General features: G+C 47.0%; 2 protein-coding genes across 6 annotated transcripts in view; both read right to left on the reverse strand.

Moving 5' to 3' along the window:
* The window catches only part of Tmod1 (tropomodulin 1), a 71,547-nt gene extending 29,000 nt beyond the window's left edge, over positions 1-42,547 (reverse strand). The window contains exons 1-4 of one of the 2 annotated variants that reach the window (XM_032891120.1): positions 42,468-42,547; positions 24,313-24,469; positions 7,771-7,927; positions 2,944-3,063 (exon numbers count right to left, since the gene is read on the reverse strand). In XM_032891120.1, the coding sequence (XP_032747011.1) occupies positions 2,944-3,063; positions 7,771-7,927; positions 24,313-24,432 (397 nt within the window). In that variant the 5' untranslated portion in view covers positions 24,433-24,469; positions 42,468-42,547. Of the gene's footprint in view, positions 1-2,943; positions 3,064-7,770; positions 7,928-24,312; positions 24,470-42,467 lie in introns of those variants that run through there. The other variant, XM_032891130.1, reaches the window with a different exon arrangement.
* A 3,837-nt stretch (positions 42,548-46,384) lies between these two features.
* Tdrd7 (tudor domain containing 7) lies at positions 46,385-110,492 on the reverse strand. Of its 4 annotated transcripts, none has more exons than XM_032891157.1 (18): positions 110,357-110,492; positions 88,024-88,236; positions 86,737-86,878; positions 85,728-85,908; positions 85,082-85,162; positions 83,676-83,749; positions 81,389-81,606; positions 70,466-71,049; positions 67,915-68,101; positions 65,236-65,347; positions 62,479-62,681; positions 61,339-61,473; positions 59,814-59,900; positions 57,558-57,692; positions 54,975-55,085; positions 52,752-53,254; positions 49,598-49,758; positions 46,385-46,851 (listed from the first exon to the last, which is right to left on the reverse strand). In XM_032891157.1, the coding sequence occupies exons 1-18, from the start codon at positions 110,447-110,449 to the stop codon at positions 46,631-46,633; spliced, it is 3,441 nt and encodes a 1,146-aa protein (XP_032747048.1). In that variant the 5' UTR covers positions 110,450-110,492; the 3' UTR covers positions 46,385-46,630. The 4 variants fall into 4 exon arrangements, with proteins under 4 accessions (XP_032747048.1, XP_032747066.1, XP_032747057.1 ...); XM_032891175.1 differs by lacking the exon at positions 110,357-110,492 and adding an exon at positions 103,218-103,489; XM_032891166.1 differs by lacking the exon at positions 85,082-85,162.
* Positions 110,493-114,000: the final 3,508 nt, after the last annotated feature.

The following is a 114,000-nucleotide window of genomic DNA, read 5'->3' on the forward strand; positions in this document are numbered from 1 at the left end:
CCCAGCTAAACAAAATCCTTGAGTAAGGCTAGGAGACACTGATAATCTCAAGAGTTTATAGCCGATAAGCTAAAGTCATAGGGCACAGGCCGAGACCTTTGCATTGCCAGAGTCTGCTCTGCATAGCAGAACTCACATTTAGGATTGAAACCTACATATTTCTGGCCTGTCCTCCTCTGTACCTCCTGGGCCCCGAGGGCAGAGAATGGAAGTTCATTTGTCCCAGCAAAAGATGGGTGTTTCATAATGTAACCAACTCAACGAGTTAGCGTGTGGATCGTCAACAATGTTCCTCTCTCTGTCACCCCCTGATCAGTGCATCACACGTTCTGTGCGTCTACAGGCTTCTGACATTTCCAGGTACTGAGGCTGCTACATAAGCTCCTCCCTGACCTGGACGGGAGCTCCCACTGTACCTGAATGTCTCACCCTGGACCGCCCCCCAACACGCTGTCACTATGTCCCCCACTTGTCTGACTTTGTCTTTATTTCCTGTGACCCTATCATCTAATCCAAGTGACTCTCTTGTCCTGTTCCTGTCCCACTTAGAGTGACACTCTTACTGGCCATGTTCATTGGCCTGTGGAGCACGGCCCCGTGAGGACAGGCAGGGTTGTTTCCTTAGCGTCTTAATTGTTTTCATGAGCACCAAGTCCATAGTGGGTAAGAAAGCCAGGCAACTGGTACTGTGTGTGAGGGACCTAGTGAGGGACTTGGTTCACGGAAACACCTTATAGGGGAGAGCATGGAGACTAGAGGCAGCCTGCAGACCCCTCACCTCCCTCTCTAGGCTTTAGAATCCAACTCTCCCTTCCTGGGCAAACTGCCAGCTTCTGGTGGGTCGGCCACACCAACACCTCTGTCCATCCAGGGCAGCTTGCTTCCAACTGTCTGGTTCTGCTTTTTACCCAAGGCCAAAAACCTGACATCATCTCAGCTCCTTGACTCTGTCTCAGCCCTAGGAACAGCTGGTGTCTGGGTGTAAAATGGGGACAATAATAGAATTTACTTCATAGGATTTGTCACGGTCAATAAATACCGTGCTGTGTGGTGCTTACACAGCACCTGGGACACGTTTGTCACTTAGCAAATGTTCCACTGCCACCTTGTAATGGCTGAAGCGGAATGACAGGCACCGAAGGACAGTCGGTTAACATGGGTGCACGCACAGCCTCCCGCTCCTTTCCCGACATCACGGGGGCCTGGGATCTTAGACAGATCCTAACTGTCTGCCAGCAACAACAAGGAAAATGTTTTCAAGAGCAGGCCCAGATGCTCCGCTCAGCCCCGGAGGGCTGCTCTGCTGTGGCTCAAGCTGTGGCAGGAGCCTGCTCTGACAGCGGTCATTTACTAATCCTGTGTGCCCTAATCAGGGTAACGATGTTATGCAGGGACTCAGAGGAGGCCCCAGATAAACACAGCTCCTGGGAGTAAATAGAGACAGGCAGGGAAGGTATCTGCTCTCTCAGTTGCACAGATTAACCAGAAGTCAAGGGACATGTTGGGAAGGTGGGAGGCTGAAACACACGGCACACTGAAGGCGATGGCTCTACTGGCGTCTTAAACGACCCACTGAGCCTTGTGAGGCAAGCCTGGCTCCTGAGCGGCATGCCTGGGTTCCTGTTGGGACCAGTTGTCCCTTCAGTGCTGCTTAGAGTGACAACCGTCCTCTGGACCTTGCCACCTCTGTCACAGTCTCTTTCTGTGGAGGCAAGGGCTGTCTAGATTAAGAGGCTGCCTGCCTGCTCTGTCTGATCTCTCCTCAGGTCCCTGCAGTCTGGCTTTCACTTCCACCGCCCACGGTCACCACTAGTACACAGTTTAAATCACTGCCCAACAGCGCTGCTCACAGAGGAAGCCTCCTGCCTCAGTGCCACGAGAGCCACACATGAGTCTTGAGAGACTGGCAGAATGGATGAAGCAAAGGCAGATGCAGCCTTGGCTGGCCTGGGCTTCAGCTCCACTGTCTCAGGCAGCCTGAAACCCTTTCTGCCTTCTTGGCTCTCTTACAGTAGGTCTGCCTGGCTTCTCGTAGTCCTTGTTCCCTTGCCCACTGTGACTGGCTGATGAGCCCATGCTAGGCCTGCCCCACTCAACTCCTGGACCCAGGCTCTGCCTGCCAAGCATTCTTCCTGAGCCTGGCCTCTCTGACCATGTCCAAATGAGACCTCCTGCAGAGCGCTGGCTATCATGCATGGCTACTTCCGTCTGGGTGGCCCATGGATAGCTCAGATGGTGCGGGACCCAGACTGAACTCAGTATCTCCTCCACTACCCTCCTCCTTCATGAAAGACATGGAACCCACTGTATCCCTGGGGCCAGCTTGCCTTTCTCCCTGCAGTATACCCACTGCCTTCTCATATCCATCATCCCTCCCCTCTCCTATGCCGCTGGTCTGCAGAAATCCCCCCCACACCCCCCTCACTGAGCCAGGGCACAGTGTGGGCAGAGGCAGGTGGGGTGCAGGTCCAGCCTGCAGTGGACCTCAGAGAGATGGGGTGCAGGGTGCATAGAGCAGGGGCTCAGCAGTGGAAAGGGCAGTGGCGGCAGAGAGTCTGTAGCAGCAGACTACACGCTGGAGCTTGCTTGGGAACACGGTAAGGAGAGGATGGCACAGGTAAGAGGGGTGGGCGTGACACTCTCCAGGCACAGCTGCGTGCCTTTTACCAGGTGGCTCGGGCAGAACCTGGTGGGAATGGCTAGGACAGGGCTCTTTACCCTGTCCTTCCATGGGCTACAGTCCCATTCCTCTGGGGCATGGTCTCATGGCAACAATAGGTGAATCTCTGACCAGGTGTGCTTGAATGCTTTTAGCTTGATTTTTTTCACTTTGGTTTTTGGATATGTATATGTATATATACATATACACATACACACATGTATGTATGTATGTATGTATGTATGTATGTATGTATGTATGTATTCTCCTGCGATGTCTCTTACCTGCAATGTCACACAGTTCCGCATCCGAGGCATTTGCTAGGGCCTCCTCCAGTTCCGGCTCCAGTGTCACGCTCTCCAGCACGGGATCCATTGGCTTCTGTTTGGGAACCCAGATCTTTCCTGCAAACACACAGGGTGCCCATCAGGATGTGTGGCTACAGTGGGGCCTGAGATCCCTTTCACCAAAGGTTCCGACATGAGAGAAAGACTTATAAACATAAAATAGATAAAGCGCACACAGATTATTATGGGATAGAAGGGAGCAGAGAGCATTCTAGTAAAGTGCCAAGCTTAAATGTGGGGGAGGGAGGAATGGGGCAACTTTGAGAGTGGCCACTGTGTGTCCACAAGTAGAGACTGTTGGAAGTCTGTACCAAGGGAGTCCAGAAGTTATCACAAAAGGCCGGAGCCATAGCTGCACGGTGGAGTGCCCACTGCTCTTGCAGTGGACCCACGCTCACTCTCAGCACACACATCCCGCAAGTCAAAACCACCTGGAACTCCAGCCCAGGGACCCGACGCCCTCCTCCAGCTTCAGTGGACACCCAGAATCACACTCACATTCTTACTTACAAGCACATAATTCAAAATCAAAGAAATCTTAAAGATAAAGAAAGCATGGAGATCACCAAGAGGGGAAATGTCCTAGAGGAATTCTGCGTGAAAAATCAAGCTTGAAAACCATCATGAACACCTTAGTTTCATTTCTGAGAAACTGCACGTGGTTTCCCTGCGTCCCTCCTAGCTTGTGCACTGGGAGCCCCGTTCCCAGATTCATATGTTAAAGATATGTGGAGGTGGGGCTTTGGGTGAGGTCATTAGCATTGGTTGAAGTCATGAGGTTGGGCTCCTGGAATGGCACTAGTGACTGCATAAGGAAGAGAGAAACATGAGCTTCCTTGCCTGCTGTCTCACTGAGTGAGCCCCTCCACTACTCCACATGAGCATGTGGCAAGGAACACCGCCCTGCACCTCCACTCTGATGTCGGCTTTTGAACATCTCAGCTTCCAGAATGTTTTTTCTTCTTTATAGTATTTGGTTCATGTAGCTTATGATTGTGTGTGTGTGTGTGTGTGTTTGCACGCACAACACACAAACATGCGGGCACTGTTTGGGGGAAGGACAATCAGAGGGAGTCAGAGAAATGACTGCTTATGATCACAGAAGTAAGGAGACTAGTCCCCAAGACCAGGATCAAGACAAGAATACCCAGCTTTATCACGGCCGTTCAACCTTGCATTGGAAGTTCTAAAGAGTGAATGGGCACGGAAGAGAGGTACAGAAGATGTTTCTGTTTACAGACAACATGCTCTTATATGGGGGAAAGTCTAAACTTCCATATTCCAAAAGGGGAGAAACCATGATCAAACAAACAAACAAAGAAAAAACCCACTCCCTCCACCTCCAAAAAACTGTCATAACTAATAAATTCAGTAACAGTTGGCACAGAGGCTAAAAGCAGTGGCGTTTCTGTAAACCAGCGATAGAAATATGCAGATGCAATCAGGAAAGCAGTTCACAATAATAACCAAAGATAAAACACTTGGGAATAAGGTTTACATACATGTACGACAAAACTACAATATTGTTAAAAAATGTAAAGAAAACAGAAAGAGTAACTGAAAAAAATTCTGACTTGATGGAGTGGAAAACTTGGTAATATTAAGGAGGCAGGGCCACAAGAAGCAACCTGTAGATTCAACAGGATCCCCATCCAAATCCCAGAAGTCTTCTTCACAGACGCAGAAGAGCAAAGGCACACAAATAACCAAAATGATCCCCCAAAAGAGCAAAATGAAGATCCTCGTGCTCACGGATTTCGAAGCATAACTACTAAGCTGGTGACATTCTGGCATATAAGGGACGGCACAGCAAACAACAGAGCTGCGAGTCCCGAAATGAAGTCAAACACAGATGCCAAATTATCAACAGCGAGGGCTGGGCCACTAGATCGTCACATGCAGAAGAACGGAGTCTGGCAGGCGCCTGCCTCCCACTATATGCAAAAATGAAACCCAAATGGGCCAGCGACCTCTCAGAACTAAAACTGAGACATTTTAAAGAAGAGCACAGCTAGACTCAGCGATGGAATCTTGCCATAACCACAGGCAATGAAAGGGATCATCTTGGACTTGGTCCAAAATGGAAAGTCTCAAAGGATATGATCGAGAAAGGGCAAAGCCGAGTTTTGGAGTGAGAAAAAGGTCCATGGATCATATATCTGATAAATGTCTGGTATCAAAAAATAGAGAAATGTGCTGGTGAGGTAACTGGGCTGGTAAGGGCCCTGGTCCCCAAGCCTGACTCTGTGAAACTTGCACAGTAGAAGGAAAGAAGCCACTGCAGTCCTCTGGCTTAGGCATTCGAGTGCGCGCGCGCGCGCACACACACACACACACACACACACACACACATACACAGGTGCAGGCATGCATATGATCACACAAGTAAATAAATGGAATAAAATTTAAGGATACAGAAATAACTTTTACAACTCATCAACAAAAAGCCAAATGGCCCAACTTAAAAATAGGTAAATTATTCAAGTAGACATCACACCAGCCTAAGTTAGCTAGGGGGGATTAAATTCTCAGTAAAGCCTGGGCCGACTGGCATGAGATGCCAGTTGGAGGGACTCTGGCCCTAGGTCCTCTGTGGAGATCTCTACTTGTTTAACCCATAATTATTTCAACTAACAGTAATTACGTTCTTTTTAAAAGTATTATTTTATTTTGGCTGAATTACTTTGTTTTGGCTGAATGGGTGTCTGTGTACCATGTGTATGCCTGAAGGCCAGAAGGGGGCATTGGGTCCTCTGGAACTGGAGTTACAGACAGTTGTGAGTCACCATGTGGGTGCTGGGAATTGAACCAGGGTCCTCTGGTCAACCTCTGAGTCATCTCTCCAGACCGTTACATCGTGTTTAATGACGCTGATGGACCTTTTAAGGTGTTGCCATATAGAAACATTCTAGCTCTTCCGCTGCCCCCTCGGGTCTGCTGCTGACTCTCACAGACTCCGTTTCCTTAGCTTTCGAATGGTCGGTGAGACTACGGGAGCCAGAGAGCCCTGTCTATGGCACAAGTAAGTCCTTGGGTGAAAACACTGCTAGGGCTCTCATTCTTTGTTGGGTCCATTCAGCAAACCTCCTCCCCATCATTACTGCCCCCCTCTCCATAGTCTCCGCCCAGGGCTCTTCCAAGTTTGGTGGTTCTCTTGCCTCCTTGAGACTCTCGGACCTTCCCTTCCGTGTTCAGGAGAGCCTGAAATGGTTGGAACCCATAGCACCCCAGGGCCTGCCTGTGATGGTTGGAATCCCTCCACAGTGCCTGCCCCTTTGCGCCTTCACATTCTACCATTTATTTGGCAGCCACACGGCAACAGGAGCTATGCTGACAGTATGCTCATGTTCTTGTGGGTGGGGACAGTGGGAAGGACTGAATCGGCTGCACAGTTAATTAAAACAAATGCTTCGATTCAGTAAATATTCACGAGGCACCTTGCATGTGCAAGGCATTAGTCAGGTGCTGGTGGATGTGACAAGACACAGGGCACACTGCTGTGCTGAGGCAGTGTGTCCCAGAAGGGGTGCACATTCTCTACTTTTGCCTCACACTCAACCCATTCTCTGCTCAGCACTACTGAAGGCTAGCCCCTATGCTAGCTAGGGCCACTAGCTAGCCCATGTCCCTACTCTCAAGGACTAGCTTGAGAGGAAAAGAAGATAAAGGGGAAGATGCAGATAAAGATACACCCAGGTCTCTGAGACAGGAAATATCCAAGAGGGGTGGGAGTGGAGGGTAATGGTGCAGCCTATCAAAGGAGATGGAGGCAATGTTCCTGAAAGAGGTCAGTATGGGCAGAATGGATTAGTCACGGCTAATGCTTCCATGATACTTGCTGTGTGCTGGGGTGGGTGTAAGAGCTTTATATGCATCTCTGACCCCCTGGGAGCCTGGGAGGCTGGGATGTTATTTTCTTCACCTTTATTTGCTGGACTAGGAATCGAATGAGTTCGCTGAGCTCTCACAGCTAGCAAGTAGCAGGACCTGGGCCCTAGGCTGTTTCCAACCACTGCACCTCCTACTAGAGAGGCAGACACAGCCCTGGGGGTGTAGAGTTGGGTGTCCTGGAGAGTATGATGTTCTTGTAGTAAAAATGCCTATACATTTTGAAGATCAGAATTCAGACTTCTGGTCTACCCTATCCATCACTGTTCTGCTCCATGGAATCTGCAGACTACAGGGCAGAGAGTAGGGGGCACAGCATGCAAGCAGATGACCTAAAAGGCAAGGGAGGACCTGAAGGGTGGAGTGTCATGGAGAGTTTCTGTGCCCCCAGAAACTTCTAGATGACTTGTTTTGCCAGGAGCAGAGGATCTTGAGAAAAGAGATGAAGGAAGGACATTACCATTGCCAGAAAAAGAGAGACTTTAGAGAAAGCAGAATTAGGACAGAGGGATTTGGACTATATACCTTCATCCTCATTTACATAGAATGGTCCTTGTTTAGGCCTTGTGTTCCGATGCTATTGGTAACAGCTTCCTCTCTCCCTCAAAAGTATCTACGTTCCAATAAAAAATAGCCAATGCAACCTAGTTAAAGGGGATGTGGGAGACATTTTGGTTGTGTGAGTGGGTCTTTTTCCTCAGACTATCCCCAACTGATGACAGACGATGTTTTGGGAACAAGGATTGTTTCCTGTTCAGACGGGAAGGACACAAGAGAGGCCCAAGTATATTTGGCCCAACACAGGGTGGGACACACAAGTGGCCCTCTGTGATGCCCCAGGAAGGACATGCTTATGAGAGCCATGCTGTTTAGTACCTCGTTTCTCCCCTGTGTAGGGAACCAGGTCTTCTCGGTCCTTAAATTCCTTCGCTTGCTTTTCCAAGTGGTCCAAAAGCTCCTCTCTTTTAAAGGGGCCTGTGGGTGCCTTGGTGGTCTGATCCTTCTGCCTCAGGCCTGCAGGGAGCAGTGCATTCTAAGATGAGGGTAGTGGGTGAGAAAGAGAGAGAGGAGAGAGAGAAGGAGAAAGAGAGAAAGAGAGAGCAGTCAGCAGCTATAGATATGCAATTCTCCAGAAACACAACACAGACTGGCAGGGCCTCAGAACTGGAGAATCCAGCCAAGTCCTTTCCTTTTCTATGCAAGGAACCTGAAAGCTGGAGAAGGGATGGGACTTGTTCCAGGTCACAGGGCACTTAAGGAATAAAGAGGAGCTGTGGGGCTCAGTCCTCTGGTGCCCCTACCTGTAACATTTCTGAACACATGGGGTTAACCAACAGGGCAGCCAACATAGGTTGAGCATAGAGAGATTCTTGGAATTTGGTATTTGAGTGCAAAATAATATTTGCTATAGTGTGGTTAGTAATCAAAGAGAGAAGCTGAAGGGAGCTTGGTAGGGTTTTGGATGGAAGATGACTTATAAAGAAGGGAAACCGCCAACAAGCCCGAGAAAGGCCCAGCAGCAGTACAAAGTGGGCAAGACACACTCAGTCCACAGTCTCTGTGGCCTATAGGCCTTTTGTGTCTGGTGGGTCTGTGCTCGTGAGAACTAATTGTTAAATATTTTGAATGTTGCCTCTGGAGATGGATTTCTCAAGAATGATAGCATTAACCCGATTGTGGTGTTCTCCTCTTCAAACATGGGCAACTCACTAGCAAAGCAGACTCCTAGTTAGGGGGATTTCGACCATCTGAATGGGTTTCACCTTAAAGCCAGCCCCTAGCATTTCAAGAATCAAAGACAATGAGAGTTTCAAGGATGCTTAGAGACTACGCAACCCTCCCTTCAAGGGAAAACTGAGGCCCCCAGCAGATTGCCCAATGGGATTCGGGGCTAGGTCATGAACAACCCCAGGGTTTTCCCTCAGATGTAGGGGAGAGGCAAACTTCCTTTCTAATCCTCATGCACACTGTGGCCCTGACATTGAGAGAACTAGGAGGGGATGCCTCAGAGGCCGGTGTGCAGTCTCTGCTGAACTCCGAAATTGATTAGACTTGTGTCACTCTTAACTTAAATATGAGTTCCCCCGAAGAGCTTATACCTTGTTACTCACAACACTCTCCGAGTCCTTTCCCAAAGACCCCTTGAGGAGAAGATGAGAGACACACAGGACAGGCATGCCCACAGGGATGAAACTTGGAAGAAAGCTACGGGCTGTTTATAAAGGACTTTCCTACTGCCTAACACCTGCTGTTGTCTCAATAATAGTAGGGCGTGCCCCACATTAGCTCACAGGGATCTACAAATTGCAAACTTGCTCCCCAGTGGGGGCTGGGATACGTGCGAAGGGACGTAGAGCAGAGGCCAGCAGAGACGTTGGAAACTGGGGTATTTTATGAGAAGACCAGTATGAAGGAAACCAAGCTAGGGCTGGTTTGGGGTCAAGGACAGGAGATCTAAGTGATGCCACAAGAGTCGCAGCTCTCCTACAGCAGCCGTTCACAGAGAGCACTCACTGTGATGAGCAGGACAGGTGGCCCTCCCAGGTCACATGACGCTCCCTAAAGCTTGATGTGAGAGTCACTCCTCCTAATATCCCACGGCAGGGCTTCTGGCAGCATGGTGGCAAGGGTACACTTCACTGCCTGCCATGTCTGTCTACGGCTGTCCATAGCGGGTGACCCACGCTAACCATTAGTGGGTGACACACCTACTTTGTGACAGGTCTGCACTTCTCAGATGAGGCTACGTCAGGCCTGTCCTAGACTAACGGTGTTACAACTGAATGGCGCATTAACCAAGTGCCCCTGACCTCCATGTGCTATGGTCTCTATGGTGACAGAATGTGACGAATGATAAGGGTGGCTGCCTCACACAAAGTTGGAGGATGTTAAAAATAGGTAATGTGAAATATTGCCCTGCACTGATCTATTCAATGTCCTCACATCATAGCTTCCCACTCTTGTTCTGTCATCAGATAAGGTACAATTCAGCAGGAGACCAGTCATCCAAGATGGGTAACAGAAAATAAGTTATCTGGATATGTTTTAGAATCCAAGAAACCCAGACACATGAGTATGGAATGAGTTAATTCATGAAGCTAAGTCCTTGATGGTCGGCCCTTCAAGGGGCACAAAGTAATTTTTCTCTCCATAATGAGAGTTTCATCAATCTTTATGGTTTCTTTGCTTTGCCTTATTATTGTTTTTGCCTTATCATCATCATCATCATTATTACTATTATTAATTACTATTATTTTCATTACTATTTAAAGCAGGGTCTCATTCTGGAGCCAGGACCTGTGTTCAGTTTGTCATCCTTCAGAGCCCTCAGTGTTGTAATTACAGATGTGTGTCACCCCACTAGGGTACCACAGAGGATGTTAATAGCAGGAAGGGGTTGGGGCTCGGTATTGGGATGAGAGAAATCTGTGAGGCTGGAGAGGAGTTTCAAAATTCAGATCTTGCCCCCAGAGGAGCCCGGCTTAGCCAGGGCAGTCTCTCCACCTTGGGATCCTGGTGTGTAAAGCTGGACCATAGAGTCATGGGAACTGATCTAATGCTCTGGTAGTAGTTGTTATGGTTTCTACTCCATTACAGCCCAGCTGTACAGTGACACTGAATCCATCCCCAAACACTGGTCCTGGCTGAGGACCACTACATTAAACCAAGAACATATAACATGAAAGGAAAGATGTTTTTAATGTGCATAAGAATGTTAGCTATATGACACATTAAAACATGTCTTCCCTGACTTAGATGTTTAATGAAAGAAGAGAAGTTTCAAAAGTATTTCCTAATGATTCTTAGCTCGTCGACTTTCCAAAGTGCACTGTGACCATGCCTGCATTACTAGGGCTCAAGCTTATTTCCTTTCCATTAAAGGTCACATTGACAAAACGTCACAGATCCTTCAGTCAAAATCAAAGAGCCTCATATCTTCTAAAACTCTTGGCTATTTATCACTTTATCTTGTTTTCAAAAACAGCATATGACCTCACAGTGTACATAAATATTAACTCAAAGTAGATCAAAGGCCTAAATGTAAAAGCCGAGAGCTATAAAATCCTTAGAAGGCACTGTAGACATAATGTGGCCATTAATCTTCTGACTCTGAGTTAGGCCATGGTTTCTTAGATATCTCACAAAACAATGAGCAACAGAAGAAGAAAAAAAAATAGACGCACTGGATGGACCTCACCAAAATTAAAAACATCTGTGCTTCAAAGGACATTGGCCAAGAGACAGGCTGGGAGAAATGCTTGTAAATCACATATCTGACCAGAGTACGATATCCAGAATGCATGGACTTCTCTTGGGACTCAATAATAAAGGGCCAACAATAAATAAATAAATAAAAACGAACAACCTAAGAATGGCCCAAGAAGCCGAATTGCTTTCAAAGAACATACACAATTCATGGCGAGGGGCTGGAGAGATGGCCCGGTCAGTAAAACACTTGCTAACTTGATCCCTAGGAAACACTCGAGTCCTTAAGCACCTGCAATCCCCTGCGATTGGGAGGCAGGGACAGAATGGTCCCTGGAGCTTGCTGGCCAGTCACCTAGCCTAAGTGGAGAGTGCCAGGTCCAGTGGAGACCCTGCTGCAAAAAGACAAGGTTGATGGACTTAAGAGCAGCATTCATTAGACTGGGAGGGGGCGTTATTAATAACAAAAATAAAAAGAAAGAGATGGAGTGAGGGGCAGTAGGAGGAGTTAGAGGGAGGGAGTGGTAGATCAATGTGATGAACACACTTTGGATGCATGTACGGACCATCCACAAAATACATTGCCGAAACACAAGGAAGAAGATGCCAGACATTGACCTCTGGCGGCCACATGCACACGCATGAACGTGTGCATACATGTACGCCCTACACACAAAACAGATAAAAAATTTTAATTATATGACATTTCTGATAAGCTGGGTGTCGCAGCACATGCCTTCAATCCCAGCTGAAACTGGAAGAAAGAGAGCTTGAAGCACTCGAGGCTAGTGACTTCCCCATCCCAAATCAAACCAAAAACCCATCTGAAAGGTGTCCAGGAAGCTCATGAGGAGATACTCAGCACCACCAGCCACCAGGGAAGTGCAGCTCACACTGGATAGGCACAGTCAAAAGCACAGACGATAGCAAGTGTCGGCGAGGATGTGGTGAAACCGGAGCTTGGCTGCTGGTCAAGAATTCGAGATGCTGTGGGCTCCTTGGAGAGCAGCTTGGCAGTTTCTGAAAAAAGCTATATAGATAGGATTGCCATATGACCCAGAAAGCATACTTAGAGATGGAAAAGAATTCGAACCACGGGCTGACACGGATACACATAAAGATGTGATTAGTAATGGTCCAAAGAACGGACCGAAACATGTTAGATTCCATTAACTGATGGATGGATAAACGAAATGTCTACTGAACACTGTTGAGCCATGAAAAGGAATAGAGTACCACACCGCGGGTGAACCGGAAAACACGCTAAGTGAAAGAAGCCAGGCACAAAAGCCACTGTGACATACTGTACTTCGAGGGAGGTGAGCGCCAGCGCTTACCTACAGAGCCAGGGTCTCCTAATATGGTGGGTGGAAACTACAACCAGGTCTGCCCAGAGGGGCCTCAGCAAGACTGAGGCTGAGACAAAGTTCATTGCAAGAAATCAGACTTCTTTTTCTCTTATCAGAAACAGACCAGCACGGTGGTCGCCAGATCAATACGATGGTAGCTGTCAGGACACAATGGCGTTTGCAAGCTATGCAGATTATGTAAGATAGATGACTAAGACTAGTCGTTCTGTCCAGCCTGTATAGGCTTCGCTGTGTTCTAGGGAACGCAGGCAGCCTGGATGCTTCACTACCCGTGCAAGTGCCTCAGTTTCTTGGGAACTGAAAGGCACACTGTGACCCAGGAGTCACATACCCTAAGCTGAAAAACCATTAATGTATACCTCTCCAGGCAGCTAGCCCAGGCCTACTCCGTGAGTCCCCGTAATGTGAAGTCCAGTCTATAAGACAAAAAAATGCTTAAATGATAGTTCCACAGCTGGCGCTAACAGGCTGAACTGTGTCCCCAACCCCCACAAACCACACACTGAAGCCCCAGCTCCCAACATGGCTGTATTTGGAGATAGGATCTGTGTGGAAGTGACAGAGGTTAAACGAGGTCATGAGGTAGAGCAGGATTAGAGTCCTTCCAAGAAGAGATAGCACAGATTGCTGTGTGCCCCTCCTCGGCCACCTGTCACAAGAAGACATAGCGAGAGGCAGCTGATCCCCAGCCAGAAAGAGATCCTACATACGAAATCCACCCTGCCAGACCCCAGACTGGGCCATCCAAGCCTCCAGGACTTAGAAAATATGGTTCCGGTGCACAAATCCCTCAGTCTGTGGTGCTCCATGACACCAGCCTGGGCTTAGACAGCTCAGAAGGGTAGGCTGAGCAGCAGCAGGAAGTCGCGAAGAGGCTTCTTTCTGAGGTGATGAAAATGTTTTTCGAATTGACTGTCGTGAAGGTCGGACAACTGTGAATAGATTTAAACACTGAACTGACTACTTTAAAAGGGTAAATTGGATGGTGGTGTGAATTACATCTGAAAGAAAGCTGTTCTCACCTCCCTACCCCCAATAGGAAAATATTATCAAAACAGCTAACTCGAGCCGTCCCCGGATGCTGAGAAGTGAAGCTGGTCTTGGGGCTGGTCGCCAGCAGTGGTGCTGGGGCTGACTAAGAACGGAGCCAGCTGGATGGAAAATTCTGTCGTATCCCACAGTGAGATGTGGCGTGGGATAGAAATGGACCACAAAGGGATGAGAGAGAGAGAAAATACTGTTTTGTATCTCTTTCCATGCTTAGGATTCAAGCCTGACTCTCAAACACCGACCAGTCAGTGTGGGGAAGAGTCCCCATGACCATCTTGATGGCAAGAAGAATGTCACGGCCAGGGATATGAGAATGTATCTTTCACTACCTTTTAAGAAACGGACTCAACAAACAGCTACTGGGTGACCATTCCTAGTGTACCCAGGTATTGTACAAGGAGACAGAGTCATGACCCATCCAAGGGGAGCAAGGACATTGGGAGGTGACGGGGTGGAGCAGACAATGAAGAGAAATGTCAGCCGCTCGCCTTCCCTCAAGACATCTTGCTCGAGGCCCTGAAGAGGTCATGCCCCTGAACAGTAAGGCACAATCTGTTATCCGGCTGTATATCACATGTAGTGGTGGACTCTATGATACCTGCACGCAAGGGGAGCCATTTGTCTCCAAGGAAACCCATTCTCCTGCAAGTGCCTAAAGCAAGCCCACTGCAGAAGCGCTCTGGCTTCACTACGGTGGCCAGCCTTTTGTATTAGACGGGAAAGTCTGTGTGGGTTTAAGAATGGATGTCTAGGCACTCTCTGATGACAGCTAATAATGGCGGCTGTGGGAGGGACCCTCGGGGATAGTGCTGACTGTGCCTTTTGAACCGTCCAGTGCCCAGCTTCAGCAAACTGATCGCACACACGCACGCACGCACGCACGCACGCACGCACGCACGCACACACACTTTGCTTGGCTGATTAAACCTGTTTATCTTAATGGGAACTCTTTTGGTTTTAAAACATTGACGTGTAAATCTAACTAACCCTTTGGAGCAAATAAAACACATTTAAAAAAGACCTCAGGGGTTGGGGATTTAGCTCAGGGGTAGGGGGCTTGCCTAACAAGCGCAAGGCCCTGGGTTTGGTCCCCAGCCCCGGAAAAAAAAAAAAAAAAAAAAGACCTCGGCCTCGGCCGCCATGTTGCCGCCACGGTTGATCTAGGTTTGCCCTCAGACTAAATCAAGGCATAGAGGAAGTCAGTATGTCCTTCTGGGTAGATTTCTGCTCACGCCTGGCACAGGGCTAGGGGAGGAGGTATACACATCCGTTTTTAATCAGGAATGTTTTTAAGCTGTGAGTGGTGATACAGATTCCTTTAAATGTTGGGGAGGCAGAGGCAGGCAGATCTCAGTGAGTTTGAGACCAGCCTGGTCTAGAGCTAGGACTAGGTAGTGGGACCTTGTCTCAAACAAACAAACAAAAACCACAAACTAAAAAACAAAGAATGTTTTTAAATTATAGAAGCAAAAAGTTTAATGTTCTTGGGGAAAAATCATAGAAAACTGACATCTCCTATAGTACTTTTGTAAAAAAAAAAATATATATATATATATACATATATATATATATTTCTAACAGAAAGTCTTTAAATTGTGGTAACTTTTTTAAAAAAGATACATTTATCTATTTTATACATAGGAGTACACTGTCACTCTCTTCAGACCAGAAGAGGGCATCAGATCTCATTACAGATGGTTGTGAGCCACCATTTTGGTAGCTGGGAATTGGACTCAGGACCTCCGGAAGAGCAGTCGGTGCTCTTAACCCCTGAGCCATCTCTCTAGCCCCTAATACAAAGTCTTAAACTTACTATTTAGCCCAGACTAGCCTCAATCTTCCTGCTGCACCCCCCCCCCAAGTTCCTGGGATTCCAGGTACACATAGCTTGTTTCAGACTCTTTAAACATCAACTTCCTGTCAGATACTGGACTGGAGTGTGCAGTGTCTTAGTCTGATCTCCATACCTGCAGGCTGGAGTCCAGGCATCCAAAGGACAGCAGAGATGTACAGATTCTTTCCTGGGATGCGAATGGCTCCCACAGCTGCCTGGCAAACCAGCATCAGCCATCACTGCTACACGCAGGAGGGCTCCCTTAGAAGCCTCCCAGGCTAGACCACTGTGGGCTTAAGATGTGAGTGAGATGCACATAGCTGTCCAGGCACACAATGCACAAAGACGAAGGACCGCAGAGTCCTGAAAACTCTAAGGAGGTCTCAAAAGTTCTGCTCTACCGATTTCAGACTCAAAAGCCACAGGGCAGGAGGCCCAAGCGTGCATACAAATGACACTGTTTATAAGGACTGTGCTCTGCAGACCTCTGGCAATGAATGGTTAGCCCTGCACAGAACGGCCCTTAACCTGATTCTCCACGGTAACAAAAATAAACTATTGAATCACTTTTGCCAAAGAAATCAGTTATGTCTTAAAAGGGGCGCGCGCGCGTGTGTGTGTGTGTGTGTATGTGTGCATGTGTGTGTGTTTGTGTGTGTGTTTGTGTGTGTGTGTACATATTTGTGGTTGTATGTGTGTGCTTGAGTGTGTGTGTGCATGTGTGTGTGCATGCATGTGTGTTTGTGTGTGTGCATGTGTGTGTGTTTGTGTGTGTGTGTTTGTGTGTGCGTGTGCATATTTGTGGTTGTATGTGTGTGCTTGAGTGTGTGTGTGTGTGTGTGTGCGTGCGCATGCGTGTGCGCACAGCATGCATCTATTGGGCTAGGTACTGCTGCTCTATGACTAAGTTCCATAACCTCCCACGTTAGAGGACAGGGCAAGCAGTATGGCCTCCAGGATGGGTGCTGGGGAACACTGAGAGCTGGGAGAGGATGACCTCACTGAGGTCACATGCTAGTCAGTCCAAGCCTCCCTTGCACCCTAGGACTAGCCAGGTGGGTCCAGCAGGAGAGCCAAGTCTGAGCACCGGAAGCCAGATTCCACTTCTGCCAAACTCTAGGCCGTGTTATGGTGTGACTCTGAGTTTCAGATTTTAGTGATTTAACAAATCAAATACTCCGGTGCAACAAACTGTGTTGAAACTCTTTTTCAGGGTTCTTTGTCTCTCTCTTGTCCTTTTTCTTGTGTGTGCATGTATCCGCTGTATGAAATGCATTGTGCTGTGCGGGCATGTGTATGTACATACGTGTGTGCCTGGGTGTGTGTGTGTGTGTGTGTGTGTGTGTGTGTGTGTGTGTAAGAAGCCAGAGGCTGATTCTAGGACCTTGCTTTTTTTGAGACAGAGCTTCTCACTCATTGAACTTAGAGCTCGTCTGGTCATTCGGACTAACTTCTGGCAAAACCCTGGATCCTTCCTTATCTGCTCCCAATCCATAGTGCCAGTATCACAAGCAGCCATGGTCAGGCCTGTGGGTGCTGGGCATCCACTCTCAGGTCCTTATGCTTGCACTGGAAGCACTTTATCTGAGGAGCCACCTTCCCGGCACCCGAAGTCCTTTTGACATAATCACTTTTATATCTACCTATACATGTAGGTATGTTTGTGAGACAAAAACAAAGCCAGACGCATATGCTGGTTTCCTTCCTCAGAGATTGTGGCACATCTTTGCGGACATATCTTTTTCTGTACACCGAATCTCTTTAGACACTGGATTTCATTGTATCCAGGTCCTTTCAAAGGTGGGAAAAATAAAATATGAGCCACGGTGGACACAGATTCCTTTCTGTCGTCTACCAACTGCATCCCCCACCCGATGCCGATGCCGCAGGTATCCGGTTTACTGCCTGAGGGGTGGGGAGTGCTCAGGGGAGTGGGGAGAGAGGAAGAATAGACTAGGGCTGAGATGTTGGATCCAGGCTTTAGCCAGAGGTATCTTAACTTTTTAAAGATGGTATGAGTCAAAGGGGGCAAGGTATAAAGATCTGGTGTATGTGGGGAAGTAGGTGTTGTGTGCATTTCCCCCTGTCCCACACAGTAGGAATGCCACACAAACAGAAAACAAGTGCTCTGTTTCCTGTGTGGGAGGTGCCACGCTGGGAGCAGCAAGGCTCCAGGTGAGGGGCTGTCATCCCGCAGAATAGAGGGTGTTGAACCTAAGGAATGAAGGGAAGCATGGGGAATGGAGACAGGTGAGGAGAGGTGTCAGGAGACAAGGGTGGGGTGGGGACACTGCAGCCTGGCCTGACTCTCACCCTCAGTTCTGTACACGCTGCTGGGCAGGGTTTCTAAGGATGAGAGCCTATTTTTAGAGGAGAGATTTATTTCTTTCCATTCCAACTGTTTACATCTGTCCCGAGCTTGCAATTCTGCCGGTTTGTGTTACAAGACAGCACCACAGCCCATGGACCAAACTTGGCTGCTCCTGGGATGGCCAGGCAAGGCCCATGCCCTACCGGAAGGAGGGTGTGCCATTCTGCAGAGTCAGCCCTGAGATGTGACCGGAAGGCCCAGGTCCTCCTCATAACCCAGCTGCTGATCTAGGGGTGTGACCTTTGGTAGGTTTTTTTCCCCCCTCTCTTGAGTTCATGGTCTTGGTCATGTGACTCATGGGACTGGTGTGATGGTGGCTCGATCAAAGATAGAACCAACCAAACAGCATATGTCCAGGAGGATGCCGTAGTCAGGGTCTTTCTCCTGCAGTGTGTGTGTGTGTGTGTGTGTGTGTGTGTGTGTGTGTGTATTCAGGTATATGCACACATGTGTACATGTCTGTGTATATGTGTATGTGAGCAAAAGTGTGTGTGATGTATGGGTGGATGCATGCGCATATACATGTATGCTTGTGCATGTGTATGTTTGTGTGTTCGTGTAGATGTGTGTGCATGTATGTGTGTGCTAATGGCTCCAAGTGCCTTTGCAGCTCTGAGAATACACAGTTCTGGGTGGCTCCTCCATCATTCCTTACTGCAATGTGAGGCCCCTTGTTTCCAGAACCCTCGAGACTTGAGTCCAGGAAGGATGCTGAGCACAGTCCTCTGTTTAATAGCAGGAGGGCTCCTCACATTACCCCAGCCCCACCTACAGAAGGGCATAGACTCCTGCGGCCATGAGGATCCGCAGGATCTGTGTGAGGGTTTTATGAGACGATCCCCATGAAGTGCTGAGCCCCCAGCATGCAAGACCACGTCTGCAGAGAATCATTACCTCAAGCCTCGAAGACAGCCACTTCTGTTAGCGCTTCTGTGGTGAAACTGTGCTGCAAATTCCCAACAGCTGACCTAAAAATCAACTCTTAGGCTCCAATTTCTTTATAAGGTTGAGATTAATCTACCTTCTCTCTCACAAACATATTCAGCCTTTTAAAAATAGACATTTTCTACTCAAAGTCTCGTTAACAAGCAATTATTAACAAATTATTTGTTGTTAGTCTCTTAATTTTTTCTTCATACATTTCACATTGTGTGTGTATGTATGTGTATGTATGTGTATGTATGTGTGTGTATGTATGTGTATGTGTGTGTATGTATGTGTGTGTATGTGTGTGTATGTGTGTGTATGTGTATGTATGTATGTGTGTATGTGTGTGTGTGTGTGTGTGTGTGTGTGTGTGTGTGTGTGTGTATAAGCACTACTATGCTGATACCCTGGCCTGCCTGTTCCTGTATGTGTAGAAACCAAAGTTATTTATTGATGGGGGGGGGTCTCTCCCTAAAGATTGGTTCGATTGATTGGCTGGCCAAAGAGCTCTAGGAATCCATCTCTGTCTCCCCCTTATCACCCCCAAGCATTAGGAATTCAGGGAAGAGTCTCCCTTCCTGGTATTTTCTTATTTGGCCTCTGGGAATCAAAATCTAGTCCTCATGCGTTTATGAGGGACCCAGCTCTCATTCCTCCAAGGCTCAATTTCCATATCTTAAGATGGATCGATATGCGACCCACTCAGAGGACCAGATAGTGCTCGCCCCATGTGGCCCACCAACTGTAAGAGCCTGCCGGCTGCTGCTGGTACACACTGCTGGGATGGCCACCCTCCCATGTTCATTCTACTGCAGCCCAGCACAAAGGCGACCGACGGGGACTTGGCAGTGCTTCAGTACAGAGCCCACTTAACTGCATGCAGAGAGAGAAAGGGCAGGGCCGGGAGTCAGTCAACAGCAGACACTTTTAGCACATGAGACATTCCTTTCCCGAGGGAGTCCAAGGGCAACAATCTCATGATAAGCTCGAGATTTTCCAGAATGAGAGATACTAAGTTTCAAGGACTTTTTTTTTCTTCTCTTATGTGTACAAGTTTGAAATCCTCTGTGGCAAAGCTGCTTTTCAAGTGTTCTACTCAGTTCTGTCACATGACACTGGGGCTTAAGAGTTGCATAATCGCACACGCTGCCCTCTGAAGTGTCTGATGCCATCAGGTGCCAAGACAGCTAGGAGGGGCTCAGAAAATTACAAGTGGACAGAGCCCTGGGGGGCTTCGGAGCCATCTGGACCAAATGGGTGTACTTTACTGAGAGGGGAACTGAGGTGCAAACAGGAACTGAGGAGAGCAGAGCAGATAACTGTCTGTCTCCACCTCCTTCCAGAAAGAAAAGGATCATTTGTATGTGCTGCCTCCAGAACTGCAAAGCCCAGCACATTAGTGGCCCCAGCTCCCCTCCTCCAAACTCCCATGATACCTTGGGTACACCAGGTCCGCAGAATAGATTACATCTTAGAACCGATGGAGCTCGGAGAGGGGATTACTTCCTCTGGCTGGGGCATGAACTCTAGGACGGTGTTTGGGCTCTGCCATCACCTGCTTGTAAGATGCTGGAGAAGTTACCTTGTCTCTCAGCTACTTCATCAGTGAAGCTGGGGTGGTAGGAGCACCTGCCTCCCAGGATCATGGTGAAGTGAAGTGAGCTATGACTTCCAAGTACTTAGAACAGCCTGTGCACGTAGTAAGCGCTACCCCAGCATCAGGACACAAAAATAAATGCAGGAGTGTAGAGTCTGCCAAGGGGCGGTGCCTGGGCGCTGAGGTCTCAGGATCTACTCTGGCTCTGTCTGGACATCTGCCCTGGGGGCGGCTTCCTTTCCCTCTCTGGACTCTGATCCCGATCTGGAACAGGGGATTGGACACCTGTTGGGCTCCCCTCCTCTGGGCCTGCATGCCTTGGCCTCTCCAGAGTCCTGATTACAGAGCTGGGCCCTGGGCCCAGTGAAACTGGAGCTGGAATGTTGTGTTCTGGGATGCAGGGAGCCCCATTTGCCTTTCAAAAACTCAACTGTCTTGTAAATCAGGAGAGGGAGCCCATCTCAGTGAAGGGGTCAATAGTGTGGGCTGGGACACTAACCACTCTATTATCTACCCCCTCTTCTTTGGTTTCTCTTTTCTTCTCCCTGAACTGAAAAAGAGAAAGGAGCCTTTGACCAATGTCACTTTTGAAAGCTCAGTAACTGAGAATGGTGGGCCTCAGGTCCCCAAGCCGGGCCTATGCTTCTCTCCAGGATGCTTGCAATCTGACTCCTGGCACCCTGTTCTGTGATCAGGCAAGCTGGGCAGGATCTGAACCCCCTGCGTCTTCTCCCTCCTGTGGGCACCCACAGAGTGGCCTCTTCCCAGCTGCCTTTGAGGTAGGGCAGGCTGAATGATACCTACAGCGGTCCCTGGGGACTCCTGCTGCCGCCACACAGCCTGCCCTTTGAGGAGGGGACTCTGTGAGCTCTTTGTTGGTTTAGGGATGAAGCAGGAACCCAGCCAGTGCCTCAGCACAGTACCTGGAAACTAAAATCTTGGTTCTGAGAGGCTCCACCCTCCCGGGGCTGACATTGGACCCCTGTCATCACCTGCCCTATTTGCAGCAGCTGCCTCATCTGACCTCATCCCCACACTGCGGCTCAGGGTAATGCCAAAAGAGCAGTGGGCCAGGCATGCAGGTGTCTGGGGTGGGGTGGATGCTCACATTTCTCCAGGGGAATGGTACAGAATCGACACTCTAGAGGGTGGGCCTGTGGGGCAGCATCCCTCCTTACCTTCAGGAAAAGTACCCGCCTGTGTGAGCTCCCAGGATGCAATGCTCCCACTCCCTTTCACCTCCTCCTGGCACACATCCCCAGGGTTAGCTCTCAAACCACTAAGCCACATAGAATCACCACTGAGAGGCTCCCCGGGTCACCAAGAGAGGCCCCAACTGCCTTGCCATCTCAACGTCATTACATAACCCCCTTGCTTTTTCTAGACCCATCCAAGTTTCCATAGAACCCACATGGAGACTCCTCCCCCAATCAAATCCTGACACAGGGAACCACACGCAATGGGGCATGGTTCCAACCTCAACTGGTCTGTGGAGCCTCCCAGCAGGAGGAAGTAACTGCCCCTCTAAGCTCCGTCTGTTCCTAGGCTGGAATCTGTCCTGCCTACCTGGCGTACCTTGAGCTAACCAGAGGCAGCGTCCGTGTCAGGCTCCCGTGATGGTGTGTAGCATTAAGTTAACTCTGGGCAGCCACTTGGCTTCTCTTCCCGCTCTTAAAAGGGACCCCCTCTTGAAATTCTACAGGACAGTGGTCTGGAATAGTTAGAACAGGAAAGTTCAACCTTTCATTTGCTGTTTACTCTGAATGGAGGAGGCAGGGGAAGGAGGGGCCCAAGACCCTTCACCAAGGCCTCTTGCCAATTAAAATGGGTATCCCCACCAAGGAACCATCTCCTGGTTGAGACAGTTGTGATCAGCAAGATGAGGATATACTTAGATGGATGTCATTCTGTGGGGCAAGGACCAGCCCTTAAGAGAGCAACTGACTTGCTATGGGTGGGGCACAGAGGCCTGGAGAAAGGCTGCAGCCAGCCAGAGACCACGTGTGAGGCTGGGGAGGCCTTGCTCATTGTGCCTCAGCGGCGACGGTCCATGGTTAGCGAAACATCACTCAAGCGGTGGTCAGAGTTGAGTGATGCCTGCTTTTAAGAGGGGAATAAAGGTTCCATCTTTAAGATCATTCATTTAATACCATTCTGCATTCACTTGTGCTGGGTACCTGCCATGGAGTTACAGCCTGGAGACCTGTCCAGGAGGCTGGTGAGAATGTCTCCCTTAATCCCGCTCACAGCTCCAAGCAAGACATCTCCATGGAAGGGACAACTTAAATATGCCAACTGCGAAGCGAAACTTAAAACACATTCGAGGGTCCTCCATGTTCTCTTTCACTTGGACAATTCATTCCAACCTGTTGTCTACCTTCCAGAAACAGCAGGCTGTGCCAGCACAGCGCAGTCCCCCCACCCCCACCCCCAGGACACTGTCACAGCACTAGCTGAGAGGCAGAGCTTGCAGGGCTGGGGCTAGGCTCCCTAGAAGTCTGCACATGCTCTGAATCAAGGACCTCATGTGGTACTGTCTCCCTCAGAGCTAAGATCCACAGGTTTAGGATTCAAGGTGGGGCACACAACATCACCCTCAGGGAGCCATTAATTAGCAATAGTTTTGCTTCCATTCCCTGGAACCTTCTGCTCTGCTTGCCCTGAAGTCTCAGTTCCAAAGGAACAAAGGCGTCTGTCACAGGAGGGACAATGGTTCCACTGAACAGGAGGTTAACACACTGCTACCTGGCCTCCGGTGTTCCTCTTGCTTCAGAATCAATAAGGTGACTGAAGCTGACTACCGACTACTCTGTAACCAGGTACGGAGGGTGGGGAAATTCTTGGGGTAACTCCTGGGGTTGCTGGCTGAAAGCTGGTGGGAAACCTGAGAAGAACTGTTAACAACGGTGCAGGAAGCTTAGGGGCAGCCATCAGGCCAAGAGCCACAGCTAGCCCAGGTGCTTGCTGAGGGCTGAGGCAAGGCAGTCTGGGTAATGGAAGTGGGTGATTAGGAATACTGGCTATCTCCATCTGTCTGGCCAGGGCTATAGCTGCCATGAGTAATTCCTCCTGACCATGTATGTGGACAGCAGAGATCGTTGCCCCGCCCCAAGTCTTACCACACAGTGTAAGCTGTACTGATATTTGATGGTACTATTGAAGTATTAATTCTCCATAGCGGTGTTGGAGCAAACATCCCTGGAGATCTTCCCTCCCCTCCTGGAGAAGAGGGAGGAGTTGATTCTACATGTTGGGTACAGCTATGACACGCTGTTGTCTTTGTTTGCTAATAATGGCCTGCGGATTGAAAAAGATACCCACAGGTGCCAAGTAAGGAAGAGGCGGACCTGTGGTGGGTAATTCTATGAGTCAGCTTGCCTGAGCCCCGGGTTGCCAGGCGTTTGGTCGGATGTTATTCTGGTTGTAGGTGGAGGGTGTTTCTGGGGGAGACGAACATTTGCCTCTGTAGACTGAGTCAGGCAGATGGTTCTGCGATGTGGGAAGGCTCATCCCATCTGTCACAGACCTAAATAGGACAGAAAAGCTGACCCTCCTTAGGACTGCCTCCCACCTAACTGCCTGGACTGGACCACTGGTTTTGTTTCTGTTTCTTAGTTGGCTGGTTGGTTCCCCACCCCCACCCCACTTTTGTACTTGTGCCTTGCTTGAGTTACAAGCATTTAGACCAGATTGGCGACACCTGCTCTTCTGGTTTTCAGCTTGCCAAGTGCAGAGCTTGGGGTTTGTCATCTCCAAAGCCATGGGAGCCAATTGTTTCTAAATCTCTCTCGCTCCGTGGGATATACATTTACTTTCTCTCTCACGCGCACATCTTATTGGTTCTGTTTTTCTGGAGAACCATGAGTAATACAACATTTTAAAAATAGCCCCGTGGAGGCTACGTCGTTCCAATGCACTGTCATATAAGGAGAAAGACATTGGTGGCTTTGGGAAGAGCCCACCTGCTCCTCCTCCTGTGTGGCCGCCATGTTGCCCCTCCCCCTAGTGTGGGTACACCGCCCACCCCCACCCCAGGCCAGTGTTCCGCTTTCCTGATACTCACATCAGGGTCTAGCTCATCCAGCTCGTTTTCCAGCGTCCTGAGCTCCTCCTCTGTGAGGGCCCCCAGGATTTCATCCTCATCCAGGTCTCGATATTTCTCCAGCTCTCGTCTGTAGGACATTGCGGGAGGCTGTGTCTTTGTCTCCTGAACTGGCGACCTGTCAGAAAAAGGGAAACCCTTTAAGATAGACCCTTGTCAGATTTTTCTCTCGCAATAGTGGGGTGCGTTTAACAGTGGCTGATCTGAATTAGTTCTCTACCCACTTGCCAACATGTGGCGTGTGACATCTTTCTTTGATATGCACGGCTGCACCTGTGTGTATGAGCGTGCACATGTGACGGTCAGAGGATGACCTCGGGTGTCTGTCCTTGCCTCCTGTCACTGTGGGGCCACCAGGCTAGCTGGCCTGTAGGCTTCCAGGGTTTCTCCTGCCTCTGCCTCTCAACACAGGAACTCTGAGATCAATGGTATATGCCCTCACTCCAAGGGATCTGAGGACTTGAACTCAGGTCCTCGTGCTTGTCCGAGGGTGCTTCCCCCACTAAGCCATCTTCCCGGTGCAAACTCATTAAGTGTTAGTCGTTTGCAATGGGCATTGCCAGTAACTGTAAGTAAATGGGTGTCTGTATACCGTGCCGAGTACTTGAGAACTATTTTATTCTTAGGCGGTTCAAAATATTTCCTGGACAATCTTCCCAATGTCCCGGTGGGAATCACGAGTGCTGGCAACAGCCAGGTTTAAGGGGGGAGGGGGTTAAGTGAACACCTGTTGTACACAGGCACCTCACCCACCACACCTCAGTCAATCCTGACAGGACGCACCCTGCAGTGACACTGATACCAAATGCACAGCCATGCATTAAGCCCTCACACAGATTCTCCAGTTTAACTTGTGCTTAAGTGTTGCCCTCCTTTCTCAGAGGAGAGCTATGGGTTAACCCGTATCACCAGGAACCGGTAAGTCCCCAGTTTGAGCTCAGGTCTCCTAGGGATCTGGTGTCTGTGTGGTAGAAGCTATCACACAGAGGCATGGGGTAGGATGGTCGAGAGAACCGTAGTATGGAAGCCTCACTGTATTCTCCCGGAAGCTGCTTCAAAAGAAGTGACCGATCCAGGGGAACAGTCTGTGCCTGCCACTTCCAGGCCGCTTCCTCCCGTTGGATGCTACCCAGCACCCCTCACTTGACCTTTCATCTGTGTGGGCTCATTCTGGCTGGGATTTTAAGTGATCATTTTATCAATGAAGAAACTGAGAGATGGCCTTGAGCTCTCGGGATCGCTGGCAGCTATGGTGTTCCTCCACTGCAGGGACACAGCAGGGCCATGAACCCTCCTGTCCTTTAGCCCGACTAAAATAATAACATGGCCAACCCGGCCTATCTGTTACCTCTCTGAGAAGTTCTGGCAACTTCTCATGAACCTGATCTCACCGAGGTCCCAGCACTGCATCCACATCTCTTTGAGCGCCTTCTCCCTGATGAGTATCTTGTTCCAAACTCCCAGGGCCCAGCTTTTAGAGGAAGCTTCTCACTAAAATCAGCCCAGATGGCTTTCTACTTGTCTCTGGTATCCCTGAGGAGGCTCTGGACTCTTCTTTAGGGGAATACTCTGTCCGTGAGACTGCCTCCCTGTCCCAGGCCTCTCCACTACCTGAGCCTCTCCACCCTCCATTCTTCCAGAAGCTGGGGGATGCCTTAAATGTGGCAGAGTGGGATCCAGCCCTGTGCACACAGTCCATGTCCTGCGTCGACTTTCCGCCTTAAGCTTCCTGTGTTGATGTTCTAACCCCCAGCACCCCAGTCACCCAGGAGCATGCCGCAGGTTAAATTGAGCCCTCACTTGAAAGTGGTCCTTACAGGGTTGCTGAGGTCTGACCTAAGTTTAGGGATCTGGATGAACTGCTACCGAACGTGACTGCAGTTCCTACAGAAAGGAGGCATTCTGGGACAGCATACAGCCTAGTCCTATGCACAGATGTGCACAGATGCAACAGAGAGTAGGCTGAGGCTTTTGCAGGGCAAGGCTCGCCCAAAAACCCTCTGAAGCCAGGGAGACACCCTGGGCCTATTTTTCCATTTAGTTCTCAGAAGAACCAAAGTATCCGGGCACGGTCACACACACGTTTAATCTAAGTACTCAGGATTCAGAGGCAGGGATACTCTGTGAGTTCAAGGCCAGCCTGGTCTACAGATGAACTTAAGCTGTGGACGCATTGATCTTAACTTCCAACTCCCACACATGCAATCATTTAAACTGTTCAGCTTCCTGGTTTGGGGTACACTGTACTTCCAGGACCCCAGCAACTTGGATGATTGCCACCCCTCATCACAGAGGTTCTCTCGAGGCTCCCATGCAAAGAAAAGAGAGAAAGAAAGAAAGAAAGAAAGAAAGAAAGAAAGAAAGAAAGAAAGAAAGAAAGAAAGAGCGAGCAGGCACGTACTCACGCATGCATGCACACACACACACACACACACACACACACACACACACGCACACACACACACACTGTCCTTAATCATCTGTGAAATAGCAAATGGAACTCCCCACAGCAGAGAAAAGTGAAAACTGAGGGAAGACAGTCCACCCATTGAAGACCTGAGGTTTTTAAATTAAGGACAATTGGAGTGATTTTCAAAACAAACCAAAGTCAGAACAACCATGGAGTGTGGAGAGCGGGAGCACATTGCATTCATGTAAATCTGTATCATGCATGGGCACATCCTCAGGGGAAGGCAGAGTGACAGCCACCGCAATAAGACAGATAAGCTTCCCAGACACAGAGCACCAGTGCTATCCCATTCTCTGAGAAAGCCTCAGCTCGGGCTGACGTCCTCCAGCGACCAGACCCCACGTTTGCAATGATCAGAGCTCACTCCCGCTCATTTCCTTCTGCTCGGATGGCCTGTATAGGTGCAACACAACAGCTGAAGGCCCTCACACGGCAGCCTAATGGGCGTGTCCTAAGCAAGGCCAGGAAGTATGAGGATCCCTGATCTCCATTACAGGGTCCAGAGGGACTCAGATAATGACTTCCACAAGGAACCCACAAGGACGTCCAGCATGGCCTCTGAACGGCCTTCAGAACACCAGTCTTTGGTGTCTGCTGTGCTGTAGGTGTGGTTTGCTTCCCTGGAGTTTTTGTGTTGGAACCTGGTCTCCAGTATGTCACTGCTGCTGTACTGGGGGCCTTAAGAAGTAAGGGACCACATTCCAGTGGATGGCCTCACACCCGGGAGTAGGAAACACAAATTAGACTCAGTGAATTGGTTTTAAAATAGATGCCATAAAGTTGGGAGCAGTCAGGGAGGTAGGTTTAGATCAGGGAGGAGTAGAGAGGTGAATATGACCAAAATACATTGCATGAAATTCTCCAGGAACTAACAAAATACTAAATATATTTTAAAAAGGAAGTGAGGCGTATGTGAGGTAGAAAGGTCATTGCAGGTGTTGCCCTCTGGAGGGACTAATTCTGGTCTTACGGAATGATTTATTTGCCACTTGAAGGAGTCATTATAAAACGATTAAGATTGGCTCCTTAAGAGCTCCAATTACTTAAAAAAAAAAAAAATACCGTGACTAAAAGCAACTTGGGGAGAAGGGTTTGGTTCATCTTAACAACTCTAGGGTCACACCCCATCACTGAGGGAAGTCAGGGCAGGATCCTGGAGGCAGGAAGTGAAGTAGAGGCCATGGAGGAGCGCTGCTTACTGGATTGTTCCAGGCTTGCTCACTTGTTTGTTTTATACCACCCAGGACCACCTGGCACTGCTCCTAGTGAGCAGGCCTTGCATATCAATCATCAGCCAGGAAAATACCCCACAGGCTTGCCTACAGGCTAATTTGACGGAGGCATTTTCTTCAGTCGAGGTTTCTCTTCCCAGATGACTCTAACTCGTGTCAAGTTGACAAAAGAAATAGCCAGGATCCCCTCCCTTGCTTTCTGGGTCACGGTCTTGCCATGTGATGTCTACTTCTGGTGTACCTTCTCACCATGTTGGAGTGTCCACGTGCTGATACACCCAAGAGAGCTCTCCCTGCAGAGGAACAGATGGGGCTGACTGATTGGATATTTTACCTCCAAAATTGTGAGCTAAGTAATGTTTTTACTCTCAAAAGTACCCAGCCTTGGGTATTTTGTCTTAGCAATTAAAAGTGAGCATAAGACAGTCCTCAAAGGTTTCAGATTGTACCGGGATCCTCGGGATGTGGACTACAGGACTTCACAAAGGGTTAATTACACAGCTACACAGAGATGTCTCCAGCAATAGGGTGTGGTAGAGCCCTCCAATTCTTTTGTCAGGACATTAGATCTCTAAGACACGTCTCCATTGGAAAACACTATCTTAGAGCCACTTCTAGGTCATACTGAGAGCCGTCGCACAAGAAGATACATCACAGGGACAGAGCCCATCAGGACACAACTTGAGAGTCCCAGACAACACTGAAACCTGGAGCCCCAGGATTTTTTGTTTTTGTTTGTTTTGTGTGTGTGTGTGTGTGTGTGTGTGTGTGTGTGTGTGTGTGTGTGTGTTTCTGCTGGTTGACTCATTTTCTAGATGCTTTGCAGTAAGACTTTAGGAGAAGACTCATGCACAGATGGACTCTGGGCAGTCTACAAGCCAGAATCCGAGAACAGGACAGAGGCACCCACATGAAAGGGAGTTTGGGCAGGAGCTGCTGGGGAAAGAGCCAGATGAGAGCGGTAGGTAGCAGCTCTGGGTCACTGCTGAGTTCAAAATCTCTATTTCATAGGGTTTTACAAGCCCTTTGGAATGTCAAGCACCTTGTGAATATTACAGAGGGATGAGGCATTAACTTTAAATAAGCCAAGAACAACGGAGAACCATGAAGTTGTCAGCTTCAAGCCACACTCATCTGGTTGGCTCACAGGACGATTTTTGCAAAGGATTCTCCTCCGAGTGAGACACTGAGGCCTGAGGTGGACAGGAGGTAGAGTGGGGAAACGTGAACTTGGTGTACTGACAGATCGCACTGCAGGCTCAGTCTTAAAGCAGGGCTTTGGAGAGACTGTGTTTATCACTGATAATGCCAGACCTCTGTTTCCTAGCAGAAGAGGTGTCCAGTTGGAGAGTCCCCCACCCGGCTGGAGAGTCAGTTTTGATGTTAATTGTCAGGGCGGCCATCATTAAATTCTTGAGGCCTCTATTCACTGTCATCATCAGTGACATGTACTCTATATCAGTGACAGAATTGGTGGCTTTAAAACTGTGCCCAGAGATCTCTGAGAAAGTGTCTCCAGATATCTGGAGGGGACCAAAGGGTGAGAGGGCTCACCCTGACCCTGCTTCATGTGCTTGCCTTGGGTCATGGAAGAGCTCCTTAAATAAAACTTAGACTCCCTGGACCGAGTCAGAGTGCCAGGACTCACCGTGTAGGGTGTTGTAAGAGCGAGTACTGTCAGGCACGTAAGGGTGCAGTCGGGGAAGGGGCACAGCCCGCACAGGCTCACATAGTGTTAGGTGCTGCAATGTAACAGATGCTGCTGCTGGAGTCCCCTGTCTACCTTCCCCTCACACTATCATCAGTCCATGAAGTCCCTCCCTGGGGGCCTGTGTTTAGTTGTCTCTGTGTCCTCACAGATAAGCCCAGTGCCTGGTGCAGAAGTGCCATCAAGGTAAAGAGGTGGCACACCCAGGCTCTGATCCTTAAAAACTTAAAAACTCAGGCAAATGCCCGGGTCGTCTTAGAGCCTCTGTGTATCCATCTTTACACGGAAAGCCTGACCCAGGATTAGATGAGTGTGGATCCTGGAGGGGAGCGACGGCAGCTGTGATTCAGCTCTAGCCCAGCTCCCAACATGGCTCTCCTGAAGCAGAACAGCTGTTTTACCTGCCTTATAACCTGGGCCCGGACTGACTGCAGTGTTGTATGTAGAAGAAAAGGGGAGCCGCAGAAACTTAAAGATACCCTCGCCTGCTCAAGCCTTTACCATCTGGTATATAGGATAGGCTTAGAGCCGATCTGGCTAGCCACCCCGGTTCTCCATAGTGCAAACCTCAAGCGGCCGCTAAACCTAAAACAATAGGATCTACAAGCCGTGGTAGGAGACAAAGCTCTGCAGGTTGCACAGCAGAAATTAACGGGTCAGGGCTAAGGCTACCCATCAGGAAAGCTGCAGAAAGTGAGGGCTCCCGGCAGGGCGGCTCCAAAGACAGTGATGCTCCCTTGCCCTGGTCGTGATGAAGGGGCTGGCCATTCTGGCAATGGGTCCTCCAGTATCTGCTCTGTGGGGACACTAAGTGGTACCACCCTGATTTATAGCAGCATCTCCCCAAGTTTTAGAAAGGCTGCACCAGGGAATAGCGAAGACAAATCAATAGGACATCCTCTCTTGATCTTTGACATGCAAGCCTTTCTTCAAGCAGCAGCTGAGGGAGTCTATGCTGTGGTTCTTCATGACAAAATCCTGCACCCCAGACTATGTGCTTTGTCTTCTTTCTCCCTCCCTCTCTCCTCTAGCTTCAGGGACACAAGAGCATCTGAAGTATCCCTTGTACCTCCCGAGAGAGCTGTCTCCCCAGTGCCCTTCTTCAGAGGGAACCTGAAGCAGTCATATTTACATTATCTGATACGTCTTCACTCCTGACTGAATGCTTAGAGTAGGAGACTGGGTAGTCAATGGCCCATGGTATGGTACAGGATGGAGGAGGAGAGAGAGGAGATAGTGGAGGGGTGGGAGCTCATGGTGGTGTTTGTCAGCCTCCAGGGGCTGGGCACCAGGGGGTCAACCTATTCCTGGCTCCTCCAGCTCTGTCAGCCCCCATGCCTGACACTCTTTTTACATTGTGGTACAAAATACAGACATGAAATCTCCACTCTTTTGGAGGATGGTACCTAGGGCTCCATGCTTGCTAGGTACACCCTCCCTGCAGGGAGCCACACCCCGGCCCTTCGCCATTTTGAAGTGTCCAGTTCTAAGGCACTCAGGACAATCCGGTGCTTTCTCATGCACCACCATCCACTTCTGGAATGCTTACGTCTGTCACAGCCGAAACTTGGCAGCATAACACCAGCCCTCTCTTCTTTCTGCCCTGCTCCTGCCGGTTTCTGACTGCTCTCTGGGGCCCTGCCTGTCCTGAGATTGTGGCTACACTTTGTAGCTCCCAAAGGTGGAAGCAGACACTATTGTCTCTGTGTGACTGGAGTCCTGTGTCTTCAACCATTCATGTGTCTGTCCTCCTTTCTCTTCTCAGGGCTTTACTCTTTAGTGTCTGCGTCATCCCAACAGCTTGGCCCATCCCTCTGCCTCAGCTCTCCTTCTTCAGGCCACATCCAGACGCCTATGAAAACCCCTTTCCTGCAGTCTATAAGCCTCTGATGATTCCTAATAGCTCCCCATTGAGACAGAACAAAATCCCCATCTAGGGTTTGATGTTGTCAAGACGTGGTGCCCTTGACACCTTCCCAGAGTACAACCTGGGGAGGGTGGTTATGTAACAAATGCTCCCCCCACATACACCCTCGTGACTACCCGAAGACATCACATCCCAGGCAGGGACAGAGAGGAGCACGGTCTCATTTGACATCTCTTCTCAGTGCTCAGCCCCGGCCGGGCTCAGAGGAAGATCACAGCAGCTGCTGGTGGGTTGTCATCATGGGACACAAGCACAGTGGGTCCCACCTCAGGTCAGCAGCCAGCTAGGGAAGAAAGTCAACCATCACTCGGCTGAGTGTGGAAGGGGAAGACGAGGTAAGGAATGTTAGGGACAAGTTCAAGGTCATAAAATGAGAGAGAATTATTACAACAGCCACTCCCCTACTGTGCTCTGTGGCACCTAAGAAACAACTGCCCATAGGCATGAGTTTCCTGTCTCTAGGATGTTGTCCCTTGTGACCTGTCCAGAGAGAAAAGGGGAAGAAGCAGGAAGTAGGCAAAGTTCTCAGAATGGTCAAGGTGCAAATCCCTGGCCTTCTCACATTTGCAGGACAACCCCCCCCCCACACACACACGCATAAAGCAGCCCAGTTCCACCCGCCATTGATTCTCCCAGGCAGGACTGCTGTGATGGTTAATCCTGACACAGTCCCCTTGACAGGATCTAGAGCCACCTAGAGAGAGCTCTGGGTATGTCTGGGAGGGACTTTCTAGACTGTATGACTTGAGGTTGTAAGAGCCATCTTGAATGTGGGTCCTGTATAGAAAGGGGAAGGTGAACTGTACACCAGCACTCAGCTGTCCCTGCTTCCTCACTGCAAACGCAGTGTGACCTCTGCCTCGTGCTCCTCCACGGCTTCTCCACCACGGTGATCAATGGACAGACCGTACCTTCAAACCTTAAACGTGGAGAACCCCTTCTTTCCTTAAGCTGCTTCTGACTTGTAGTTTGTTACAGCAATGAGACAAGTGACTCACACACCTGCTGTGATTTTTTTCCTTCTGCATCCCCAGCTGATGTACTGGGGTGAGCAGAGGGTCCCGGTGGTATCTGGACAGGATGACAGGGGCTGGGGATGTGTTGTTGGACAGGGCAGTTAGATTCCAAGGATCCCACCCAGGAAGCAGAGAGGAAGGAGGAGGATCCATGAGAGCTGAGGTTCCGGTTGAATGTAAAAATACAAGTTCAGTGGGTGGAAGAGACGCCCTAGCCAATGGTGTCTACCATGCAAGCATGAGGATCTGGGCTTGATGTTCAACATTTATATAAAAAGCCAGGTAAAGTGGTGTCTAGGTTGGGATGTGACGACAAATGGATCCCTGGGGCTGTTGTCCAGACAGACAGATTGATATAATAGGCATATGTCATATTCTAGTGAGAGACCCTGTCTCAAAATCAAGGTGGACACACACACACACACACACACACACACCATACACACACACACACACACACACACACCACACCATACACACCACACACACACACACACACACACACACACATCACACATACACACACACACACACACACACACACACCACACACACACACACACACACACACACACACACACACACACACACACACACACACACACACACGCTATAACGCGTATTTATTTAAAAGCCCACTGGTCATGCAGACAAGCTCTCCTCTACACTAAGTCTTCTCTTGTTTGTAACTGAACCCAGAGAAGATGGGTTGGTGTCATGTGTAGAACAGCCAATAGACCAGGAGGAGCGAGGTCATGGGACAGCCTCAGAGGCCATTCCTCAGGCACAGCCGGCACTTTGCCAACTGGCGAAGAGAAAACAGCATGCCCTGAGAGCTTCCCAGAGGGAAGAGGTTGAGGCTTTCCTGAGGTCACCAAGACATGGATCTCTGACCAACACAAGGAACACCTCAACAAAGGTGATGCCCCAGAAGTCACTGGGCTGCCCCATCAGTTAGGAGCACCTGTCACTGCAGGCACGTGACAGAGGCGATAACTCTAGGAGAGGCCTCCCAGAGGGGGCTGACATCACAGCTCCTGGGGCTGTGGTGGAGCTGATGCAGTCAAAGGCCCTTTGGAGTCTGGTTCTGTCATGAAAGATGTGTTTGCGGCGATGCCTGGAGGAGGCTCAGCCATCATTAGAGCCTTGTCTTCTGCCTCATGTGCTTTTCTTTTCTTGGGCTGAGCTCCTTCTGTGAGTCATGTGGGAAAGCACCTTCTAAACCAGTGGGGACACTGAACACAGGGTTTGCCTGTCACTCTCAGCAGCTGCTGTGACTCCCAGCCCAGAGAGAAAGAGAGAGAGAGAGAGAGAGAGAGAGAGAGAGAGAGAGAGAGAGAGAGAGAGAAAGGTGCGCACATATGCACAATGTCAGCAGGGCTCCAGGGCAGTGATCTGAAGCCCCCTAGCTTCCCGCACCTGCCCCCCAAGCTGCCCTCAGCTACCTCCCAGCTGCCCCTGCCCCCACCCAGACCTCGAAGTGCCTCCTTCCTTGTTAGCTTTCTGGTTCTGACTGCCTTGGCTCTGGCCAGGCTCCGAGTCCCTGTTCAGGAGGGTTCCAGAAGCCAAACCTTATAACACAAACAGGAGAGGCTGTCAGAGTTGGTGGGAGTAACTGCACAGGTTTATGGCCCTGTCCACAGAAAGGCAACTCTTCTGGGGCCCAGCACTAAGGCTTGCAGTTTTAGTGCTGCAGAGAGAGAGGGAGGGAGAAAGAGATATAGATAGATAGAGATAGGGATAGACGGATGGATGGATGGATAGATAGATAGATAGATAGATAGATAGATAGATAGATAGATAGATAGATAGGGAGAGGGGAAGAAGGGGAGAGGGAGAGAAAGGGAGAGGGGGAGAGAGGGTGTTGCAGACAGACAGGCAACAAGCTGGGATGAGGCTCGGCTGGTCATTTACCCAGCATGCCCAAAGCCTTGATTTTATCCCTAGCACATCACAAACACAGAGTGGTGTCACATTCACATCTGTAATCCCAGCACTCAGGGGGAGAATCAGAAGTTCCTCAGATACATAGCAAGTTCAAGGCCAGCCTGGGCTACAGGAGAACCAGTGTGGGGTGTGCCTGTTGAATTTGATGGCTGAGTCACTGTGAAGTGAACGTGAACTTGAGGAGAAGCTCTGGGCTCCTCCTGTCACCACCTGGCCTCACAGTGGGCATTCGTGGGAATAGAGCCATATAAAATATGGAGCACATTTGATACTTTTTTGACTGGTCCAATGCTGGGCAGTATGGAATAGATCTACCATACCTTGAACAAAAGGCTAATTTGCTTAACAAAGAGAGTTCTTACAGTGATAAACAATGAAAATAGAACAGCCGGGGGCGGGAGGGTGGCTAGGGAAGGAATAGGCAGTTCCATAAGATGAAATGGGTCGTTCATCGATCGCTGCATAGATGATGAAACCCCACGCTGGTCAGGGCTCACCTGTAGAAGGACAGGGCCAAAAGCCCAAGAACAGCCCATGGGAATGACCCAAGGGGTGGTGGCACCCTCACAGGACAGGAGGAGACATTGTCAAGTGTCTTCCAAAGCCACCTGAGCCAAAAGCCCAGCTGTCAGTGTGTCGTAGCCTTTGACAGCAGTTTCATTTCCAGGCACTGACCCATGGAATTTTACAAAGACCTATGTACAGACTGCCTTGTTACAATCCACTGCCCGATCCTGCAAACCCGAGAGCTCATCACAAGTGGGACTCTGGGTAAATAAGTTGTATTGAAACACACTGGAACGCTGATGACATCCCACTGAGGCTGTTATCGTGTCATATCGCCACAGCTTGTCACAGAAAGGAAGAAGAAGAAGAGGAGGAGGAAGAGGAGGAGAAGGAGGTGGAGGAAGAGGAGGAGGAGGAGGAGGAGGAAGACCAAGACCAAGACCAAGACCAAGACCAAGACCAAGACCAAGACCAACATGGGTGTGTGTGTGTGTGTGTGTGTGTGTGTGTGTGTGTGTGTGTGTGTGTGTGTGTGTGTGTGTTCAGTTCCCACAGAAGCCAGGAAGGAGAGGGTGGGGATCCCCTGGAGCTGGAGTTACCATGGTCGTGAACCACCCAATGTGAACCACTGGGAACCAAACTTGAGTACTTTGAAAGAGCAGCAAGCACTCTTATGTGCAAACCATCTTTCCAAGCTACTCTTGACTTTATTTTGGGATAAGGCTCTGAACTCATTCTGTAGCCCAGGAAGGTTTTCAACTTGTAATTCTCCTGCCTCAGCTTCTCTGGTAGTTGAGATGACAAGCCTAAGCCAGGTACAGAGACGTTTCCCTTCTTCCATCCCTTTAGGGTTGGAGATGAAGCTCAGGGCCTAGAGAATGCTCGGCAAGCACTTTACCAGCGGCCCCTGCCTCACAACCTTCATTCAGTACCCAGTGCACAGCAGCCCCGGGCACACCATGCAGTCTTGCCAATGCTGGGGAAGGAACTTTCATTATTCCCATTTTACAGACAAAGAGAGCTGGACGCAGAAAAGCGAAGTAACCTAACTGGGCCAGCCTTTGAGGGCTGCCACAACAAAGGATCAATTCTGACACAGTTCGGAGGGCAGACATCCTAAATCAAGGTTAACCAGCGAGCTTAGTTCCTGCTGGGGAAGTCTGGAGGTGGGCAGAGTGCAGGTTGCCCCTGACTCTGCCTTCACTGTGGTGACGGTTTGCAGTCCCTGGTGTACCTAGCCTGTCACTGCTTTTCCCAGTGTCCAGCCACCTTGCCATGTGGCTCCTTATAAGGACACCAGACATTGATTGGCCTTAGGACCACTCACTCTATCTGGTATAACCTCACCGTAACTAACCACATTTGCAAAGACCCTATTCCCACATAAGGTGCCATTGTGGGGGTCTGGGTGGTGTAGCTGGGGAGGGTACACTAGGCCAGCATGCTTGAGCCAGGTCATAGAGCTGAAGCTCAGATCCAGCGAACAATCAGGCTGTACTTACCATCCCTGCTGTGCACGGTCTTCCCATAGCATTCGAGATAACACTTACTTAGCATGGACCGTGTCTCAGGCATTGGATATATATGCGTCACCACCACCCCCTGTGACATTACATGTAAGTGATTTAATCTTGACAACAACCCACTTTATAGGTTGACCAAGACACAGACGAGGTAAAAGCTACCTGAGGTTACATAGTCTGTGATTGTTGTGACTGTTCATATCTTGAGATACGAAGCCAAGGAGCTGCTCTCCAGAGTCCAAGTTCTTAGCCACTGTGGTAAGCTTCTTAAACTGCTGGCAATGTGCGGCTTTTACAAGAAGCTTGGTGGTGTGTTGTCATGACAACATGCGGAGAACCAGAGCTCATGACGCTTTTTTGTCTCTAGAAAGACCCGTGTGTGCCCTTCCTTGCGTCAGACGTGAAAAAGCTGCTCTCACCTCCTCAGTTGCCAGCACTGAGAAGGAACTAATCTGAGCTTCCAGAAACAGTTAGGACCAGCTAGGACGCTCACATGGTACTCTTCCCTGTGTTGGGCATCCATGCTTCTGAATGGGCTTCAGGGGGTCTCTGCACTGCCCTAAATGCTACGTGAGCCGCCACGTGAATGAACATACTCATTTTTCTATAGCAAGGACCCATAGCACTAATCAGAGTCTCATAATTGTAATTTTCCAGGTTTCTTCCGTCTTTAAGAGTATGCCTGTCTCTATTAGTTTCCTTGCCCATCTAGACCTACTTTGAGCCATCTCACTTTTAAGGAAGCAAGCAGAACTCGATTCTCACACAAGCACACACAGCACCGCCATCCAGAGTTCTGGAATCTCCCTGCGTTTGCACAGGGCAACAGGAGACCTTCATGTCTTCCTCTCTATCGCTTTTCGATCTGCACACTGCTGGGTGTCTGCCGTTTCAGCATCTCAGCTCTCTCAGGTCCCCACCCCAACACTGACCAAAAGCTCACAGACACCAAACTTGTAAGCAGTGTGCTGACCAGGAAGAGCCCCTGACTTGCAGCCAGGGTGCAAACGCATTCCTCTGTAGATTTCAGAAAGCACTGTCTTAGGGTCAGCATTGGGAGAAAGTGCGTGTGGGTATGGGTGGGACGAAGGCTTTACTGAGGCTATAAGAGACATTAGCGGCAGTTAGGTGCATTACTTGAGGGCATAGTCCAGCTTATTAGAAGCTCTCTTTGGAAATTCACACTGTTGAGCATTATCTTGTACCTACTGAGCTAGAATCTGCACCTTTACAGAAAGATTCCCCATGACTGAGATGCCCAGTCACGAGTGAACCATTGACATAAACTAGGAAGGCCCTTGTTCCTTGAGTTATAACCCTGGACAGCACTTCAGGATTCTGGAATATGTACCCCGATTCCTGCTGGGGTCCATTGTCTAATTATAACACACAGGTATGGCACCTTCTGTCTCTCCTTCCTCCACAGGATCACTGTGAGTTTCAAATGACATGATTGATGTCATCAGCTGTTCAGCGTGACGGGGCCGATGGGGGCTGGGGACTTGACAGGAGCCAGGCCAAGTCTGCTTCCTGACCCATGAGGCTGATTGCCTGGTGGATGGGAAAACACGTAAACGCCGGGTGCTGTGAGCTGTAAGCGTGTCGTTGCCATGCCTTAGTCACTCACTCATTTATTCCTCTGTCAACCATTATTAGAACCTGCGTGGCAGCAAGCACTGAGCTCTGATCCAGGTACCACATACAGACATACAGGAGCTACCAACCCTGCCCTCCAACAGCTTCCTGTCTGCCCAGGCAGAGAGGCAGCAGATGGGCCCAGTTTGAGCATGCCAGTGCTCTGAGGGTTCGAGGGGAGCACAGGTGAGAGACACCAAGGAGCTGGGAGAGCAGCAGCCCAGGCAGAGGGAGAATGGAGGCACAGGCAGGGAAACATGTGTGACCATTGAGAAGGTTCAAAGAATCTGGGGCAGGCCTGACAGGGATTTCAAAGTAGCCTGGGACCAGAATCTATTACATGCTAAGAGATCTCAGGTCTTTACTAGGAAACGGGGAATCCCCCAAAAGAACATTGAAAAGGCCATGGTTCTGCTTTGGGAAGCTCTTTGAATGTCAGCACAACCCCCCCCCAAAAAAAACCACACACCCCTTTAAGAGACTCTGACAATAGCCTGGAGTAGAGACGCCTAAGTCCTTGACTGCGGTGATGAATGTGGGCTTACGATTGGATAGGAGCTGTAAAGGAAGGCAGGACTGACTGAATGACTATGTAGAAGGGACCGTGAAGGGAAGGGAGGCTCTGTCTTGATGCCTGGGTGCACGGTGTCTTTGGTGACCAAGATGAGAACACAAGAAGATTGACAGGCGAGGCCAAGGCTGGGTCTGTTGAGGTTGAAACAACTTTGGGAGCCATACTGGCTTTGTCCAGTATGCAGGAGCCTGGGGCTAACAGAAACGGGAGAGGGGGTGGGACGAGAGGCCATGAGAATTCAAAGCAGCTGCACTGAAGGCCGGGCAGAAGATGAGGCCATGAAGAAGGCAGAGTGAAGCCAAGAGGCGTCTCCACTTTCCTTGGCTTATCCGGGCACTGGAGGAAATGTGTCCAATGGTTACTGCCACACTAATATCCCAGAGTAAAAGGCATCCTGGGAAAGGGGGCCTGGGGGCATAAAGGGACAGGGGCATAGAGGTGGGACCTGTCTTCTCCCCTGAGTCCCACCTTCTCAGGCACTGTGACACCGAGCCTATCCCAAAGCTCACCTCCATGAAGTGACATGACGGAAGGCACGAGTGAAATGCTTGAGTTCGTTTAGCATTTCTATCAGACAAGGAGCCCGTGCCTCAGCCCAGAAGACTCAGAAGACCATGTCCTAGGTCGGTTCCCATGAGCTCATTCTTTCATAATCACTGAGAGCAGCCGAGAAGCTGGTGCCATCATGATAAACCAGAAGATTTTACAAAACGAACGGAAAGAGAGATGGCCCCCAGCGCTGTGAGATTGAACTCCGGTTAATCCCAGAAAGCAGGCCTCTGGCTTTAAACTAATAATGACTCTTAGCAGCCAAATAATTGATCTAGCTGGTGTTTTGGCTTTAAGGGAAAGTGAACTGGCCTCATTAGAAATGTTGGCAGCCTGGGCTGGTCCATTAGTAAGACTGAAAAATCAAAACAGTGTCCGGAAGAAGCCATATGACTGGGCTCAGCAGAAGTCATCAATAGATGACATCATCTCAGAAGTTAGCAAGCCAAGGTCACAAGGCCTCCGGAGCAGGGTCAGCTCACCCTTCGTGGCTCACAGATACTGAGTCAGCCAGGGGACACAGGGGCCCAGACCAGGCCCTGCTTCTTTTTACACCCCCCAGCCCCCCCTTTATTTCTGCTCAGGAACGTCTAGAGGGTTGAAAGCCATTTACAAAGTTGCATGCGGCACGTCCTTAAGGAAGGCCCTCAATCCTGCCACGGGCACACCCCTCAGATTCTCTTCCGCTCTGTGGTCGCCCCTGATTTGCCTCTAACACTTATCTGTTGGCCCTCTCATAAACACAGAGGCCTGCCCCAGCCCCTACGACCCTTCTCATCTAAGCTTTGAGAGAGACTTGGGAGCTATCTTAAGCTCCGGCCTCTGCCTCCCTAACCACATCCTCACGAGGAACCGGGCAGGTTCCAACTAAGCTCAGGGTTTGCCCATCATCAGTTCCTACCGCAGCCTGAATGAAGTGTCCACGATTGTTAGCCCTGTTGTACACAGGCGGAAACTGAGGAGGCAACCTGGGTCTCCAGTCAATCCTAGTTTTTAATGCTCCACCATGCTGCAACCAAGTCCCCAGTGCCCACCCCTAATTCTGATGGAGTCTCCCCACTTGTCAAGATCCTATCCCTGTTTAGTAACTGTCTGCCCACCTCTCCACTAGGCTCTTGGAAAGCCACCATCCCCCCCCCACTCCTATCCCCACACCACCACCACCCACACACCTGGACTTCTGGGGTCCCATCACAGATCGGGTGCCCCAGATTTCCCCTGCACTTCCCTTTTCTCCTGCTAGAGGGCTTCCCAGAGGGCTTCCAGCTCTACCCACTCCAGCACCACTAAAGACCATCCTGTCCACTAAGGTCATTTCCCAAGGTTGCACCGAGTGGGTCGCAGAGCTTGGAACTGGGGGCCTGAACTCCAGGCTATTCCCCTTTATTGCTTAGAGCTGACACCACCTCGTCCCTGGGTTCTGTCGTTTAGCTGCAGTGAGGAGCCCCGCCCACAAAGGGGAGAAGGTGTGAGACTCCGATAAGGTGGGCTGGGCTATATTTAGAGGACTCTAACTTCCCACTTAGGATGCCAGGCACCCAAGGGCCAATGGCTGTCTAAACCAAGGACTGTGAGACTAGCTCGTTAGAGATAAGATGCCTGACTGACAGGCTCCCTGTCTTCACTCTGCCTGTTTGAGGGTTGAGTCGGTGGGAACCTTCCTATTTGGTTGGCTTGAGTCCTCTTTCACTCATTTATCAGCCAAGCTCGGAGATAGCTTTAGAGAAAGCTGGGCAGTCTTCTGGATCTATAACTAGACTCTGCATGCTATTACCGCAGCCTGGGAAAGTCCCAGACATTAGCAGATCACAAAAGAGGGGCTCAGAGAGTCCCCAGACCTGCGGGGAAAGGTCCCTAAGAGACAGGAAAGGCAGGCAGACTGCAGTGGGGGGGGGCGTTGCATGACCTTGAGCAAAAGGCTCTGAAGCCCTTACACGGGTGACAAAGGGACCTAGGGAGAAAGATCAACCCTAATTGAATCCCCACTTAAAACCGAACCCAGGGTCTGGGTTTAGGGTCCGGCTCTGTTGTGGCCAGGTCTTCAGGAATCTCATGGGGAAGTTGAGCACTGCGCTGAGAGAGGTAGCTAGGCAGAGAGCTGGGGAGCTTCACGGTTAAAGGAGAATCACAGGTGCCACACAGGCCACTGAACTGCCCGAGACTGCCCAGTTCATTTGGTCACTTGTTTTGCCAAGGTACTGCTAGCAACTCAGCCTAGAGATGCCCCAAGCACCCCAGGTACACTTCACAGGCTATTCCCAGGGCCCTAGTGGGTCCTTCATCAGGACCTGAGTTCCAAGAGCTACCAAAGTCTCCGACTACTGCAGCCGCATCCCCAGCATCCCTACCCTGAAACTGGAGAACAGGTGACGGGGAGTGTGGGCAGTTCAGAGCATGCCTGGCCGCTCTCGTGGCCTCGGGTACCATCCCCCCGAAGGACCCTAACTCCACCTTACAAATGGTCAAACGAGGTCCAGAGAAGAAGGGATTACCTAGGCCACCTACTCCCGAGGTGGAGACAGCCGGTGGCTCCTGCTTCTAGGCTCTTTCTCATCCTACCTGGCTGCGCAACGCTATAAACCTCGCTAGTTCCAGCAGTTTGGGAAACTTTTCCGGCGCCGGCCAGATCGGTGCTCTGCGGACTCAGCATCCCCCGAGCCACCGTGGACCCCCTTCCTCCCCAGAGTCCCAGGAGGGCTCATACCCAGCTCGCAAAGTGCCGATGCCCACGGGGGGCACCCCGGGCGGCTCCCAAGGTCTAGCGCCCCGGGCAATCTAACTAGGGTCGCGCGCGTCAGGCTACGGGAACGCTTTGCGCCAGCGACCGGATCTTCAGGCTGGGGAACTGGACCCCGAGCCCCGAAGGCCACCCGAGGCGGCGGCTATTTATAGAGGGAGCCGTGCTCAGTCCCTTCTCGGCGGCGGCGACAGCTGAATATTTTGCCCAGATATGGCTGCGCCCCGGCGCGGCGGCAGGGAACCCCGCGAGGCCGAGGGGAACCTAGGGCTGGCAGGCGGGGGGTCTTACCGGGATGCGGGGCGGCGCGAGCGCGGGCGGCGGCAACGAGCGGAACGCGGGGCTGGGTGAGTTCCCTGGCGGCCGCGGGTGGGAAGCCGGGGGCGGGCCCTGCTCCGCTGTCACTGCGCCCCGCCCCACCCCACCGCCCTCCCCGCCCTCCGGCTCCACCAGGGGCGCCGGGGTGCTGCGCGGTCTCCGGCTGGGGAGAGACACCCGCTAGGGGGATCTAGGGCCACCCCGAGTCCGAGCCAGGTGAATGTGTGGTTCCCTGCCTTGTTCTCGGTTTCCCCAACTTGTCTCGGGAAGATTTTAAGCTACGTTGGAGGTATCCCGTCAAAGACGGGCAGATCACTATTCTAGAATGTTCCAGTAGAGTCTGTCCAGCTACACCTTGCTTCCTTTGAAGAGGCAACTTGTCGCCTCTTCCCAGCAGGCCTGCCAGGACTGGCACGCGCCCAGGGCTTAATAGCCACCCCTGGACGCGCAATTCCAACGCAGAATTGAACGCCTTCTCCCTACAAAGCACTGACAGAATGGAGCTTCCGAAATAACCACTTAAAATAATCGGAACGAAAGTTCCTCCTTCTTGAAAGGCTAATGTGTCCTCTCCAGAACAAACCACTTAAACCCAAACCGACGCCTCAAGTGTTTCAATAAACAAATGGCTCCTATCAAAGAATCCAGACAGACACGCGGGGCCTGGAGATGGGAAGGGGGGCGTCTCAGTTGGATTATCCTAATTTACTTTTTGGGGAGGGAAACCCTAATCTTGCCAAGGAGAAACGCTGGAGAGTACAGAAAGTATTTTCCTAACGCATTACTGTATTATAAAACCCTCGCCCTATTAAGACTGCCCTTTTCAAGGGAGAAGTGGGGTGTATTTTTAAACAAAGCAGGGAGTTACCATTCCCAACGACTTATTTTTAAGGGTTTTTGTTGTGGGTATAAATACTTTCAGGGCACATCTTAGTGTGTAGCTTCCTGAATTTTTCCAGTAAGAACACCTGTGCAAGCCAACCAGCAGCCTGTCCTCCCCCCCCCAGTCACCCACCTCTTCCTCCTAAGAAGCTTGCTTTCTGGACCCTTCCAGAACTTGTCCTTGCTATCAGGTTGGGCCTCTTGCTCACAGCTGAGGTTAGTTTGTGATGCACCATTTTTTCTCAATGTTCAAGTTATAGGTTTCATCCTGAGTGAATTTTCCATGCGAACATAATATGGTATTTTCATATAAATACATCCCATTGCAAAAGTCTACTTTGCTATTAGTGGAATTAGGGATGTTACAGTGTGGCTCAAATCATTCTTTCTCATTGTCTGCAGGAAGTTGACTGCCCAAGCTCAGCTCTAGGAGAGATGAGCACTGGATTAATGCTACTTGCAAGTGGTTTCCACTTGGGTTAAACCACTTCCGTGGAACAAGAATTGCTACATTGTAGCTATGCTGGTAGAGAGTTATGGTGTCCACTGAGGTTCTGACCCACAATGCCAATGCCCTGTGTCCACATTTGCTGACACCTTTTTGTTTATCGGCCAATTGGATTTTTTTGTGTGTGCAAAGTGTTCCTCCAAACTTCTTGCCCATTTTTACCAAACACATCCAATATATGAACATGATATGGACACATACCATATACCACATATATAATATGTAACAGTGTGTATTCTTCCACTTTGCCCCTTCCTCCTCTTCCAGCCTTTTGAGGACAGCTGTCCCTGGCTCCCAGGGGTTCTGCCAGCTCTCTCTGGCACTCTGCTACCTTAGGCCCTCACACACAGGTCTCTGGTCCACCTGAACTGACTTCAATACAGGGCAGTGGGCTAATTCATGTGTGTGTCAAGCAACCTCACATTGTATAAACTTTATCAATAAACATAAATACTTTAAGAATGGAAATGTTTCTTAAGTCAATGAAATAGGAACGTCTTCCTTTGGTTGTGTTCAATTCAAGGATCTGTGCCTTTTCTGTTGTTGGAAAGAGATCACTATAGAAATCATAACACTGCCTTAACTCACTCAAACATTTATGTTCTGGAGAAAAATTTATTTCATCATAAATAGTTACTTTAATCACCGGCGTAAGTATTCTTAAATCTTGCTATTTTGGAAGAAATTTTATTTCATAAAAACAAGTATTTTAATTAGTGGCGTAAGTGTTCATGACTATTTTAAAATACATTTTTTTCCTTTTTTCTATTTTTCGGAGCTGGGGACCGAACCCAGGGCCTTGCGCTTGCTAGGCAAGCGCTCTACCACTGAGCTAAATCCCCAGCCCCTTAAAATACATTTTTAAAAAGTCAGAATATTTTTACACGTTTAGGATGAAAAGCTTTTTAAAACCTGGTCTTTTCTTTTCCTATTATTGTTTTCCCTGAATAAAAAATGACTTTAAGAAAGTTTGTCTCCAGCCCGGTTTTCTCCTTGAGGTCCACTCACTTCAGGTTTCCAACAGCCTTTGGGCGTCTTCCCAGAGGTCTACTAGCTCGAGTGCAGTGTGCTCAACCCAAACTTCCATCCCTGCTCAGCTTGGGTATGGGGCACCATGCTTAGGCCTGGCTTGGCTTTGCTCCTGTGCCTCCTGCATCTATGCTGTCTGTTCTTATATTCTAATTAAGAACTTCAAGATGTCATCAATGTGTTTATCCCAGGGCTCTGCCCCACCTCATCCTAAGCACAGCTCAAGCTTACAATCCATCCACTTGCCCATCTGTCCATCCGCCAGTAAACCAGCACATGCTGAACTGTCCACAATGTCATTCTATGTGGATGACACAGGAAGTGATCATATAACAAAAGCTAACATGGACCATCCTCTTCCTGTGTCACGTCATGGTGATGCAGTGATGTCACATGGTTAGCCAGGAATCAGCATGGGTGTGGACTGTATGCATGCTGTCAGGCAGCACAATTCAAAGCTCATCTGTTCACAAGAAGGTATCCGTGGTGTGCTACTGGATAACGAGATGGCACAGTCATACTTCAGACGACTCAGTCAGTCAGCTAGCTAGCTGCCTACTCTCAGGTGCAGTGACACCAGGCATTGGAGAGGCATGTTCACAGTACTGGAGAGCTAAGCCTGGCACAATCCCAGCACCTTGGAAGTGGGATGATCTCCAGTTTGAAACCAGCCTGGACTACATAGAAAGAACTTTTTATTTTTTCCGAGAGAAAAATAACAAACAAAACCCAAGAACAAGGTACAGTGGAGAAGAAGGGGCACCGGGGAAGGTTGCCAAAGTGATGACTTGAGTTCAATTCTTGAACACGATGAAAGGATCAAGAACCAACCAGCTCCCAAAGTTTCCCAGACTTCTATGTAAATTCATTTGACATGAAATAAGAAACACACATAAACACTAAATAAATGTTTTTTGTTTTTTTTTTTAAATTTGGGTCACGGAGCACAGTGTTGTGAGTGGCTCCTCCTTTAACAACACTGATGTACCAGACACTAAGCATAAATATTCTGCTTTGGGGTCATCTGCTACATCACGACACCAGAGTGGATCAAAGTTAAATCATTACATTCTCGATTTGTTAGAGATGACCTAAACAATGCAATGCAGACATCAGTGCAAATTAATGCTTTCAACCTAGGATCAGAATGCCTAGAGACTGAAGTTAGCACATCAATGTGACAATTATGGTTATCTGAGAAGGAATCTGTCTGTGGTCTTGATTAATGACTGATGTGGAAGGGCCCAGCGACTGAGGGCAGGGACACCCCTGGGTCTGTGGTCCTGGCTGGTATAAGAAAGCAGAGTAAGCAAGCCCTGGGGAACAAGCCAGGAAGCACCACTCCTCCATGGCCTCTGCTTCAGTTCCTGCCTCCGTTCCTGCCTGGTTTCCTCTGGAGATGGTTTTCCTCTGAAGTTTCTTTTTGGCCATGGTGTTTAAAACAGAACAGAAAGAAAACTAAGACATCAGGTTTTACATTGCTAAACATTTTATTCTAATATTATATTAATAATTCAAGTGCAATTTTTCTTTGAAAAGTCAACTGCGTTAAACAAAACTTGTTAAATATCTTTCATCAAACAAAGCATATTCTTTTCAATCCTCCACAACAGTCAGAGCCATGTAGTAAAAATAAGATGTTTTAAGACCCTACTACACATTTTGTATTATTGCTTAGAGAACAATCTGCATTAGCGGTCAAGGTCTCAAGCAGTGATTAATTAGCTTTTGAAAGCTCTACCAGATACTGTGACATAAAGTCATGAATCCAGGTGTCAGTGTCTGGCAGCGATGTGTCTACTAGATAGACCACTACTTTCCGGTCCCAAGGGTTAGCGTGTTCAATAACTGTCTGCACCAGTGCCACCAGGGGTTTCTTCTCCACGTGATTTCGAAACACCATTGAAGCCTCTTCCGACCATTGGCTGCACTTCACTCCTAGGGGAGAGACAGGGAAAGAGGGGGCAGTGAGTGGCCACTCTTGCCTGTCTTTGAGCCACTGGGAGGGAGAACTATTTAGTCAGTTACAAAGTATTTCAGGTTAGACCTGCCAACGCCAGAGAACAGCTGCTTAACGTTCCTTGTCTCACAGCTCATCTATCTTGAATAATAAAGGTAAGACTACCTGTAGAACACGTTTCCTTTGAGAGACAGTGCTGTTTATAAAGGGGAGTGGTGATGAGCACTCCCATTTCCTATAGTAAATTGTAAACTGTTAGACTTGAGATAGCCAGAGGGAGAAATGTCAGAACCAATAATAAATGAATAGAAAGGACTGGCTCTATGATCTATGTGCACTGCCATTTCTTACAACAGCAGAGAGTCACAGAAAGAGTGCAATGTTCCATCTGAGCCCATGGATCCGAGCGAGGAATGCTCAGGTCTTACACAGGCTCCCTCTTGCCTACAGACATCCTGCTCCCCTTAAGAGGGGTTCCTGGGAGGAAGTGAAGTTCACAGTCTGGGAGCACAGGCTAGCCCAAGGCTCACGGGGTACCTGGCTATGAGACTATGGATGCCTGAGTCCCAATCCCCCTACTCCACCACAGAGGGCCTGTTCAGAAATGCTTTTTACCAGTGCGTCGTGTTCACTTCCACCAAACAAGTGATTCTGGAGGCCACACCCACAGTCTGAAGAGACTGAACAACCATCAGAATCAGCCAGATATGGCAGGAATGCTGGAGAGACCAAGCAGGAATTTAAATAACCATGAGTGACAATTGAGGGCTTCAGTGGAGGAGACAGGCTACACTGTCAGGAACAAAAACAGCAGAGACGCTGAAAGAGAAAAGTCTGCTAAGCTCACTGACTGCTGGGTGGACAGAGTCAAGGGAAGAGTCTCTGATATCAGGAAGGTGAGGGAGGCTTCTGAAACTAAAGCAAGGAGAGGGCTGGGAAGGAGACCCAGAACTGGGACTAGGGAAGAGAGTATGAGGGTGGGTGGAACAGACCGGAGAGGGGAGGCACTGAGCTTAGTGACTGACAACCTCAGGTAGAGTCACACCAAACACAGCAGGAAACCATGGCTCTGCACATCACACCCAGAAAGCCTAAAACCAGAGAAAGCTGTGAAAAAGCTAAAGGAGGGAAAGCAGCTGGGTACAGCAGGACAGACTCACAGAGGACTTACAGCCACCCCAGATCCCAGGAGCCAAGAAAATGAAGTGCTGCCCCTGCCCAAGAAGCCCTCACGGTGCAGGGCTGGTGCTTCCCAGGCACACAGTGGGTGCTGGGCTCAATCTAGAGAGGTGGGATGTAGAGGGACAGAAGAAAGGAAAGATGAGGAGGAGAAGCAGACTCTTGACAAATTAAAAATCGGTGTGGAGTCTGCGGAGTAGGCTGCCTCAGAAGGAACGAGGAAAGACCTTCAGAGGGAAAAAGGAACTTGGGTCTAATTGGGTCTAAGAAAAGGAAGAGAACTTACCAGAGAGTAATGGAAGTAAAGTCACACCATTTGCTTTTGAGACCTGATTATGTCTCACTATGTAGCCCAAGCTGGCTTCAGACTCACAATCCTCCTGCCTCAGTCTCTCTAGTGTTAGGGTTACAGGGATGTGTCTGGCTTTTCTTATTCATAACTGATCTAGCGGTAGATAACAATGCATTCGGAGTACTAGCATCGAACGGTTGATTATGCAAACTAGTATAAGTCAGTCAGTGGCTGCAGTAGGAGTCATTCTGGAGGGGGGAAGGATTAGCTGTTTTATAGTTTATGAGGTGCTGCCAGGAACTGCGGAGGAGATTAACACTACTTCAAATTAGCCTGGAGGGCTGGGGCAGCTCCTCGGTAGGTTAAGCACCTGCCACACGTGCACCTGAGTTTGCACTCCCGGCGCTGAGTGAAAGGCAGCTGTAGTGCTGTGCTCTTACGCTCGCTCGGCTCGCTCGCTCGTACAGCTCCACACCGGGGAGACACAGGCAGGTGGAAGAGCCCTGCAGGTCCAGGCTCAGCGAGAGTTCGTCTTAAGAAAAATAAGATGTGCCTTCTGTTCAAACTGAGGGGCCCCAGTGGCCACTGATAGGGGAGCCACATCTCAACTGTCTCTCAGAGAGCAAAGGAAGACCTCCTGAGAGGTCATTACATAAGCGTGTCAAAGGTCAGTGTGTGGAGAAGCTACACATTCATAAGCTGGGTTGTGATGCAGTTACTAAGTTTAGAATTAAAAATAATTTATGCTTATTGGTTATTATTGTTTTATGCTGAAAGTTTCCATTGCCTTTTGCTTGTCTGTATTACTGTTCAACATCAGGGAAACACTGAGTCAATGGAACACTTTACACCCATCAAAATAATCAGCAGTGGTTGGGGTATAGCTCATTACAAGCCTGCTCTTAGCACTCACACAAATGAGAGGCACGGTTGTCTGCAGTTCTGGGGGGAAAGAGGACAACTAGCCCATAGGATAATGTATCCCCCAAACACGGAAACTGAATGAGGAAAACCAGGATGCAGCATGGTGATCTATGCCAGGATTGAAGCTTTAGAAATATTATCAGGCATGCAACCCAAGTCAAAAGCAGAGGGGGAGAACAGACTGACCATGAAAACGATCTTCCTGGACAGGTTGTTGTTAGCATTAGGAAGCTGAAGCAACATGCTAACTAGTGATCTGCACTTGCTTAAAAACCTACCACCAATAGAGCACACGCCCCACTGCAGCTGAGCCCCGCAGTAGAAGTTACCTGCAAGTTGAGCAGTGACTGCCTGGAACGGCAGCTTCCGGAACACGTCCACTAGGGGCTGCACCTTCCTTATGTTGACTAGCTCATGTTTGCCATAGTCCAGCTCGTACACAGACACCAGCCCATTTGTCAGGATTCCTTTTAACAGCACCCTGTACCACCTAGAAACACAATGGATTAAAAAGAGAGAACAGGCAAGATCAACACCCATTCCAAAGGGAGACAAGCCTCATATGACAGACAGACAGACAGACAGACACACACACACACACACACACACACTGAGTCATGGAAGTTTGGCAGCAACTGTGGTTGCTTTCTTCAGTGGTTACCACTGCCTGCTGTACCCCTGGATGCTCTGATACATTCTGCTCATTCTGGAGCTTCACAGGCCTCGTGGGGCTACTGAGAAGCAGTGACTCTCGCACTGCCACCCTCTCTAGGCTCAAACAGATGCCATGGGGGTGGTCAGGACGAGTCAAGGGATCCCTCACCCTGTGGAGATGCAAGATGGCATTTGGTACATGGTCTATGTCTGCAAGATGGAAAGAGAGACGTAGGTAGAGGAGGGGAAGCCAGAGGGTTGCGTAAGAGCAGAGAAAAGCTGAGAGGACATTTTGACTTAAAGCTGAGAGGACATCATGGTTGAAGGAGCAGATACTCCAGGAAGGCAGGATAAGGACTCATGAAGGCACAGAGGACTCGGCTGTTCGGGGAGAGATGAAAAGTTTTGAACAAACAATATTTTAGGGTATCCTCCCTCGGAGCCCCTCCCATTCTCAGTTCTCTCTTCTCCTTAACAAATGCCTTTCTCTGTTTAAAATGAACCAGACCTCAGGTGGCAGAACCGGCATCCTCTGCAATGAGTTTATCAGCCAGAAACTTGCAGCAAGCCCAGGGTGAAACACAGCCAGTGGCTTACAATGAGGCCTGTTTTAATCCCTGCATGTGACCGAGGGCTTTGAAGGGAATCTTGGGGCAGGCTCATGATGAGTGCATGCGTCTCACAGACAACTGGGACATGGAAAGGATTTGTGACAAATACCTGGGGGTTGGGAGCCATGCACACCTAAGTGAGAATCGCCCCTGCGGTGTCACTCTGGCCTGAGCCTCAGTTGTCTCATGTGTAACATTTTACTTTTTGGTCCAAAGTGTCTAGCTCGATACTGGTCACTACAATAGGCATTTAACAAGTGCCAGGCACCATCTGCAGATAAACTAAGTGAAAACTGCAGACCAGACTGGAGGGGATTTTTTTCCTGGTAGCAATGCCAGGCTGCAGACTGCTCACTGTATAAGAGACGATGGGGGTACAATAAATATATAGGTCTCTACCCACAGCATCATCAGTGAGCTACAGGGGACAAGTGATGGTGATCTGTGTTTCCAGTTCACGGAGTGCAGAGTAATAAGAGGAGCACTGCAGAAAACGGGTGCATTCCTGCTCAGACGGATTTCTGAAGCCAGGTGATTATTATAGAGGCTCAGATTGGACGAGATATCAATTCCAGAGCCACCATCATCCAGAGTGGTAAAAAGTGCAGATGCTGGGCTTTCCCCCAAGGTTTAGACTCAGGGGCTGGGTAAGAAAGGAGAATGGGGCTTTTAATGTGTTTCCAAGTGTTTCTCATTAGGAGATTTGGAGATCATCAATTTAAAAATGTCACATTCCTGTATATTAGCTTGCCACAGCTGGGACTAAAGTTCGACAGTCCAGAGTCTGTCGAACCTCTTTAAACACTTAACACTGGTTAACTTGTGAAACTTTTAAAAATCATTACTATATTCTTATCTATAAAGATCCATTATCCATGAACAACTGGCTTGTTCAAGCTCACTAGAGTGGGTGCAGAGCTTCTCCAATGGTATGCTGGACACTGAAGGGGCAACTCCTTCCCCCTAGGTAGGCTGTCCCAGACCAACCCTCTCTCATCTGCCCTCTGACGACCGACCGTCTGCATGAGAACTAAGTTACCCAGCAAAGACTTATTAAGACAGAGTTATACAAACTGAGTCAACCCTACTTAGGCTTAATTGTAATTAATAAAGTGAGACAATAAATTTTACAGAAGAAAAGCTTAGGACACAGACTCATGATTAAAACAAGTACTATTATTCTTTTTCACATTTTAAGAGTTAAAAATTGTTTTTTCTCTCATAAAAATGACATTTTATATACGCATATGTTGACTATCTTAAGAAAGAAAAAAGTATTTTGTGTAAAAATAATTAGCAGTGTGACCTTTTTTAAACTCTGTTGAGGGGGGACTGATGGAAGGAGAACAGGGTAAGGATTTTTGTGTGCAGCATTAAGAAGCTGTCTTCCCTAGGGAGGGTCTTCATTTCCCAAGGTCCAGTGGAGTGTGACAGGGATGGGGGGAGCTTGTGCTCCATTGGGGCAGACGCACTACAACCTGATGGTTTGGGGGAAGGAGTTGTGGATCCAAACAGGACTGTGGGAGGGCACAGGTGAGAGAAACAAACAATGCATGCCACTCCCTAGACAGGGGCTTACAATTGCTAGGAAGCACCCACAATGGGTGCTGGGATCTGCACATCTCTCAACTAATAATTTCCTTCCAAAGACTCTTACTGAGTAACCAGAGGTGGAAACAACAGTTCATTATTTATGGTAGTGACTATTATTATCTATAATACTGAAAAGATCTGGGAGAACCTACCTAACTAAAAAAATGCTAATTATGCTTCCCCATGACACAGGTAACCACTCAGCCAGAAACTGTCTCTGAGGAATTTTTAGCACATACTATTTGAGTTCTGGGGAAGAAAGTACAACTTTAAAACAGTGTATCAATGATACAAATACACGGGCCAAACTGGAAAGATTACAGAAGTGGTTAAAAAAAATGTATGTCTGGGAAGCTGGTTTTAGTTTCTTTTGCTTTTTTTTTTCCCTCTACGTTTTCCACAATAAACATTTAATTAAAAAAAAACTTCATTTTATGTATGTAAAACAAACTTTTAACATGAAAATGGTTAGTACATTTTACATGTTATTACTTTAAACATCAGAAAATTTGCACAAATTACTAAATCCATTTTTCACTCAAAATTCTCAAATCTCGCTGGACAGACTAGGGGCCCTCATGAGCACGCTATGCTCTTAGAAGGAGGCGCTGTGCCCAGGACCTACTTGTTCTCCACTTTGGCTGCATACACTTGGTCTCTCTCCACCGCTATGTGGCGCTCCTCAGACACGCTGTAGTACAGGATCATCTCTTCCATCAGCACCTCCAGCTTATGGATCTCCTGCCAAGGCTGGATGACGAAATGGCCTGGGTGACAGGCCACAGGCACATACACATCCATGTGTTCCCCTGACTTTGACAGGTGGACAGGAGGGGGCAGTTCCTCCAAGGAGAAAGAGCTGGTGTGGTCCAGAACAGACTTTCTGAGGACCTCCGGGTGGCTCTTTCTGAGGCTCTCCGCAGGGCTGCCTGGAGCAGGTGTGCTGGCATTCCTGTTGCCGGGAGAGCTGGCTGCAGCAGACACAGCGCTCAGAAACACATCCTTCTGGTGCTTCCACAGGTCTGCGTTTGTGATCTGCCGGTTGATGCTGCGGTGGGGATCCGGGAAGTTCTTGGGGGTGAATAAATACACGTAGGCCACGCCCCTGGCCTCGTCCACTTTCGTAACCTTGGGAATGGAAAGGAGCATTGACAAAGTCCACATCAGCACTGGATTCTGAGAAGCAGAATTCATATTAACCTCAAATATCACAGCAGAGTATTTTACAAAAACACTATTCGCGGTAAGATGGATTCTCTCTCAAAGCCTAATAGGCCCCGCCAAAACGTCAATAAAACAGCAGCGAATCCTACAGAAACACAAACTGAAAACAAAAATCCTGTAAAGTAAGGAGTGGCTCCTGCCACTGCGGGAGGAAGAAGAGCCACAGTGTAGCGAGGTCAAGTGTTTAAATGGACGACTCCCCAGCCCAGAGCAGGGTGAACACAGCAAGCTTCCACACACCTGCCACCCACCCTCAGCAATCAAACAGCCAGGACGACGACAAGAACCTGGCTCAGGCCAGCTGACGACCCCGGGATGGCAGTTACCTGGGACCTCTAGTCCCGGTTCTTCCTTTGGCCCTTGTCTGGATCTGCCTCCCCAGTTACACAGAGGATCGGGGCAAGAAGAGAAGGCAACTCCACCGAATAAGAGCCCTTCTGACTTTCCGCCCCATCGTCCAAGGGGAACACGGTCATTCTGTCTGCACTCAGCATGTCTGAGGGCTGGCAACTTAGTGACTCTCATCAGCTCCTCCAGTTTGTCTTACAGACGACAAACATGGACACGTCAGCTGTGCCTATCTATCATCTATCAAAGGGGACACAAATGGGAGACAGGGACATGGGCAGGAAGAGGGAGAGAAGTCAACAAGACAGTCTGTCTAAGACAGTTTACTTTGAAAACGGTGCTCCCTCAGTGAACCACTTAAATCCATTGTTTGGTGTGTGCTAAGATACTGACTGTGAGTCATCTAGATATTTATGATACACTGTATCATTAAAATTAACCATTAAAATACTCTTAAAGCTAAGAATGATGAACTGAGCCTGTAATAGTAGCATCTCAAAGCTCAAGGCAGGAGGATTACTGCAAGCTCCAGGCCAGCCAGTGTTACAAAGCAAGGTGCTGTCTCAAAAGGAAAAACAAGTCATGTTTTTATTGTGTACCCAAGACTTTGTCAAGAAAACAACATATACTATCATGATAAATGAAGACCATAAAACAAGGCATGGTCAAACCAGTGACTGCACTAGCATGGAGAACACAATGATCATGGTGCACAGAAGCAGCCTGACGGCACACGCACACAGGGGCAGTGAGTCAGGGCTAGGGGAAATGACCTACGACTTTGGGAAGGTACTGCCCCAGGGATGTTACCTGTGTTAGGTATAATGCACTGTGTGCATGAGTTGATGAGCTAAAGGATGTCTAATGTTCTTTACTCTAGAATGTGAGCAACAAGCTAAGGAGCTCCAGGGAACAATGGGCAAACACCAGGTCAGAAGTGGATGGCTTGTTTACAATCCTCTGCAATTTAGAAATAAAATTATGGTCTTAAATATTTTTCCAGAGATATGATCACAACTTAATTATCTCTTAGCAAAACTGGAGAACTAAGCTTCTCTGCTACTTTGTTAATAACAGGAAAAGGGGGTTGTGAGTAATACAGGAGATGGAGGGTAACTCTTTAAATAGAAATGAACCATGCAATATCTACAGCTACATGTATAATTCATCTCTTGGAAGTAAAGTGTGTCCATTTATGACAGTGAGATGAAATTCATCCATGCAACCCTGAGCTCCAGTTCTTTGCAGACATCCCAGGAACAGTAAGGTAACTCACCTTAATACTACAGTCCGAGCAATTCAAAACAGAATCTCTTAGCCAAAGAACAGCGTCTGGTGTCCACATGCCAATGGACTGTGGAAGATCAGCCAAACAGCACTTGATAGCCTGGAAAAACAAACAAGCAAACAGCAACATAACATGGTATGGAGCAAACACACTGCTGTAAAATAGGTCTAGCATCTGTTTCCCTAAAGCCAGATGCTGCAACAGATAACAGCAGTCATAGCCCCTGATCTGAGGGTCTGCTATATGTTATCTGTTTATGTCACTACTTTTTTTTTTAGTCCTCTCAGAACCAAGGAAGACCAGACACTATTGTCACCCCATAATCCTGGTTGACATACGCTGTGCACTATTTTATAGATGGTGAAAGGAGTTAAAAGAGCAGACTGTGGCAGGTTGCAGAACTGAACAGATGGGACACCTAGAACAACCTGGCTTCACTGCAAACCTCAAAGGAATCTTATCTATGTCACTCAACACCTCCCAAGAAATCAAAGGGTGCTGAACACTTATGCTCACCGCCTGAAGGAGGCAGAGACGAGAACTAGAGAGGACAAAACCCCTTAAATCCTTGGGTACCCAAATGCCACACACTGAAACACACACACACACACACACACACACACACACACACACACACACACACACACACACACACACACACACAACTCTCTTACTACCAAGCTGCTGCAGAATGCCACAAGAGGGAAAGTGACTTCTGGGATTCCTTCAGCCATATGTGAGTCTTGAACTAAGGGAGGAAATTTGTGACCAGCGGGAAAGCTCTCACACATCCTTCTCTGTGCTTTCTAAGCACACTGTCATGCCCACCCTCCTCCTGAGCTCTGAGTCTCTCTGTCTCAGCAAAAGCTGCAGATGATGACCAGGCCACTCAGAGTGGAGAGAATACTTTGCAGGACCTATGGACAGAGGCAATACAGGGGCAGGCTGCCGCGCGGGGACAGGCAGCCTGATGGATGGGCTGGTGCACAGGTAAGTACAGGCTCTGATGGCAGGAAGGGCCACAGACTGCTTGGCAGCCATGCCACCAAAGAGAACATTTAATATACTTAGATTTTCTAAATGATTAAAAGAAATGCTAAAATAAGCACTTAAGTGAGAGAAAAATACTGTTTTTTAAATCCTGGCAATCTATTCACATGTTTAAATTATCTTAAAATCAAGAGCTGAACCATTCAACCTTTATGGGCTTGCTTCTGTTACTTAGACCTCTTGGGGAGATGGGAACTGGAGGCTGGGCAGGCTGGCCTTTAGTAAGTAAGTAGTGATCACACTTATGAAATAGGGAATCCAGCCAAGGTTAACAGAAAATAAAAGTTGTTTACTGTCTGTTATATACAATACTGTAGCATAAAGAAGGAACTATTGTTGTGACTTTCAGAGAGGCAATAATAGGCCTGAAGCCCTTCTCCAGCCAGAGAACCTTGTTTATATGACACAGGCCCTAAGCAGACATGGCCATGAGGAGATGTAGAGGCCAGGGCTGTGTCACAGAACTGTAGCACTTAAAGGGCCATGCACTTCCAGTATTATGGCTGCATATCAACAGGGTAAGAAACATTATGAAAACAGGCTTACCCGAGAGCTAAATTCTCTACAATTGTCTCTGTCAGAAAAAGCAGTGGAGGGAAATGCTAAAAGCCACGCTAGTCACAGAAAACCATGCTTTATATGTTAGTCCTGTTGGTGGCAGGCATCTTCTGGAATACAGTCAAGGGACATTATGCAATCCATTTTTGTGTGCTATTTTTTGAGGCCAGGTCTTATGGAATCCAAGCTAACCTTAAACTCACTACAGAGCCAAGGATGGCCATGAACCCTGAGACTTTTGCCTCTACCCACCTAGTGCTGGGATTATGAAAAGTGTGCCAGCATGCCTGATACAAATGGCCATTTAATAGAACACAATAATTAATCACATATTCTTTATATATTAATCAATTATATATATTTAACAGAATACAATTAATTATATATTGTTTACATAGTATAAATTATTTACACATAAATATTTAACAGAATATACCAATTAAATTCATATATATGTATACATTCCTGTAAAATGTCCTCTATTTCCTTTAAAGGAGTAAGTGCTTCTTAACACCACCACCAAAGTTTTACAGTGGTTCACACTGTCATCCGAATGCTCCTTAAGAGGACAGGCTATGGTTAATGTTATCACTCCCCCTTCTTATATGGTAGAAAATCTTATAGAAAAATGAGTTCATATACACACATTCCCAAAGGAATGGTGGGCCCAATAAACTGCAGACCCTGGAAATAAACACTTCTACAAAGTATCCTGGAAGGGTGTGGAAGCTGGCTAGGTAGTGTCAGTACTGTGATTATTATAATGGAGCGTCTACGTAGGTGACAGTCTAATGACTCTGAGGACCTGAAAACACTGTCTACTAAACAGTTTTCTGTAACTGTGACTTCTTGTGTAAGTCAGCCGACATCACTTCTGAAAACCAGTGACACTCTCCCGCCTCCTTACACATGGACACTGCTCATGATCATGGCTGGCACTGGTGCTCAGCAGGCCGGTCGTACCTGAGGGGGTATGGCAAGCATTTCCTGCAGGAACCGCGGTGGAATTTCTCTGAGTTCCGACACTTTCACGGATGTCGAATTGCCAGAGTCCAGGAACTGAACGTCGAGTGCTCGGCTGCTGTGAACATTTGTGATCTGCAATGAGAAGAGCACTGTCTTACGGTCACAGCGGGAAGACAGACACCGCCTCCACCACAGCAAGCTATCGGGTCTTCCTGTTTAACGGTATTTATCAAACAGTCTTGGACTACAGTATGGCCCTGTCTTCTAAGTCCCTCGACAGTGGGAAACGAGTACTATGCAGCAAGCCTGCCCACAGTGAGGACAGCAGCAGGCACTAGTTCTCTAATTCTCCAAACACTGCTAGTTAGACAACGAGCTTTTCCAAACATTAAAATGTGCAGGAAACTTCTTACATCCTAGTAAGAAAACAAAGAACACCAATAATTCAAGATAGAATTTTTTGAAATCATAACATACTTTACAGTTTGACTATAAAACCCAGTCACTTTTATTATTTCTGCCATATGAAAAAGTGCGAAGCTCACACACAAGTCAGAGGGATAAAATAAAGTTCCAGTACAGTTCAGCAGTGGGTAACTACGTGACCGATTCATGTGTAAGTGTCAAGGACAAGGACATCGCTTAAATAACTTAATAGCAATGTGGTAATTCCATATATTCATTCTAAGTATCTGTACATGTACTGAGAAGCACTTTTGTCCAAAACACATAGCAGAACTTTAAATATGAATTTAAACTAGGTGAGAATTTACAAAGTGGCCTTACACTGTAGAGTGACAAAAGGAAGGCCAACTAGCAGTATTTGGAAGGCTTAGAGGAGACACATGTCAGGCATCCCTGGCTCACAGGGCAGAAAAGGACACGGTGGGACAATCTGAGAAACAAGTAATGCACATCAGTTACTGTATTAATGCTGATTTCCTGGTTGGGTAGAGACTAGTTACGCAAATGCTAACAGGGTAAGTGGGGGCTCTTCATAGTACTTTGGTAACTTTTCAGAGTTACATTTTAAATTAAAAAGTTTGTTCATTTAAATATTATCAACTGAACAACAGAGCGTTAGGATCTCAATAACATCATGCTGAGCGTGTGACACACTCTAGACCGCAGCCCTCTGAGAACTGTCCTGTCAAAGGCAGTAACCGCTCCACAACTGCTGCTTTCATTTGGTTAGGGACAGCTGAGTCTTACTAGAGGAAGTACAGTTGTATGTTAAAGCATTTGAGAAAGCAATCGAATGATGTTTCTTGTCTTCTAGGGCTGCTTTCCTTGTCGTTCTTAGGAATGTTGGACACAGGAGGGGTCACAGCGGCAACAAAAACTGTGAACACGCATTGGAGGAGTGCAGTGTTGGCTGCCACGTCACACAGCAGTGAAGACAGCCACTACAGCAACAGAGCCGAGTCCCAACATGGGTGGAAGACAGGCTTCAGAAGATGCCGTGATAGCTTCTGCCAAGAATGCACTAACACTTATTTACATAAAAATGCAAACAAGTTGTTTATGCAATCATTCACGTGCACACGTATACATGCACGAGAGCACACGAACACATGCTTTGTCCTTTAACATTTAACTTGACTGTTGAGTCTTCTTCAACATCCTAGGTTATTAGGACAAATGAATCCTCACCAGTTAGCCTCAATGGGGGTCTCCTACTTCCCCAAACTCACCTAGCAAATGAAACTTTATGTACATAGATACATAGATATATATACATGTAGAGGCCAGAGGTCATTAAGAATATTCTTCAATCACTGTCTGCCTTATTTTTCAAACAGGATCTTTCAGTGAACCCAAAGCTCACTAATTCAAACTTATCAGCTCAGCAAGGCTGCCCCAGAGTTTCCCTCCCCCCCAGAGCTCAGTTTATAGCATCTGCTGCTGTGCCTGGCTCTTTCTTTGGTGCTGGACACTACATATTTAATGTAGCAAGCACTTTACTGACTGAGGCATCTCCTTAGTGATATTTTTTAACTACACATATTCTAAATACACTTCATCTCTATAATTCTAGGAGAGATTCTATTATATATAATCCATAGCGAAGTGATATGTGGAGTCATATATACTAAGAACATGAAGAGCAGAGGAGAGGAAGGGAGAGGAGAATGGGAGCTTGGCTGTCTGGAACTGGTGAGGAGTCAGGCATGCTTATGGTACTTTTGAGAAATCTGTCCGTATACATGAAGCACTTAGCAGCGATCTCTACAAGCCAAGAGGCTGGTTTACCTCCACTCGTAACCATTTCCCTTTGCAATGGAAGAGGCAGATCTTCCCACAGAAGGGTAGCGAGATGAAGTACTCAGAGGTCATGTGCTAGGAAACAGAACAGCAAGAAAGGCTCTTACTCTCAGCAAACATTATTATAGCACTGGGAACAACATGGAGGTGTGACTACTTACCCTTCCTCCCCAGGAACAGCTGCAGCAGACAAGGAAGTTCACTTACCATGGTGTTCCTGCTGTCAGGCTTGCTAGAACCAGTTTATTCGCTCACCTGGCACACACACACATGGCTCACAGACTGACAGTTAAAATGTCTACAATGTTAGCAGGGTCAGTGGGGTTCAGTGGGCTCTGACCCTATCAGTTCCACGGGAAAAGGCTGCTGGATATGAGCAGACCAGAGAGCAGAGGGATGAAATCAGGAGGCTGAATCAGCCATGAAGGCCTCTTTCCCCACTTTTAACATTTAACTTCACTTTACTGTTTAAGTTCAAACTAAGACATGCTATCAACACCGACATAAGTGCCAGTGAGATGCTAACAAATGACAGGGTTCTTCTCTGCCCCTCTTCTGCCTAGCCTGCAGCAAGGGCCTGCCCACGGCTTGCTGTTCTGCTCACTGTTGCTAGTGTCTATGCACAAGGACCCACCTGGGGTGGCACAGCATCCTGGGTAATTAGGACAAACGAATTCTCACCAAGTAAGACTCTCTGAGAGTCTCCTATTACCACAAACTCACCTAGCAAATGGCACTTTACATACGTACATTACACACACATACACACACATACACACACACACCTGTAACAAAAAGGAGTAAGCTATATATTTGATGTCTCCACTCCAGATAGTATGAATGAGAGATTCAACACATATTTTAGACTATACATTCTGCATATGAAACTAAGCAAGGAACATTAACAAAGCAATTGTCTCTACTCTAAGTAGGAGGGTAGCCAAGTAGCCAAAATACTATAAAGTAACTTGAGGTGCTAGACACTTCTGGCAGGGAAAGGGAAGGGTTTCCTTCCAGGGGTGAGAGGTCAGGGCTCAAGCAGCATGACAATCTGGATGATAATTATGTCATATTGGAGGTTAGGAAATCATATTAGTGACTTCAAACCTCTGCATGCCCTGATTCAAGATGAAAGGAGGAGGGACGGAGCTCATACAACTGACTGTGGAGCTACAGCTATGGGCTGCCTCTCCTCAGGAGAGAGCTAGAGGGTGATCCTGACAGGCTGGCTCCTGGGCACATGGGCTTAAGGCGCATCAGTTGCTGCTGAATATTTCCTACATGCCAAGCACTGCTCTAGGCAACACTGAGCTATCTGTGATAGCTCACTGGAAGAAACTGCTACACCTTCCTTTTATAAGGCAGAAGTGGGAGTTTTCCCCCAAAGCTCTGGGTTTTCTATCCATCATTTTGAAAAATCAACCTCTAACTATTAAACAATTATTTACTCTGATACATTGAGCCCCTTGCTTGTAAGCTGAGGCTGATCTCAGGAGACGGTACTCCAACACACCTTGCAGTGGAAGTAGTCCTCCGTCTTATGCAGAAGGTCATTGAGTTTGTTCAGACCCTTGCATGGCACCTGGCAGTAGAGTGTTCCATCAGAGCAAATGTTAGTCACTTTGACATTTGTGTACATGGCGTCCACCTGGAACAAGCAAAGACACATGGAGACTGTTTGAGGACAAATGCTTCCATTTACCTAAGCAGTTACCCAAAGAGCCACACTTACACACTTGTGACAGTTAACATTGTCAACCGTCAACCTGACAACTGAGAATCCAATACTCAGCATGTATGCATGAGGATGTTTCTAGAAAGATTTAACTAAGCATTGCCCTGTCTTTGGGACTCTAGACGCATGCCTGTGGAGCTGAGGTTTTGTTTTGTAGTATGTGGGTGACAGGAGGGACTCGGGTCCTCCTGCTTGTCAGGTGAGCATTTAACTGAGGAGCCACGTCTCTAGCCCTGTGATTTACCTTTGTAGGAGGATGGAGGTCCTGTGCTCATAGATGAGAACTAGGAAGACCAGGAGTAGTAAGCATGCAGGGCGTCTCTTCAGAGGAAGAGATCTATGTAACACTTTCTGCCCACAATGCTTGGAGCAGAGGTGGTTAATAGCTTGGCAACCCCGAGCCATCTGTATGGCCACACTGGCTTCCTTGGTCCTTTACCTTGAGCCCATTTATCTCAGTCAATCTACAGAGCCGTCCTCCTCCAGACCCCTGTCAGGAGTATTTTACTTTGAACCTGCTTCCTTAGTTATGCTATAGAACCCATCTTATGGAGGATAGCACTTATACGAGTTTCAATGTAATCTTGCCTTAAGCTTTGTTGTACACATGAGACCATGAGACTGAGTTAATTATCACCAGGAAACTTCTTCCCAAATTGTGCTGTGCTTAAATATGCCTAAAAATAAACTACCCCATATCAAAATCTCTAAGTTTGAACCAATACCAGCTACTTAATTGTGTTGAACCAAATTTCTTTCTTGTCTCCCTAGATAGATAACCTACTGGCCGTAGTGTTTGCATAGCCACCAACCAACACACACACACACACACACACACACACACACACACACACACACACACACACACACACACACATGCACACACTCTTTCACACTGAACAGCAACCACAGTGGTACCTGGAGATGAACTTCTAGAGATCTGTCACATATGGCCTTCAGGCAGGTGGCATTGATGTTGATGTCATCCTCTCCTGAAGTGTCATACAGCACCACCAGTGGGATATCTGACTTGTCCAGTATCTCCACAGCAAAGATCTTCCCGCACGTTAATGACTCCACCACCTTCACGAGGTTGGGATCATCATTCAGAATCTCCAGCCCTGAAAAACAGCAACTGCTTTCATTTCTACTTAGTCATAGAAGCAGCATGGATGCATGATTTCACTGTCTGTTTTGACCACGCCCTGAAATAATAAATCTACCTCAGGATTACAACACTTTTAATGGAAGTTTTGTTTTGAAATCTTTTTTACCTTACAGATCTATAGATAAAAGGCATGATGTGAACCTCTTTAAGAGACACATTAGAGAGCTAGAGAGATAGCTCAGCCATTAAAGGGTAGGCACACAACCAAATATATAAGACATATCAGAGAAGGTACTCTAGAATACTGAGACTGATGACCAATCAGAGCTTTGCTACAGAAGGAGCAACCTTTGAGATATATGCAAATCCATATGTAAAACAAGACACTAACATGAGCAAGAACCTGTTCTTGCAAATCATGTACTTGTAATACCTTCTGTATGCTGGTTTTCTGTTTTCAATTAAATGCATACAACTTTTTTTCTTATAAGATTATTATATGTAACTGAAAATCAAACACTCCCTTTCCTCTGCCTCTTCTTCCTTATTCATCTCTACCATGAGGACACCAGAGACAGAGTTATCAAAAGAGATGATGTTTCAGTGGCCAAGGCATCAGGAGCAGTGCTACCAATCACTTCAAGTTCTTTGACAACTGAAATTCAATATATTACATTTATGGCAACTCTTAGGTTCATCTACTAAACTAACCTAATTAAAATAAGACACCATTTCTGTATGGGACTTCAGCGCCTCTGTTTACTTTTCTCCTTGAGTGTAAGCTACAAGGCTGATCCTGCCCTGCCCATTCTCAAGACCTGTAGTGCTGGGCCTCTGCTCATACCTTCACCTCAGCATCCAGACTCCTGTTCTGCACCTGTGCACCCTTCAAACCAAGCCACAATCTGTGACTGGCTCTTAAGAGCTTGTTGGCTTATTTCAGAGCCAGGCCCTTCACCCCAGTGGAGGAGTTAGAGAAAGGACTGAGGTAACTGACATGGTTTACAACCCCATAGGAAGAACAACAATATCAACTAACCAGAAATCCCAGAGCTCCCAGGGACTAAACCACCAACCAAAGAGTACACATGGAGTGACCCATGGATCTAGCCACATACACAGCAGAGGATGGCCTTGTTGGGCATCAGTGAGAGGAGAAGCCCTTGGTCCTGTGAAGGCTCATTTCCCAGTGTAGGGGAATATCAGGGCAGAGAGGTGGGAGGGAGTTGGTAGGTGGATGGGGGAGCACCCTCATGGAGGCAGGGGGTGGGGGGATGGGATGGGGGTTTCCAGAGTAGGAAACCAGGAAAGGGGATAACATTTGAAATGTAAATAAAGAAAATATCCAATAAAAAATATCAAATAAAAGAAAAAATCTTCTTTGCTGATGGGGACACTAATCACTCAAAATCTCTCTCTCTCTCTCTCTCTCTCTCTCTCTCTCTCTCTCTCTCTCTCTCTCTCATCCCTTCATCCATTCAGGCAGGGTCTTACTCTTTACTCTATAAGCCCACACTGACCTGGAACTGACTATGTAGCCCAGGCTGGCCTCCAATTTGTCATCTTATACTCTGAAATGATGGCATCTCAGGTATGAGTTGCCATACTCAGCTTAAGGGGAACTTCCACAGAGGGATTATTTTCATGAAATGGTCTCAGGGCTGGAGAGATGGCTTCGTGCTTACCAACGCTCTCCACCCTCCCAGGGGTCCTGAGTTTGCTTCCCAGCACCCACGTTAGTTAGAAGGTTCACAACCACCTGAAACTCCAGCTACAGAGTATCTGATGCCTCTGGCTCCACAGGCACATGTATTCATGGGGCATACATACACCGTGTGTGTGTGTGTGTGTACACATAAAAGAGACATAAAATTTAGAAGCAGAAGTATGATACCTTTTAGAATTATGTGCAAGCCTATTTTTATTAATCTCGCTGTGCCTTCCATAGCTTCTCCCCACTGTCTCGCACAGGGGCAGACTCCTATGCTTCTGTAGAGGAAAGGCCCAAGAACCAGCACAACCCATAGGGCAGCTCGTTTAGGTGCAGAGTGTATCTGCACAGTCCATTTCTATGGGGAGGGCCAAGGGCCCTAGCCCCGAAGCAACAGGACCCAGCAAAGTTAACTCCTATGCTATGGGGTCATATAGGCTCTTACTACACAAGACAAAATGAACACCAGCCATTCAAATGGATAAACTTTTTATAATAAAATACAATGAGCTGCATTCTACATAATAAATGTCACAATAAACATTACTACATCTTATACAGAATACCATATGAACTCATTCACTGAACCTTTCATGAAAAACACATTATGAGCTGGGTGTGGCAGCCCACACCTATAATGTCAGCACTGAGGAAGTGAGTTAGGAGGAACTTAAGTTTAAGGCCAGCATGGCCTACATGAGACTTCACCTAAAACAAAACATATAGGAAAAAAACCAACCAAACAAACCAACCCAGAAGGGCAGAGGAAAAGCAAGTGTGTACACTTGAGACACCAAGAGCGTGTCCAAATTAAAGGGCTGAGGAGTACACTGGGTTTTCTAAGAAGTCCCCTTACCTGCTAGCTTGCACTTTGTAGCTTGAAAGGACAGAGAGCAGAACCGTGGGTTCAGTCGGTATGCTTTACTCTTCTCAATGTTTTCACAAAAGCCATAGTCAACATAGCACACCTAAGGGGTAAAGCAAAACCTTTACCATTCAAAAGTCCTTATCCTTAGTTTAAAACTTTAATACATTCAACTGGACTCATTTTATTCCATAATCATCAAGTGGCACCTCGGCTCTCACCCACAGCCAAAGGAAAGGCTCCCCGATGCACCCCAGAAAATGACAATAGGCTGGGCCTCAGGATCTCATATTCTAGGCCCTTGTCTGCTACCTTACCCCTTAGTCAACCAGCATAAGAAAACCAAGGGAGAGCAGGCTCTGAGGCCTCACCAAGGTCCCCAGTGGTACTGTCTGGCCGCTGCCTGTCTTTGTCCAATGCTGTACCACCAGTCCTTCCTGCTAGGAGTCTACCCTGTCTGAGGAGCAGTAGCTGTTTCCACAGCGCCCATCAGTCCTGTGATACTGGCAAGATGTTAGATTCAAAACAGCACCTGTGACAGCCTGTTCTCTCGGCCACTGTGGTACTAGGGGATGAGATGCTTAGGTCGGGGACAACAGTGACATCATTCTGGACAACAAAGAATCAGTTCACAAAGCTAGATTATATCTTCATTCATCTTGGCAGAGCTGAGTAGAGCTGACTGGTACACTCTTCACTGCGCTGGTTAGTCGGGTCACCTGGACATAACCCAGAATGATCTGGGAAGTATCTTGGTGAGTTTAGCGCAGGGTAGATGCTATAGCCTGCATGTCTGTGGAGGACTATCTTAACTGCCTGACTGATAAAGGAAGACCTAGGCTCCCAGTGGGGAGCAGCGTGCCCTGGTTTTGGACCCCGGGCTGTATTAGAAGTAGAGGCAGCTAACGGAGCACCAAGCATGGGTGCACTCATTTCTCCCTGCTCTGGCTGCAGACTGGACTGACTGCGCTTAGTTCCAGCCTGAACTCTCTTGCAGTTAAAACTGCATCCTGAGTAAGTCCTTCCTTCTGAGTTGCCTCTTTTCAGCATACTTTACAGTCCCCCAGCTCTCTTTAAGACAAGGCCTCACTGTGGCTCTGAGCTGCCTGCCTCTGCCTCCCAAGCTGTGAAAGCTTTTTCCTTGGTGACTAGAAACATTGTTTCATTAGCCTAGGTCTGGAATCACTAAGACTCTGAGACTATTGGAAACCTAAAGAGCAAACCAAATAACAAACGCGGCAGAGCTGGCGGAAACACCAGTCAACTTAGGCGGCCACAGTGTCTTTTGAAGAAAATGAGGCACAGGGCCCAGCAGGAAATAAAAGTAAATTCCTCCACTGCAGAGTGAGAAGATAGGCAGACAGCCCTCCAACTCCCCCGACCCCGTGGAGAGTGCCTGGCTGCTGCGGCAGACTCACTCTTAGGAAACAACACTGATTCTGCTGCTGCCTGGACCCAGACCAGATTGCTGGCAGTCCAAAGGCTAGCCACGCCAGTGTTCATTCCTTCCCCTCTCAAGGCCTCAAGATTTAGGCAAACTTTTCAATTTCATTAACAGCAACCTACACCTGCAACTTGGACTTGCTCTTCCTGGACCATGGCAGACATGCTGATGACGGGATGCAGCATGTGAGATCCAGACTCCAGAGGTGAGGCCATACTTAGCAGGAGGCTACGGCAGCACCACTCCAAAGTCTTCACAGGCTTTATGTCTGCAGCCGGCTTCTTTACTGACTTGATCACTGCTTCTACTTCTATGGTAGTGGTGGAATTTTATTTGTTTTGTGGTACTGGAGATTGAACGTAAGGCCTAATGTATGGCAAACAAGTTCTTTACCACTAAGCTACATCCTGTGTCCCACCCTCTTGCCCAAGCTGGCCTTGAAACTGCTCCCCCTGCCTCTGCCTCCCAAGGAGCCGGATTACAGAGCTGCAGCACCAGGCCCAGATGATAACATATACGGCAATCACAATTCACAAACCACGCGTCCTTGGATATGTTTTTTGCTCTAAGAGAGCAGAACAAGCACTTCATGTTGAGATAACTACCAGTAAGCAGGCATTCAGTGCTTCCACTTCAGGTTCTCTGGCACCACCAAGTGACCATAGGTCTCAGTGCCATCGGAGTGCCTGCACACTCCTCCTGGCTGCCCGGGATGTCATAGGAGAGCAAGAAGACTTGAGCAGCTTCAAACAGGCTTTCCTTGAGGAAGCAGCCTCAGTAGAGAGCTGTCGTTCTTCCTTTCACTGTCTTAACCGGGGCTGGGCCACTCTACGATTACCCCAACTCCTCTTGGGTCCTGCCCCATCTGCAGGCCTTCAGGATGTCTGGCCACACCCATCCTAGTGATCAGCCTATGCTCCTTTGCTTCATGCCCTCCATGTCAAAAAACAGCAACTCCTCTGCCTGGAAGATAGGCAGGATTGTCACTCAGCATGCTTGCTTCCAACAAGGAAAGAAGTGGCATATCCAGGTGGCCACAAGCCCATCATGGATCAGCGACTTTTCTCCCTGTCTGGGGAGCTTTAGGACTCGAAAGGGCATAACTCTTAGTGAACTGAGCCTGTAGGCAGAGTCCTGATGCGAAGGGGCAGAGGCTGATCACCAGGACGGGATCACACCTGAAAACTGGTAACATGTCTAGCTCATGCTAACAAAACTGAGCTTGCCTTTATCTTGTTCTCGTCCGTGGAGATGATCTGTGCTCGTAACCAGGCATCCTCCTCTGCATTGACTGCCAGCAGCTGCCCCACGTGCACGGTCTGGATTGGTGTGACTCTGGGGTTCTTACTGTAATACTCCTTCATCTCATCTTCCATGAGCTCCTGGGCAGCTGAGTAGTCTTTGCCTACATACCTGGATTGGTGAGAGGAGCGACAGCTCAGAGTAAGTGAACCACAGGGCTCACTGGTGCTCCTGCTTCCCTGCAGTCTTGGTTCCAGTCTCACAGCTGCTCACCCCAGCAGGGGAAGGAACCGTGCTCAGCGAGCATCATTCTCAGCACGGGAAGATGCCCACTGCCCAACGTGGCAATGTGTGACAGACAGCCCTGAGAACAGCAGTGTAGAAGTAGGCATTGGAGGCCCCAGGAAGAAGCAGGCTGCAAGAGACCCCAGGACACAAGATAGAAGGGATGTGGGGACACCACAGAGGTCATGTGAGCCCTTCAGAGTCTGAATGAGGCTGCTGAGATCTGGCAGGTGGTTTTACCCTGTCGAGGCCGCATCTTAGAATCCTTAAGATTTGAAAAGCAGAGAACTACCAAGAACAACGGAGTGAGGCCTAGGACTTGGGGGTGTGTGCAGCAGAACAGTTCCCTAGCCTTTGCCAGGCCCTGGCTCCAACTCCAGCCTGCAAGACAAACACAGCAGTGAAATGCCCCCCAAAACTTATTTAACAAATTTGAACAAATTACAACAAAATGTTGAACTAATACTCTAGAAGTGACATGTTTTAGATGTAGCTGAGTGCCTCTAAGGTGTACACCCTGTGAAGTGTTATTTCCAAGCATCCCCCAGCCTTTTCTACTGTTGATGTACAGTCCTTTGATCCAGTGTGCCTCTCCAAACACATTTCTCATCTGCCATGAGTAGGCTGTCTTCTTCCCTTCCGTACAGGCCTCGTTCCAGGGTGTTAGGTCTGGAAAGCCAAGTCTGGCTCATGAAGTAAGAGCACTTCTGCTCCAGGATGAAGCGTGCAGCTGCAAGAGTTCCCAAATCACCTGGCCAAGGAGGTGAGGGGGCAGAAGAGCTCTGTTCCTTGTATTTCTCCAGTTTTTACCCAGGGCCTCTGGTGATTTGAGGAAACTGAGAAACTAATCCATATGGTCTTGGTAACTATCTACAGGACAGCAGATGGCCCAACCAGCCTACCTGTACCTAGAAAGAGGGGGAAGCCACAAAGACGTTTTACACACAGTGCAAAGAATGAGTCTTTTGAAACTAGCTATTTTAAGATGTGTGTGTAGTTTCCATCCCTGAGTGGGTTACAGATTCTGACAAGGCCCATGATTGCTGAATGCTGCAAGTGCTCAGGAGAGGCTGGAATCAGTCCTCCAATGGGCTCCGGTCTTTGAGGCATGGGACTTGGGGGCTTGAATTTAGGTGACAACTGAGTGAATGGAGAGGATTCCGGGAGCTGCCTCTGCTCTCAGCAGCAGCAGCCAGTGGAGAAGGATGGCTACACTCACAGGTGAGGACAAGGGCTGGTGCTTTGGCTGGGTGAGAGTGGGCAGTACCCAATATAGGCTCACACACGGTCTCCAAATTACCCGAGCAAAGGGACAGAGAATTTGCACAGATCAACCTCAGTATGTGACAAAGCTTCACCTGCATCTAAAACTCCATGTAAGTCAAAGTCCCTCTAAAGATCCTTCTTGGTGGCAGAGCAGGAGACTAGGCAGGCATCACTGTCCCTTCAATGTTGCTGGCCCACTTGCTTTAATGCTGCCAAACTCTTTCTTCTGGAAGGATCTAATTTGGACATTCTCTAGCCTTTTCTAGCTCAGCTCTATGTCTTGGGCAGCGCAAACCAGAAGGCCATTTGGGGTGAAGGGGCATGGGTGCTTTTTGCTTCAGTGTTTCCCCCCTCTCCACACTGGACAGTGATCCAGTGCTTCAGTGCTTCAGTGATACCGGGTCCCACTGCAGGAAGCAGCAAATTGCCATCTTTCTACACTCCCTAGGTGCTTCATGGTTTTTCTAAATATCTAAGAGAAGTTTAGAAAAGCTGGACTGATGTTTTCAATTCAGGCTGTCATTAGGCACTTACATGACAGTTACTCATTGCTCAGAATGGCATCTAGCGGCTCAGGGCAGCAGGGCAGCTCTAGGTCCACTGGCTAATCTGAGGTGTATGATGAAGTTAGCTACTCTGACATTTCAGGGCTGACAATTTCAGGGCTGCCACAGTCCTAGATGTGGTGGCATCGCCTGGCCTGAAGGGGCCAGGCTGTTTCCAGGTTGATTAGAAATGGAATGTTTTGACATAGCTGTCATGATGCTTAGGACACAGTTTTTACCGAGTTCATACCATCATTCCCATTTAAAACTATTAGCCATCTTTTCTCCTAAGAATACAGTGGGCACTTAACAAATATTAGCACACTATTGCACTTCACTATGACTCCTGAAGACGGTGTCCTTCCTTCCCTCCACAGCATCCGTGCTAGGAATGGTCACGTGACAACACTGCACAGCTTAACTAGAAATGCCAACTTGCCTGATAACCACATCATTTGTGTTGCTCAGCTCAACCACCAACACAGACGGTGAAGCCTCGGTAGGAATTACCAGAGGCGGCACAGTTATGTCCTCCACAAAGTCATCAGCACTCTCAGCCATGTTTTTTTCTATCTGCAAATACTCTTGTTCAATCATCGACTTGATGTCAAAATCTCCTTGTGCCTGCGCTTCATCCTTTAAGATCTTGTCTGTGGGCAATGGGAGTTTCGCATAGAGAATTGCCTTCTGGGTATTTCCAGAAATGTAGTTTATGGTGCACACATCAGAGAGTGAGGCAAGATTTTTTAAGGCATCCTCAGGGAACTTGACTTTGTACATGTCCTCAAATGCTTTAGGGAGTGCACTTGCCCAAAGGCCGCTTGAGTATTTCCCCAGCAGCTCGGCCACTTTCTCTTTGACATCCGGCATCACTGCTGGGCTCCCCTTTGATGGCACCTCCTGCCTGGGAGCAGGTGGTGGAGGTGGGCGCTCCTTCTCGGGGTCCTGGTCACTTCTCAAGGGCTGCTCTCTCTTGGCAGGATAAAGAAGTAAATCTTGACCACCACCACAAGGTTTTTCCACCTGAAATTTTTAAAGAGAGCCAATGACAGACGTTTCAGTGGATAAGAAAAACCTAAAAACACAAATTATTTTTATACTTTAGAGGACCATTTTCAATTTCATAGTGCGAAAAAGTATACATGTTATTCTTAACTACAAAGATGCATCACCTGACAGGTGACATGAGCAGGAGTTCAGAGACAATCAGGGAAGAAAAGGCATTCGTTTCACTCAAGACAGTTAAGACTCAAACCACCCAGGGAATCACGAGGCTCTGTCCTGTCAACATCTCTCTGCAAAATCCAGAGCAAAGTTTGCGAAATACACTGGAGCCAGGGTGAGATGAAGCCATGTCAGGAATACATACATCCCGGGGAGGAACAGAGGAGTATTTAAGCACAGTGAGGACACTACTTCCTTCCTACAGCATCCTGAGAAACTCACAGCTTTCAATGCGGCAGTCTTTAGACAAGATGCCCCAGAAACAAGGCAGCGTGAGCCACCACCACAGCAGACACATAACTGAACACACTGCCATCTTAATGAGCTGGGGGTGGGTGGGGTGACATGGCTGTCCTGCAGTGCTCAGCCCTTCTACAGACAGACGAGGATTTGCACAGTCAGCCTCCTGCCCTATGCAGCTTAGACTTATGAGCTAAGAGATTTTCACAGTTTAAATGGATGACCAATCGGAAGAGCCACTTCACATGTGAACATCCTATGGGAGCAGGTGTGCATCAAGCCTCCCTGGCTTAGGTACCCGAGACTGCTTAGCTCTGTAAGTCAGGCCAGGCCAGGTGACAGTCATGCAGCTCTGTGACATTTCTGAACTCCCAAAGCCTGCACTTCCACTATTTAGCTTTTCACAAAACCAGATTCTTCACCCTTAGGCTGAGTTCAGATTTCGGGATCTGCCTTCTGAAACAATCCCTTCTATTAGTCCCGCTTGGCTATTCCTCAGCTACAATTGTAATTCTTAGGAGAATCTGCTCGGATGGTAAGTTTACAGTAACTACCAAAGACAACCTACTGCTTCCTGTTTTGCTGCTATTTGATGCTTGTTTTTAGGCAAGGCTGCCCACAGCCTAGGCAGGCCTTAAACTCATTATTTAGCTCAAACTGGCTTTGAACTCCTGATCTCCCCAACCCTCTCTCTTTTTTTTTTAAAGATTTATTTATTCATTTATTATAGATAAGTACACTGTAGCTGTCTTCAGACACACCAGAAGAGGGCATCGGATCTCTTTACAGATGGTTGTGAGCCACCATGTGGTTGCTGGGAATTGAACTCAGGACCTCTGGAAGAGCAGTCGGGTGCTCTTAACCTCTGAGCCATCTCTCCAGCCCCCCCAACCCTCTCTTTTGAGACAGGGTCTCTCCAGCTGTACTGGAACTATCTAGACCAGGCTGGCCTCAAACTCACAGAGATCTGCCTGCCTCTGTCTTTCTAGTGCTGGGGTTAAAGGTGTGTGTGCCACCACACATGCCTGGCCCTCTGATCCTCTGTCTCTTAAAGGGTTTGAATCACAAGCACAACCAGAATGCATTTGCTGACTGGTCAGCTCACTAATAAAGAACATTACTTAATTTTCCTCACTTTTCACACAGGACTTAGGAAGACAGACATAGGTGCTTATGTACAAGGGAAGACTTCTAATAAGTCGAAAGACAAGGACAATATGACATTAAAGATTTCATTTGGCGCTGGGCATTGTAGCATAAATTCCTAATCACGACTCTTTGGAGGCGGAGTGGAAAGATCAAGAATTCAAAGTTTCTTTCAGCTACACACATTTATAAGGACAGCCCAGCTACAGCTATAGGAGATCTTATCTCAAAAACCAAAACAAGCAAAAAACCTAAACCCAGGAATCCTTTTGGTCTGGTTACATATTCTTCATGACACTTAAGAAGTGGGGGACAGGGATCTGAGTGTAAAGCCTCGGTTGTCTTCTTTGTTCTCCCACTGCTGTGTCCTAAGCTTCAAGGACTCAGGAAACACTGCAGACTTTGAAAAGCCTGAGGTCACCTACAAGCCATGTGTACCGGCTACTTAGCTGGGGAGTTCCTTCTCGCCATGGCTCATTAGCTTCTTAAATCCAAACTTCTATGTTTTTAAAGTTTCTCTCAGTGCTAGCAAATGATTCAGAGCAAGTATTCTATCTCTGAGCAACACTTCTAGTCCCTCTCTACTCTGGTAGATTCTTGCTATGTGGCCCAAGCTGGCCTTGCATTAGCCATCTTCCTGCCTCAGCCTCTGAAGAAAGGACTATGCCACGCCTGGCCAGTCACTGCTGTCCTTCAGCACCCTGGATAAGGCCTCAGGATTTAGGCCAGGAGTCCAAGCACGGCTGGAAAATATATTTCCCAGAAAAAAGGAAAAATAAAAACTAATGCTGTGAGTGGTTCCTGTGTGTATGACTCCAGTGCACACTGAGACACTGCAGCCTTCCACATCCAAAGCTAGATGAGGCTGCAGGATCCGCCTTCAAACTCTCTCCAGCCTTCACCTACTAGCCTTTCTCCACCCCTTCTCAAGAGCATGCTGGAGGCTTAGTTCAGCAGAGAAAAGGCCATTAGCTTCGGGCCACAACTGCATGTGTCCCCATTTAACCCCTAATAGGAAGCGTTTTTCAGCTTTATACTACCTTTCTTACCGAGGAAGTTACCTGAAAATATAGGGCACTTCAGTGTTTATTTGTCCCACCCACCCCAGAGCCAAGCCTTCATTTCCACCCTTGTTAGTATGAGGAGAAGCCATGATCACACTAACTCCTGCAAAGCTCTTTCATAGCTTCTGCATACAGCCAATGCAGTCAACTCTTTTGGGCAGGAAGCACTGCTTTTGACAGAAGTTATGGGCAACTTATCCACTTAGTAGAAGCTCGCCTAAGGTAGAAGCACAGTCTTATTTTTTTCTAATCTTTATTCACTAATCTCTGCTCTTCAGACAAGACTTTATGTAGCCCAGGCTGGCCTCAGACTTATTATACATCTGACTGATGATCTAGAACTCCTGATCCTAGCTCTCCTTTCTCAGGTGATGAGATTATGCACCTTTATGATCAGCTAATTCCAGAATACTGTTAAAGTCATCCAGAAGTAGTGTGTTTACACATCTGGCTACAGCATCTAAGCCACACTTTGCCTGCAAACAGCAAGAATTTCCCCAAAGTCTAAGCAAGAGTCAGGTAAAGCCCTAAACGAGAAGACAAGACGGCTTCCCTCAGCAGCGCTATGCTTTTGTCTAAGGCAATCTGCTCTCTCCATGACCTCTCCGACTGTAAACTGCAGTGAAACTGCAGAGTGCTCTTTTAGATAGCACTGGGTGTGTCAGGGCTATGCCTGTAGACTGCTTCCTTACTTCAATGCGGAGGTTGAAGGCCTAATTTGTCAGTCCTACCTGCTGACTAAGATTACACACTCACCTAACTTTAGGAACAGACCCTAGCCTGGCTGCAGTTAATTCAGCATTCAAAATTCCAGGCAAATTTATTCCCTAGTAAGTTTAGTGACATGGAAAACAGGCTTGGACCAAATATTTCATTAACTAACCTTTGGAGAATGGTTTGGTTCTCAACCTTCCTAATGCTATAAACCTTTAATACAGTTCCTCATGTTGTGGTGACCCCCAACCATAAAAATAATTGTGTTGCTTATTCATAACTGTAATTTTTCTACTGTTATAAATCATAGTGTAAACACCTGTATTTCTCTGATGGTGTTATAGCCCCTGTGAAAGGGTTGTTCTACCCCAAAGGGGTAGAAACCTACATGTTGAGGACCACTGGCTTAAGGGTTTCTTAATTCAAAGGGAAATATACATGGAAGGAATCATTTAGACCTAAAAAATTAAAACAAATATAATTTTTAGCTCATTTTTAAAAATTTTCTTATGGATAGAAACTCACTTTTCCCAAAACTCTCCCGTGGCTGCTGGCTCCCACAAATCATGACATCTCTAGTTCTCTCTCTCCTGCTATACTCCAGGTCTCCTCAAAGCTAAGAAACCATGCTCAAACTGGGTGTTTGACTTCTGCTCTTTTCTGTGCTCTGGCCCACCTCACAGGGTTTAAGATTTATACATGGGCTCCTGCCTCAGTTCTCAACTAAAAAGCAAGGCTCTTATATTTCCTGCATGTGACAGTCAGGAAACAACTTCAGGAGAGGACTTTATATCTTCCAGTTCCTCTAGCCCACCTGATTCATGTACACAACTGGGACAGGATCAGCACCCCCACGCCCGCCACTGCCCATGCACAGTGTGGGTACAGACTCAGCATCCCCTGCACAGTGTGGGTACAGACTCAGCATCCTAACTATGCTTTCACCATCTTTTTGTTTTGTAGCTTTGACTCTCAATATCCACCCTGCAAATCATCAGTCTAGTGGCAGGCCCAGTCATGGCCTAACCTCCACCTCCTACAGGAGAGACCAGTGATGTAAGCCATCAGGACTGTATACCACGGAGATAACCCACCTTCTACAGTGACCATCAGAAGATTCTATGTCAAATATGCCTTAAGTTTGCTATGCTCACAAGTTTCCTCTACTCAGCTTGACTTGGATTGATTCTGCCTCATGTGGAATCTCACACCTCGCCAGGTTTCTGTAAGCTTCCAGGAGACATCAGATTTGGTAGGTACAGGTCCAAAGACAAAACATCAACTTCTTTGGACAGCTCTGTGTTCATACAGATGAGGGCTCATCCTTTGTACTGTTTTCTCCTTAGTCAGGAGAGGTCTTCTTTTGTTCTAGTTTTGCCTGTGAACTTAGTCTCTGACGGCTCACCTGCCAAGAGCACAGCAGAGGCCCCTGAGGTTATGTTTACTGTTTCTATGGAATTAGAATTTTCTTTAGGGTTCTACAAGAATCCAGGAACATCCAACTAAATTGAGACTTCTCAAAGTATCTATATGAGCACAGCTCTTTTTCCATGGAGTAGTAATTTTATGTTGAGGTTTTAAATAATGTTTTAAATCTTATTTTACATGGTTATTGTTCTGTTGAAATTCAAAATGGTATAATAAATGCCTTTATTCACCTATAAGTCTATATTCTAGCCCTCCAAACATTTATAGTTACAGACTCAAAAATGAATCAACACTAGCAAAAGAAATCTATGCTAAAAACTTGAACTCTGACCTTAGCAGGGCAAGAAAGAGCTCCAGATACCTTTCCCCAACAGGGACAATGGCTGTCACTGTTTACAGGCCTGTACACTATGCTCACTTCATAGGAAAACTGCTCCACTGGTTCCTTAACAGACACCCTCTCCATGCTCAAGGTGAGACTGGTTGACAGACAGAGCTGAGAGAGATGAAGAAAGGGCCACTGGCATCACTGAGCCACAGTTAGACAGACTGGTACAATTCGAAGCATGTGATGCTGTGGGATGAAGGATGTACTGTGTTCACCAGAGAGACAGAGCAGCTAACCCAGCGCCATGCAGCCCATACCATCCACCTCACACATCTCTACAGCAGTGCTCCACACAACGGCCACAAACAGGGTGCTGAGAGAAGCATCTTTCCAGTGGGTTCTGTTTAAGAAGCATGGTTTGTGGCATATCCCACAGGGGCTTAAAGGTGAAGCAAGAAGTTCTCTGTTGCTGTAACCTCTGGCCGCTCACAAGTCATCTACCCAGAGAACCTCTCTGAAGGTGGCCGTAGATGCAGAGTCTCCTTCACTGCCGACTCTCTCAGCTGCTTGTCTACCTGATGCCTCCTCTCTGATGCTGATCTAGACACACACTGGCACCACCTCAACAAGGATAAACTTCATATCTTGGCTCACACATCTGGAAGACAATGGAGTCTTCCAGTTACATCTAAGAAATTCCTGGGATGATTCTGGCTGGGAGCTGGGGCTTGCACTGTGCACTAGGTTTCCCCTTGTTCTTATTACCTGTGGCAGGAGTGAGGACAGGACAGAGATCTTCCCAGGCGGCACCTATGCACATATTAGAGCTGCACTCCCTGCAGGTTCACTGCTTCTTCGTCTGGAACCTTCTCCTCTCAGTAGCATCTCCTGCTTCCACTGGAGTGACTCCCTCTGTAGGACTCACTGGGTATCCCCACTTCAGCAAAGGCTTTGTCTGCTGAAGGCTGGGCTGTGGCTTCTGACGTTCTGCTAGCAGCTGCTTTATGAATCTTCTCTCACTTCATTCTCACGATAACCCTACAACTTGTGCCAGATTAGCTATCGATAGAGTCAATTCAGGCTCTAGAAGGGTGGTGTATAGGCCGGAAGTTATACAGCTAATAAGTGACACCCCTAAAGGCGCTGCAGAGGCCTCAGAGATTAAGCCTACTGTCTCTATGGAGTTAGAATTTTCTCTAAGATTCTGTTGGAGAGCCATCCAATCAAATCAAGAGACTTTCCAAAGCATCTGTATGGGCTGTTTCCATGGAGCAGCAGTTTTGTACTGAAGCTTTAAATCGAATTCCAACTCAATTGTGATCTAAGCTATTTGGTCGGCATCCTTCAGGCCTGGGGGTAGCTCAGACACAGGACTGTCTCTCAACTTCTCTTGATTCTACCATGTGCCAGCTCATCTGTCATCTCCTCAACTGTGTGCTGAGACTCTGACGTGCTCACTAGAATTTCCTTTTGGTGATGAAAAACCACAGTGCCGCATATGCACGAGGGAACTGCAGCTTTTCCGGATGGGCTCTACTGGTGTTGTGCATATTGTAGGAATGGGTCTGGGAACTGCAGTGTTAACTTTTTTTTTTTTTTTTCCTTTTCTTTTTTTAGGAGCTGGGGACCGAACCCAGGGCCTTGCGCCTGCTAGGCAAGCGCTCTACCACTGAGCTAAATCCCCAAGCCCCATCTGCAGTGTTAACTTAAAACTCAGTGACTTCAATGGGTTACAAAATGATACCCAACAGGAGTGCATGCAACCCAAATCATCTTTGTGGAAGCTATTACTAATTAGTGTCCCTAGGGATGACAACTCCTCAGGGGGACGTCTCACTTACATCAATGTCATGCTGCCATTCATAACGCATCACTTTCTATAACAGAGGCCTACCATGCCACAAACATGGAACACTTCTCTGGCAGCTCTCAGCTCTCCAAACTGCGTTGGGCAGGACCCTGAGACAGACATGCTTCAGTCCAATCTGCTATTCAACAGTGTCTGCTGCAAGACCTGCAAGTCAGTCAGAGGCCAGGATCCTGGGGACCTCAGAGCAGGGACACACCACTTCCACTTAGTGATGACTATGAAACTAGTTGCCTTCTGTTCCATTCTTTAGATTCCTTTTGAGCCGTTTCTCCTTAAATTTCCTAAATATGCAATGTCTCTTGTCTCTGACTCTGGCATGAGCTGCTCCTCTTGTCTTTATCATGCAGTGTTAGCTTCCCATTTAATAGCTACTGGCTCTGGTTGTTTCTTCACTTACTGCCCCAATGGAGCCCTGTTTACCCCTACCTGCAAGGCCCTCAGCACAGTGGGAGGCCTAGCAGCCTTTATTCAGAAATGATTTTCTTTACTGAACAGGAAGTCCCACAAGGGCAAGGCCATGTCTGTCTTGTTTTCTGTTTTATCCTTAGTACCTGGGTCAGTGGCTGGCACACAAGGATTTCTTAACTCCCAGTCAAGTACAACTGTTAAAGAGGGCATCCTTTCTACAGCAGCCAGGAGCAGTTACTGCCCTTCTCCTAGGCCTAGGCAGGAACTCTCCAAAGAGAAGACACTGTTCTTCACCATTTCTATTTCCCCTACAGCTGCCTAAAACTACGAACCTGTGACTTGACAGTCTCTCCAGCTTTCTAGCACACCCTCTGCTGCCTGACTGATCCAGGTTAAATGTCATGCAGGCCAGTGTCAGAGTTACAGCTGTAATCCTAGCACTCAAGGGGCTAAGGCAGGACGACTACCGTGAGCTCAAAGTCAACCTGGGCTACAAAAGGATGGCAATAACCTATCTACAGATAAGACCTCGAGGTGTCACCCAGCACTGTGACATGGCTTACTGCACACCCTGGCTGAAGCGCCATCAAGGTAAAACTTCAGAGCTGATATTTGGTCTCTGACGCTGAAGCTGCCCTCTGAGAGGCATATGGAAAGCCCTAGAAGCACATGCCTCTGGGTGGTAGGACTATAGGATATTTGGATTTTTATGACTTGATTTTTAATTGTTTTCATATAGAATAGTCTATACAGTTGGAGACTTTTTTTTAAAAAGAAATACAACACACTTAGATTTCTTCTTCAGTTGTGATAGGTCACAGAACAAAGACCCATTTTCTAATGCCAGACTTTCTGTACTACCTTTCAGTCCGTCTGATGTTAGTTATGGTAACATAGCCCCAGGCATGCTATCTGTGTTTCTACTCTTCATGGAGGTGGGAACAAAGGGAAGAAAGGGACATAGCCATGGTGCAATTGTTTAAAACCAGGGAGAAACGACCAAGGAGTAACAATTAAGACTAGTCGGAAGTTAGAAAATAGGTATAGAAACTTTTAACAGACACCCAAATAACTAGCAGTTTGTGGTATCCTAGGCACACTGCCTTCCGCCAGCATCTCGCACTGATGACAGTCCCACTCAGTCTAGATGATCCTACCCAAGGCCAAGAGGGACACTGGTAAGGGATGAACTCTGGTTCTGCTTCACACTCAACATTCCTGACTGGGCCCAAAATGATCATGAGGTGCAGATGATCGAAGCACTAAAAATGTAACAAAAAGTTGGTTGCTTCAGTACCTAAAATGTAAGAGGAAACCATCCATTTTAGGTAACACTCTAACATTGGCAGGACAGATATTCTTGCCAGTAAAGTACTCTGGGGCTCTAGAGCCATCCAGAGCAGCAAAGATGAAAATTTCTCTAGAAGTAAGAAATTGAGCTAAACAAATGCTAGTAATTATAATGTAAGTATAAAGCAACGAAAAGGCAACACACTCTTTATTCTTTAAGTTTATGCTCTAAAGAACTCTTTATCCAAACCTAGCAGCAAGCTATCTTTGTATCATGACCATAAAAAGCTCCCAGGCCACTAAACCTTTAACGCTTGCAACTGCCAGTGGAGTTTTAAAATCAAGGGGTGGTATGCAGCCAATCTGAGCTGAAACCCAGGCCAATAAACTCCTAACAAGCTCCCTTAGGAGTAAGGTGGCAGAGGGGACATCAACATACTATATTGAGGGAATCTTCCCCCACAAAAAGGGAAACAAAATTCCCATCTTAACAACAAGTTTTACATTTTAAACACCACAGACAACATTTTCCAAAACATTTGTTATTCTGCACTTACAGGGACGCAGAGCAGTGTCTCCAGAGTTTGAGAGTTCTTGTTTGCCTACTCCACATGGAGTGTTCTAACACTGGCCACACTGCCCTAACCCTTTTCTCTTGTAGCTATTTACCTTACTTACTTCATCTCCTGTGCCTTCAGCACTCGGGGCAGTGATTAGCAGGAGCAGTGTAATGTGAATGGATGTATGGAAGGATGACTTCTGCCTGGAACTGGGCATGAGACTCAGAGGGCTCTGTAGCCTATGGGGAAATAGTGTCAAAACACATGCCTTTCTTAGGCCAGGAGCCCAGAAGAGACTACCTGTCCTTTTGCCCAATAGGTGTAGAAGCCAACATGTATGTTAAGGAATGCCCTCTTTCAAAACACGCATACTCCAAGAAACTGATTCTACAAATGCAGAAGCACCAAGAAGGTGTTAACACTGTTGTCATTTAGGACAAGTACATTTTAAACACAGACTCTACATTGATAATTAAGAAACATCTAGAAAGTACTTGGGTTTAAGAATCCAGCTGTCTCTGTCTCTGGCTGGACTAAAATTTCTAACAGACTGTTCTGATCCACCATCTTATAATCATGAACTCTGAGCAGGGGTGGCTACAAAGAACTTTCCATCTAAAGATTCTGTCATGAGGACAACCTGCATGGGTCTCAAATATGACTATAGTATCAGTTCTAGAACAAATCAAGTACTATTTAAAAACAATTAACACAAATAACACATTTGTTCCAGCTTTAAAGTCTTGGAAAACGCTTGAGAATAAGCATATACAAACTAGCACTAACACAAACTGTGACCAATAATTACTAAAACGACACAACAGCCAATGTTTACTGGCAGAAGGTCAATCAATACAAAACGGTACATAGTACACATTACCAACTCCTAAATGCATCTTAAGTTCAGACAAGGTAGGTAACAGCACTCTGCCCTTGACGTTGGTTTTGTAGGAGTGAGAAGCCACGTGTGTCAATCTTAGAGATGGATTAGTAGGAAGCACATGGGAAGCACTCTCCCGTGACTACTGATTTGGGACCTGCGAGCTGGGCAGGGAGGGAGCATAGAGGGGAAGAAGAAGGAAACACGTACCGTGCAAATGTGAGGCCAATGTTCAAACTGCTGTAAAACTCCTTGGTTAAGGTCTTCTTTATAAAACTCTTTGTAAAAATGTGGAAGCTTAGAGATCCAAATGCCATTGTTATGCTTGTCTAATATTTCCTTTATGCGGTTTTGAACCTCATCCATCTTATTAGTGTAAGAGGCAGGAGGCGTGACATTTGGTTTCTCAACAGTCTGATTTAAATTATCTTTAAATTAAAAGAATGATAGAATTAATAGATTATTCCATTACCTAGCATTTGTGTCTCTGACTTTGCTATGCTCTGGGCTCTGGGGTCCTGGATTTGGAAGAAGGTGGGACTAAGCTGAGCAGCACTAAGGACCACCTCACCTATTACCCCTGAATTATATAACATTGACCACCAATGAGGGAGCTTCTCCCTTCATTTTGCAAGGATACTTTATAGTTTGCTTTGAACATTATGGCAATCTTGCTGGGTAAAAAATAATCTTTTATTATTTAACTAATGTTTTTCTAATAAAAACTAAGGGACACGACATTTTAGATAATATAAATATATGTGCTCAACTGAAGCCATAATCCACGAGGCACAAAAATAATGCCTTAGAAGGAAGAGTGCTTTTATAAAAGATAAAAAGGTGCCCAGGTTTCCCGACAATGGTGAATTTGCTCTTTATCTAAGGCAAACAATTTAGCAATCCACAGGAGCCTGGAATCTACAAAAACTGATCCCAGCTAGTTTATGGACAGAAACTGCAACTCTGGCTTCTACCTCTTCAATATTTATCGTTCATAAAGTTTTAGCTGGCTTCTTTCGTTCCTGTTTATTTTTTTATTTAAAACTCAGAGTGCCGGAGTTTACAAGAGAAACTTGTGCATTACTGTGACCATTTTGGTATTTTAACTATGGAAATAATGTCAAACCTCTATAGCATTCTATCAGAATATATATCAAAGTATTAAAATCTAACACCTACATGAAAAAATTTATTTACAATTTAATCAGATACCTTTTTTGCTAAGTATAGTCATTTTTATTTTCTTTTTGATTAACTAATAGAGAAATATAGTCTAGTCTGGGGACACTGGTCTCTACAGATATCAGGTACCAAAAAGAGTTTTCCTTGTGGATCCTTAGAGATTACTCCTCTCTTCTCACTAGAAGACACAAGGATGTGCCTCTGACACCCTTAGACTGGCACAGAGAGGAGAAGGGTCCAGGATATCCAGAACTGTTTCCTATTAAGGAAATAACTTACTCTATTTTAAACTCCTAAAGAGGCATATAACTTCACTGAGTAGTCATGATTTAGAAAACTGATATGTAAAAGTAGTTCTTATGTATACAAATCATACTATTCATTTTCATAATCAATACCGTAAGAACACTCCTGTGGAAAAGGCATTTGACCTCAATTAGAGACATACTGCAAGCAACAAACCCTGTCCAGTCATTTCACGGAGCACACAGCCAGCCCTCTGGAAAGCTGCCCTTGGTGAGAGTACTCAGTGTTTGCATAAGACAAGTCCATGAGTGGTGTATGTCTAACCAGCAACCAGCAGCTTCCTTGGCTTTATTTACTATCCTACTGTTTTCCTGGTGGCCCTTTTCATTTCACAACCAATAATTACTTATACCTAGCTGTCACCTCACAGTTTAAAAAAATTTTTAATCTTTATTTTTATTTTATGTGCATGGCTGTTTTGACTGCATGTATGTCTGTGCACCTCCACATATATGTGGTGCCTGCAGAAGTAAGAAGAGGGTGTCAGATATTCTGGGACAGGAACCGTGTTGTTTTGGGAATCAAACCTAGATCCTTTGGAAGAGCAGCCAGTACTCCTAACTTCGGAGTTACTTCTCCAGGCCCCACACCTCCCAGTTTATAGTGCCAACTTTTACTAATACAGCATCTTAAGCCTCTCTTATGAGTTTAAGCTCTACATTTAGGACCTTGAAACAGAGCAGGGAGTTTCCTTAAAGTGAAGCCTCTGAGTGCCAAGTCTTGAGGGTTCACCCTCTAATCAGGGAGTGGGTGAGGAAAACAGGTAACTGTACAGGGGAGACCTGGACATGGAGCAGAAAGGGTCTGTTGAGATGAAGACCTCACTTCACACTGACAATATCGCTAGAAGCATTATTTTCTCTAAAGATCACTTCAATCCCTGAGTTTAAAGTTAGAAATGCAGTGAGGGAGATAAATCTCATGCAAGAGAAGGTGAGAGCACACGTCAAAGCCACCATTCGATTATTTCTGTTGGGGCCCAAGACTCATGCCACATCTGGAAACATACCATTCACTTCCTTAGGGCAGGCCCGTGAGATGTGTGTCTGGAAAGGTGCTGGCAGGGATGACTTTGGACTGAACCTAAGGTGTGAAAACAGCAAGTTTTAAACACTCTACTTTTCATTTAAAGTCCCCATGTCACTGACCAACAAGATAACATGCAAATATTACAAAATAAGAACACAAATTTGGCATCATATTTCATATTTACTCAGAGAAAAGTATGTTAAAAGCTAAGTTTAAAGTAGGTTTTTGAAAGTCTCTTTCAGAACCTGGAGTCAGAGTTTCAACTAATCTTTAAAGGAATAAATACGTAAAAGCACATGAAGAATAAACGCTTAAAGACTATTTGGAACATAACCCCGTGTGAAAGCTTATCCGCAGCGCAGAGTGGGCAGGTGAGCGGGCTGCAGTCATGCCCTTTAAACAGGTGCTGGAATGAGGAGCACAGACCTTCAGACACAGGTTCGCGGTAATGAAAGTAGAGTGTTAAAGTAGGCAGGCAGGCTGCTCCAATCACCTAAGAGAGGAGAGGCAGACACCTGCCTACCTCATAGCCTTCCAACATAATTTACCATCAACTACTGTACTTACACAGGAAGATGTTTCCAAACACGTGTATGAACAAACCACACCCACATGCATGCATGCACATACACCCACACACATCCATATGCTCCTCCACATGCATCCCACATCAACACCCCCACATTCTCATTCATGCTCATTCTATTCTCATTCCCTCCCTCCAACTCCTCTCTCCTTCACTAGTGTCCCAGGCTCTTGAGTAATGCTTAGTACTAGCAAGGGAGAGTGAGTGTTGTAAGACTGGCTGAATGAACCATGATCAGAGGAAACAGTGACCACATTTTTCTCATTAGGGGAGGCAGTTACAATTTTGAGCAGCTCGAGAGATTTAAAGACTAAGCAGTTTCAAATGAAGCATATTTCCTAATGGTATTTTAATTCTACAAGAAGCATCAGTCTGTCAACTACTAATCAGGGCTTTTAGCACACACCATTGCTGGCTTTCCACACCTCTGCATCAGCCTATGTAAGTGCTCAACAGAAAATGCCAAAGCATACCTTTCTACCAAACCATTTTTGAATTAATTTTTCCTATTTTATTTAGTATCTAGATGGAAAGTTTCTGAAGAAAAATTGATCTTTATCCCAAACAGACACTGCTTTAAAGGAGTATGATATCACAAATTTACAAAAGGTACAACTTTCGACTTGGAAGGAAGGTGGGACACTGATTTATCAGTGTCAGAGCTCAGCATTTGTTTCCTGTCAGGAGGCCATCAGGACAGACTCCAGGCTGTGCACAACCCTCAGCTCTGCCACTGCAGCACAAAGCAGCCCCGGTCACACAGGGACAGATATGGCCATGCTCCTGTAAAGCTGACTTACAAAAGCAGACAGTGAGGTTTTGGACTGTAGCCTATAAATTGTAGCTTGCTGGCCTCTGGGTGACTTCTTAAAACCGTAACACTTAGAAATAGAAAGAAACCATTTGATCAACTACGTGCATGCTTTCACTGGACAAGTGAGGAGTTCTCTGCACAACAGAAAATAATGAGCTTACTGTCGGCTGGCTCATGCATGGCCACACCCAAGTCAAGGCTAGGAGTGCCTTGGTAGTAGTCCAGTTCCATGGCACAAATATCCCGGATGCCAGTGCACCAGGATTAAATGCTACTACCTGACTGTGGTAATTACCAGAGCAACAGTGAATGAATATACAGCTAAATGAGATTTTACCTGAAACTTACCAAGTGTAAGAACAATTTTGTAGAAAAATTTGAAAATTACATAAAATGGCATCTTAGAAGAACTTATTAGATGTGTACAGCTGACTGGACATGGAGGGATGGCAACAGCAGGAGGAAACAGTACAGGGGTCATGGGGGATGCCATCAGGCAGTAAGAGGACCAACAGTGATGCATGTGATGCAGGCGACACAAAGAAAATGCTTCTCCACAAGAACATACACTTCCAACACTTGTTACCCAGCTCTCCGCACTGCTCCCTTAAGCCAGACAAAGCCCAGGGTACCTGCTGTTGGCAGACATGCTCACGTGCCTCTGCACTGGAGCGTCTGGGTAAGGTGGCATGTCCACATCAGCCTTAGCTCCCAAGGTGCTTCCTTTGTCTCTTAACAGCGTTGGATTGGGTTTCTTGCTGATAGAATAGTCTGAAGCAAATCCTGGTTGTCTGAGGGTTGCCTTGGGTTTCCCTATAAATTAGGCAGATAGAACAGAATCAGCGGGTCTCCTCAAACTAAAGCTTCATTATGTCACTCCAGATATTTCTGTGGGTCACACTTCTCAGAACAATTTGAAAAAACACAAATTTTTTTCTCTGGTAGTGTTGAGTAGGGGAGAGACTGGGGAGTTTTGTGGATGGGGTCTTGCCGGCCTCAGTAGCCTGTGCTTCCTTCTGCTTACTATGTGAGCATTTCCCAAGCAGCCACCAGTTGGTCTGAAGCCAGCAGGACCCTCCTGCTTTCTCAGTCCACACATTCTTCCTGCACCCCAAGTCTCCCATCACCATCAGGAAGTCTACCCTTCTCACTCTCAGCGATGGCTGCTTCTGCCATGAAATCATCTAATACTTCACATCACTGTTGAACCACTGCTTGAGAATCTGGTTTTAGAATTTACTATAACTTCCTAGAGATAGGCATCCAGAAAAGGCTGTTTATCATGTTTTTAGGCCATGTAATTCATATTTCTCTGAAAAATAGATTTCTTAAAACCAAAAGACATAATCTGCTAAGTACAAAACCCTATCACAGGTTCTTGGTTCATCCAACACTCTGGATGAGGGTTCTTGTCAAATCAGACTACATTGGCTGTCCCACAGTCACCATCAGCTGTATTATCTGCACTGTGACCACTGGATTTTGTAAGTCACATTCATCTTCATCATTTCAACAGAAATCCCAGTTACAGGAATTTTCTCCTGACGTGGATATCAGTAAAGTGTTCAATGAACAGTTTATCAGGAACATAGGCAATATTTCCATAAGCCCTTATGATAATGTACTCAGGAACAGACTTACCTTCTAGAAAGAATGGCATGGTTTTCTTCACTCTCATCTGACAATTAATTTGTCGCCCTGTTTTCCTTTTAGAGGTCCTCTGACGAGCCACAAGCTGAGCAATCCTCGCAGTCTCTGTGCAGGCTACAGCATAGCAGACAATCTGTGAGCAGCAGAGTGAAAGCAGGGCATTCTGAGAGCCGGTTTGTGAAGGCCGAGTCTCGGTGAGCCTATAAACCCCAGAGCCAGGTGTATGCAGCTCCGAGCGCCTCTCTCCCAGTTTCCAGAACCAAAGTTATATTTAACACAACAGGAATCATGCATGACCCAGTCCTCTTTCTCCAACTCAGGATTTTCATCTGTTCTTTAAACAGATACTTATGAGGCACCAAAATGAAGTAAGTATCGGGAGTTAGCGAATGAGCCAAAGGCATCCTGTGCTCCGCATACACCGCTCATCTTCCCGCCACTTACACAGGAGGAGTGGTGAGTGAGGGAAGCTAAGGCCCAGGCTCTCATTGTGCATGTGCTACTCTAAGCTGAAAGCAAGAACAAGACAGCTTTATGCAGCAGCCAAGTTTCATCAGCACTCTTCCGGCTAGTGCGTCTATTCTTGAGAACACAAAGAAAAGAGCTACCTGCCTCAGGATACTCAGTAGGGGATACTGTAATGGTCAAAACTTGGAAACAGTTTTAAATGCTCAAAACAGGGGGAAAGGTTCAAAGGAAAGCACAATTCAAAACTGTATGAAGCTCTCTTAGTTTATTCATTCATTCGGACACTTGATCTTTCAAGCATTCAACACATTTATGAAGTGCTGATTATGAAGAGAGAAAAGACAAATCTCTCACTCTCAGAATCTTTTCTTAAGAGAGAAAAGTTGAACACTCTGTGATGAGTGCTGTAAAGAGCAGGAGCTGAGATTTAGACCTGGGAGGCTGTGGGATGCCAGCCCATGCTTACTACTGACACCCATGTGTATACTGTGGCCTTCCCTTACACATGTTCTTACAAATGAGCTTCCCCTCTAACTATTCTCTTGACCCTGGCTCCCCTTTCTTCTCTACCAAGCCCCTTCTTCCGCCCTCCCCCACCCCAGACACTGGCATTGGATAAATGTCCAAAATACTCTGAGGCACATATTACACAAGACATGAGAATGTGGGCTGTACCCTGGGTGTGCTGTCACTATGGATCTCAGCTACTCAGTGCATGCTTCTGCCTATAGCATAGGTATGAGATCAGAAGCACCAGGCAGCTGACTCTGACACAGTGTGAGCATTCTGACAGGCCAGACGCCATCTTACCTCTCCAGATCTACTAGCCTCTATCCTGACAACCGCTGGCACGCTCCTCAGATACGCTTCCAGAGTAGGGTAGCCCAGCTGTTTGAAGGGGATCCAGTCTCCAGTCAAAGAGCGGTACTCTCCTTGGAGCCGGGGCAGTACTATCCCGTTCTTATGAGACTGCAGGACAGCCCGTAGCATCTTTGAGACCAGATCTGCCTCCAGCATCTTTGCCTAGAAGAACACAGAAGAGGTTATTCTTACGGCTCGTCAGTCTGTGAATGTGAATGAATTTCAGCGCTGACACTTTTTAGAGGATGCCACAAACCAGGGCTGAAGGTCTCCTGTGGGATAACAACACAAGGGAGTGTCTACCGTGTATCAAAGTAGGGACTACCATGGGAATGTGGGAAGTCAGAGAGGGGGCAGGAAGAGCCTGTGGATTTCTGATGGGCAGGACAGAAGGAAAATGGGGCTGTGGGGCTGCCTGGGAGAATACAAAGGCAGAGGTGGGGAGAAGGGCACAGTGGGCTGCTCTGGGACCTTCAGGGAGCTGTGTGACTGACGGGACTGCAGAGGGAGAAAGAGGCAGACTTTGAGATGGCCACAGTATGTTAATGACTGCATTTGTTAAAGTGATCTGTCGCTGAAGGGAGACCAGAAATGAGGGAAACAAAGTGTCCAGATCTGAAGTCTGAAAGGTCGGTTACTACCCAGCCTTGGGAAAGCTAAATTGGAAGAGCTTTCACAGATGTAGGAATGCTTGGAAACCCCAAAAATCAGTTAGAAATGAAACAGCAAGCTGAAAGTAGTCAGATGCAGAAACCACACGTGATGAGGGCTCCTAGAGCCTGGCTAAGGCATGCTGGGTAGTAACCACTCACAGTCATGGCTTAGAGGCAGGTTTACAAGAGTTTCTCTCTTGCATTTATTCTGGACAGGTGGAGGCTAGATGTCCATAGTCCAGCCACATAGATATATTCACTAGGAACTGAGGTTAGAGGCCTGAGCTGATAAGAGAGTCACTGGTCTTCAGCATCCAGATAGGAGAAAACAGCATTATAGGTGAGTTTCTATAGAAGGCAGGCATGTAGGAGATAGGCACAGGAAAAAGAACTACAAAAGGCTGATACAAATGTGAAGAAGAGGGGCGGGGGAAGGGAAGGGAAAGAAGGGATGTGAGTGAGGAGAGAAGAAACATAAGCTGTATCCCAGTGTCCTCCAAAGTAGAAGAAAATCAATAGAATGTTCAAAGGTGTCATGACTGGCACAAGCAGTGAAACAAACGTGAGCACACCTGACTACAGCCATCTAATAGTCAACAAAAATGTCAAAGACGACACTCGACAAAGACAGCATTTTCAACAAATGGTGCTGGGAGAGGTGGATGTCCATATGTAGAAGAAAGAAATTAGGTCAAGGGCTGGAGAAATGGCTCAGTGGTTAAGAGCACTGACTGCTCTTCCAGAGGTCCTGAGTTCAATTCCCAGCAACCACATGGATGGCTCACAACCATCTGTAATGGGATCCGATGCCCTCTTCTGGTGTGTCTGAAGACAGCTACAGTGCACTCATAAAATTAGGTGCATATATCTATCACCCTACATAAAAAACTAAGTCCACATGGATCTAAAACCTAAAACACTGAAACTACTACAAGAAAGCTTAGATAGCCCTGAATAAGACACAGGTATAAGAAAGGACTGAATTGGGGCCAACAATTGATGAGTGTAACTTCATAAAACTAAAGAGCTACATGGCTAAAACCACTCAACTGGGGAGAGGGGAGGATCTGCCAGCTACACATCTCACAGAAGACTTACATCCAGGAGAGATAAAGAACTTTTTAAAAAAGTCTAAAAAATAAATGACCTTTTTTTTTTTTTAATGGGCTTAAGCTTTTTATGGATTTAAGTTCTCAGGACAAGAAATAAAAATGGCTATGAATTATCTCACAAAGTTCACTGTTGCAGCAATTAGAGAAACGTAAACCAAACAACTTTGAGATTCCATCTCATCCCAGTCAGAATGGCAATGGTCAACAAAGCAGCCAGCAACAAATGCTTGAAGGACATGGGGGAGGGAACCTTCTCTTACTGTTGGTGGGGCTGTCAACTGGTCCAGCCCCTCTGGAGATCAGGGTGGAGAACTCAGCCATGACCCAGCTATTCACTCCTGGGATATGCACAGAGGACTTGACGTCCTCCTCCACAGATACTGGCTCAGCCTTGTTCACTGCCCCTCTCTTCATGACAGCTACGGGACAGAACAACCTGCATGCCTTTCAACAACGAACAGATGAAAATGCTGTGATATGCATACAGTGGAATGCTATTCAGCTGTAAACAAAATAAACATGAACTCTGCAGGGAAACGGACAGGACTGGAAAAGCTGACACTGAGGGAGGCGAGCCAGACCCAGAACGATGAACACTGGTCTTTCATCCGAGACTCCTAGCTCCACATCATCAGCTGTGAGAACACATCCGGGACAACTGCAGAAACCCGGGAAGTGAGAGGGGAGCATTAGAGTAGCATGGTGCAAGTGATTTGAAGGGGAAATGGGGAAATGGAGAGCTCTAAGAAAGGGAATGAGCTACAGAAGGGGGAGAGGGTAAAATAAGAGTAAGGATGTCTGGGAAGGTCAAACTACTAACTAGCTATATTAAAATACCTATAATATAGGGGATGCCATGCCGGAAGAGCTCCCTGGAGACAGCCCCATTGACTTGCTCAGTTGTGATAGGTGAGCTCTGGTGAAGCACAGCCCCAGAGACTTCATCCCAGTACTGCCTGCTGCTTGCTGCTGGTGTGCTTCCTCATGTTTGCCATTCCCATGCTCCTCACTGATTTGGCATGGTGTGAGTGGACACCAGGAGACCTCACTGCCTATAGCCTGGTGTGATTACCTCTGGGTGCCAGCCCATCTTATGGGATAAATTTCCTATGGGTCAACATGAAGATGAGCTTTTCATGAATTAATGCTGTTTAAATGAACTAAAGACCTTACAGAATTCCTGATTTGATGCAAATGATTTTAGGAAGAAAGTTTAAGGAGATAGTTTTAGTTGTTTTATTAGAAAGAGGTGATAAAGTTAGAACCAAGAATAGAATGTGCCCCCTTCTCACAGAAGAGTTAGAAAAGGTTCCACAATAAGGAATACACCCAGCTTTCATAAATTACACTAAGAGAAATAGACTTGGGAGAAGATTGTGATCAAGGGAAAACATTCATTCTAGGTCAGGTCCAAGGATGAAGCAGCCCCAGAGTCAAAATCTCTGACCCAGAATTGTTCCTGTCTAAAAGAACTACAAGGACAAAAATGGAGGAGAAACTGAGGGAAAGGCGGTCCATCTCAAGTGGAGGCTTCAAGGCCTGAGACTATCACTGACGCTCTGGTGTACTTACAGACGGGAGCCCAGCATGGCTGCCTTTGGAGAGGGCCAACAAGCAGCTGACTCAGACAGACATAGATATTTACACCCAACCAACAGACTGAAGTTGGGGACCCCTGAGGCTGAACTAGGGAAAGGCTAGAAGAAGCTGAGGGGGAGGGCACCCCCATAGGAAGACCAGCAGTCTCAACTAACCCGGACCCCCAAGATCTCCCAGACACTGAGCCACCAACCAGGCTGCCTATACTAGCTGGTATGATGGATGGCCCCAACACATTTACAGCAGAGGACTGCCTAATCTGGCCCCAGTGAGAGAAGACACACCTAATCCTGGAGAGACTTGAGGCCCCAGGGAATGGAGAGGCCTGGCAGAGAGATGGGTAGGGGGTGGGGACATCCTCTTGGAGACAGCTGGGAGAAGGAATGGGATGAGGAACTGTCGGAAGATGGACTGGGAGGTATATAAAGACTGGATTGTAAAAAATAAAAGTAATAAAAATAATACTAATAAAACAAACAACTTCTTTTAAAAGGTAGGGTTTCAATCATGTATCCCAAGCTATCCTGGAACTCACCATGTAGTCCATGATGCACTAGAACCTGTGGTCTGCCTGCCTCAGACTCCTCAGCACTGAGATTATGGGCTGTGCCACCACACTCCACTAAGGAAAACATTTTGTGTATGTGCTGTCCACATGGGAACCACTAGCCACATGTGGTTTTACGCATCCAAAATGTACTAGGATGACTGAGGAAGTAAATATTTGATTTAAATGTGGCTAGTAGTTATCACATTGGATAGAGTTCCACATAAGCAGCCCCTCCCTTTCTCTGGCTTAGAAAGCAGAAGAGTAAAACTCAATAGTAATTTCCTCATTTGACCATTTAAAAAAAGCTAGTTCCTGGGGTGGTTCTTACAACTGTATATGCTTCTTAAACTCACACAGCAAATACACACCTATGTCTTCCTTATGTACTTCCCTCTGTGAAACATGGCCTCCTGAGACTGTCACAACAACAATATATAATCCACACATGCCAAGTGTTTTTCAGCAAAGGTGTTAGGGAAATTCAATGGGGAAAATTCAACCAACCAATCAACCTTTCACATAAAATAGGACCTTCATACCATATGAGAAAACTAACTTGAAATGACTATTTAGATCTGAAATAAAAAAGCTGTAAAACATTCAGAAAACAAAACAGAACAAAACCAAAACAACTAGAGTAAATCTGTGACCTTGGGTTATACCAAGATTATTAATTTTTGACTGCAGAATAAGTCGACAAATTGAATTAATTAAAATGTAAATTTCTGTTCTTCCAAAGACAATGTCAGACTAAAATATTTTCTTAATGTAGCCAGTGACAAGCTGGTACTCAGCTGGATGTGGTGGCCCACACCTTTAATCCCAGTACTCAGGGGGTAGAGGGAAGAGGGTCTCTGTCAGTTCATGGGTAGTCTAGTCTACAAAGTGAGTTCCAGAACATCAGGGCTTCATAAAAAGAACCTGTTTCAAAAACAAAACAATACAAACAAACAGAAAAGTGAGCTGATATTTTATGTAGACTCGAAACTCAGTGAGGAATCCATTTGAAAGATGCAAACAACCTGAAAATATACTTCAGTAGAGACGCACATGTCAACAAAACACTTTGTAAAAATCATTTCTTTTTTGAAATTATAATTACATCATTTCCCCTTTCGCTTTCCTACCTCCAAACCTTTCCAGCACAGAGACAACAAATTCAACAATAAAGTTAAAATGGCAGGCAGAGTCAAAACCAAAACAAAACACTTGTTATGTGAAGACCTTAGTTCAAACCTCCAGAACCTTCAAAGGTCTGTAGTGCTAGCAGGCCTGTGCCAAACAGGAGGTAAAAGACAGAGGGGGCCTGTGAGTTCCCAGGCCAGCTAGCTTGACATATGCAGCAGAAAAACAAAACACAACAAAGCCAACAAGAGAGCTTGTCTCGAACAAGGTGGAAGGTGAGTACCAACACTCAGACCTTCCTCTGCCTCTGGCAAGTGTACACAACACATGGATGCCTGCATACTCCAACAATTACCTGATGGGCTGGAGAGAAGTCTCAGTAGGTAACATGCTTATGTAATGGTTTGTGTATGCTTGGCCCAGGGAGTGGCACTATTAGGAGGTACGATCTGTTTGCCTTCAGAACAAGATGTAGGACTCTCAGCTCCTCCTGCACCATGCCTGCCTGGACAATGCCTTGCTCTTGCCTTAATGATAATGGACTGAACCTCTGAACCTGTAAGCCAGCCCTAATTAAATGTTGTCCTTCTAAGAGTTGCCGTGGTCATGGTGACTGTTCACAGCAGTAAAACCCTAAGACAGTTTCCTCTACAAACATGACATGGATTTGGATTCCTAGCATTCACACGAAAAGCTAAGACAATTAATTGATGTTTGTAACGCCGCCATGACTGGAGGGAACAGTGTGCAAAAAGAATAGTGTACAAGGGGCTGGGGATTTAGCTCAGTGGTAGAGCGCTTACCTAGGGAAGCAAGGCCCTGGGTTCGGTCCCCAGCTCCAAAAAAAAAAAAAAAAAAAAAAAAAAAAAAAAAAAAAAAGAATAGTGTACAAAAAGAACAGCAAATTCAGTGAGACCCTGTCTCAAAACTCTGTGTGTGTGTGTGTGTGTGTGTGTGTGTGTGTGTGTGTGTGTGTGTGTGTGTACAGAGCACTAGAGTAAACACCCAACATCAAGCCTTGGCCTCCAACACACAGGCACACACAGATGCGCATACCCACACAAGCATGCATACCTCAAACATACACCCATACACAGATCACATCTGCATACACCATGCACACTCTTTAAAAACTGACAACACCCAATGCTTAGAACTTTGTAACCAGAACCCACATGCATTTTTTGGTGGGTGCACAAAACAATTCTCTGAAAATAGTTTAGCAATTTCTCAGGAGTGAAGCATACACTTGCCACAGAACTCAGAGATCCCACTCCCAAGTAACTGTCGAAGAGAGACGGCATAAAGTCTGTACATTGTGTATACAGTAGCCTTCCTTATGGGGCAGCCCTGTAACCCTCTGACAGGGCCATTCCAATGACTACTAGAAATACTTTACCAACACAGATACACACGGTTTGAAAGACCAGGCCTCCTGGATCCTGCAAGCTCATCAGAAGTGAGTTTTGTAGCTGCTCCAAACGAGGCTACTTCCCCTTCCTCCCTAGGATAGTCTTCCTCCCTTGTTCAGGAAAGGTGCCCTTGTCATCTTCCTTTTTTCTGCTTTGAAAGAGAGGACAAGAGCAGTTTCCCAGGCAGAATCTTTTTATAATTAGAAGGGAAAGGGGCTGGGGATTTAGCTCAGCGGTAGAGCGCTTACCTAGGAAGCGCAAGGCCCTGGGTTCAGTCCCCAGCTCCAAAAAAAAAAAAAGAAAAAAAAAAAAAAAGAAGGAAGGGAAGTGGTAAAGCCACACACCCCACTCAGGACTTAACTGTCACTGGAAAGCTGGGTCCAAGGCTTCCTTCTCTAAATCCCACCCCCTTCCAAGGGTCTCCCTTCTCTCAGGCCACAGACTTCCCAGAGTAGCAGGTGTCACACAGTCCCTCCCTGCCCTTCTACTACATTACTTAGGCATCATTCCTGCAGACACACTGAGGCTTCTGATGACAGTGCTCATCTGTGTGGGTCGGAGGGCACACCCTCAGTTTTCCCTTTCCCACCCTGTCTACCCACATGGTTGAATTCTCTTCCCTGGCAACCGTTTTAGCTAAGCACAGTTTTCCGAGTTGCTCTAGAAAGTCTCTTGCTACACATACACCTGCTATTGACCCTCTCTCTTTAACATACAGATTATTTTTTAAAAGTCCATATTTTAGTATTTATTTCCATAGCAAACCTGCTAACAAACAGGTGATATATTTTTATTTCATTTGATGTGGGGGACCAGGGGCCTGAAGAAACTTGTATCTGGATCTGCTTTTGCCTATGTGTCCAAACTCCATGCCAGAATGCAAAAAGCACACCTGTTCTTCCTGACACACCCACCTTCTCCTAGGCCCAGCCTGAGGAGATTCCCTACCAGCAGATTTCATTCCCTCCACCCTAAGCAATGTCACTTAGCCATGGATGAAGATGGATGACTGACATGCACCACTCCCCACCATCTCCATGAGGCTGCCCTAGTCCATGCCAGCAACATCTCTGCCTCTTGGCTCATCTGCTTCCACTTTGCCTTCTAGAATATATTCTTCACACCACAAATGTCAAACAGAGCAGACGTTCCACATTAAATCCCATCATGCCATTCTTCTACTCACAACCTTCCTCTCCACCTGTTTCATTCAGATGAGAAAACCAAACTGTCTTTGCCTACCTTCACTCCTCTGGCCCTGAGTTTCCTTTTCCTCCACACTCATCTTGGCATCCCCTGGCTTTCCTGAACTGTGCCTGGGACAGCCCCACCTCATGACCTTTGTGCTTGCTAGTTCCACAGCTGTAAACTCCTTGCCCCAAAGGTGAATACTGCTCTCTTCAGATAAATACCTCACATGTTATTCTCAGCAATGCCTTCCCCAGCCACCATAATACTCAAAAGTCAGAGCCAGTGTGCAAGCTGCATGGTGACCTCTTTCCACTGCTCTTACTGTCTTACTGTCACCTTAGAGTCTCACCCAACATTCACTATGCTGCCGTCTCCTTACTGCAGTATTTGTGTCTGTTCCCTATAGATGCTCTAGTGTCTAGTCCACAAGAGCTCAGTAAAGACTATGTTGAATGAAGGAGAAATCTCCATCTAACTGTCCACTCCTTCCTTCTACTCACTAAAGTACAACACATGTAAAACAAAAATACAAGGTATGTGAGCTGTTGCATAAATAATCACGAAGCCAATTTGATATTAAAACTGTCCTCAAGTTACACTGATTGCTATAATTTAAAGAAGACAACTACTCTGTCACCAGCTGAAAAGCGTGTTAGATTATTTCTGAGTGCTTCACATTGAGTTCACAATAAGCAGGATCTGGTCAGGGTCACTGCTATGGAGTTACTGTCCCAAATGTTGCAAACTTAGATGTTTCTGTTTTCAAACAATGCAGAGTGGGTGCTGGGATTCACCAACACCAACTGTCACTCTTCCTAAGCATTTGGTAGTTATCTAGTTAATCAACTTACAAATACCAGAAGTACAATTAAGTACACAGAGTTGGGTTTTTTTTTAGCTACAAAAAAAAAGGGGGGAGTGGGGTGGGAAGAGTAGAAAGCCACGCCTATGCAGATGGCTGCAGTCTGTAAATTAAGGTGTGTTTGTGGCTGCCCTACCCCACCATCAAGGAGACAACCTGAGAGACAGTTAAGTACTGCAGTACTGGGAAGGCAGAAAGGCTTCTCATATGGGTATCTTGTTCTCTCGAATGGCAATTTTTCTAGTCTTTGTCGCGAATCCCAATTGCTTAAGGTATTGATCAAAAACAGAGGCACACTTTAAAATAGTATTCTCCAGTATACCGTGCTTTAGAATGCTGCGATTTATGGAATTTTGATTATCATGAATTTTTGTTTATCTGTTTGGTATTTTTACAGATGGCCATCATACTCTTCAGGTATATAGGAATACCTTCCCCTAAAAAAAAAGAAAAAAATCAAGTGTTTTTGTTGTTTGTTTGTTTTTTAAATCTTGGGAGTCATTCATTACAAGCACAACAGTAAAACTTATCACAAGAATTTCAACTTTTTTGTGTCCAAAGGCAAAGTTTTAGGTATCCTACCTCAAGCCCTTCCCTTATTTACAGTCTCTAAAAATGTTGTAACAGAAACAAATCTGAGTTTGATTGAATTTAAGTGAAATTTAAGGCTTTTTCCTTGTGAGTCTTAAGTATCCTACAAAACCAGGCACCATGAGGCTAGGCAGAGAGAAATGGAGTGGGCAGATCCTCAGAGGATCACACTCCTGAGGGCTGCCTGGCCAATGAATGGGCTACTTGAGCTAAGTAAGGCTCCTAAGCAGGAAAGCAAACCAGAAATGGGTATGGGGAGTTACTAGTCACTGAGCCAGCTGGAAAAGACCTGTCAATGAGGAGGAAACCCTGACAAGCCATGCTTCATTCTCACTCCCCTCTCTTCCCTGCTCATGTCAAACAGAAGCATCAAACTAGCACTGCATGCACTTTGGCACAAACACGCGTTCAGCAGCTACTCAAGAAATGTTTGCAGACGCATGCTATGGAACTTTAATTTTTTTCAAAACCTATTTTTAATGACGGTTCTTAAATGCTTTAACCTCCCTTCTAGCCCACCACCCACCAGAGGTAGTGGAAAAGAAAGGACTTAGGGGAAATGAACCTGTTTAGAAATGGTTCTTTAGAGCAAATCCTATCTGTGTTTTCAGGAAATCAATGGTTCAGTTCACAAAAGTCAGCAGGAGGGACCTGGAGAGACACCAAGAGAAGTTCTTGGCTCCTTAAAGCAAGAAGGTAAATAACTCAAATAGCTTCAGGAAGTCCCTAAAACTGACCAGATTCACTCAGTCCCTCCTGCCCACAGTAAACAATAAAAGCTGAAAGTTCCTCACAGACAAGCCAAACTAAAAAGTAGACTCTTGGATAACCCAGCTGCCTAGAAGAGGTCTGGAACAACTGAGTCACTTAGATACTTTTCGACCTACTGAGCTGCCTGTAGGCTGTGCAGTGTGCTCTAGGTTTCCAGTTTTTGTGAGCTGTAGCTGTGCTCAGGGAGGCCTTGGTGTACAGCTGTGTGAGTACTTTATGCTCCTGTTCAGTAACTCCTGTTAAGTAACCCCAATAAAACTCACTGGTTCATCAAACTGGACTTTGGTGAGATCTGTACTTTGGTCTGTCATGGGCTCCCTATCTGGGGTGAGGAGGCATCTCCCCAGGAAAAGTTTGTCATACAACAAAGGCACCTTCAAACTATTAAGCTTAAAAATGAATCTAGAGCTTGAGAGATGGCTTAGTTGGTAAAGTGCTTGCTGCACAAGCATGAGCACCAGCGTTCAGAACTCCAGCACTATGTAAAAAGCCAGACACAGTGGCTTGCCTCTGTAAACCCAGGGGAGGAGGAGGGTGGAGACAGGAGAACCCTGGGGCTCAATGAATAGTCAGTGTAGCAAACTGAGCATGCTCCAGGACCAGTGTGAGACTGTGTCAAAAACTAAGATAGAGAATGATTGAGTATAATGACCAATGTTGACTTCTGGCCTCCACACCCATGCATACCTGTGTGCACATCTGTGCAGTAACTCAATGAACACTGCATCTTTACACATATCAAAAAAGAAGAAACGGGGGTAGAGAGATGGCTCGGAGTCAGGAGTACTTCCTGCTCTTGCAGGGGACCTGGGTTCTGTTCTCAGCACCCACATGACAACTCATACCTGCCTATAACTCCAGTTCCAGGGAACCAATGGTCTTTGACTTCCATAGGCACCTGGCATGCATACAAACATACATACATTATGCAAGTAAAATACTCATACACATAAAATAAGAATAAATAAATCTTTAAAAAGGTAACTTTGAAAAGTGAGGAAACTGAGGTCCATGGTGAAGTCTTCTACCTCTTACCTATCTCAGGGCTAGAATAAAAAAGAAAAAAAAACCTCTGGTCCCCTGACTTCCAATCTAGACCTTTCTTTCTGAGAACACCACCAATCTAGATACATGCTTAGTGACGAGTCTTCAAAACTGGAAACAGAGATGCATCTAGATCCCAGAGAATGCTACACATTACACATACTGAGTGGTGAGCCGGGCTGGTCCTCAGATCTGCCATCCTCTCTTCCTCTCTGCCGTACACTTCACCACCAAGGCCCCATGATACTAACGCTGAGTAAGAAGCATAGGAAACCAAGTTTAAACCAGTGCATGTGCACGAGCACGAGCATTCGTGCTGTGGGAGACACAGAACCCAGGACCTTCTACCACCAAGCTACACTGCCAAACACACATTTAAATAATTTACATGATTTAAACCAATCTTCACTCTATTTCAAAACTACGTTGTGTAAAATTGTCCTTTTTCTTTAATATATCAGAAAATGACTCCAGAAGTCTTACTCTGAAGAATTTGTGGAGTTTTTGTTGTTTGTTTGAGACTGGCTCTCACTATGATGTTCAGGCTGGTCTCCAACTTCAGAGTCTCCTACCTCTGCCTTCTCAGTGCTGGGGCTTAGATGGTACCACCTCACACAGCCTAAGGATTGATGCATCTGAAACAGACGTTTTCTGATGCTGTCCATCATGGACTGAGTACCCCACAGGCAGGCATCTGTATGCCTCTTGTGTCCTATGGTGACAGGGGTCCCCCAACTGACCACAGTGACATTAGTCTGGCTCCCATCTGTGGGCTTTCTCCTGTTAAGTTTTTCTTTTTCAACTATTTCTAACTGAATTCATCATGAATTCTAATTTCCCCAATAAACCCAGAGGATTATTAGGGCAAACTCTCCTAGATTCTCAGCTACTTGCTCAATGTTGACACATCTGAACATTGTCTTATAGCAATGGCTCTCAACCAGTGCCTCCTGACTCCATAACAGTCACAAAATTAGTTATGAAGTAGCAATGAGAGTTATTTTATGGTTGGGGATCTCCACAACATGAGGGAATACACTAGGAAGGTTGAGAACCACTGCCCTAAAGTGTACACTTCAGGGAAATGCTGCTCTCTCCATAAGACATGATCTTTACAAGTGGGGATCTAAAAGCCCCAGAATGTGTGCTGAAAATTTTAGACATCACTTAGGATAGTTCAAGCCTTTCATCTTACAAAGCAATAGACAGCCTCAGAGAGGGGAGGAATTTATCTAAAATCCTTACCCAGCAATTTCCCATATTACAAGGTGGGGTTGTTTTTGTTTTTAATTTTAGAGACAAAGTCTCCCCATGTAGCCTTCCATCAGCCCCCAGAGTTCTGCGATTATAGGTATGCAGCACCACACCTAGTGTGCAAAGCTTATGGTGCTGGGCTTTCCTTCCAATTCCAGTCTACTTGTTAAACCTTGTTAAACCTACAACCAGTTTTTAAAGGAAAGAGTATTATCTTCTTTACAAGTACTTAGGAAGCAGTTTTTCTTTTTCTTTTTTTATTTCAAATTATTTACTTTGGCCACTACATAGACATCTAAATCTACATATTATGATGATTAAGTAGTTTGGTCAGGAATCTGGGTCTCAACCCTACCTCTAACTACGGAGCACCTGTGCCTTTTTGAGCAATTCATTTTGGTCTCTTTTTCTATGTGAAGGATAATGAGTGTGGCCACTGGTCTAGCTGGACTTTTACTACTTTTTCCTTTTCCTTCCACCTTTCCATGCCCCTATTCTACCCTCCCAACCCCACAACAATTGGTAGGAGAGAAAGAAGGCTAGAGGGGGAAGGGGGTGATGATATCATTAGACTACTTCTTGCTGATTGGGGCGTCAATCTTTGCTGTCAGGATATCCAATTTCTTCTTCTGGTCTCTTTGCATAGGACCACTTGACAAACTGCAACAACAGCCACCAACAACCAGTAGTAGCAACCAGCAGCAGGAGGAGGAGGAGGAAGAACAGAAGAAAGAAGAAGAGGAGGGGGAGGAGGAGAAGGAGGGAGAGAAGAAGAGGAGCAGCAGCAGGAGGAGGAGGGGGAGGAGAAGGGGGAGGAAGAAGAAGAAGAGGAGGAGGAGCAGCAGCAGCAGCAGCAGCAGCCACCAGCTTTCAAGTCTTTCTCCAGGCACTGGTAGTTATATACCCTTTCAAGAGTCCCCAGAATTCCAAATGTCATATGTTTGCAGAAACTATGTGCAGCTGGCAAAATCATACCCCTGCTACAGCACAAGGCAATCTAAAGCAGTCCCACATACCACACTTGGGATTAAAACAAAAACATAACCCTATACAATTTCAGTGCATTGGGGGGTGGGGTGGTTTTGGTTGGGTTGTTTGTTTGTTTGTGGTTTTTTTTTTTTTCAGAGAAACCAAAATTCTGACTACACACTCACTGGTTCTCTGCTTTCTTCTAATCCTTTGAAGAGGTATAGGCTCCAAAGTACTGATGGACATTCTGGGTTTGCTTGCTCATGACAAAGGTACACAGACCAAGTCTGCCTGGAAATCACACAGGCTTACCTTGGTTGAGCAGAAGCTCTCACTGAACTAAAAATGACAAAAATCAACTCCTTTTTGTTTGTTTTAAAGGGCATCTTTGGGCTCAGGAAAACAATGAAGCAGAGATAGGATGAAGAGAAGAAAAGGCAAGTTTGGCATAAAGAAAAAAGGCACATTCATAGAAATAAGAAAGTCAGATTCATTCCAAGCAGTGAGAAACTCATGATGCATGATAGCATCCAGACATTTTTCTCTACATTAAAGTTTAGCTTTTGCTATTTATACTTTGTCAAAAAAAAAAAAACAGGCACTCAGAATGGAATTATAAAGTGTATTTTCTTTACACCCAACTATCTTAGAACACTTAAAAAAAGAGCTGATCCTTCTAGGAGTTTTAAACTCAATGCAACACAATAGCTCGCCCAGCCAGGCTCAAGTGGCGCATTTAAAAGGGTATTAGCAGGGATTACATTCCACTTCCAATCCACAGGGACTAAAATCTTAGGGCACTGCCAAGTGCTGCCTCATTGTCTTAGCAAAGAGAAAATCTACCGAAGAGAAGGGACAAGGAGCTGTGCTCAACGGCCAGCATGGTACTTTGCATGTAACTGAAGCTCAACCACATCAGCTGGGTCTACACGGTGTGCCAACTTACCCTATATAAAGTTTTGTGTGTCCCTGCCCTCAAAAACCTTGAAATCCCAACCTGTAAAATATGAGCAGTTAAGGGAAAGAAAAAGTCACTTTGGACAATTATCACCATGAGCCAAAGATTTATCTTGTCTTGAAAACACTTCGAAGGGTAAGTTAGCTATTCCCATTTGGTACATGAGCAGGCTCAGGGACCAGGGGTGCAATTGATTCCCGATCTCACATTTAAGCTTTGACGCTCAGATTCCAATACATATCTGCAAAGGCCGCACTGTAGAATGCCACATTTTCATCCGCATCATGGGAGCCGGTAAGAGATGGGGATTTAGTTCTAAATTACATTTCTGTCACTAAAGGCGTTTCCAGTCCCAAGAACACTTCCCTGCAAACGTTCACCTGCAGAGCTGAGGTGGGCACCAACGCAAATAGTGGTTTTCTTGGTTGGTTTGTGGTGGTGGTATCAGAATCCTTTGGGGTTGGGTCTTAACATCTATACACACTCTCTCCCCTGCTCCCCAAAATGACTGGGGAGTGGTAGCCCTGGATATTAACAGAAATGTACCCTCAAGCGGATAGGAGAAGAAAAGCTGTCAGCTCCGACTTCCAAGACAACTTCTCTGTGAATGCTTGTTTCCTCCCCAGCGCTCACGGTTGACAGGAACGGCTACGTGTAGGTCCTGCCTGATGTGCGCGGCCTGCACCGGCCGGTCTCGAGAGCGGAGGCCGCCGCAGTGTGGCCCGCGGGGCTGGCACAACTGCGCAGAGCTCGGGTACCGCTGCCCAGCACGGGGGGGGGCCGAGGCCGGTTGCTCCTGACAGGGAGCCACTTCCTGCTCAGATCTGCGCGCCGCCCACGCCCCCCTCTGCATCTCCCACTGCACCGTGGCCGGCTGGGTGGACGCCTGGCTCACGTCCCCGGGCGTCACGCACGACGCTCTGGAACCCCGCCGCGGCGGGGACGAGGCCCGGGCCTGAGGCGCCGCGCCCAGCCGCTGTCCTGCCCGTGCCCTGTCGCCCCACAGCCCGCCCGGCGTCGCCCGCACCTGTCGCGCCCCGACCTGAGCTTACCTCGTCCCGGGGGCCCGCGGCCCACGCCCGCGCCTCTGGGCCCGGCTCCCTCCGCCACCTCCGCCAGGGCCCCCGACGCGGCCGCCGCCCACTTTCGGTTTCCCCAGCACGGCCTGAGCCGCGGCTTGGGAATCACCTAAAGCCCCGCCTTCTAGGCCACGCCCTGTCGCACCACGCCCCGCCCCTTAGCCGGCCGGCTCAGCTCTGCGCAGACGCAGGCACTGCGGCCACGGCCGCCCACTTCGAGTTCCGCGTGTAAGAGGGGAAACCGACGCCGCCTAGCGGTTTCTGCGCGTGCGCACGCCGGCCCGACGCCGGGGTGTGGACTTCAGTCTCTTTCCACAAAGTTCATTCTCTTAAGCATGGCAATAGTTACTTTTCATTCTTCTAGTCAGTTGGTCTTCAGCTGTCTTCTAGGTCACTCTTTGGAGGAGGGTGACTACATTAAAATGCTTTGTCACGAATTCTTCACGCCTGTATAGCACTGCTCTAAAACTAAAGCTGTCTAAGGGCACTTCCCCGTATATAATAAGCATGAAATAAATACTTATCAAATTCTTTAATTCATTCTAAAAATGTTGAATAGCCGCTATTTATTCACTCCACGGTAATTCCACTAACATTTAATGCCTGCTTTTGCTGTCACACATAATGAAGATTTGGCATCACTCTGTATCTTTTTGCTGAGAGCCTGCTGCCTCCTCAACCAACATTTTTTTTTTTTTTACAGTTTGAGGTATACTCGCCGTACTATAAGCTGCACGATTCGAATGTACAGTTTCATGTGTTTGGTATACATACAACAGGGAAACGATCACAGATATTAGCATAACGAACATAGCCACACCCTCAAAGTTCTCTCTCTTTCTATAATGTTTACCTCATGCCCCACCTTTTAGTCCTGTTTACTCACTATAGAGCCGCTTACTTTTTCTGGGATTTTCTATAAATGTAATTATTCCATAGGTATTGTCATTAAGGAGGAGGGTCTGGCTTTCTTCACTCATCAGAATTCTATTGAGATTCTTCTGTGTTGTTGCATACACTAGTAGTTTATAACCCTTGCTCACTGAGTTTCCACTCCCACATATTGACCTAAGAGAAAGGAAAGGGTTTATTCGTCATAGACCTGTAAAGGGATGTTTAAATCAGCTTTGCTTGCAATACCTAAAGACAGATAGCATAAACATCCTTCGGTGGTGAGTAGACAATTGACTGTTACAGACTCATAGGCGATGAATAGACTGGAAGGAGATCTTGAAAAGCCGGATATCCTGTGCTCAGAAGGTTCTGTCCTAAGGCTTTGACCAGGGGTGTTCTCTTTCATAACCTCACATCTGGTCCCTGCCTAAAGCTGCCGAGGGGTCTCTGAAACAGAATTCTCTACATTGCTTTTATTCTATTTCAGTCTGTTTCAGATGTCTTCTTCCCTGCCCTGCCCGTTAAACTAAACGCAGCAGTGGCTTTCGCAGACCCAGAATGCAACCAGTTCTCTATTTGGATTCTGCAATGCTCTGACATGCCCCGGCTCCACATTCTGATGGGGGGTAAGGGTAAAAACGGCATCTGTGAACTGAGAGCCTGCTGTGGGGATAGAAGTTAGGCAATGCTGAGTTCTATATATAAAACCAATCATAAGATGATGCGTGCATGGACCCTAAGTCTGAGATCCTTTATGCTTATAAAGGTCCCCCGTTTGCAGTATCTTACGTACAAAGAAAAGTCATGTGCTGCACCTGGTTTTCCTTCCGTAACCAGCTTTATTTACGAATAGTTGCCACAAGCAAATCCTTTCAAGTGTGCTGTTTGGTGAATTTTAACAATGTACCCAACTGCGGTGCAGCTACGGTACCAATCAAGATGCATAACTAGTTTTATTTCCAAAAGTTCCCCTGTGCCTTCTCCCTACCCCTGCTCCCTGCCTCTACCCACCACTCCTGGACGCTGGATGAGATTTCGGTCCCCTCAGCTTTGCTTTCTCAGGAGTACCATATGTAGGGACCATAGGATGTGTAGGCTTTTGTGCCTGGATCTCCACTTCATGTAATGCTTTCGCGACTCATTCCTGCTGTACTTACCAATAGTCACTTCCTGTTAATGGCTGTCACTGTAGGGCTACGTCACATCTAGTTTATTAGTCCCATTTCATGTGCATTTTTGTCGTTTCTAGTCTGGGGGGGGGCTACTCTGGATCAAGTACCTATAAATAACCACTACGTAGTCAAATGGTTTTCTCCCGTACATACCTGGGGGGGTAGAATTAATGTCAGGATGTAGGATAAATGTATAGTTGATTGTCTATATTTATGGATGAGTATATGTTTATATGTGTACTTAATCATATATAATGTATATGTCTATCCATAATTACATGTAAATGTCAAGGTGCAATCTTAAGTGGCCACATCTTTTCGTACTCCCATTTTTATCCATGACTCCGACCCCTGCAGAGCCTGAGTTCCACTCATTCCCAATACTCCCAGTCTTTTTAACTGGAACATTGAGCTGGATGGGTAGAGCATTGCCACTATGGCACTGAAGGGTAGTGTTGAGCTTTAACTCGCCTTCTCCCAGGAGGACATGGAGCATCTTTTCCTGTATACACTGGTTTTTACATTTGTTCTCAAAGGATGGTCAAAGTTCCTGTTCTGCGGGTGGATTTAACTGAGATGCATCAGGAGTTTTAGAAAGGAAGTTGTATGATTTTGTTTTGTTGCTTGTTTTAGAGCTGGAATTCAGGAAAATGAAGCTTTTTTGTTAGTTTTTTTTGTCTGTTTGTTTTAGTTTTTTCTTGAATCTGGAGCTTGTCTTGTGGCTGAGGCTGACATAGAACTCTCCCAAGAACTACAGGTGTGTAATGCTGGAATTACAGGCGTGTGCTGCCATGTCCAGCTCAGGCTGGCCACACTTTAGACTCAGGGTTCTTATCCTTTTACGGAACAGTAAGTCAGAACACGTGAGAGCAACATAGAGACACAGGATTTTTTTTTTTTTGTTGTTGTTGTTCTTTTTTTCAGAGCTGGGGACCGAACCCAGGGCCTTGCGCTTCCTAGGCAAGCGCTCTACCACTGAGCTAAATCCCCAACCCCGAGACACAGGATTTTACAGAGTCAAGTCCCGCACATTAAAAAAAATTCACCAGGTTGGGGATTTAGCTCAGTGGTAGAGCACTTGCCTAGCAAGCTCAAGGCCCTGGGTTCGGTCCTCAGCTCCGGGGGGGGGGGGGATTCACTTAGGGGAAAACTAAGAGCCAAAGAGCAGTATTTCAAAATAGATAGGATGCTGTTCAAAGGTACTCTTCCCCCAGGAAAAGGCCAAACTCATCCTAGGTCACCAGGAGCAGAAGCAGGGAGCAGATGGGTGGGTCTCTTGCTCTGCAGGAAAAGAACATGCACATTTCTCATGTCCAAGGCTGCAGAGAGGTGCCCAGAGTCCTGCTCAAGTGGCTTTTGAAGGAGGGGCAACCCCTGGGCCTTTGGAGGCTTCACTAGAGGGAATTTATCATGGAAAGAAAGTAGGGAAGAAAGACCACCCCATCGCCACCTTATCCCAGGCTAAAATACATAGAACTATAGCTAAGTGTGGTGGTGCATGCCTTTAAACCCAACACTTAGGAGGCAGAGGCAGGTGGATCTTGTGAGTTCACAAGCCAGCTTAGTCTACATAGCAAGTTTTAGGAGAGTCAGGGCTACACAGAGAGGCTCTGTCTTTAAAAAAAAAATTTTTTCCCACTAAAAGCTCCCTGTGCATTTTTTTTTCAATCGGGCCAGCCTACTTGTTTAAATAGAGCCATAGGCATAGGGGAGGCCCCAGGACACCTAGCCAAGGCAGGAGGATCCAGGGCTCTTGGAGGAGCATTGACTCTCCTCTCCCTTATGCTAGTTCAGCAAGACCAGTAAGGGCCTAGTTCCAAGCATGTATCTGTAACTCTTCCCCTCTCATCTGACAAATCTTTATAGCACAACCCAAGATCCACAGTTCTTCATCCTCCACCTCACAGACACTGGGAAGTGTCGTAGATTCCCCCTTCCAAATCTCAAGTGGCATTTGGAGACACTTCAAATCCTGCTGTCGTCTCACCTTCTATTCAAAACGTCTGTTGCCTCTTTATATTGTCTCCAGAAAGAAACCCCCCAAACCCCACAGGACTCTGATTTCTACCACTTTTCATCCCATCTGTGAACTGCAGGGACTGGCTTGTGACATTATTCCGTGCCATGGGTGGCACCTCTCTGGAAACCTTCCTCACAGCCCCCACCGAAAACCAACTGTTCTCTTAATTGAGCTTCAAGATGGTGCTTTGTTCCTTAGACACATTCTCAGGGAAAAGCAGCCGAGGACACAGCCTTTCATCCCCCTGTGTACAGCTTAATGGAGTCCCCATTCTCCTAGTTGCTTAGCTGCAAGTGACTTTTGCAGCATTCCTGCCTGCCACTCAGCCACATGCTGAGCTGTTTCTGCATCCAAGGGGAGCTCAGGTACTAGCTGCTTCCATAAGGTCAGGAGGATTAGATCCCTAACAAAAGGAATCTCTGGACAGATCTATTGTTTTGATTGATCGTTAATGACATCATCACTCCCAATCCAGCTACCTCCCACCCCCCATGAACAAATGGAGAGAAATTTCTAGACAGCTATGCTTGTTTTAACTGAGTAAGGAAAAAAAGGGGGTGGGGAGCAAAAACAAAACAGAAAACAAAAGGGAGGGACGGTCAGAGCCCCGATGAAATCCTGGCCCTGGCGGAGCTCAGGGTATGCTGATCAAGCAAAACTCCCTAAGCTTTCCACAAAGGCCTCCAAGGTGAGTCAGCTGAAAGGCCCTAATCCCCGGGAGGGCGATCAGGGATGCCTCAGAGGCCACAGAGCCACCAACAGTGACAAAGAGGATAATGCAAGCTTCAGTACAGTAGCTCTCCACTTTCCTAATGCTTAAACCCTTTAACACAGTTCCTCAGGTTGTGGGGACCCCTAACCATAAAATTGGGTTTTTTCTTGCTACTTCATAACTGTAATTTTACTACTACTCTGAATCGTTATGTAAATATCTGTTATGCAGGATACCTGATTCAATGTGAAAAGGGTTCGAGACCCACAGGTTGAGAACCACTGCTTGAACACTCTATTGTATGATTTCTTCCTTCCTTCCTTTCTTTTTTTTTCCTTTCTTTCTTTCTTTCTCTCTTTCTTTCTTTTTTTCCCCTTTTTTTCTTTTTTTCAGAGCTGGGGACCGAACCCAGGGCCTTGCGCTTGCTAGGCAAGCGCTCTACCACTGAGCTAAATCCCCAACCCCGTATGATTTCTTTTTAAAGAAATCATTCCTTTACCTTCCTGCTTCAAATTGTGCAGGCCCTGCGACATGGATGGTGTCACTAAGCACTATAAGGTAGTTGAGAAAGAGGCCCAGCAGTTTAGCAGGGCCATGGGATTAGGTAACCGGTGCTTTAAACAAGGCAATCGGTCACCAAACTGAAATGATGGATAAAGCTATTGGTACAAAAATTATGCTGTAATAGTTGCTGGGAGGGAAGAAAGGGGACAGCAGTGACAAGGAACAGCACAGGAGCCTGTGGGGGTGGGGCGCTCACTCATCCCCGGCTCACAGACCAATATGGAAGAACAGTTAGGATTCAGGAAATGTGCCTCCCAGGCAGCAGTGCACACGGTGCAGACTTGTTGATTTGTCCACGGTCAAGTCCAAGGTTACACTGAATTGAATTCCAAAGCTCTTTGGCTCCAGTTCTAGATTGGACCCATTTCCACAACAGAGCTAATCCAGTTAAGTAGCAAAAGAGTTTCTCTTGGGGCTATCCGGTCAACTCTTATTAATCAGTGGTCCATCCCAGGAGAAGCTCCCCGCTCCCAGGGCATTCTAGATTCTCAGGAGAGTAATTTTAGTTGTCACGATGACAGGGGAGTTTAGTTTGGGTCAATATGTAGAGGCTTGTTGTCTTGTCCCCTTATGAGAGAAATGCCCCTTGTACCTACCAAAATATGAATGAATGTCTTGCCGGCTCTTTGTATAGATGACAGAAACCTCTCTTCTGTATGAGCACGCATTACTTTCCCCACAATTTTATGATGAATTTTCTGGGTTTTTTTTTTTTAGAGGCGGAGGTGAGGGAGCAGCGGATTTTATGTCAGAAGTAAATGAGTAGAGGAAGCTTTAAAATGATTATCATAAAATAAACTTTAGGAGCGTGCCTCCCGAGCCCTGTAGATTTAAACACTGCTAGTAATTCCCCGACAACCCACCCCATGCAGAAACATGGATGGCATGATGTTCCTGGTTATGTGCCCGGGAGGCACAGGCGTGCTGTTATTGGACTTCTTCATCATCTCACTACAGTACAGGATGCCTTATTCCCCCTAGCAACTTAAACCACTTGAGGACTTTTAAAGAAATCATTCCTTTCGAGGGACTCCCCAGAGTTCTTGTAGCCCAGTATTTTATCTCCCAATTCTCCCTTCAACTTCCTCATTCACTTAAAGCTGGAGCCTTTAATCTCCGCGGCAGTTTCCTTAAAACAGGACGCTTTGTAATTTGCGGCTATAACTTTTCTAAACCCCCGCCCCCCGGGGGTGGGGTGAGGCTTGGGCCAGAGTAGGACTCGGGAGACTCCTGCAGGAAGGGGGCTGTTACTCAGCGCTGACGAGGTCACTCCTCCTACGGCGCATGCTCCAGAACTTGGACTCTAAACCTGCTTGTAAACGCCCTGGAACTTGCTCCTTCCAGAGCCTTTTGTGTATTAGAGGTGGGGATCGTCCGGGATGACGATAACTGCAGGCTCTAGCACCTGCCACACACAGGCTGACAGCAAATATTTGCACCGAATGAATGAGTGAGTGAAGGGCTCAAGTCCAACACCTTCTGTGCTGCTATGCCACCTGTCTGTACTCTAAATTATGGGGGAGGGGAGAAGACTCCCCAAACGAAGGACAATACATTCAAAGCATCAAAACAGCAAACCTTTAAAACTGTAAAAACATCCGTGAAGACCTACACACTTGTAAGTTAGCAAGCATTTCGTATCAAAATCTAGGTACCCATTGCAGACTGGTGACACCTCAGTCATTTGGGGCTGCTATAACAAAGCACTACAGACTGTGCAGCTTACAAACGACAGAAATTTATTTCTCACGGTTTTGGAGGCTGAATGTCCCTGATCCGTGTGCCAGCTTGGTCCTGTTCTGCTGAGAACCCTCCTCTGGGTTGCCGACTGCTGGCTCCTCATTGTGTCCTCGAGTGGGCTTCCTCTCTCCTCCTCACATACTGACAAGTGTGCACAGATCTCACCGAGATCTCTTTTTATAAAGGCAGGGGGCCCATCCCAGAAGACTCCACCCTCTCGACCTACATCATCTGCCAAAGGCCCCTCCTCCTAACAGCATCACACTGAGGGTTGGGATTCCAACCTGTTGAGACTGGTGAAGGGACACAGAGTCCGTGAAATTGGCAGTTGTTCAGGTAGGGGCCTTGATCCTGTCTCTGTCTCTCCATAGCCGCAGTTTCTCCCTTTGGATTTCTAAAAGTCTCCCAACTGTCCGTCAGCTTATTGAGTTGCTTCCTTCCTGGAAAGCTGCCATGCACTCTGTCCCTGTGGGCACTTAGTACATCCTAGACGGTGAGGTGGAGGACAGACCAGAGGAATGTGACTTATCACTGAGGAATGCGAACACCCCAGATGCTTCTGTTGTCAAGAGAGTCAACTAGGAAGTCTCTCTGGTCTGTAGCCAATAAACTGAGCAGTGCACAGAGCAAGGAAAATGCCTGGTGTGAGCCCGTGCTTGTGGGAGAGGCACCTCAGAATATTATGGTCCCATTTATACCACACACACACACACACACACACACACACACACACACACACACACACACATATTAGGGTATATTCTTTGGATCCTAACTCAGAGGCTAGAGGAGAAATATAACCTTCTCTTTGGGAAGAGAGCTCACTTAGTATTTGGAGCCAAATCTTTCTTTGGGCTCAAGGTCATACTTTCTTCCTCCCAGCAAACTCAGATTACCCAGGTTTCTTGAGCATGGCACTCAGGGCTCCTCGTTAAGCGATGGCTGGGTGTTCAAAACAGAAACTGGTAACTCTGTTGGGGATCTTTCCTTAGGACTAAAGGAAAGCAAGATTGTGGATGGTACTCAGTCATTCTCTCTCAATCCTGACCCCATATTGAGTCTCAAAAGGCCAGACTGCGTTTCTTGGAGACCCTGAGACTCGTGGGCAGAGGCTTTGGTGTTCTGCATGGGCAATCATTACAAAGCAATGGTGATTTTTTTTTTTTTTTTTTCGGGGCTGGGGACCGAACCCAGGACCTTGTGCTTCCTAGGCAAGCGCTCTACCACTGAGCCAAATCCCCAACCCCAGCAATGGTGATTTTACAACCCATGTGCCATGTCCACACATCCCTCAGCACCTGTCAGGCTTGCAGTCCTGACAATATGAAAGCCAGCCCTCCGGTCATCGATATAAAGCCCTTGGACTTGGTCTGAGGACTCCAAGAGTATCTAAGTGAGTAAAAGCATTTTGCATTTTCTCCATGACTACATAATAAAAAAGTATCAACACACTGCATTTGCTTTTCTATTTTTGATGGCGAGACTATAACTTTTGCCCTGAAAGACTAGCACTGCATTTTTGATGTACTAGGCACCGTGTCTGGCTGGTTTGGGTTCATTGCATGCTAATGTTAAGATCATGACAGTCTTAGCATCAGTATTTGTACTTATGAATGAAGAGACCATCTTCCCTTTGCATTGATAATTAAGAGGTATATTCACAGCGGAAAAAAATCTTAAAAATTTAATCTATTAAATACCATAGACACCACAAATGATACTCTACAAGGGGATGATGCAGTAATTTGTCGTGACAAATATTACATTTATATACATACACACGTGCACACACTCACACACACACACACGTGGGGGCACATGGACCATGTCACCAGAAGAATTGGCATGGAGCTAGTGAGGTGGAACATGCACAAATCTCAGATAAGTCAAACATTGAGATTAGAATCTCATCTTAAGACCTGCAGGAGGAGGGCTAACTCCCTCCCTGTTTCTGTGCCTGTCTAGGAAGAGGCGACCCAGTGACTGCCCCGGGCCCCTACCAGGTTATCACAAGTGGTCAGTCCTATAGCACTTGGACTCCTTCCCCACGCAAATAAGGCATCTCAGTAGCCTTAACCTTCAGCCGAGGAATGGTCTTTTCCCTCCCTAGATATTCTCACACCTCTCCCCAAAACTACATAGCCTTGCTTCACCCTGAATAAAGGATATTTGTTCAAACCCAATAAAGAAATATGAATAAGCTAAGACTGTCTCTTAAAGAGAGCTGCTTTATGAAAGATTGTCAGAGCAAGCCTTCATCTAAAAGGGCTGTAACACTAAGATCCTTGGAGAAGGCCTTCACCCTTAAACCCTTAACCTCCCTGTCACTCACATCCCACATGATGCTTCATCCTCCCCAGGTAAACTACAGACCCCACCTATTCTAGACTTTGTCCAGTCCTCTTGGAGCTGCTGTGTTGGTGGTATTCTTGAAGGAGAGGCAGAACATAGAAACACACACACACACACACACACACACACACACACACACACACACACACGTTTTGCTGTTATTGTTTTTGAGACAAAGTCTCTCTACACAGCCCTGGCTAACCCGGAACTCCCTATGTAAACCAGGCTATTGTGGAGCTCACAGAGATCGACCTGCCTCTGCTTTCCAAGTGCTAGGATTAAAGGTGTGCACCGGCAGAACTAATATATTTTTAAATTTAGAATAACTCGTGAAGTCGATCAGGGTGGCATATGCTTTTAACTCCAGCACTTAAGAGGCAGAGACAGTTCGATCTCTGTGAGTTCAAGGCCAGCTGGGTCCTTATAGCAAACTCTAGGATAGAAAGACCCTGTCTCAAACATTTTTATTACATTTATTTGGGTATTTATTTATTTTGTGTGTATGCACACACATTTGCTATAATGTGTGTGGAGATCAGAAGACAGTTTGTGAGGGTTTGTTTCTTCTGCCTTCTGCCATATGTGTCTGGGAAAAATTTTTTATGTATTTGCTTCCTTGGTTTTTATCGTTTTTGTTTCTCTCTCTCTCTCTCTCTCTCTCTCTCTCTCTCTCTCTCTCTGTGTGTGTGTGTGTGTGTGTGTGTGTGCGTGCGCATGCGCGCACGATTTTATCTCTTTCCTTTTCAGTGTTGGGAACCAAACCTCCAGGGCTTCCTCTCCCTAGATAAGTGTTCTATCACTGAGCTAAATCCCAAATCCTGCTTTTTAAAAAGCATTAATACATTAATGCGACAATTTCACCAAGTGAAGCTCAGATAATAACCTGGCCTATGGTGCAAATGAAAATGGGAGGTCCCTGGAGTAGAGATAAATGGTGAGAAATTGAACAATCATGTGATCTTTTGATACTGTGGTTCACTGGCTATTCTAGTTCAAATTCTAGGTGACAGTAAATCCGCTCTCTCTTCTTTGCAAGTGGCTGTGTTACACAGATTCTGTCCCCCACGGTTAAAAAGTAAAGGATATTTAGCAACATCTCAGCAATGTGTTTGGGCATTGGTTACCCTTTAAGAACAATGAATCAATTGTTTAAAAAGCTCGCACTGCAGAAGAGGACACTCGGCTGCAACAACAGCAACTCAGGATGCTTCAGAAAAGCCAAAGCCAAGTTAGGTGATAGGAAGTGAAATGTAGCTGAGTTTTCTGGGTCTGTAAGTCTGTCTGTGTGTGGGGAGTACGGCA

The sequence above is a fragment of the Rattus rattus genome, chromosome 1 (genome assembly GCF_011064425.1).
Source record: "Rattus rattus isolate New Zealand chromosome 1, Rrattus_CSIRO_v1, whole genome shotgun sequence".
In the NCBI taxonomy this organism is placed as follows: Eukaryota; Metazoa; Chordata; class Mammalia; order Rodentia; family Muridae; genus Rattus; species Rattus rattus.

Coding starts and splice junctions, on each gene's coding strand:
- Tdrd7 (XM_032891157.1), bottom strand. CDS start 110,449: ATGAGGAGCCAGCAGTCGGCAACCCAGAGGAGGGTTCTCAGCAGAACA. Junction 61,474..62,478: donor CTCTAGAAGTTCATCTCCAG/GTACCACTGTGG, acceptor TGCTTGTTCCAG/GTGGACGCCATGTACACAAA. Junction 46,852..49,597: donor AGTCACTGCTCAACTTGCAG/GTAACTTCTACT, acceptor TCTCTCCCCTAG/GAGTGAAGTGCAGCCAATGG.